Genomic DNA, 144,179 nt, shown 5'->3' on the forward strand with positions numbered 1-144,179 from the left:
TAACTCTGCTTTCACACAGTGTCTCAGAAAGCAGATGGTACCACTTAATTTCCCCACATCCTTCCACTCTGAGTTGACTGTGCTAGAGACACAGGTGGGAATTAACAAATAAGACTCAGTGTTGTTAAGCCTGAGCGAATTTTGGCTGAAGAGAAGAAAGTAACTAGAACACAATTCGATTTAGTAATCTTTGACTACTTCTAGCATATATGACAACAGCTAGCAACCTGTGGGGGTTTATATCCCCACCTGCTGCTCAGTCTATGTAGCACCTTTTCCTTTTCTTTTACTGGGTCTTAGCTGTGGTCCTTTCATAAATAAATGTAGACCCTTGACCAATTTATAGCCTACAGACATAACTGAGGGAAAGCAGGGGGGAAAGTCACACTGGATCGGTAAAGACGAACACCAGTCCGACAACAGGAAATCATTAATCAGCTAAAGAACGTAAGTTAACGTGTAGCTTGCCAAACACATTTGAGATTTCCATTTGTCTCTAAACAATAAAAGGCTTCACACAGCTCCCTATGCCATCACAGCTATGTAAGATTTCTACAAAGGTTTTCCTGTTGTTATAAACTCATCTGTGCAATTAAGTCAACAAGCATACAGCAGATGTATGAGAAGCCCACTGTACTTGGAACCCAAATGCACAGGGATAGAGCTGCCACTTAGATCCACCCAGGAACTGAGTATGAACTTAGAAATGGCATTTGAGCAGTGATCTAGGAACTGTGCTGACTACTTACCCATTTTCAGAGGGAGCCAAGGATGAAAATGTTGGTAGGTAAAGCCCCATGAGACTTATATTTCTCCCCTTGTCATGTTACTGGGGCTGTTGATGGCAGAAGTAACTCAAAGTGAAGTCTTGCTCCATATAAAAGAAAGTTTATCTGGTCAGAGTGACATCCTTAATTTGCTTCTTGCCCTTGGACCAATATATCAGTCCATTCACTAGGAATAGTCTGTGATCTTTCAGTGATTTTGTAGCCACAAACAGCAGAGAAAGGCACAGGAAAACTAGGACTCCTGTCTCTTTCTCAGTGATGTTCTGTTACAGTTTTCCAAGTAGGACTCAGATTTCTAGGTTTCTCCTAGATTACATGTCCCTGAAAAAAAATCTGAGAAGCAAGAACAAGCAGAAAATTGGCTGCAGTCTGAGAAGTAAAAGGGAGGAACTTTTATAGCCCTCTTCAGTTAAGGTGCAGACAGCAGTTAACCCTAAGTTTCTCTCCCCTTGCACATAAGGGGTCATGGGTAATCACTTATGACTAATTGCACACTTGTGTCAGGGAGATGCCTTTTCACATCTGGTTCAGATAATCCCACAGTCCTGAAATGTTCCACCAAATGTTGCAAAAAAATACAACCTGTGCAGTGTAACAGCTGGCGGATGACCCGAGCCTGCAGACTGACACCTAATAACACATTTGTACCCTGCAAGAAGATCTTATTACAGCATGGTCATTTTACATGATGAAGGATTATCATCTTCAGGATGAGAAATCCACCTTTAAAGTAAAGCCATAAACATTTGAGGAAATGCTGACTACAAACTGACCAATGTGCTATAAAGCCAAATGCCAAACTGGGGAGAGGGGTCAGGACAAGGAAAAAGATCCTCATTATGAAGTTTGAGTAGCAACCTCTCAGTCAGGGGTGTGAACTTCCTGACACATCCACAGCTTCAACCTGCCCCATGATTCTTTTTCATAAAGCACCCCCTACCCACCTCAAACACCTCCTTTCTAATCTCTCCACAATAAGATTAAGAACAGTTAGATATGACATTCCAGATACATGAAAATGGTGACTTTTTTTTTTTTAATCCCAAGGAGCTTGTGTTGCAGATTTTCAAATGGCTTCACCAAGCCATTATACTTCATTCATAAGCCCTGACCATGCTTTGCTAGTCCACTCTCTAAGTGTTTTTAATTATTCATTAATAGAGAACTAATTAGCTTTCTCTAAAGTTTATGAATTTAGTGTTTCAGAGGTTTCATCCATGTATGATTTCTGTAGGCATAATACAAGCAGTATACAACATGTTCTGTGCCCAGTCACAGACTGCTGAGTTTCAGTTCATAGCACAACCTTGCACACATGGCATTGAGGAAAAGTGTCTCTCAGCACCACAAGCACTCTTCCCGGACACTAAATCACTAATGTAGATGCACCCTTTGAGAAAAGGCAAAAAGATTTCCCTAATCTCCAAAGACACAGGCAATTAGCCTTCTCAGATTTAGAATACCTATCTTCCAAGATAAAACTGTGTTTCTACATATAGTATATTCAAATATATATAAGAATTTTGCAGTGTATCAGAAAGAAAAATGAAGAAACTCATGGAAGGTATGACAACTGTGAGGTTTTAGGTCCTGGGTCTCAAATGTTCAGTTTAACGGTGAGGGATTTGTATATTCAGAGAACTCAGTGAATTATAATCCCAGTGGATGTCTAGAGCTACAGAAGTAGCTCCAGAAATTTTAGTATATGTGGTTCTGTATTGCAGAGACATAATGAGCCACACAGTTCAAAGCTTCTTCTCTGTTGTTTTTGTGTTCTAAGAGTAAATTCAAGATGACTTACAAAATTAATTGTTGAAAATTCTGCAGCCAAGACTCCCATCCTAGGCCTCAGTGTTTTAAATACTTGGAAAAGAGAAATTAACAGCAGGTGTATAAAATTCTGTACTGGTCAAGAATCATGGATTTTTTGTAAGTGAGAGGAGATAGTGTGCAAAGACACTTGCACATTAATAATAAGGTAATAATAAAAATGAGCTTTAATAATGTTAAAATATAGGGAAAGACAAAAACTGCATCCAATTCCAGAGCAAATGTATAGCAGAGAGGAAATAGAAATTAAATAAATCATCAAAAGTGAGAAGATGTAATATTGTTGCCTTCAGCTCCCACTACTCTTCCTTTCACAAAACAGTCCTGCTGATTATACAGATTTTGCTTTTATTACAGATTAGGAAGGCACATACATAAAAATATACTAAATCCTGAAAGAACCTTGTCTGAATTTAAGTACCCAAATTGTCAAGCTGTTCTTCAGAGCACTGCATCCTCTATGCTATGAGGTCAGCCTTGACACATTAGCTTAAATAACCTCTTTGGCACTCTTGTAGAAGCACCCCACATTCAATTTATCTGCCTGACATAAATGAGAGTACCACAGGAGAACTCTGACTCCAATGCACCTGGCAGGTGTCCCCTCCAGAGGGGGACAAACTCAGCTCTGTACTGACACGTGCCATAGTCCCAGGATGTCTCATATGGCATGCACTGAGGCTGACTTCAGGCCACCCCGACTCATGGACTCACATTCACATTCAGTTTGGAAAAAAAGACATATTTGGGTTTGAGTAAAAAAGAAAATAATCAAAATCAATGCAGTCAGCAAGACTGAAGTGAGCACTGGAATAAGGTAAGATGTTCTACTCAAATTTGGTTTCAGTACTTATAGAAAAAAAAAAAGACCAAAAAACCCATAAAAAACCCACACACATGAAACAGAGGCAAGATTCAGTCTTTTCTATTAAAAAATGGAATAAAGACAGAAATTTTTGGTACTATTTTCTGTTTTCATGAGAGACCAATTATATTTAAATGCAAAATATTTCTGTTTGCTGTGCCAGATGTTTCATGGAAGTGGAAGGGCTCTCCTTCTAACCAGAGGAGAGGGATCAATATCTGGTGAATGATTCTTCCTTTACAAGACCAATAATAGGACTCTTGTAAAAAAAAAAAGAAAAAAGAGCTTTTTTTTTTTATTTAAAAGACTTAATGCTAGAAGAGCCAAAATCATTGCAAAAACATTGCACAACATGGACAAAAGTAGATCTCCAACACACAACTGGAAATCTACATTAATGAAACCAGCTGGGAGTTCCATACATCCTCCAGCACATGGGCTGTATGTTCCACAAATTGCGAACTGCAGATGTAGGATAAGTCCTAAAAAGTTTATGTTAGGTGAGAGTCCACTTTATGGGTAGCACTGGCAAGACTCCACAAACCAAGTCAGTTTTGTATAGTGAAATACACTCCTAGGAACAAAACCCAGCCCTAAAGCATAAACCATTTTGTCATAGTTACACACTATAGACTAAGCTGGAGAGCAGCACCTTGTACATTTAACTAAGTTAAAAATATAACAAAAAATAACTTTTTAGAAAACAGTAAGGAAAATTAGGAAAAAACCTATATAGCAGTTATATAATACAACACAAATTCCTGCAGTTGGGACCCTGTTTATAATCCCATCCCTTCAGCAGCTCTGCTAAGGCAGGACACGCTGGCAGCTCCAAAGAGCACACGTGTTTATTCACATCGTATTGTGCACTCTACCTCTTATCCATGCTAGAATATTTTATGTCTCTGGAAAATAGAACCTAAAAGGCCATGAAGGGGGCAGCTCTTCAGGCTTTGTATAGCAGAAGGCTGCATGCAAACACACTAGACACAACAGCTACTTCAAAGAGCACCTTTAGAGCTTTCATACTGAAATATGTCAGAGGTATAGGTACATCTTCTGCTTACAAAGTCTAAAAACAAAACATATCATGAGTTATACTAAGATTTAAAACACTATTTCTTTGACTGTTATAAAATATGATTTTCCTTTTCTTCTGATCCTGGAAAGGCAAGGCAAGGGGGGAAAAAAAAAGCATAAAATCACAGAAAGATTTGTGTGTGAAGGGATCTTCAAGATCAACCAGTTCCAACATGTGTTATATGCAGGGACACCTTCCATTAGATCAGGCTGATCAAACTCCATCCAGCCTGGCCTTGAACACTTCCAGGGATGCGGCAAACACAACTTCTCTGCTTAACTTGTTCAGTGCCTCACCATCACAGTAAATTTCATCCTAATACCCAATCTAAGCCTGCCCTCTGCCAGTTTAAAGCCATTACCTCTTGTCCTATCACTATGTGCCATTGTAAACAGCCCCTCTCCAGCTTTCTTACAAGCTCCCTTTAGGTATTAGAAGGGGCTCTAAGATCTTTCTTGGAGCCTTCTCTTCTCCGGGCTGATCAGCCTCAACTCTGTCAGCCTGCCGTAGGAGAGGTGCTCCAGCCCTCTGATCATCTCCATGGCCTCCTCTATACTTACTTCAGCAGGGGCTCCCTGCACTGGGGGCTCCAGACCTCAATGCAGCACTGCAGGTGGGGTCTCACCAGAGCAGAGGGGCAGAATCACTTCCCTTGCCCTGCTAGTTGCACATCTTTCAATGCAGCCTGGGATACAGCTGGCTTTCTGGGCTGTGAGCACAAATTGCTGGATCATGCTGAGCTTCTCATCAGCCAACACCCCTGAATCAGTCTTCCCAGGACTGATTTCAGTCCATTCTCCACCCAGACTGTAATTGTGCTTGGGATTGCCCTGACTCAGGTGCAGGAGGACCTCACACTTGGCCTTATTGAACTTCATGAGGTTCACTTCATGGGCCCAACTCTCAAACATGTCAAGATCCCTCTGGATGGCATCCCTACAGTCCAGTGTGTCAATTCCACCACACAGATTGGTGTCATTGGAAAACCTGCTAAGGGTGTACTCGATCCCACTGCCTATGCTGACAACAAAAAACTATGTAATAAAAACCTAATGATGGCTTAATACAAAATTATTACAACTGGGTGTCATTTTCTGGAACTATACAAGTAAATAATTCTATCATCCATTATGGCCTTTTCATGCTGTGCTAATAAAGCAAAGGCAGCATGAATTTGCCTCAAGAAATTCCTAGATTTCAGGAGTGGCAGAGAGCCAGCACAAGCAGAGCCATGGTGCCCTGTTGTATTGGCAAGCTGGGAGGATGCTGATGCAAGTTGCCATTTCCTCAAACTGCTCCAATTTGTGCCCTGGACTAGTCCTGGCTCCAGTTCTGGCCTAAGGGGTGTTTTTTTGTCATGTTTGTCTCCCTGGAAGTGCAGATCTTGAACTCTTAAACAGCATTACTGGCATTTTAGTTGGAACAGGGAACAACTTCTTGATCTCACCCATGTTTTCTCAATTTGGATTCAGAAAAGGAAATTTTAAGAACCTTTATGAAAACCAGAGACAGGCTGGAAAACTTTAAAAAATGTGCATTAGTCCCTGTGAGTGTTCTCTTGTCTCTTTTGTCTACAACCATGATATACAACTACATAAATAGTAAACTCCATATTGACAAACCTCTCAGCCACAGGCTTCCTTGCTGAGGTAATCATAAGTAAAATACAAATACAAATACAATACAAAATACAAATATAAATAGGTAATCATGAGGTAAAATACAGGTCCAGGTTCATGCTCATCCTTCAAGTTTTGTTTAGTGGTATTATTAAATAGGTTTAACATTGTTCCCCACCCTTTGCCCTAAATTTTGGGTACTCTTGGCAGGTAGATTGGGTCGCTGTGGGAATATTTGCAGTGGAAGAGAGAATTTTTTCCTATATATTCCTGTTGAGACCTTCAATAAATTAAATTGGTGGTTTTGAAGTTTTTCTGCCTACTTGCTACCATAAGTCTCTAAATAGAGCCTCTATAGTTTTTTCTGTATAACCCATCTTAGTGTTTATAAGGTGGTAGAAGTTGTGGAACTTACCTGCAGGCTTGCCAAGGTCAGTGTATGAGCATAGCTCTGCTTTATTAGACTTTGGAAACATTCCCATTTGGAGGTTCATTTTCAAATGTATAAATCTCAGTTGGTAAAATACCATGACCTTCTAGCAGCTTCTAAGCAAAAACCTACATTCACCTCATACATCAGCATAAATCTAACTCATATCACCTTTTATTCCTCCTCCTTCCACAGCTGGCCCAGGGCTCAGTGGGAAACTGCTGAGTTTCACATCTCAAGGGAGCACTTTCCTTTGCAGTGGTTGCCACTGTACCAGTGTGGCAAGAGACATTTTTATCTCTTTATGGGTTCCTGCCAGAAAATAAAAAGATCCTAAAATTACTCTGAACTCCCAAAAATAATTGCTATAGCAAATAATTCTGAGCTATAGAAAATGTGGACAAGAATTTCTCTGCTTCTTCCTTTTGTAACTGAAGGAAATGAGATCAATTTTTCTTATGTGATTTCTGCAGACCTGCTACACATACAATCAAAGAAACTTTGGGGGAAAAAATCTAAGACAAGTTTTATTCCAGCAGGTGCAGGGAGAAACAGTTTGCACCTTCATGCATGATCAAGGACTTCTGCTCTCTGTGATGGCTCCTCTCTCTAACCCAACAAAATCACACCACACTTCCCTTCTCCCCACACTTTAAAACTCCCTTGAACTCAGAATCATCCCCAAAGAAGCTCCAGAGCTACCCATAAATCTTCCTGGAGGATGCACAATACAAGCCTTGTCTACTGGTACCAGCCAGCTTGGCTTAGGTGATCCTTATCTGAGCCAATTCCACTAACTCCTTGGATGGTGGCGGTCTCCTAAGGAAGAAAGACTGCAGGCATCTGCATACTTACTCAGAAATTCACATTATGTAGAGGTCCATGCTGGTGGGTGTTCTTGTCAGGATCACACTCAGCCAATTCATACCAAGTGTGACTGAAAATGTGAAAATTCTACCATGCTGCCTCTTGGGCTTGGAATTTTTCCTTAGTCTTGAAGATGAGGTTAGATCTCACCTCCAATGATGGATTCTTTTGTACAATCAGTTAAAAACCAAATGCTTGCACCATTTTCACTTTCAGAAACAAACAAAAATAGAAAGAAAATACAAAAGAAAGGCTCAGAAAAATGGTAGGTAAGAAATACAACTAAAATGTTCCATTTACAACCTCTTTATTTCCACCTATAACCCAACATGCCCTCCAGTCTTGGTGAGTGAACCTGTTCATGATATACCATGGGCCACGTCCACTCAGAGTATTGTTCAGTGCAAAATATATGCTTTTATGATCAATATAACTGTGAAAAAGGGACAAACAACAAACACATCTTACTCTCAGTGTAGAAATCATTTTTATTCTATTTTTCCACAGCATTCTTGTGGCATATCTGCTTATAGTACAAATTTTAAAATGTTGAGAAATGAAAGGGAGAAAGGAGTAGAAGAAATTTCTTTAAAAGAGGTAAAGTAAGACAAAAGTAAAGAAATTGGAAGTGCAGAAGCCTACAAAACACAGGAAACCGAGGAAAGGAAAGCAAGAGGGAAAGGGGGCAAGCATTGTACAGGAACACTCACAGACAAAGACTGGTCAGTAAAAGCATATGCAAAGACACTCTAAACCTTTGCATGTGCAGGGAGAGTAACACTGAAAGTGCTGATGAGCTGAGAGCAGGTGAAGCCATCAGCAAGAGCTCCTGCTCCTCAGACTGTGAAGTTTGAAGCAGAGGCTCCTCCACCTCCTCACTGCAGCCTCGAGCCCCCACCACCTCCCCCAGCCCCACCCAGCACAGTCACTGCTGGGAACCAGAGTGCACAGTCACACACACACAAGCAGAGAGGGAAACTTGTTGTCAAGGCTGTTCAAAGCATTCTTTTCTGAAAAGCTTTTATTTTCAAAAAGTCCCAGAAATTAAAGTCCCCTGCGCTATTCTATTTCTTCTGCCTCCTATGAACCCCAGCATACACTCAGTGTTATGCTAAGAAGTGCACTCCTATCATTTTGAATGAAAAGATTAATTTAAATCCTCCCAGAATTCCTCAATATCAAAATACTCTCTGACTATTACCCTGTCAGAAACATTACGGTCAGCTTCTGAACAGCAGTATTACAGATATAAAATAAACAATGGCATACTCTATTAATCAGTTTACAAAATGCCATGCACATTCTAGATGTTCAAAAAAGATAGTTTCCTACCCAAAGAATCTACTTTATGGCATAATGACAGCACACTGGGTAGAAATGAAAGTAAATTGAGAAAGCAAACAGCAAGAGGGGCACCATTAAAACTCAAGCAAGACATTCTACATTGGCTAGGGATAAAGTGGGAGACACAATAATAGGCCTTCTAGCACTGAGTCTACACAGCTATTAAAAGAAAGTTTTTAATTTAAAGCCAGTTCAATTCACCATAGTTAAATCTCACTGAATTACGGATTCGTACAAGCCAGATATTTGTACGCATGCTGCCGCTTGTGTAATTTACACTCCAGCCCTAAGTGATTACTGGATCAGCCAGCTGACATATGGGAAATATTTGCACAGAGCTGTGACACAGGGAAGTTTGTGGTTAAAAAAAAAAAAAAAGCAGGGGGGACACACAAAAAAAAAAGGTGCTGTTAGTACAGAGCCTGTGCCACTCCAGCTGAGTGAAGCCAAAGTTTCACTTGGAAGTTTTCCCACCAGAACTTCCATCCTCTCAACAGCATTAGTTGGAAAAGTCTTTTGCATTCATAATGCTTTGCTTTCACAGGAAGACAGACCTATTGCAGCTGAGTAGCAACTGCATGTCTCTCTAAAAACCTACCTATTCAAAGTATTACCAACTGAAATATTACTAAATGAAAATAAGAGTTGTGAGGGGAACTCAGATGTTGAGACGTATGTTTGTGAGGTCGGTTTAAGAGGAGAAATCTCAGCTGCTCTCACTAGCAGTGCTGGCTACTTATTCAAGTTTCTTTTCCTTTTCTGCTAACAGTGCTACAGTGCCACGCTGCAGTGCCAGGGAGTGCCAAAGAAGAGCAGGGCTGCCTTCTTAGCCAGGCTCAGGCTCCAGCTCATCCCAGTCACTGATCAATTTTTGCCACAAGTCACCTCGAGCTGCATCTCTGAGTATGCACTGTGCAATTTCATTTCTCCCTTCTGCTGCTCTCTGGGCATCTTCAGATGAAGATGTTTGCTGTGCTCAGAGCCTGCCATGCTGCAGTTTGCTGCTAGACACTGTTGAACTGATGCCACGTTTCAGGCCAGAGGTGGCTGGCTTTCAGTGGTGGGAGAATTAGCACACTGTATAAACGAGTTAGCCTGTAAAGCCCTTTTAAATCCACCTGAATGATAATTGCTTATGTAGCAAAGGAGGGAGAGTTCACATTTAGTTTGTCTGTTCTGGTGTTATTACCACAGATGCTGGGTTATGTTGCAGAAAAGTACAATTTTGTACCATGGAATACCAAATCATTTACATGCTTTGGGCCTCATCCTGTCACATTTATTCAGCTTGCCTCAGGAAGACAGGCACAGAGAAAGGGGCTACCAGCCCTTCAGGCTACATCTTTGTCAAATAGGTTTTTGCCATTAGTGAATTACTTCTTAGATACAGCTTCAACTCATATAAATAGCTTTTAGTAGGGAGAAAACTGCTCAAAATTCTTCCAATGTTCTTCATGCTTTCAAAAAAAAAATTTGACACTTCATGCATGAGATGAACCAAACCAATTCATGGAAATGTACATCCCATAACTAGGGAAAGTATTTTGTTACCATTGGTGTTAGTCGCTTATGAGAACTGACAAGATCACAGCCCACAGTGGTGTGGCTAAATGCCTGCAGAAAGAAAAAGGCTTTTGTAAGTTTGCTGGAAAGAACCTACTTGCAGCCCTGACTTCTGACTGAAATGGAAGAAATATTCTACTTTCAAATGTGAATCAAAAAATATTCCTAGCATATTTCTCTTCATCAGCCAAATGATTTGTCTTATAAATAGGCTTTTTTGCTAATTCCTCAGAGGATGACAGCTGGGTGGTAGATTTATACAGCTAAGAAAAAATTTTGAGAGGAATCCAAGCATTTTGAGGCATCTGAACTTTTCCAAACTTCCAGACCTTTAGAGCTTCATTCCTCACTGCTAAACACACAGTAGATCCTCTAACCGTGTCATTACAGCTTACCATGAATAAAACCACCCAAACCCTATATGTTTAGGAATGTAAATCAATAATATCTCACAATTTTATCTGAGTAAGAGTCTAGAATGAATTACTTCTGAACTTAAATAGTTGTTTTCAAGGATATTCTTTCAGGACTCAGGAAAAATATGGGAAAGGGGGAAAAGAGACATCATAGTCTTTGACACTCTCATCCCCTTAATTTTAAAAAATTAAAACCCAGTAATTTTTACTTTTGACATTTTTCATTGGTTTCCTATAAGTAAGGGAGGTGTCAATGGATTACATGCTGGTGTGAGGCAAAATTCAGTACTAGAAATCATGAAATACTCAAACCCAAATTTTTCATGCTGGATTCAAAACTTAGGAAATTCTATAAGTTAGTAGTGGCAAGAGAGTATTCAAAATCAAACCAGGACATCTTCCTATAAACTGAACAATTGGAATAGAGATGCACGTATTTACACACAAGAAAGAGAAGTAAAAACTAAGGAAAGTAGCACTACTTCCCTGGCCTCACTGAAAGAAATATTATAGATGTGGAAGAACCACCTGCATTTAATCTGAATAAATGCAAGCAAATACATTTGGATCACAGGCAGAGTGAGAAAAGCCTTTTAAGTTGTAGTTCCAAGTTTCTTGAGAAGGGCTGATAGCTTGCAGGAACATCCATAAAGGACTTCCAAACCACCTCAGGAGGGCTGTGTCGAGCAGTGTGCTCACAAGTGTGGTCCCATCAGAGAGAGGGGTGCTCAGGTCATTTTTATTTTTGATACCAAGAGCAGCCAAGCTCTGGAAGCACAGACTTCACTGCAGGCTGTTCAAGCACAGCTGAGGATCAGGCTCTTCTCTGTGGTGCTTGGTGTCACACTTTGTTGGCTACCGCTATCCAAACAGACTGATAAAATGAACAGGTTTCACCAACAGTGCTACAGCTGCGTCTTCAGGTCCACTCAAATTCATCCACTGGTATGGATTACACTGCAGGTATGCACAATGAAAGTAGTTCAACACCCAAAAAATTAAAAAATAAAAAAAAATAAAAAAAAATTAAAAAAAAAAATAAAAAATAAAAAAATAAGGCAACCAGGGAAGAGCAAGAGAAGTCCCTTGGCTAAGTGACTAAGGATTGATAACAGAACCATTTTAGAAAAATTTTTTCCTGGCTCTGAAGTCAAACAGCAAGGACAGACATACATCAAAAAAGACATAACCCACATTCCATAATGCTTATATTTTGCATCCTTAAAAATATCCTGTAGCTTTTACCGCAAATATTAATTCCTGTCCCAAACACTCTGTAATCTTGCTCTGTGCTTTTAAACAGCAGCCCTGTACAGGATCCCTGTATTCCAAGGGTGAGAAAAATCAATGCACTACTGTTTAAGTGGTCTGTAGACTGCTTTGAGAACCAACCAGCAAAAGTGCCCTGCATTTATTTCATTATTTATTGTTATTGTGCAGAGGTGGCTATAAAGTCTGCTGGAATTCGGCCCCCATGTGTATTTGATTGCTGGGCTCTGTGCATGGACAGAGGGCACCTCTGTACAATTAGGAGCTTTCCAAGGGAACATGGCTGAAGTATTCACTCCAGGGATTGTGTTTTATTTACTTTGCTTCTTAAACAGAAATATCAACTGGTTTTCCATTGCAGGACCAGACCAGACAATCCTCATTCATGTTGGAAGGCAAAAGAAGTCTTTTTTTTTAAATATCTGCAATACAAAGAAGTAAAATACATGAAAGTTCCTCTTTGTCGATATCAGTAATATACACATTAAGAACTACAGAAACCATGTGCATTTCATAAGAACAACTAATATTTGGTTTCCTTAACAAATACATCTCTTTCAGATAAATCTGGCCAGGGATGCACGATGCTGAGAATATCTTGGATCAAATGGACTTATTCATAAATTAAATATTCCAACTACTATATGCTACACCCTGAGTTTTGAGTAACTTGTTGAAAATCCCACTTATATCTGTACTAGAGCTAGAAAATTAGCTTGTTTTCCCAAATTAATGACCCTAGATCTAGCTAAGCTGATCAGCTCTGTTTTACAGTGATAAACATTTGGAAAAGCATATTGGACTCCATGTCATTCCATCCATTTCATTTCAGAAATCAAATCTGTAAATCTTTATTTTTCTATTTTCAAAGTGCAGCTGACAAAGAACATTTCATACAACCATGTTTTTCATGGTCTAATACTCCAGATAGTTGTGACAACTCTAGTGACAAACAGCTGTCATCTGACTGTCATCACCATCCTCTAGTATCTAAATATTAGCACACTGTCTAGGAACTTGCCAAGAGATAGACCACAAGTCAGCAGTAAAATGACTTAAATGAAGGATTCTAAGATTGCCCATTTGCCCTGTAGGAACCCTTCTAAAATGCAGGACTTCTGGAAAGAACTCCTGGACTCTTGCCTTTAGGCTGGATAAACTTGTAAACTCTCTGACAGAATGGGAAAAGCATCATGAGATAAAAAGTGGTATGAAATTTCAAGGTATTTTAAATTATTATTATTAATAATAATATTATTATTATTTTAATCTGTTATTTTTTTCCTCAAGAAAGACATTTATGTTCATGGACAGAGATTTTAAAAATAGCTGAGTGACTCCCTGGCTAAGGGAAACAGAAAGATGCAATTGGGGGTTATTGGCTGCCCAGCAGACATTACATTCTGGTTTTCTCTGTGCATTCACACAAGTAGCTGCCGGAATGTACACAGTCATGGAATCAGACAATATGCTCAGCTGGATGGGACTCATCAGGGTTATCAAGCCCAACTCCTGGGCCTGCACAGGATGCCAACAAGAATCACACCATGGGCCCAAGAGTATTGTCCAAACACTTGTTGAATTCTGTCAGGCTTGGTGTTGTGACACCTCCCTGAGGAGCCTGTTCCAGTGCTAAACCACCCTTGGTGAAGAAAAGCTTTTTCCTGATATCCAACCCAAACCTCCCCCATCTCACCTTCATGCTGTTTCCTCTAATCCTGTCACTGGTCATAAGCATGAAGAGATCAGTGTCTTCCCCTCTGCTCCAGCCCAAGATGTGAAAGGTATAAAGTTAACTTCAAATTAATGACAGGCTTGTTCAGTTATTTTTGTGTCCAGTGGTTTAAGGAAGCCACTGCATATTCCATCAAATCCTACCCAGCTCTTCAGAAAAATCACTAATTTAAATATTCAGATACTTTGCCACTCACAAGAGCAGAGGCTGAATCCACTGATTTCTGTTTCATTAGTATCCATTTATTGCTGCATCATATACAACATTTGTAATGAAACAGTGGCTTTTCTTGAGTTTGTTTTTATTTTTAAATTTCAGAATAGCAACACCAGAGGACTTGGGGTTCAATCCCACGCAATACTATGGAAAAGAAATTAATCTACCTTCCATGGGCATTGGAAGAACACTACTGTAGAAAAACCAGAAGAGCAGACTATTTGAAACAGACTGAAAGGGACAAACCTACATGACTTCAAATTGCATTTAATGCTACATTTGCGTGTCAAGATTACTCTAGTAGATGTGGCCACTGCTGATATTTGAGACACAGTGCAGAATCCATGCAAAACCTCACTGGAAAAGGGGACCAAATAGCTGTTTTCTCTTTTCTGAGCTGCTTGGGCATATTCACTTGGCTTGAAATAATCAAGTAAATTCATCATATTCTTTGCCTCTGCTTTAACTCTTCACTCCCAAAGCTACACCCAAAGCAAATTATATAGAATCCTATAAGGTAAATATCCCTGGTTGTACAAAAACAAATGCACTACATGTTTATTTTTCTGAACTGCTAAGAACCACAAGAAAAGTCATCTTCTTCAAAAACACTTGTGAACAGAAAATGGTCATATGAAGGTATTGGCAAAAAGCTGATAGCAGAGTAGAATTTAAATCAGTCACAGCGGTCATAAGGAAACAGATTTGAATAAAGCATGACTTAGTCAATGCTTGCCAGACTTACATTCTCAAAGCAGCACTGTAATTAGTAGAATGTTAACTTACCTTGTTAGTTAATGCTAACAAGGAACATTCATTGGAAAAAAACACTGGAAAAAGTTGTTCTTTTGGTCACTCACAGTTAAACACTCTATTTGAACTCATAATTCCTCAATTATTACACAGACAAAGCAAGGATATGAACTCTCTGAACCAGTTTTTTCAGAGATTACTCAACAAATCTTGCTTTTTCCTCTCCTTATTCAATGAACATTAAGGGTTTTGAGGGAACTTTCACAACCCTTGTTTCCTCCTTTTACCTCTGGAGGGAGGCACCTCAAGTCAGATCCCATAGGAAGGGAATACCAGAACCTGGGTTGCAAAGATTTCACTTTGCTGTAGTAAAGCTGTGATGTTACATGAACTGCCTCAGAGCAGAGCTCACAGGGAAAGCATGTGTGGGGTCCCCCACTGCAAAGGGAAAAAAATAGAAAATCTCCAGTTGGAAGGCTCCTGTGGACTCCAGGATCTCACATCCCAGTGAACGTGTCCAAGTGACCAAACTCACAGCTAGAAACAGTAACTTAATCCCCTCTTCCAAACACATTTTGGCAACATATGGAAGCCACTAAGTGGGTTGCAACAGATAAGTGACCACACATAACAAAATGAGACTCTTCAAAATAGCTGTAACAGACTGAGAAAAACAACAAAAAACTGAAGCAATTAATAAAAAAAAAAAATAACAGAATGAAAAGAAGGCATATTAGACCAGGCCTGGAAGGTCTGAGTGAAATCCAGTTCACCTTATTTACAAAAAAATTTTTTGAAAAAGGACCTCTGATATCAGCAGACCCATCAGCTTTTACGTGAGCATGGAAAGGGTTTATAGGAAACAAGTACTCTCACTGTCCAGAGCTGGTGTCAGAAAGCCCAGTATCAGAGCAGAAAGCTTTCAGCTGGCAGGGAGACTTAAGGAAGGGAGTTCTTGAATGAGTAAATCCTTGAATGATTTAATTCCTATTATTATATTATTCATAATGATTTTAACTCTTATTAGTACCAATAAGAATTAGTAGAAGAAAGCACAGAATCAAATCCATACCTTTCTGAATCCAAATGATTTTCAATAGAAGCACACTGCAAAAACATTTATAGAAGTGAAAAGGTGACTCACTGTTTGCATATAAGTTTGTTTAGGAAATTATTGTCTTACTTGAAGAGTCACATTTTAAGTAGGTGGTCTCCCATTTTTTAATTAATATTTGCTTCCTTTTTTTAAAGGCAGCTACACGGCCTATAAATGTTAAGACTTGTTTCAAAGTCTTGCCATTCTGTGCTGTTTAAATAGCACAGCTCTAGAAGCCAACACATTTTGAACACATTACCCACCCACAGTACTGGTCATTAAAGGAGCAGCTGTGTCCCAAAGTCTCATGCAGACTGGAGGAGTTTGGAGATCCCCAAGTCAGTGTGGGACCCACTGACCCACATTGCTCCTCATCTGGTGCACTTACATGGGAGATGAGGCCACTGTTTCAAACACACCTCATCACCTCCCTTTGCTTCATTCTTTGTGCTTTTCACAGGGTGACCTTTTCAGTCACCTGCACATTTTAGTTTAGAGGTCTTTGTTTGTTTTCTGAATAGCTCATACTTGTGGCTCTCAAGCATGTGCCCTTTGACTCCCTCTTCCCAAAGGACAGTCATTTTGGTCATACCTACTTGCTTTTCCTAAACCACAAAACAACACTCTGAGGCTTATGATAAGGTGGTTACTTCTCCAGACACACAGCTCCCTACATCTGTTGCCATTGTGTCAGATCTCCTTGGAGGTGTTTTATTTATCAGTGCTCATTTTCTTTGAGCATGACCAAGATAGATTTCTTCCAGATCTGGTCAAATCAAAACGACTTTTTGCTTTTTCCTCTCCTTAAGAATGTTTTCCTGATTGTTTTAACTGTTTGAAATTGCATAATTAATAAATGTCTGCTTGTATGATTTTGAGGGTAAGCGTGTTGAGTGCCACCAGAGATACCTTTGTGTATCCCCTGGTCTACAATAGGAGAGCTATGGACACATGAGGCCTTCAAAACCTCTGTATGGTGCCTGCCAGCCCCACAGAACTGTCACACACACACACCAGGCAATCCTTATGGCATGACTGCATGTGGCTGGGCAGCAGAACCGACCTCTATCACTTACCTGGCTTTTGATATGCCAAGCAAACAAAATGGGCTCAGAAGCCTTCATCCCAAAGAGTGCACAGCACAGGAATTTATAGCTGCAAGACTATGGTGTAACATCATGTCTGTTTATACCCTGGAGATTACTGAAGGTGTAAAGTGGCCAGGAAACAGCAGTCAACACAAACATTCAGAGAGTAGAGACAGCAGGCTCTAAACCAGAAAGGAACACAGTTCTGGACAGTAAGTGTGAATCTAAGAAAACTTCCAGAGGGGCTAGATGGAGAGGTTTTTAATAATTTAGAGGAAAGAGACAAATCATCTGTGTTTAAATAAGAATTTTCCGCAACAACCTCCAAATATAGAAATCTCCCTGGAACCAGTGGATACTTCTAATTGAAAGATTAATTAACAAGGATGAGGGAGCTCCACAATTTTATGTTCTATGTGTTATGTGTAAACACACATATACAGAATGTCTTTTCTTCCATCCTTTCCCTTCAGGTTCTGAAAAAATCTCAAGAGACACAGATATATATAAAAAACAAATAGCTGTTACATTAATGGTACATTAATTCATTAACATTAATTAATGTTAGTTAGTTTTACATTGAATAACCTATAGTAGAACATGAAACTGAACCCAAAAGCCTGAGCACATGGTCAGTAGAATTCCTAAGCACTAAGCTAGAACAACCCATCTCCCTAATACTGTTTTGTGCATAAACACACACACATATATCTAAGACAGGATTGAACTATCAGGACTCTGTTCTTAGCTATGCCAAAGCTTTTCCACCTGACACTAAACATTAGTTCCAGATATCTTAAATCATCACAACTACATTGAAATCATAAATCCTTGTTAGCAATTACATGTACAGTCTTCAGACACCAAATTTATAGAAAGCATACAAAACTGAACTGAAAAAAAATATAGAATTCACGTTCTGTGTCCATGTTTGACATAGTAAGATGCATTTTTTTCATTAAATAACACTCATGGGAATTTTTAAATTATTATTTTTTATTAAAAGACTGTTGCCTATCACCCTTGGTTTTTCAAACAAGCTGACCATCTTTGGCTTGCACTGATTTCAACCGGAGCTGCACTCCCTTAGTTTGTATGAAAACTTCACACACACCCGTGTAAACACAGGAGTAACAGAGAAAATAAGGACAAAGCAAGACATCTAAAAGGACAGAACTGAAACAACTATATGTTACAGTAATCTAAATTGCATCTTCTATGCATTCAAATTGACATTGAGAGGGAAATCTTGTCATGTTTTTGGAAATAGCACTGTTGGTAGCTGTAGAAAAGCTGTCAGAGGTACCTGGCCTTCTGCTGCTGGGTCACTCTTGCAAAAGGTTTTTGAGCCAGTTCAGCCTCCCACTAATAACAAACAGATGTACTTAATGCTACTGAATGTAAATATTATTCTAACGCACTTTTGCCTAGTTTTCCATGAGGCCTTATTTTGAACTGCACATGCTTGTGAATCCCCCTGCCCAAGGGTTCTGCAGGTGGCCTATCTCACAGTGCCATTAGAAACTTAATTACCTACAAGGGAAGTTTAAACAAGTTGTTCCAAAAGCAGTGGAACTAATAAAGCCTGGTTTCCTAGAGATTTGTGGCTTGCATCATTCCCTGCTCTGTAATGCTACAGTCCAAGCCCCTTTTCCATACTCTTTTGATAAATTCCCTTCTCTGTGATCCACACTGCTCTCCTCCACCCCTCCTGTATCCATCAGCTTCAGGTCAAGCAGGAGGCACTGTGCTTGTTTCTGAGCACTGCACATGCCAGGGGCTTGATCAGGATATGTCTGCTGAAAATTTTCTGTCCATCCATGTACAAATATCTTCCCTAACTCTAGTTTTCTTATACCAAAGAGAAACTTAACAGTTTTGAGAAAACATTGGCACTTAAATTCAGTAAAAATGGCCAACTTGTTCAAAAATTTCATTAGAATAAAAATATCCAATCATACTCAGTGAAAGATTTTATTAAATATATTCCTTTAGAAATTTAGTCTAAACTGTTTTTTCCTCTCATATCATCTGTGTATATTTTCACATTGGTTAAAAGGACATTTTGTCTCTTAATCTTCTAAATAGTATCAAATTTTTAAGACCATTCCAATCACTGTCTTCTTCATCTCAGAGACAAATAGACCTAAAGAAAGAAAACACACCTTCCAAAATTTATCAAGTAATATGTAGTACTAAAATGAAAATTTTAATTTTTTTACTTCTTCAGGGAATGAGATTACAGTCTGAACCACTCTCAGATACCTGAACCCTTCAAGGACCAAAGTGTTTTATTTCCTTTTGATAAGCTTGTCCCACAGCTCTCATAGCATCTTTTCTTCACTAAGCAATGGTCTAAAAGTGTAATTTTCTTGGACTTTCTACTCAGTCCTCCTTATGACTGTTGTGAATACCATGGGTCTGTAATCTATACAGTGCAGGTTTCCTAGCCCCTCACTAACAGAGAGATTAGACTTTTACAAGAGAGACTTTTCTTAATAGCAAAAATAATAAATGTACCTCCTAAAATAACATCTGTGAATCTGGCCCAACTCACCCAAAGATATTTTTCTATCACCCAGTAACTATAACATGCATGCATATTACTATCCCTGAGCTCTCTGGGCCCGTTTTGATTAATCTTTCCCCAGGACACAGAGCCTTCCAAGCCATGAACCACTTTGCTTGATTTTGTCTGCACTTTTCCATGTCAGCAGTTTTCCTGCCCCACCACATGATGACAAGAGCAGCATGCAGTGTTTGTTGACTGCCAAGTGTTACACTCACTGTCACACAAGCAGAAAAGGCAGAGGAAACAGATCTGCTTTGTTTAAGGGTGTGCAGTGACATTGTAGGCATCTCCAGCTTCATCGATTAAAATACCAAACCTCTCTTCCCAAAACAATCCCCAAGATTCCCCACAGACTGCGTGAACATCTGAGGCAAAATTGCTTTACCACAAGCTGGTGGGACACAGCCCACAGGAGCTCAAGAGGTCACCACATGCCTGCAACACCCCAGGGTGACACCCATTTCTGTAGGCTGGTTGCATCTGAAGAGCCTGACAGGAAGACCAGGAATTCCCTGTGGCACACCTGACCTCCCCAGCACGCCCACATCGCCCTCTCTAATGAGCACAGAGCTTCCCAGCTCCTTTCCAATGCCCACCAGTTTCATATCAGCCTTGCCCTTTGAATCTCTCCTTACCCCTATTTTCATGTGTTGCTGACTCTGCAGCAAAGCTACACCCTTCTTTTGGTGGAGAATATGTTAAATACTTTTTCATGACAATAGTCATTAAAGATCTATCATGAGTCAAGCCTTTGGTCAGGACTTTGTTTATTCTGCATGAGAGCTTCAATGGAACTTGCTCCAACTGTGTGCATTCATCTTACAGATGATGAGAGACACAGGGAGAATTTTGTTTTGACCTTCCCAAAATAAACACTTTCAAGAAAAGAGATACAAAATAAATAGCAAAAAGACTGCAAAATACTGAGGAAACTTGGAATGTCTTGGAAGATTACATAGTGTCATCCCATGTAAAGAGATTAATTTCCTTTCAAAATCCTCTTCAAACTGTAAATTATCAAATAAACATCTATTTCAGTCATTATTAAGAAATCTAAAAACAGAAGGATGAAATTACTAGAGAGAACTATTAAAGGAAGAGGAAGTTAAGGTTTGAATTCATTTTAAAATTGGTCCTAGGTGCAATCTGCAGTAGGATATTGTACAGAAACACACGGGCAGCAGCAAAAGAACACAACCCTCTTCTCAGGGTCTGGGAGAAGATGATTCCTGGGCAAGCCCCAGCCAGAGACACATTTACCCTACACATCACAGCGTCCTACTCCTCCCCGGGCTCAGGCACTGCATCTGGTTCTGCCCCTGGCTTGTGATCCAGCAGGGAAAGGGAGTGAAGGGGTTTTCCCTTGCAGTTTTCCCCACTTCTTCACGGAAAAACGAGCAGCTGAGGCGAGGAGGAGGTGGGAAGAGAAATGAACGCCCAGTTGTTCTCTGCAAGGGCGGCTATGAAGAAATAAACAACTCACATTACTCACAGGAGGGGGTGAGAGGAAAGTGGAGCCAGTCTGCAGGAGCTGGATTTTCCTGGCTCCAGCAAACCCCTCCTGGAGTTTTTTATTGAGCCACCTCACACCCTTCACTCCCTTATCTGGAACAAAGTGTCCACTTGAAAGAAGAATTTTGCTTTCCCTCGCAGACCTCTCCCACACAGGTAAAGGGACAGAGGAACCACAAAGTCCAGGGCACAGGCAGAGACTCCTCACAGGAGGAAAATAGCCACAGGAGCCACAAGGAGCGGGTAATTCCAGTGCCATCCAGGAAAGAGATGGGAAAAGTCCACACTGTTTGCAGAGAGGTGTCCCAGCTTTCCTTTTGACCTTCAACAGAGTTAGTGGTGGGGCGAACACACAGCCGGGAAGCTGCACAGGGACTAAGGAAAGTGAAAAGACCACTTCTATTTACAGCACCAGGTTTGAGATTTGAACAGCAGCGTGGCAAACTGGAACACACACTGCATCTGCTGTAGTTTCTGCAGACACAAATTGCTTGAACATGCTTAATCCAAAACATTTTACCAATTTTGAGAGGAAACGAAGAGAGGCAAAATACGCATCTTTGCAGAGGCTTACATTTTAAATATACAATTTCATGCAAACAGAATATTCAGAACTTTACATATTTGCTTTGAAACACATAGCTTAGATGATGCCCATGCTAGAACTCTTGTCTTAAAAAAAATAAAGTCAAATTAAATTAAAACCTCCAACTTATTTTACATTCTCCTGCAGTCAGTACAGATGAAAATTACCTTTGCAACACTTCCATTTTTCTTCAGAGAGTTTGTATACTACCACCTATTCCTTTATGCTTGTAGTAACTAACATAATGGGATTGCAACCAAGATCACAATTTGAATCAACCCCCCAAAATTATGGAATATACTGTGAGTAGTGGAAACTTACAGGAAACATTGCTCGAATATGCAACCACCAGATGACTGCACAACACAGTTAAAAAATCTGAATATAACCATTGTGATGATTGATGGTATTTGAATAGTCCTAGAAGACAGATTTTTCTTCCACTGAAGATACATTGTAGGGGAAGGATTTGTGGAATTCACTTTTCATTCAACCCGTTTTTCTTAGAGCAGTACAGAGAAACACACAAACTCCAGGTCAGCCCTGAAAAGACTGCAGCCCAATGGAAAGCAGTAGGAGGGCAAACTGAACAGAGGACATACTAGGAGGAATGTTGGGAGCATTTTTCAAGGGCAGGACACTGTGTGACCCACCTGCTTTCAGGTCACCTGGGCCTGGTGAGTACCTGGAACACCCATAACCTCATTAGAGACTGCCAAACTGTGAATCCCACATCCTGCTCTGAGGCAGGAACCAAATCACAGCCTGGTAGGCAAATGGACAAACTCATCTCTCAGTCACTCTCTTCAAACCCATTGTTTGGCACCTTTTGTTCAATGTCTGGGGTGGCTTCTGACCTCTACCTTGAATTTGAAAATTTTTCCTCCATAGAGTAGAGCCCAGAAGTCAGGCACAGACAATGCACAGGAACACTGAATCACCTCTATACATTTGCTTATCAGTAGACAGGTGACTTTGGTGTCCAGCTCCATTTTTTCAGACATAAATTAGGCATCAAGAACCTCAAGATTCTCTGGTCTGCAGTAAAGTTAGGTATAAGCACCACTGAGACTTTGAAAAACATGTTACATTCCTTATCTCTGAGCTGACTTTTGTAAATTGTTTCCTTCGAGCCATTTTGGAGACAGGCCCATGTCAGAGGATCAAGTTGAATGAATTTGCATCAGCTGTGTGTGTGTGTTTCTCTGCAGAGCAGCATAAAGCAAACCCTCACTCTGTGAGAGATCCAGAGATTTCAGATCTTTCCTGCATGATCCATTATCTTTGCCAATTACAATTAATTATTATTTAATTAACTCAATATCAATCTCAGATATCCCAGTACTGACCAAGGCTCTTTGTCTAACATTAGGATCCCATGCATAAGCTTCCCATTTGTTGGCCAAAATTTACAAGAGCGGGCTTTGACCCAACTCAGTCTAACATAATCCACAGCCTAGAAACTGTGCAGAGTTTATCCCAGCCTTTCATCAAAATATTGCTGTGCTTCAGCTATCCAGGGTCCATGCTACTATCATCAACATTGTACTTTCCAGAAGGAAAATTTGCTGGGAGTCATTTTGCAGTCTAGGGCCAGGCATGGGGCAACATGCAGTAGTAAAAAAAAAAAAAAAAAAATTGAAATGTAGCTCGACTGGAGCTGGCTAGTGACTGAAAACCTGAACATTCACAGAAAATATCCTGGCCCTGTTAAAGGCAATGAGCAAATTCTCACTGATTTCAGCACGATCTGGATTTCTGCCAAATGCACTCAGAAAAATGTAAAAAAAATCAGCCTCAAGACTGAGTCAAGTATTCACATTCCTGCTTCTGTGAAGAACCAAAACTGTCTCAACCACCAGAGCATGAAAACTACCCCCATATCTAATGTAATTGCTTTTATCTTCAAAAGCATGGCAACTAGTCCAGAAAATGGATCAAGAGGCTTGTTAAATGTTAAACAAGTTATGCTCTTCTGTCTCTCTCCTATGTTTCCTCCTGTTTATTTTAAAAGGGAGCTTTATAATCCAAGAACCTAATTCCCATCCTGCAATGTTTCCAGCAAATGAGTTATGGACATTACTAGGCCGATAAAATACTTACAGGATTTCAGAATTTGTTTTACCTTTTCTAAAATCATCAATTCTTAAAATAAAGTAAGAGGAATATCCGGTGGAAATGTGTTTTATCAAAAGGAAAAAGACTGCACCCATATTTAATCCCATTCAATACAGACAGTTTCAAAGGAGTACTGTAAGTAAAACTCTTAGACAACACTGTATAAACATGTTATTTAAGCTACATTCTGGATCTGATTAATTATAACAGGAGATCAAATGTTAACAAGTTAAGAATCTTCACTCCCATCCACACATATAGAGTACTTTAAAAAGTACAATAATTTCAGAGTAATAAATAATAACTCACCTAAATTATATGGACATTATCTTTTGATAGCTTTAAGGTGAATGCACAATACAGAGTTTTTATTGCAGGCTCATTTGGTAGAAGTTGCCCATATATGGCTGCTGAGAGAACCAAAGAGGAAAATTATGTCCTTTGTAAGAACATTTAATTCACATTCCTGTTCTGTTTTCTGTACAACAGTTATGCTTATGACAGGTGTGCATTCCTGCAGTACTTACAATGTGTTTTTATATGAAAAATACATTCATATTCATCCTTAGCTGAGAACATGTCTTGCGTTGCTCTGAGTGTTACAGTAATCTTGTTTCTTAAGAGAATAAGCCAGGCCAACTTTCTCAGTATTTAAAGTCCAAATTCAATTTGTATCCTTACCATTTTGCTTCCAGCTATTTTCTCAAATACTGGAAAACTTCCACTAAGCTCTGCTTCTTACAAAAATATATTGAATGTTTATTGCCTGATAACAATTACAGCAATTTTCAGTGTGATTAGAACTGCCACATCCTGTAGTCACCAATTTAAGTGAAAGGGAAAAACCATCTCCAGTCCAAACCATAACACAAATAGTCCATGCTCACTCCAGATGAGAAAGAGCAGAAACACAAGCATGTGATCCCACGCTACCAATACAGGCTTTTATATGCCACATATCACCTTATAAAATTCAGTAATGGAAGTGAATCCTTTATTTGAGGTTTCAGCTATTTTCCTTTTTCTTTCCCTTTTTCAGAAGCAGACATACTGGCCCAGAGTTTCATTTTGAGTTAATAGTCAAAGTAGTCAACCTTAAGATGAAAGACTTACAAAGAAAGCAAGCCCAGTATTTTGGAAAAATTACAGCTGTAAACTACGGCTGAAATCTACTTCCATGAGTTTTCATGGTGCACAATCAGACTTTTGGGAGAAACACCTTTTGCTTAACATATATGAGTCTGGCATCAAGCAGCAGCCTACCCCTGTTGCAGGAGTTCAGCAGTACCCAGGCCCTGAATCTGGATAACTTCAGGCCATGAAACACAGAAGGAGCAGGGGAACAGACTCACAGCATTGCTTTTACTCTTGCTTCAGTGTCACATTTGAATCAGAATCAGGCAGGATTTGTACCAAGTCACCACAGCATTCTGTTAACTCCAAGGACATGTCATCTTTATATGCCACTGTATCCACCCTCCATTTAAAAATGGACACCAGAAACCAAATTTGGTCTTATATAACAAAAAACAAAGGATGTTCCAGAATTCAAAATGTCCACTTCCCTATAATACCTATCACATCTTTATCCCATTCACCACAGGTAACTCAAAGAAAAAGTTTAACTTCTCCATTTGCTTTTCTTCAGAAAGCAGCAATTGAGCGGTTCATACTGTTTGCTGCTTGACTTGCTAAATATAATAATTTTTTTACATCAGAACTCAACTAAAGTTTCAAAACAAGCTTACTTTCTACTGGATAAATGGGGGAAAACAACAACAAAAAAAGAAGACCCAATGTTTTGTCTTGAAAGTGGTTAAACAAGAAAAAGAAAAATATATTTATTTCAAATTACACTACTCAAAATAACCTTATTCTTTAGACAAGCTCATTTGTTTTCCATTATATACTGTTGTTTTCCAACAATAAATGGATAAGCAGAATATAACTAAGCAGATGTAATTTTTATTTCCAGAACTGACAAGGGAAGAACTTAGATATTTGATTGGTGTCTGAGCTCAAACCAGCAGTGACTCAACCAACTTCTGTCTCCTGAAATGAGCCTCAAGACATCAGCCCTGTGCTATTGTCCCACCCTCTCCTCTACCCTCCCCAAACCCATCCCATTGCACAATGATATCACCAGGAAATCACCTCACCTGAAACATGACCTTTCATTTCAGCACCTCCATTATCTTCTTTGCTTCCTGAAGTTTCCATTTCTCACTAATTCCCTTTTGGTCCATCTGCATGCACCACATTTTCTTTAAACATTAATGTTTAAACATTAATCATGTTTCCTCATAAACATGCAATTAAGATTAATCTTCAGAAAGAAAGGCAGATAATATGATAAAACAGGAATCTGGGGTCTTTTGCTTTCTTTGTCCTACTGTTGGTGAAGGCAATTTGCTGTAGGTTTGAAAAGGCACAGTATTATTCATTGGCCTTGACCAGCTAGGCACATATAAATATTTCTGTACAGTACCATTTCTGTCTAGATTATGCTTAATATGTAAATTGTATCGTTAGGATGGTTTGGGTAGAAAACAGATATTAAATGCTACAATGATGATGGCAGCATTAACTGCATGGAAAACTATCAGTTAATTTTTGTACATTAATTTTAATATTTTTCTATACTGTGTCAGAATGACTTACCACTACAAAACAAGTGGATACTCCTGTGGATAAGCACTTTCTGGATTTCAGCTGCATGAACTTCACAAGAAAAATGCAGAAAACCTTCCAAAATGTTAGGTGATGTTTCTAAAATCATCTTTGTTGTTAAGGAGCTTAAACATATATCTTTTGAACTTGCACTTAAGTAATTATGAAAAATATAAGGCAAATATGAAGAAATGTAAAGTGTTGGAGTCTAATACCTGAACTAAGTTCAAGCCCTGTGGAATATGTTCATTCTTTTAAACTTAGCTCAGGATTAACAAGTAACACTAGTCAGAGCCAGGGTGAAATATGGGAACTGTCTTACTGAGAGATGAATGCATAGTACAAGCTTACAGAAACAGGTCTGGATTTTTTGCTTTTACAATGGGTCAACCAGACAAAAGCTGTAGCTCCAGGTTAAAGACACATATATATGAAACAGGTGCCACCTTCCTCCCTTTCCCCTGGTCCCAGAGGAACACACACTTCTAACACAGTGGAGTTTCATCTACTGCTGGTTTTCACTGCTATGACACTGTAGTGACTTGAAGTTTGGAGCTCTAATTCTTTAACCTGATGCAGAAACCTCTGGGAGAGAACCAGCCCTCCAGTTTTTTTACTCATTTACTCCATACACGGTTCATAGCTGATACAGTCCCCTGTTTTATTCACCCTTCTCAATACTGCTCAGAAAAAAAAGAGAGCACATTTCCTATCCAGCTAAGCCCTGAAAGAACTATGATCTCTTTGGCCTTCTTGAAACTACGACAAGGCAAGGAGTCCTTTGACTCTGAGGGTTTGTGAGTCCTGTCACAACAACAACAATCAGCTCAGAAGGTGTAAGCAGTGGTGCTCTGTGCACTCTGCACTTTATCCAGGGCATGCCTGGCCCTGAGACACTGGAATGCATGGCTGGCCCATGGTCCAGGACAGCCTCAGAGTGCTGGGCTCCCAGGCTGGAAGTTCTTGTTCTGTCAGGCTGCTGCACAGCCTCATCCCAGGACGGAGGAAAGCAGGATCCCAGCCACAGTCAGCAAAAACAGGCTCACCCTCTTCATTTCAGCTACAGCACATTGTCACAGATCCCCCTCACTGTGTGCAGAGACCAACACCACCTGCTGCAGTAAAAGGTAGAGCCCTGTCTGTAACTGGAAATGATGCCTGGTGTGTCACAACTTGGCAATACTGAGTACAAGAATGCTGGGACTAGGTGAGACAATGAGTCTCCACCTTGGAGCTGCTGCCAGTGTCCGTGAAGTGGTTGGGTGATGTTCTTAGACAAATAGTTTAAGTTCAAGTTAAGTTTAAGATTGCTCTGTGTGAAGACTGGATTTGGATTCACTGGTCCTAAGGGGTCCCTTCCAACTCAGGATATTACTAATCCAAGGAGCTGGGACTCGGTTGACTTCATGGTTATGGAAGAGATCTTATTCAGTGCTTTAGTCCAGTAAATGAGCTTCATATGATCCTTTCATGACAGAGATGATTGACACAAACCCTGCAAGGTCTGTAATTTTTAAAGGCTGCTTTTAAAGGGAACAAACTGCTGAGAAGTAGAATTATCTGGGACAATTGTGTCCCGATGTAAATATTTTTCTATTATATGTGGACTGTCATTAACTTCTATATGAATGAAAGTTTTACAAACAGAGGTTCCATCTCCTTCAAGAAAATAAAAATAAACAACTATGGGTGAGCCAGGGTAAAACTCACATTGTAAGCAACAGAGTTCAATGTGCTAAAAACCATTAATCATGCTGAGGTCAACCAGTGCTTTACATATTTCCTCCCCAAGCTCTGTCTTGTGGGCGTCTGTATCCTAACAGGTTTTGTATTGCTGAGTTGTAAAGAGTTCCTGATTAATTGTTTTTGGCACTCAGTCCAAAGTCTTGAAAGCCCAAGTCCTTGAAAATAAAAAGCAGATCCCTTTTTTAACATCACTGTTGGACACAGCACTGGAATACACTCTACACTGCATGCATAACAGGAGAGGAGTCTATGGCCTGTGCATTGGTTTGTCTGTGATATCAGGGAGGCACGAGGCTATCAGCAGTGCTATAAAGCAAAGCCACTAGAGAAATGAGTGCACTTTTGAAAGAAAGGCTATTGATATTAAATTTATCCCTCCTTTACCCCAGTAACTCTGGGACTTGTTACTGCCTGTCTAACTCTCACCATCAGACAGTGATCCAGCACATTCTTCTTGCTGCCCTGTTACTCTCCCTGCCTTTCCTTAACCTCTCATTCTCATTAGTTTCCTCACACTTCTGACAGAAATGTGCCTTACTGTCCTTCACTGTTTGAAGAAGAAATGCACAAAACCCATTCTGGCTTCCATCCTTCTATCCTGCCTTTTCAACAGTTGCCATGAGCAGTCATTCTGAATTCTTCCCCACTGACCTCATTCTCACTCAGTCCAGTGTGACCTCTCCCTTGAAATTTCATCCTTCCAGATACAGTGAAGCACACCTCCTACCTGAATCCAGATGTTCTTATTTCACCTTTACAGTCCCTCAACTTTCATCTCTTTGTCATGATTCTCATTACATCCATTCTTCTTTTGCTATCTGTGTTTTGATTTGGCATTCAACACATCTTCTTCCTTTTCTTTCTGACTTTCAACAAAGAATCCAAACACTCAATCTTCTGGTTATGCCCTGTCTCTTTTAGTTTCCATACCTTCCACAACACCTTCATATTGCAACCCACACAAATTTGTTGGAAAGATTAATTTTATCAGCTGTGTATTAAAGAGTCAAATTCACTACATTCAAAATAATTAGTACGGAATTCTGTCATTCTGTAAACAGTGTTCCTAGACTGCAGAGAAAGTGGAGCCTCTCTTTTTATTTCTTTTCTCTTTCTATCATATAGAATTATTGTCTGAGAACTGCTATGCTATTTTTAAGAAATAAGTATCAAAGTAATATATAATTCACTGTCATATGGCACTGTTAAGGTATGCCATATAGTTATACCTCATCTACAAATAATCTGTCATAATTTATTTTGTCCTTCAGAAGACCACACAGAACTTCCTAAGTTATTAATAATCAATTATATATATAATATATAATATATAATATATAATATAATATATAATATAATTAAATATACATATATAAAATATATATCTATTATAATATATATATTATATAATCATAATATTTCTATTCTCAGAAAAATAAAACTTCAATTTATAACCACTTTCAGTGTAAAAATTATAGTATTAATGTGCCTCATGCCTGGGGGTTTCAATATGTTTAACTACCCAATCTAATTTTTCATAAAGCTTGCAACTTGGATTGAAAGAGTATTTCTCTTTTTGTTTTTACAAAGGTCAATAGGAATGTATTCCTGGATTTCAGCAGAAGCTTGATCAGACACCTGTTTTCTGTGATACACAGCTTCATTCATCACAGTTATCTACTATTTATTCTGCACCACTTGACTAGGGTTGTGATTAAAACACAACTAAACTAAACAAGTCAAAAAAAGTTAAGAGACATTAAAAATCATGGCAGCTTAATAATTAAATAATAAATGCAAATAACTGTTTATAACATAAGAAAAATATAGTCTGCATGAGAATTAGCAAACTGTAATGAAGAAAAATTTAATGAAATTCTGCAGTCTTCATTCCAGCAGGAATTTGTCTAAATACAGCATACAACCATTTTAAAAGCACAGTTATGGATTGTCCAATGGGATTACAATTTCAGCTGTGAGTGAAAAAGCACATTAATATAGGGCTGGGAGGACCAACTCTTTCATTCATGCGATTACATTCACTTACTTATTCCACTTTGTGTTGGATTATTTCTCCCATGTCATGTCTTGTCCTTTTTTTACCATTAAACGCTCAGAAATGGAATTTTTTACTCCATGTTTATAAATAAACTAGCTTAAAAGGACCTCAATCCTGGTTATGATATTCAGAAGCAATTAAACTTCTAATTATAGTGCCTTCATCGTTACTCATCGCCAGCCACAAGAACAGTCCCATTTAACTCTAGTTAAGTAGGTCTGTGAACAATATTGCTGTCAGCCCCTTGTTTCTGTGATAGAAACTGTAGAATAAATTAATGCTTTAAGCATTATGATTATCTCTCTCATGTAGAAGACAGCATGTTTTTATATAGCCTCTTCTGTCAATAAACTGAATGTGCCATTTAATTCTTGATGGAAATCAGTGATCAATGTTCCACCTCCAAATTGCTAAGAAGCACTGTGCTGGCCTCTAACCTCAGCTGCCCCAGTATCTGCTGGGGGTAAGTGGAGACAGCAAAAAATTCCTGGGTCCTTCGAGCTTGCCTGCGGTCTGATTTAAAGCAAGCCACGCCACGTCTGACTAGCTGTGACCCCAGAGGGCTGCCTGCCAGCTGGGATCTGCCAGAACATCGTGTGCTTTGGACATTCCCCTGTTCCCACAGAAACGTTTCTGTCGGGGGCTGCAGGGAATGTGCTAAGCAATGAGAATACCCAGCTGAGGAGACGCAGCAATTTTCCAGACATCTACAGTGTAGAATAAAGGAGCTCAGACTGACACACTCCAAAGCTGTTTGCAAAAGCAAACTCTCTTATTCCGGGATTCAAAGATCACACCACGCTACACCAGTTGTGGCTCTGAAGGAGAGAAGGGGCAATGTTGCCTGTGGAGGCATTTCTATTTTCATTTACAGGATAGCTAAGATAAACAATGCAAAACTGCAATTGTACTCAGACAGAGAGCACTAAAATAAATCCAGATAACAAGGATTTGTGGTTCCAGGGCACCACTCTGTCTTGAAGCAACCCTATCTATCTTGTCTACAGTTTTATGTGTGCGTCTAAAACTGTCCATCCATGGAAAAATCATTCCTATAAAATCAATGTATATAAATATATTAGATATATTAATTAAATATTTTTGCAGCCAGATACCTTTGCAAGATAAAATACCTACTTGGGATGGGCCTAAACCAATACCCATCAGCATGTTAAATTACGTGTTTCTTGAAAACTTTTTTTAATGAGGCTTAAAAGTGAGGTTCTAACTGCCAAGAGCACTTAAAAATCCCAGCCCATTTCCAGTGAGGACCGAATCAACTACCTTGACTCATTGTCTCCTGTTCCTTCACTTCCTGTCCCAATTGACTACCCCTGAGTGCTCAACAGCATTGGGTGGTTATTGAATTCCTCTCCCATCGATCATGGTGCTCCAGTGCTGGGTTTCTGAGGCTGTGAATAGTTTTGCAAATCCCTGATGAAATGCAAAAAGCACTTTGGGGGAAAGTTGATAAATGAAAACTCCATAGAACTTTTTTTGTTTAGCACAAGAGCTTAATGGAGCATGATCGTGGTGGGTGGTGTGCACCTTCGATGGGGGGCGAGGGGCAAGCCAGAAAACAATCTTGCCGAGAAGGAGGAGGAGGCAGAGGCAGTAAACATGCAGCCATGGGTTTTGTAAGAGATGATTTTTGAAACAAGCGCATTCTACTATGCAACACATATTTTTAATTGCTTTGAAATTGCATCTGCTTTTTATAAGATTATTATGTAAGAAAAGCCTATTTGCCTGAGTATGTGGTTACACATTTTCTACTGACTTTACAAATTGTTCAAGCTTCAGTATTTGTTGGCTTCATTATAGACCAGTGTTATTACTGGCAGCTACTACAAGGCATTAAAAAAACTTTTTTTATTGTTACTATAGTGTGGCATTAAGGATCAGAAATTGTTCTGAAATAAGCGAAAGCTGAAAGGGCAGGAGTCAATTTACACTATATTACATTTTAAAATCTTACTAAAATAAATTATATTTTCCCAAAAGGTCAAGGTACACACAGGTCTCCCAGATGTGTGACGGTTCAGAGATATCCTCCATAAGAGCCTTCTGTGTCAAACCAAATCCTGCTTGGTGATTCTGCTCAGTTGAAGAGGCTCCCTTTGACTGGCCTTTGTGCTTCAGCTCACTTCCTATCCAAGGCCCTTTCTGGACTCGTCTAGAGTTGATCTTCCCCACATACTTTCATATTTCCTATTGGTTTTGATCTCATTCTAACTGAGATCAGATTTTCCACCACAATCACCCATAAACATAAGCCACAGTGTGATGAGCCGTGCACATGGAAGCTGAAGGGCTGGTCTAGGTCAGATCAGCAATAACCAGCCCTATTGACAAATTGCCCACTGCTGGGTGAGATGTTTCAGTGTCACATTTCTGCCAGTGTGGCACACTGACAGGCAGAGGAACCAACAGATTTCAACCAATTGCTCATATAAGTGGCTGATAATCTAATTTAAAGGCTCAACTAATTGCCCATCTGAGTGGCACCTAGCACCAGGCAATCCTGTGTCAGAGGTGCAGGCTCCTTTGTAGGATCAAAGAGTGAACACATACAGCATTTTGAGGAACCCAGAAAATCACAAAAACTCCATTCCCAAGTGATTAAATCTGTTCATTGCTTATGTTTTTACTTTGTTTCATCAGAAAACTGAAACACAAAAAATTGGTTTATAAAATCTCCAATTATACACTCAGCTGAGTGGTTTCCTTCAAAATACTAAACTAGAATTGTAGAAGCACATGGAGTTTTAGGGCAGAAAACTTCTGCCTACATTCATCCTGGTAAACTGACACCACAGAATGCTCCTATATGAATTAACAAGCAGGAAAATTTCAGGCTGAAAAGAATAAACACACATGTGAATGTTACACAAGCTGTTGATTTTGAAAACTCTACAAAAACATCAATTATTTTTCTGTCTTTGAAATTAAAGTTCTCAAAGAACATGAGAGTTGTTTATAATCCAAAAGCCCTGAGTACGTACAGGGGTTCTCTAACTTTTCAGTGACACACCAAGTGCAGGGGCTGAACTATTTCACTTCACAGAGCTGTGTTGAATGCTAATGTCAGCAGAAGCCACCGCGCACCCCTGAGGGCAAAACTCATCAGGTCTGCTCTTAGGTCAAAACATTCAGAAAAATCAGGTTTAAGGTCAAATATGGTGGGATAAAAGGGCAGAAAACAAAGCCAAGAAGCCAGGAAAATGAAGCTTTCATCTCAATTTATGGCAGCACTATATGCCAACTGCTAGAAAGTATGCAGCCAGTTTGATAAGTTTTACTGGGGGAAAGGGAAGGTCAGTCAGAGGAGTGCATGGCTTTCTGCAGCATTACTAGCCTGAGTAAAAGTCCAGTATCTACTGGTTTCACTGGATTTGACACAGCATCTGTAAAACAATCGGTTACAGCATTGCCACACTCCTGATAAATTGCCACAACATCAGCTCCATTGTTGGGTAGGGACACATGAACCTCGCTGAGCCCACTCTTCATAAACACGACACAAGAGAAAAGATGCTCACTCACCCATCGGTGTCACGCTGCAGTTGTACAAATGACAGGTTATTTTGACACCTACTGGCCAACTCCACGTACAGCATTGTTAAATTCCCAAATTCCCAGGCTGTGACAGTGCCAAGAGAAGGCAGACCCAGTACAGTGAAAACTATCTTTCTTTCCTTTTAGGCTTTTTTTTCTAGTGGAAGTAAATTATGAGTGGAAACTGTAAAGGTAGGACTGACTCCTATATATCCTAGGCTAGTCTGACTCACAGATTTACTTTAAAATAGTTTGAGAAGATAAGGACAGGGAGAGGATAGGAAGGAAGAAGAACACAGGGACTGGGAAGCAGGATGCTGCTTGGAGAATGTAACATTTACTTGTAAGCACTGGTGTGGTTAATGGCTCTAAAATAGCTCTTAGGCATTGAGGCATGAAATCCATTGCCAGGTCCAGGTGTTGAAAAAGGACTTGACTGATAAGAAAAGGCTGGTCAGGCTTGAGAGCACTACCAATGATATAAACAGCTGTCACTGGGGGAAAAAAGGATTAATCACCACTGGAAGCTAATCAGAACACCATTGCCCCCAAATACCGTTAGAGGATTATAGTATCAGGACCCATACAGAGAGAGGGTGCTGTGATATTACAAGTCAGTTAAAATACATCATGAAAGTAAAACCTGTGGATTCAGGATGAAAAGATTAATGAACCTTACAAGATTTTGACACTGTGAGTCAAAAAGCATGACTACTGTCAATCTGTCCTGACAGGCTGACGCAGGTAGAGAAGCAGTAGACATGGACACAAAGTAATGATTCTGCTCAGTTAGTTGGATCTACAAAATGAAGCAATTATTAAGGACCATAAATTATAATACTCTTTGAGAGAGGAATTGAGTGCATTCATTTAAGCACCAATCCCTGAGTTCTCCAATCTTCTTTGCAAGAACTTCCCCACTCCACATTTCCCTGGCTGTGCATCTGAACAGAAGAGGGATCCCAGAGTGCAAAGCAAAACAAAGTTCAGAGAAATGCTCAGCTGAAACCAGAACAAATTTTCCATCTTTCTGCTGTTCCCAGACAGTCCTTTGGATTTAGCTACACTGTAGAAAGCTCAAGCAACAAGTCAAATATTTTTTGCAAGTAAGGAATACAAGCAACATATTGCAAGAAAGCAAGACAAACATACTTTCCAATTACTTTTTTTAACCAATGAAATTTAACAATTAGCACTAGAGTCACCCTTTAACACGTTATGCACTAAGGAGAGGTAAGAAATGGGCAAAAAAGATAGATTCTAAAGAGCTGAGAGCTGGTACTACCCCACCTTAGTCAGCCAGACCTTGACACGCAGCAGCAGTTCAGTTGGAACACCGAAGAAGTAAATTTATCATAAGAGATGGAAAAGCTTTTCCAAGCTTAAAAGTTTGTGAAAAATCCTCCTAGTGAATATTGGTAGTAAGAGAGATCAAAGCCTTAAAATTTTTTCTTTCTTTCCTCTCTTATTATGCTAAGGGCAATTTAGCTTAGCTGTGCCATTAAATGGAAACTTGTCCTCCATGGATAAGGAAACTGGTTTAGACCCAGAATGGTGATTGCCCATATAATACAGAGAGTGCAGACATTTACACACAAATTTCTGCCATTTTTAGTCCTATTTCTTTATCACTCTCAACCTTCATATTTATTTTTTTTAGAGAGAAGCACTCCATTACCTTTCTTTGCTTTATGTTTTCACTGATTTTTTCCCTGCCCTTTTACCATACTCTTGAAACATGAACCTAGTAGTGTTCAAGAGTGAGCTGAACCTTGAAAGTGAAGATATCTGAACAGATTTCAAATTAGACAAAATGAATTCTTCATTCAGTTGCTTAGGAAAAGACATCAACCTGTTTAGAGAGATGTGGGAACTGACTTTTGTTTTCAAACAGCACAGAATGTTTTTACAAGAATTCTGCACAGTATTTGGGATACTGAGTCATTGCAGAAGGATTTTGTACCCTTCCACACAAAGGGTTCCAGTGTTGATTGTGCTCATACAGAGTCCATATTTTACATGTGACTCAGAGAATATAGCCATTTTTTAGGCAATCAGTTTATCAGTTAATATCACCTCTGCATGGTTGCTACAAAAAAAGAAAAGCAAGGCTGAAATTAAATACCATGAGAACCTTTTTTTGAAGTTTGTCCTTATCTGGCAAAATGTGTCTCTCCAGGCTGTTTATCTCACTGAGATAGAGAAACATTTTTTTGCTCTCCTCTGAAAATTATAGTCCCAGTAATGTAAAACATTGTGGTGGGAGTGATATGAGCATAAATATGGATACAAGAGGAATTACAGTGTGAGGATTTAGCCCGTGCCTGTAAGCAAGGGCAATCATTGGCATCTGCAGAGTAAGAGGTGCTGACTGCAGTTCCTCAAGTGTTATTAAACACATTTTTCTTTGTATTTGACTTCAGGGAAAAGAGTGCTGGACATGGACATCACTGTTTTAGTTGTAGCCTGACCCTGAGCAGAAGAATGACCTCTGTGACAGAATCATTGCAATTCCAGTATCAGACAAGAAGGTACAGAAACTGCAGATGAGCAGGGAAAGCGTAAAGAAAACTGAACAAGTCATCTAGAAGGGCAGCAATCTCAGCTGCCAGGTGCTAATACTCCTTTTGCAGGCTTCTTGGGAAAACAGAATTTTAAGAACTGATACTTAAAATTCATCTGCATGTAAAGCCAGTGTCAGTCTCACTCATCCAATAAAACAAGAAAAATTCTTGAGTTTATGCCCTCCAGCTACTTCAGCTAAAAAGCTAGAGGGAGCATCCATTGCATCTCATTTTAGCAGTGCAGAATCAAGGTTCTTGAAACTTTATACCATCAAATGATGAAGGTAAAAGTCCCTGGTTTCCACTGAGCCTGAGGTCAGATATTCCACAGCTGCACTCCAAACACAAAAAGAACTTTAATCTTAAGCTTCCCATGATACTTCAGATGCCTTAAGCAAAATTCTCCCCTTTCACATGCACACTGGGTTTCATCTCTACTGGTTTTTGCTCTCCTCCTGTGGGCAGTTAGTGGGATTGCCACTTGAGCAGAGCAGGCAGAACAGCACAGACAAGATCTCTGGATTCCTCAGGGAAAGAAGTTTTATTTTAACAAAGCTGCCCAGGAAGATCAAAGGGATACTACTATTACTACTACTACTATTGTTGTTGTTGTTGTTGTGATGATGATGATGATGGTGATGACACATTCAGCTCCCTGAAGCATCAAGAATGCAAGTACCCATCCCTGTTACTTACATGGAAGAACAAGAAGATTGTGAAAAAGTTTTGTGATTTCATCGCCCCACCTCACCAAGACTTCATCTCCTCATTGCATCATTAACAAACAAACACACCACACTTTTGCTGGACAGGGAAAGACACTGCCCTGCATGTTAACACATACCTGAGTGTAATGACACCCAAAATCGCTTAACAAAGCCTTTACTTCCAGTGATGAAGGCTACCTGCAGGTGGTGAAGAGAATAAATGCAGAGATGACAAGGCTACAGTAACACTAGTATTAATGCTATGTGCTAGGGCTGTGCAGCTGTAGTTTGTGTAAGCAGAAGGAAGCCATGTGCCAAGAGAGGGGAGAGACAAGGGAGTCAGTAGCTGGCCAAACTAAAGCAATTTTGCATCTGTATGGGCTGCAGATATATATATGGGTAAAACAAAGGAAACCCCAGAGCCCACTTTTCCTTCCACTAACTGTCTGGCTTCTGAACTCTGATCATCTGCTCCCCCTACAGCTATAGTTCTCCTGGCTTGTTTGAGGATTTACTTGCAAATTATACATGTGCAAAACCAGACTGAAATCCCATTTTACCACTGGTTTGATCACTAACTACTGTCTGAACTATAATTCTAAAATATAGTGACTGTAATGTAGTTATGCTTCTTGTTTGTTCTTTGCAGTATAATAAGATACAGAAGCCAGGAACCCACCATGTCAAGCACTGTGCAAACATATCCCTGTACAATTCTTCCTCCATGAGTTTACAATTTAAATACACAAGAGCTGAACTATGTTAACACTACTGCTACTTCCCTTTTTTTAACTAGGCTCTGAAAGGCCTAAACACCAAGTTGTTATAAATATTTTCTAAACATTATTTACCCAAAAGGCAGGATAGCAACTCTGAAAGTATAAGTATGATGCAGAGTCACTTAAAACACACACAACTTTCCCATGCCTCTCCCTTGCAATCCATTTAACACAAATACCCACTACTGTTTTCTCTTAACACCTGTATGTCAAGTATTTCCACCAAAAACAGAGCTTCCTTTTACCTTCAAGGCACCACTTGACAATCACCTCATTCCTTTGCCCAGAGAGCAAAGATATCTTCTTTGATATCCAGAAGATATCTTCTAACTGCCCCATTTCTGACTGTGGCGTTTTTCCACTACCATAAGTTTAGCTGAACTTCCAACTAGACATGGCAGAATCCACTTTAAAATATTTCTGTTGCAAACTAATTTTTCCTTGTTACATTTAACAGAGAGCAGTTTCTGTACTGTGCTAAATTACCTTTTTTTTGTCTTAGATGATGCCCAAAGGCAGCAGGTCCTGTAGGGCTTACGACTGAAATGGCTCCAATGGACAGCTTGACACATGTTGTAAGACGGAAACAAAGATGAAGTTTATCATAAATATATACCACCTTCACTTCTGAATCAATTCCAACTTCTTCTTCCCAAATATGTAACTTGAAAATTAATCCTTCCAGTGTGTTTCCCAGTACATATTCTCTTTCTACCTTTAGGCACTAAACTGAATGAGCAAGGGACTGGTTCTGTTTTGTATCTCACACAGAACTGAGAAGTTCTGTAACTTGTGATGAATATGTGAAAGTGAATGAGCGAATCTACCACCTGAAGTTTCCATTGCAGACCCCTGACTAAATTCATACCCAGACATTAAATATTGATTTCCAGAACAGACTGGAATCGTTTCTGCTTCGTGACCCACTAACAGACCTCTTGTAATTCAACTTTTTTCTTTCAGGAATCATATTTAAACTTAAAGCTTAACTAGTTGATTGAAGTTGCATAAATTTATCCTCTTGATGGAGATTCTCGCTTATTGTAAAAACGTATCTTCTCCTGCCCTATTAGAGAAGCTATTGTGGTCACAAATTACTTGGAATGAAATTTTCATTATAATGAAAGAATATCACAGAATCATCTTTCTGTCACATGTGCATCACTCAGGAAAATTTTCCACATTTTAAACAGTTTACCCCTATTGCCATCAGTGGCTTCATGTCCATATATTGAATTTTAAAAACTGTTTCTGGTGATTAAAAAGATCCAGAAATTTATTTAATGGACATTTATTTGCTAAGAGGCTACCATTTTAAAGCTATTCATCATGTGTTAAGTAGTTTATTACATGTAACTAGCCCATTCAAAATTCAAGGAGCTTTGATTTCACTAATATTAATATTTGTCCTAAGTTACTATTAATGATGGATACCAGTTTGAAACAATCTCTTTTCCTTTATATATATGACCTGCAACCACCCAAGCTGCAAGCCTGCTGCAGATGCACCAAAGTATCCATCTTCTAGTTACAGTCATGTCTAGGTTTTCCTCTTTGCTCTATAACTTATCAAAACAGCTGTAGGAGCTTGGCAAGAAACGAGCAATCTGATTTTATTGTGTATTCTAAATAGCTGACTACTCAGCCAAAATAAACTTTGGCCTTGTAGTAGCTTAAAGGCAGTATTGGCACATGTAAAACAAAACGTACAACAATACATACCACGATGAGTGCCAGATGTTCATGGCCGAAAACACACAGCTGTTTGGCTTAGATCACCTGAACTCATTTTAGTGCCAAAGACACCAGTCACCTTTGTTGAGCTGTCAGATTAACAGAGGGACTGCAAAGACTGGAAGCAAGGGTGGGTCGTCTCAGTTACACTGAAGAATGTCAATTTATGCCTCATCAGCCAGCTGTCATGTAAAATTCCTTATGATAGACAGAACTAAAAATAACCCATTTGTCTTAAATGCACTGTTATGTACTTTTAAATAATCTAGTTACTCTTCTATCAGAAGTTGAATGTTTCTCAGGTTAACTGCAAAACCCAATTGACCACAATTCTGTTCTTCTATCCAGAAATATCATTGAGCAGTTCAGAGAGAGCTTATTCAGGAAGACTAAATATCACTATGCCATGAATTACAAGCAAATGGACTTCCAACCCCTGAATTCTATATAATAATAAAATAATATCTAGGAATTGTTGTTATTATTATCCTGCATACTCAAGCACAAGATAAATATTGGGTGACACATATCACTGATATGGAGTTCAATAAAGATTAATAGATTACAACAAACAATTAAACTATTAAAGATGGAGTTGCCCTATTGCTGAAAGAAACTTTGGCAAAACAAGTCCCCAGAAGAGTTTTTTAAAGAAGAACTTTTAAGTTCCCTTAAAAGGATATAGCTACAGGATTTTAAGTCATTTTGATGAAAACCAGTTGTAAGACAAAACAATATTACATTCCCAGTGCTGAATTACAGTAAAAGTAATAAATATTTTCCTCAGTTTTCTGAGCATTCAAACAACAGGATCATGTATTCTATAAGGATTCAGGAGTTACAATGCTTGGATCAGTGATCTAAAATTCTGCTAGTTTGCATAGACACAAACATAAGCAAACTATTTGTAAATGACAATAACCAAGTTAATAATCTATTTTTAAACCTATTTTTGTTGATATTTATCCTATTAATGTATCCTGTGAAGACACCTAACAATCAGTTGTGTTTACACATGTTGTTTCAGTTCTTTCTCTGAAATTTAGTTGGGGCCAGTTCCATAAGTATGTTTATCGGTGTGTTTTATTTCCTTATCTTCTTGCTATTTGACAAAGTCATCTTTTACCCTTTTTAATTGCATTAATACATAAAACTCCTTTTAGCATGATATTCTTACCCATAGAAAGTAAATATAAAGATGTACTTCTGATTACATAAAGAAGCAAAGCTTGAACAAAAGCAATCTTAACTGGCAGCCATCGTTCTACTTGAGACACGAGAGCACATCTGGGATGTTTTCTCTTACTGAAGACAAAAGTGAAATTCACATGGCGGTAGCTCAAAAAAGATTTGGCTCCCAGAGTCCACACATTAAGTTCTTCTCAATGTCCACATGTACATCCATACTGATTTTCCCCCAGGAAAACACTGTAAATGGTAAAATTATACACCTAAGGTTTTAAAGGTTGTATCTCTTACTTAAGAGGACTTACTCTGGCCTCACTTAGAACCAATATGCTCTAATAGTTATCTGATATGTAAATTAGATTAGGGTAGAAAGTTCAGGATGTATTCAACATTTTCTGAGAAATTTAAATCAGCCTTTATGCAAAGAATCTGAGGCCCATCTGCTTCCCATAGGGCATGGGAGTCCATGAGATTCTTATAGTTTCATATTCTGCTATTAGTTAAGGACTTTATTGCTTCCTAAATAAATACAGCAATTTAATCCATAAACTTACCACTGTATAACATATTTGGTATGACAGGCCTGACATTACCCATCTGAACATGTGATTACCAAAAGCAGGTGAACAATTCTTCCTTCAAAACACTGTATTTCTACATGTGCTGAAAGAAACATTGAGAGGAAAAAAATAAAACTATCCTAAGGAAACATAACAAATATCTTAAATATTTTCATTGCTGTAAAATCTCATGGGTGGTTTCATGGAAACACCCCCTTTTTATTAAGTCTAATAAATTCAATGCTTCCTAAAGTTGTAGCTTCAACTGAAGAATTTAATTGCTATAATAGCACAAAACATTTATTCACACATCTGGTTGGAATTCCTTTTCTCTGACAAATTTAATCATTATAATTATCTATTTGACAGACACATAGACAAGGAAAAACCTCAACAAGATACATGCTTCAATTAATCTTTCCAAAAATTTGTATAATCTAACAGACGGATCAAACTTTATGCAGGTATTTGACCAAAGGCTATAAATCAACAGTGATATGTTTTCTTTCAGGCAAAGAAATTAATATTGTTTCACAAAGTTAGACAAAGGAATTGTTAATCTTACAATATTTCCCTTCCTCATAAAACTACCTGCTACATATAGAATATTAATGATACAGCATTCTTAACCATAGCAAAGAAATGATAGGTTTAATATAAGTTATTCTTGTTAAATCATTTTCTTTTATTACTGTAAAGAACTTCATAGCTTTGCACTACATCAAATTAATTCACAGTAATACTGATGGACAAACAGTAAAACTCCCCAAAAGGCAGATCCCACAGTTACCATCTAATCCCACAGCACTCTGTCAAAGCAGAGACACTGCTCTGGTTTCATATTTTTCATTGCATTTTCAAAAATGCAAAAAAATTGTGATATGAAAATAAAATTTGACCAGGTAAGGTGGCAATATTCCAGGAAAAGCTCCAAAAGATGATTTGTGCTGTACAGGAGAGAGGCCTATGTCACTGACCCTCCGTGTCACAGATGTCCCCACAGTAGTGCCTGTCCCTGCTGCCCCCGTGTCCCCACTGACACCACTGGGCTTGGCACACCTGCAGTCAGCTCCCTGAGAGCTGCTCTGGCTGTATCGGCTGAAAGCCTCCCAGTTTAGATCAGTCTGGACCTCCCAAGCTGCCCTCAGAAGGAAAAGTAAACTCACAGCTTCCCCCCCAGGAGCCAAAACACAGAGCAGCTGAAGAGCCGTGGTCTGCAGCACGTCACCGTGTCACCTCCCTCTCGCTCTCTGTGCCCTCTACACCCACCTGGCCACACTGGCAGCGGCACTTGGAGCCTGAGCACCCACCCGAGCTCCTGCCATCCCCCCTGAGGAGCGACACACCAGACACATGCCAGATCTCATCAGGGAAGGGGCTCTTCTTGCAGTTGAGTGCCTGCAGGCCCTATAAAGATGACCAGAACTGCTGCTGCCTTGTACACAGTTGCTGATCAGCTGGGCACTGGCATCTTCCTACAGACCAGCTCAAGCAGCTTCAAACAAAGGGAAGAATTAAACTTTAAACTCTCTCCTGCTATGAGAGTGAGCACCATAGCACAGGGGAATGCCAAATCCTTTCATTATTCAGGCAATCTTCAAAATGAAGCTTTGTTCAGCAGCAAAGCATGCTACCATGCTGCTGTCACAGTATGCCACAAGACTGGCAATACTTCTTACTCTTTTAAGCACAAGTGAGAAGCCATAGGAAGAAAGTTTGTCCGGCATAAAAATAGTCTCTTGGTTATGACCTTCCACATTCTGCTCTGTGAGAAGTAATAGGAGCTTTGACAGAAATTAAGGAGCTGGCAACATGCAGAGCAATCCAGACAGTGTAGTGTGGAATTGGGTGGGAGCAAGAATTTAATTTAAATCTTCCACTTGTTAAATACGTCTTTCCATCTGTCTCTGAGTCAGAAACATCCCCCTCAAGGCTGACACAAAGCTCAAGAGGAAACAAAACTGCTCCAAAACATTTTTGAACTTCACCTATCAAGCCAAAATTTAAAACCATCTGAGGTTCACTCCCTCTAAAAGAGGTTGGGGGTATTCCTTTCTGAACCATGAGTGGACTTCAAAGGTATACCCTTTTCACTTCAATGTGAAAAGCAGACCTAGTCCTCTAAAGCTACAAAGCCCTAATGCCCTTGATGTCTTAAAGATTATTTAAAATCAAATCAAAATTAATACCAGATGGGGAGGGGCAAGAAGGCCAGAAGAAGTGAAAAAAATTAAATTTCTGTTTTATCTGCAGTTATTTTTGGCATTTCATAGAGGTACTTTTAATTTCTTTACCCTTCAGTCTGCTATGACTAACTAATTCCAAGCTTAACTGGTAGTGACTATTGGCAATTTTTCTCCCTTGTCAGATAACCACAGCAGTTAATTTTTCCAGATTTTTGTATTTAATTGTGCTAGGCAAATACATAAAAATTTATTTGCAAATACTATTCCCTTTTTGGTAATGTCTTTTGCTTTTTCATTGTACTGGTATTTGTAACCTGCTTCTTTACTTAGGCCCTGGATCCTGCCAGAGCTTGTGGACAGAACTTGGTGCTCACATGGAGTCAGACAGTGGGATTGTGCATGAATCAAAAACTATCTCAAGCAAACCATGAATACATGTGGTCAAACTTTGTATTCAGAGAAAAAAAAAAAACAACCAAAAAACAACTGTTACTTCACAGTGTAGAAATAGCTATTACAAATTCAACTTGGAAACAGAGAACAAGATAGCACATTTTTCAGTCTTATGCTTTCCATAAGGAAACAAAAAGAACAATGTGCAAAACCAACAAATGATCCTATGGCTTTAAAACTTGCAGTAACCAGCATAAGAAAAAAACCCACAGACTAAAATTAATTTGCATGGATTACTGAAGGAACTTTAAGAACATGAACTCATTCCCAACACAACCTGTTTGTGGTAACTTGGAATAATCTTGAGGGATATATTTTAAGAAGATGGAAAGGTCCCTTTTTACAATGTTGCTAGTTCAATCTAACTGAAAACCCAACAAAAATGTAAGATAATTTGCTTTAAAGTCTACTAAACTTCTCTTGGCAGCCTTGGCTTCACCATAGCTTATTTATTTATGCATGTATATTATATCCAACATATATATTCTATTATACTATAAATATAATATAATATAATATAATATAATATAATATAATATAATATAATATAATATAATATAATATAATATAATATAATATAATATAATATAATATAATATAATATAATATAATATAATATAATATAATATAATATAATAGTATTCAATAAAGCCATATGGAAAAACATTAAGGCTCCAAAACCAGAAACAGAAGAATCAGGAAAAAAGGCAAAGTTACCTGTTCCACCATGTGCTGTCTGCACATGCCCATACATTTTGACACCATCTCCCATTACACAACGCTTACTCTTTCCCCTAGAGACACTCTCACCCAGATATTGGATATTTTCTCCCTCCTTCACCCAGAAAGGTGAGGCACACTTATTTACTGCCTGAAAGCCTTGCTGTGAGGGCAGGATTCATTTCCTCACTGGTGGATGTGGTGTTGCACATGCCCATAGTAACCGACTGCTTTAACCACGTGTGGATTTTCACAACACCCCTGTCTCCATCCTCCATCACTCTGCTTGCTCCCAGTCCCTTTGGCAGCCAGTTGCCTTCCACAGTTTCATGCCTCAGTTACCCAATTCCTCACACAATCTTGGTCTCAGCCACACCTAGAGAATGAGGTTTCCATCCAAGTCATAACTCCAGCAAAAACTAAATTTAGAAAAGGTGGGTTTTAACCCTGACTTCCTTGAATTCTTTCTGATGAGCTCCTCTCCAACTCCTGCAGACCCACTCAGGAGGAGAAACAACCCCAACAGACAAAATTTAACAACATTTTTAAAAACTGTGCAGAGAATTTGAAGGGATAATTTAATGTGGTGAATCATTATAGAAGAAGTTGCAGCAGCTCTGCCAATAATTTTTGTACAAGACAGCAATTTCTAGGAAAAATGAATTTGAACTGAGAAAAAAAAAAGAGCACATAGGGTTAAAAACACCCTCTGGAGTAGAGGGAAGCACTCACAAAGACCACTTTCAAGGTTAGGTATAATTCATTCTGCACCACTTTAAGGGCCAGTTCTCAGCAAAACATGCCAAGGAAAGGAAAGTAATTTTATAGAAAGCAGACAACATGAACAGCTGTAGCGAGAAGTGTTGTTTATGTGTATTTTCTAGTTCAAAAAGCAAAATATATTACACATTCTGAATTGACTCTTGCTATCTTTTTAGATATGAGGCTTTTTTAAAAAAATAACAATAATATGAAATTACACCTCATTACTGGATTTGTTGAGGGCAGGAATTATGTTTAAACACAATGTTAAAACTTGGAAAAAATATTCTTGGAAACTCCTCCTACAAAGACACATTTTGGCAGTTAAATTGACACACTGGTGCATGTTGAGGAACAGCCTCTCTTGATGAGTTGGTCACTCACAAACACAAATCCAGATTCTCATTACTATGGCTGTGTTCCTCTGCATCCCTGCCTGCAGGCTCTCCTGGAACTGACAAACAAAGCTGCATTACAGGATGAGATCTGGATAATTCAGGCAAACCTGAATTATGGGTGCATACCTGGGTTCAAATAGATCTCTTCTGCACTATTCCAAGGTTGAACTCGATGGTCTTGGAGGTCTTTTCCAACTTTAATGATTCTATGAGTCTATGATTTCTGAGCACCAGCTCCTAAGAGGAGACCGTAGAGCCACATGGGGAATGCTATGTGAAATTAAAACTTCACTGTCCTAAAACCTAACGGTCTGTCCTCTGTCAGCCTCTGAACAGATGCCTCTCCAATCCTCAGAGTATGACTCTGGCACCATCTCTGCATCTCAGAGTTCACAGTCTGAGTGCAGATGCTCGAGGCCAAGACTGGTGGTCTTTGATCCAAGTGCTTGAGGCTGAAGGTTTGTCTGCACTCCATCGGTCACTGCTGTCCCCTGAGCTCCCCTGCCGAGGACAGCACTGCAGATGAGCTCCTTCTGTGCGCTCCCACGGCCAACACCAAAACGTTTTCATTTATGTAGACTGAAAAATGCCATGGCAGCACAGACATACTGGCCTTTCACTGTGCAGTTTCAGTTCTGGTAGCAAATCTCTGTTACAGGTATAAACAAAATGAACCTTTTATCAAACAATTCATACAAGAATTGCACCTGCAATGTCAGCTTCCACACAAGTCACAGCAAACAGGAGCATTCAGACTCTGCAGGAAGCCTCCTCATCTCCAGACATCATAGAGCAAGGCAGATAAATCTTTTCTACTTGCAGCTTTAAGAGCAAATACAATACATCAAGTAAAAAAATAAAAACTTAGCAGCATGCTGGAAAAAAAAATTGGACTGGGGTTTATTTCAGTTTTTATCAAATCCCAGTAAATTTCTGGAACATTTATTCAGCTGTTCTGGATAAAAAGTAATATCTTAAATATTTTGAAGTATCATGAGATGAAAGACTCTCTCATAAATTACAAATAGAAAGGTCAATGACTCTGTGAGTGTAAATGGTAGCCAATTAGAAATCAAAGGCAGCAGTCCAACGATTATGAAATCTATCTCCTGACTCTATTAAGTAGGAGATTAAGTACTGTGTAGGTCCATGGATAAACTCAGTCCTTTAAGCATCTATTATTTATTAAAATTCAACAAATGTTTTGAAGGCCACATGACCTTAGTATAAAAACAATCTTGAATCAAGAAGCCTCTGCTTTTTGTCCATAATTAATTTATAATTAAATACTTATAATTACTCGTAATTTTAACGCTTTCTAAAAGAGGTGAGGAACATCAGGTGAGGAACATCACTCCTTGGGGTGATGCCAGCCATCTCCTTGGGTTGTGATGTATTGATCTGAAGGAATGGAAAACATGTAATCTCACTACACAACAGGTACAGATTTCCTGAGCTGTTGCTCCATGTCTGTAACAGAACCAGGGAGAAGTCCAGACCTGGCCCTGATCTGAGAGCTCTGTCCATGGCTCTCTTACAAGTGATAAGTGCCTCTCATAAGTGCCTGATGAACAGCATTTAACCAGAATTTCTTTCTGATTGGGATCCGCTTAGGTGTCACCATTTAGTACTGAAGTAGGGATTTTTTAGTCAGTAACACAGAAATTCCTGTCCAGTCAAGGCATCCTCTGATCACAGCAGTGATGGTTCAGGCAATGTCACCAACCAGGACAGGCATGTGCCTAGCTCTTGCTTCCTACTCAGACGGTGTTGCAATGCCACCATGTAACTTCCTCATGCTGAACATATATTGTGGGCATTACTATTCACACTGCTCGTGAATGGGCCATTTTGAAGAGTAGGAATTTATGGACAGACTCCCTTTGCATTCCCTGGGAATCCACCTTGAGAGCTGGAAACAGAAGGGCTACTCAGCCTTTACCATCCAAATAAGTCATTTTATGAGCAAATTCAATGTCAACAAGCATCACAGAAGAGTGGACTGCCTTTGTCAAAATCCAGCCTACAGAGCTTTTCATTTCCACCTCTAAAGGGTGCATCTGAACCTCTCTTCACTCTTATCTTTCTGCATCCATGTTTGGCTCCTGAGTCCTACTTACAATGTGAACTCTTTGTAACAAGGCCATCACTTGTTTCTGCATTTGAACAGCATCAATTTTGGCTAATTCCAGAACAACTCTGGTGTTTTAGCACTTTTTGATAAAGATAACAAATAGATATTTTTCTGTTTCCCCTAGCAAAGAAACAAAACCCTCCAAATCACAAAGAGGAATGTCTAGATTTGACCAAATGTATATCGTTTATGTGGCATAAACGCATGCATGACAAGCTCACACAGCAAATACAAATTAACAGGCTATTCCTAAGGATTCTAGCTTCTGTACAATCAGGCAACTTCAGCTTTGGTGCCTTTGGGCATAATGACATTAATCAGTGACAGCCATATGCTAAGCACATGAATCTCCCCACATGGCGGTTCCTGATCCAGGAACAAAACTGAAAGCTATACAAGAAAGCTTCTAACCAGTATGGAGTCATATGTCATAAAATAACATTCCCTTCCTCAAGTCATTCATTCACCTTCAGATGGAAGAAGATAATAGACAGGTACACTGTAAACTGCAACTGTTCTTTTTGTGAAAAAAGTGCCAGAAAACCCAGGGAGGAAGGTCAAGTGTTTCTTTGCAATGGATTTCAGATAGGCTGAAAGGGGACTGTGCATTTCCTCTCTCTTTCTTCTCTGCTGTTTCAAGAAACCACTAATGAAAAAGGGTACATCATTTTGTGCCTAAGGTAATCATCTTTCTTCATTGAAATTTATATTAAAAAAGAAAACAAAAATGATTTTATAAAGAAGTTAAAGATATTAATTTCCATAACATGAGGTAACCCTAGCCCTGCAAGCAGATGCTCAAGTACTCATCTCATTTTAGGAATCTAAAATATCTCTTATATGGAACAAAGTCAGACCTGTCTTTTAGTGCCAGATATTCTTTGATGAGGCAGCTAAAAAATCTTAAAAATCAATATCAATATCTGTTGTGTTTATGCCATTAACAACAACATGAAAGAGAAAGCAAATGATGGTTTGAATATTTCGGAGTCCAGGAAAGGGTGTGTTTGCAGACTGGCTTTCTGCAGGTGCAACTGATGTCAGGATGAGGTCAGACAGTGGTGAGCAGGATGAGAAAAAGGTCACTTGTCTTTACAACTTTTGGATGGCTTGAGGACTTCAGGTCATAAAAAGATATATTTTCCCAGGTCTGTGATTCTATGAGTTGTCTTCACCTAAACACTGACCAACTCCAGCTCACTGTCACCTCAGCCATGCTTGAAGAATGTATGCCAGGCCACATTGAGCCTGTCTTCTAATGCTCCTCTTCCACATTTTTTAAGCTGGATCATTTTCCCATTCTAGATTATAACATAAATAATTGTGTTCCCTTAATGACAGGGAAGTGGAGGGAAGATTTCAAATACTGTATTCGGATACTGCTGTGAACATCCAAGTGCTTTGGTGAAATGACAATGAGAGTTGGTATGCACTCCTATTCTCCAACCATCTCCCCATTACCCTACTTCCCACTAAATAAAAGAAGGTGAGTTCTGGTCAGGCATGCCATTTTTGCTCCACAGCAAGCAACAACATTCTTGCAAGGCTCCTTGGACCTGCTTTATTTACTGTATTGATGTAGTCAACATAGCTTAGAGACAGATATATCTAATATCTGTCACTAAATATTGCAGGTATTTCCAAGTTTTAACCTCATAGTCTAATGTGTGCTTCTAGCATCACTGAAACACTTGGTTTAAAACAGTAAACAGAGAGAGGTGGAGAGAAACCAAACTCTGAAACTTTGCTATCACCAACTACCAAGACACTGACTGTGTGTAAAAGTGTATGGAGGCTCACATATATTTATATACACACAGAGGTACATGTGTGTGTGAGCAATACAATGTCCTGCTAAAGTACAAAGGGACAAAAGAAACTGCTCAGCATGATTGCTGCTGAGGGTGGCTGTAAATGAGAAGGGCACAATAGAAACCACTGCTCAATGAGTGGAATGGTAAAAGAAAAAAAATATTTTAAAAAAGTGGTTTCCATAACTTTTTGGCTTTTACAAAAATAATTAGGGAAAGGAAAAGACCAGAAAAAAAGAGTAACTTTTTTCATTAATTTAAAAGAATCACAAGACTGACTCAAGTGATTAAGGCACACATAGGCAAAGCATTCATCTATCCCCTAGCTTTGCCAGAATGCCTCAGTGATCACTTGCATTAGCCTTCAGCTGACAGTTGAGTGTCTTCTGAGCAGAAATATACATCATCTTTTAATGTTTATGGCTTGTATGATGTAAAGAGTCAACTAAACTTGCTGGGATAACTTTTATAAACTTGGGCCTATTTGTTACCTGAAATACACCTTGTCCAGGTCCATCCCAAATATTTGGCTGTATGAGGGATACCATCAGACTGTACACTTGCACAATTGAAGCATTGACAGGAATCCTAGAAAATACTGCTTGATGCCTCCCATGTCTAAACAAGGAACCAGTCAAAGCTACCACTCCACCACAGTACACAAGCACAGGACATTCCCACAAATGGCCACGGCAGCCCCGCTGGATGGAGTACTGTGGTCAGCCTGCAAAGAGTTCCAAGTCATAGACAGCTTAAGTGGTTTGTACAAACACACACAGGGAGCATTTGCAGCTCCTCCAACTCAGAGCCAAAGATTCTGTCATTTTTCCATTGAAAATGCTGGTGTGCAGTGTCCAGTTCCAAAGAAATTCAGTGAACAGGTGCCAACTAGACCAAATTCACCAATTTTCCTTGCCTAGCACTTCTACCACACTGGGGGGTTAACAGAAGAGCAACAATCTCAAAGACCAGAATTATCATGAACTGCTTATAGCACCCCCTCTGAATGGATACTACAGCACCATACTGAATGCTCCTCAGAGAGTCAGCTAATGAAGTGCCTGCACAAGGATCAGGATTCAGACTTTGTCAAAGCTGCATCAAAAACTGCGTCCAACCTGAATCAGTTTAGCGAGTCTGCACTGCAACAAGCTTCTCAACCAAAGAGGAAAAGACTGCCCACAGCAGGAGGATGCAGAAACATTCAACCTGTTGTGACAACTAGAACAACTACAGTAACCTTATAACCACCTGAAAAGAATAATAATATTAATTTTAAAAAGTCAGCTGGTGTCTTATCCAAAAGACAGTGGAAGACATTCAACTGCTGCTGACAAGTACAAATCAAACTAATTGTATCTCAGGAACTTACACTTCCCCAATTGCAGTATCTGGCTGAAGCTTCTCCAAGCCTGCTCAGCTGCACTTCCATGTCACCACTACCTGTCACCTCAGTCTCTGCTGCCGGGGACCTGTGTGGTACCAGGGATTGTGAGGGGATTGGAAAGCCACCTCATCACTTCAGCAGCTGACCACATGGAAGCAGAGTTAAATTCTCAGCTTTTAAAGGTTGGTCATTTAGTCAGGAAGATCAGCAGAACTACAGTGAAAATCAAAAAGATAGAGAGTACCCTCTTTAAGACTCCTGATTACATTCAAGCTTAATTGGCACAAACACATGTTGCACTTTTGAGAATGTATAACCTGTTGAGTACAGGCTTATTTGCATCCCTGAATTTCTGGCTGATAAAACCAGTTAAGAGGTTAAAGTGAAAAACTTCCATTTCCTTTCTTACATCAGTGTGTGACTCCTGGGGGATATGATTAGTTTTCTTGTAGTTTACGCTAGGTTGTGAGCTCACTCCCTGTTATAAATGGGTTGTCTGTATAACTGTTACCAATTGCATGCAAATTGCTCCTAAATGGCACACACGGCCCATTTGTGCCAAATGTTGGTTTACACTTTGCTCTCTTTCCAGGACAGTGGAGAGATAAAAAAGCAATTGGATTGATGAGTGGGATGTCAACATTTCTCTCCAGTTTCCATTATGCAGTTAAACATTGCTTCACCATTCTTTGACAAATACTGGAATATTTCCAGAAATCACACTTCATTATTTTCAAGATGGTGATCAAATACCTCCCCAAATCTGAGTAAGAAGTACCAGCTCTTGTTTATCCTCCATGTCAGATCTGCAATTCAGACACTACAAATGGGAACTCGATATGTTTTCCTGCACTATCAGTTGGAATTCAGTTTGCAATGAGACTTGTCAAGCACCTCCAGATTCTTTTGTTTCTGATTCATTATGGATCTGAGAAGCATTTGTTCCAAAAACAGCAACTTCCCCGATGTCAAGTAAATGTTCTGGTCACAAAACTGAACCACATTTCAACTTCTATTTTTTCAATTTCCATATCATTCATGCTAGAGAAAATATCAGAAAAACAACATCATGTGAGAAACATTTTTTTTTCTTTTTTTTTTTTTTAAACTTGGGAGTGGCTTTAGTTTATACCCTTTACAATGGGTAGAAAATTTAAGAAACAACACTGAAATTCCTGAAAGAACTTTAGCCTCAAAGGCATTTATTTCAATGGAGCCAGAATTTCTGTGTCAGCAGAGTATGACAGAATATATTTAGCTTCAAGTGTGTACTTAAACAGCATAGACTTCAAGGGAACTTAAAGACATGCTTAATTTTGAGCATATGCTTAAGTGTTTTTGGTGAATAGTATAGAACCACAGCATTCACCTCTTTTTACAAGGAGAGAATGCTTTCCAAAGCAACATTTACTTTTCAGGGCACAGTGTGTGTCTTTTAAATCCTCCTTTGATGTTTCTTGGTCTACTTTGTTTTTAAAAGCTCACCAGAAATCAAAAAGGATTAGTAGGTCATGATCCTCCAAGCTACCTGGTATGGATCAGCCCAGGAAAGGACAGAAACGGAGTTTAGCAAGCAAAGGAAAAATGTTTGCCTGAAGCAGTTTGAAGGACTTTTTCTGAGGCACAAATTAATTAACTGCTTTGATATTTTGTTTTCTATTTATAATCATTATAGTTTTAAAGAATATTTTAAATAAAAAAAAGTAGAAAGAAGAATATAGGATATTTAACAGATCATAACAACCAAATATGATTTTTAATGTGTGTTAAATATCTTAAACTATGCCAGTGATATTTCATACAATAAATTTTTTCCACTCATCCTTAAAAGAAAAACTTTCCTGAACCAAAGTATACTTACCACATTTTGTTTTTAAAATGAGGACTTAAATTAATATTTTTTTAAAAACATTGCTTGCTAGTATGACATTATAGAGTAGAAGCAGAGGAAGTCTTGAAAGTGATATTAAAAAAAGAACTGGATTCCTACTTCCTCCAGAATTCACTGCTCTAAATGTGGTATCTGAGCAAACACAAGCTCTTGACCTCAAATCTATATTATTCTCTGAGGTTCGTCCACTAGGATAAGGACTGCTGTGTAGCAGTTAAATACAAAACAAACCTGAAATTTGTACCTTCTGAGGTTTGGTTCTGACCAGCCTTTGAAACAAGATTGCTTTCAGTCAATCGGTTATTTCTGCACTTGACATCACCCCCACATAAAACAAGGCAAATGGCCAATTAGCTAACTAGAAGTTTTCCAGTTCAAAATGGTGCCAAAATGAATGAAGATGAAGTAGAGTAGAAAAAAAAGAGTTTAAATTGGCTGAACAGTCAGCTCTCTATGGGAAGCTGAAAATAGAAATCAGTTCATGCAACTCAGGAGCTTCACTATCTTCTATTTGGGGAAGATCAAACTTCGGCATTTGCAAGTTAAACAGGGATCCCCAAGGCTTCTAGAGAGTACTTTATAAAAAGAGGTTTTATACAGGACCTGTGTATTTTGCAAATAAAACTGCAGCACATTAAATTCTAATCACATTCTATTCATAGCATCTGAAATCAGAGTATAAATTTGCTTCCTACAGATAATTATCTGGACTGGAGTTTTAATCTTATATGTATGCCATTACTCCTATGCAAACATGGATAACTTCTGGCTTTTTCTTTTCAGCAACATTCAGCTATTTTGACATTTTAAGTGGTTGTGAGCTGGTTTTAAATAAAGACAGCCTAAAGAAATCAGATTATATGTTAAGCAGTAGTATTTGAACTGAGAAAGAAAAGAATACACCATTGTAGAATAACATCTTTGCTTGGGAAATAATGTGCAAATTCCAGAAAGAAAAATAGTTAATCATGCCAGCTTTGTAAATATAATTTCTATAAAAGTCAATGTTGCTTTAAATACATCAGGCACCTCATACAAACTGTTAAGCTACATCAGAAATGCATGTAAGTATTCTAAATAGGAAAAATTCCCCTGCAGAAAATTTCCCATTATTATAAACTTGTTAGCTATGTTACAGAACAGCACTTTAATCTTCTGTCAAAACATTAGCAGCACAGTATAGCCCAAGTAAGATATACCAATATTTACTTACTAAGAAGTACACTCTACTATAACTTTGTAAAAATGTCAAGAACATCATGAAGATTATAAATTTTTGTGAAAAAGAAACCATATTCCTGATAACATAAATGCAAAAAAGAATAATACAACTGCAATTTCTCTAAATTTCTGTTCTCAGATAAAAGCAGAATAACCAACTTCAAATATTACTATAATATTTTTGTTTACAAAATTATAATAACATTTTTGATATCAGGCTATCAGGTGCACCTGCTGAAAAGCAAATTAACTTTGCATTTAAAAGAATCTGCCTGATGGAAAAGCCCTTTTCTGCCAGTGAAAAATCAAGCAGTGATTTGAAGAAAAGGGGGTTTTCAGATGCCTAATGATGCAAATAGATAGCACTGAAAATTATCAAATTCCTCAAATGAGCATATTTCACATAATTTCACAGTGACCTTGTACTTGTCTAAAAAATGTGTTTTAAAAAGAAAAAAAGTTTGCTTAAAAAGCAGCTTCACATGTTTTTATGACTTTTATGAACTGTCAAAAGAACAATGTATTCAGAGAGATCATGAACTCATCACAGATTCTGGCACTCACAGTATCTGGTTGCAAGGAAAAATAACTTCACACTGCTGTTTGTGAAACAGACTCAATTTGACTCCACCAAACTTTAGAACCACAAAAGACAAGAAGTTGCATGAGTCTAATGCTTCAGATGCGTGTTTTAAAAGCACTGATACTCTACCATGCAGCCAGACACAATGAACCTACTGGCATCCACCACATCATGGAGACTGACCTTAGCAAGCTGAACTTAGCAACAACCTTTAACTGCAGAGCTGTTACTGAAATGATTAGTTACAACAACTCTGAGCAGGCAGATCACCAGTATGCATCTGTGTAAGATCAGGGCCTGAACATGTTTCTTCCCTTCATCTGGCCTCAGCTTCACAAAAAACACGTTTCACTTGTCCCAGCCCACTCCCCATGTCAGTGGACATTAAGCACATGTTGCCTCACTTTTGAAGAGCATTGCATTTTTTTACTTTGTAATTGTTCAGTGAATTTCCTTCCACCAGGTCTCGCCTGGGAAAAAACTTTTAAAGTACATTTATATGGCACAATTCAACTCTACTACACATGAACCATGGGAATCAGTAGTAGGGGGACATTACTTACAGAAGGCAACCAGACCCAGAGTCCTTACACAGTCCTTCTCTGGATTAGTGTCTATCCCTCCAGTCACCAGAGTCCTTGCCTTCCCTGCAGAACACTGTCTATTCCCTCGCTCCATACCCTTTAATCCTCCAGAATCATCTCTGACCTTTCTGCTCCACCTGGAGGAACTTGAGCCGTAGCACCAGCAACAGCAGTGCTGCATCTTCAACCGCAGCTGCTGCAGCACTTCAAAGGCAGCTACCACAGCCAAGGATTTAGACTGCAGCTGGAATTCCATGGCTCAAGGTGGGGTCCCCAAGGCTGAGCAAAAAGAGCAAAGCTCATTTGTAAGGATTAAAAGGTGGACAGGTAATGGATCTCAATGGGGCAGGAAGGGGAGGGAAAAGCAGAGAGAGTGGAAGTCAGTATACAATACAAAAAGCTGAGGAGGTTAAGAGGGGCAGCAAAAGGAGGGGCTGAGGCCACACAAGAGAGGAGATTCCTGGTTAGCGTAAATAATATTCATGTATGTTAGGGAGGAAGAATGAGGGCAGTCTGGAAACATAAACAAAAATATCTTCAGAGGAGGTAGGCCTTTAACATAGCAGTTGGTGAAAAGATCAAGACAGATAAAATACAAAAGGATGTACAAGTCAAAGACAGCTAGAAAACTAGGTACTGAGAATAAAAAAACGTGAGATGAGACCAACACAAAATCCACCTGTAAAACAGCTTGGGCTGGGATACATATAACATCTTTCATACTGCAAGATACCAAAATGCAAAAGCAAAAATTTTTTATTATTCAAGGTATAAATGGACTCTGCATATGAAGTCATGAAAAAGCACTTTCTTTTCAAAAGTAAAACAACAATAGTTTTTTAAAAAAAAATAAATAAATAAACAACCCAAGTAGTTGTTAAGACCATGCTACCTTTTACTTGGGAAGTAGGACCATGAAGATGATACGCATGAACTAGAGAAAGACCACAGCCACCTGCTGAGCCACATTGTGCTCAGGTTCTCAGAGGGGGCAGTTCTTGTCAGTATTTGAGCATACAAGCAGAGTTGAGGGCACAAACACACCAAGAAATGTAAGGTTTTAAAAAACTTTCCACCTGCCTTGGAGGCCATAAACTTGTGAACTGAACAACTGCTTAAGAAAAGCTCTTTGAAGAGAAGTTCTCATCTGGTTGTAGTGAAAGAGAGTTGTCCTTACAGGTGCAGTTAACTATACAGTAAAGTGATGCAGTGGGACATCAACCCCATGGGAAGGAGCAATACAGACTAGAATAAATAATTTACTGCAAAACACACCTACCTTAGTGTAGCATAATTTCTCAGTATCTCAGCTTCTTAGAATTTCCCACATCTGAATGCTAAACAACGCGCACTAAGTCGTATCACAGACTTATATAATTATGTGTTAAGCTAATAAATAGGATGTTTTGCCACCTGAAATCTTTTTTTAACATAGTTAAAATAGTTTAGCTACTTTGTTAAACTACTAATAATTTAATTGTTCCAACTAATAAGAACTTTCTTGAACAGCTTAATAGTTGCATTCACTTGAAGAACCTCATACTTTTCACTTGTGATATACAAGCTTCCTTCATAGCTTCATTACTTACTGAAACTCCAAATGTTTCCTTGTAGTTATTAGAAAGCACATTCTAGAGTTTAAACAGAAAAAGTTTTCTAGTTTGGGAATTGATTTTTTTTCTCTCCTTAGCTTTCTGTTCAGATGTGCCAGCAGAGAACTGTGCACTGCTAGAAAAGCAATAGGGGAGAAGTGTGAAGATCACCAAGCGCACAGCTTTTTATTTGTCATTTACTCTAAATTCAAAAGAAAAGAGTACCAGGCCAAAAGTTATTCTGTTAGTTATTTAAAGTGACTGATGTTAATTGATCTATCAACAGTTTCTAATGCATGTTGAATATATCACTCATCATCTACAGACCAAACTGTTGACTGAGATTCATCCATATTCATAAAGACATATAAGCCTATTACTGTAAGAAGTAATGCTGATGTGGTAATAAAAATACACAAAAACACTAGCATTTTTCAGAGCATCCATGGAGACAATTTGAGACTTCAGAAAAGCAATTATTTTTATAATAACAGCTTTATTTCAAGCACTGTTTCTCCCTGGATATAATTTATACATTTTGTGCTAAGTGTATATATATTAATGGAACACTTTCAAATTTATCCCTAGATAAAATATGTAATATGTGTTTAAAATTATTCAAACAACAGCTTTTCCAAGTAACATTTTGCTGAGTGTCAGTTCAAATAACTGGAGAAAAAAAAAATTAAAAATGCTTTGGCAAAATACCACTCCATGGTGATGCCTTTAAAAGCATTTCGAATGCAGGGCTTCCTCATCCATTTTTATTCTGGTATCAGTCAAATAGAGAGGAGGAAATATAAACACAGTTATACAGTTTCATTTAAATATAACTTAAAAGAATATAGATGGCAATTTTTCAAGCGTGTGGTCTCATGTTTGAATTTCAGCCATTCAAAGAACTGCCTGCTGCTTCTTAATGGAAAATGGTGCAACATGTTTCTGAAACCTCAAATTGCATTGTTGCGCTGGTCCCTGTTAAAACAAAGTTCCTGGTAATCCCAGTGTCTGTGTCAAGGCAGGAGGATTGCAAAGGTTTCAAACCAGAGAAGAAGAGCATGGTCACTGAACTGCACACATTGAGCTTCTGGGAGGATTAACGCTTCTTGTCACAGGCTCCTGACTGTAGTTGACAATATCTGCCTTCACCACCCTCTGTCATAAAAGAAAACACAGTAATAATCAGGAAAAAAAATCCTTCATGCTGGCAAAGCAGTCAACAGATTTTTATGAAATACAAAGGGAAAAATAACAAACAAACCAGTTTTCTTTTCACTACCTTACGGGAAGCCTCATCAGGTGCTAATTCTCGTTATAATTCTAAGTTTATTCATGCTAAGCAGAAGCAAGTACCTTGGTAGGTTATCACAACACTACAAAAGGAATACAATTTTTTTGCTACAGCAGTGAATACAGTTTTACCTTCATGAGAATTGTTCTGAATGACAGCAATAAAACAGAATTTATTTGCAGAAGTTGTGCCATTCATTCTTTAATAATAACTGCCTAAACTGTAACTGGAAATTGTACTTAAGTTTGTATTTTTGTCTTTACTCCAAGCATTTAATCAGAAAATATGGACAGAATTCGAAGCAAATTTTAAATACAGCCATATTTTAAAAAAGCTTAGATGGGTATACTGGCTAAAGGTTACATTAACATAAAAAGAAGCTCTGCATACTCTATTTATTCTCTAATATAGATCTAATAGATATTACACATTATATTTACAAAGCATTTGTTAAGACTGATGCTCTCTCCTACATGATGAAGACAGAAATGTACAATTTTGCATCCATTTCCATCTGAGACAGCTATGCAATATTTTGACTGTACAGTTCTGAATACAGTAACATGAAGCATTTCAAAGTTTCTACAAACTATCTGATTATTAGAAACACTATGTAATTAATTGTACACAGAGTTCCAAAATAATATGTTGAGTATTACAAGAACTTACACATACAAAACACAACCTTCCAAAAGAACTTACTTTAACAGTTGTTACTTCATGTAAAAGAAATGCAGCTTATAAAAAAGAAACAAACCAAGTTTTCCATCAATACCTGAACTACTGCATTGAGCAGACTTTGCTCTGGCAGTTGGAAGTGTGATGTTGGTTATCTTCTTCGGGATATTTCACTAGTTCTGCCCTGACAACATTCTGTTAACCATGTATCAACATGATGGATAGAGGGCAAGGAGAAGAATGTGAAAAGAAAGAGAAGGAAAACAATGGAGAGATTAATCAGTAGTTGAAAAGAATGAATGGATAACATAAGATTATGCAGAAGCAAAATGAAAGTGCGTTTTCAAGGCCTTAAGCAGATAGAAGAGCAACATCTCTGGCTGAAAGCAGCACTCTCAGCACCAGGGCTGCTTCTCAAGCCTTTTCCAGGACATGCCCTTTCAAAGCACCAAAGTGAAAGGCTCATACATGCAATCAGCAAAAGTGTATCAAAGCTAGAGAAGGGACAGAATAAAAAGGCACGGAATACAGTGAAAGAAAAGATGACAGTGGCCTATTTGTCCTTTAAATCAAAGATACTTAAACATTAAATACTTTATTATCAGCTTGCAACAAGTGCATTAGCTGTACACATGCATCTTTTCCATTACATAACTATCACATTACACCTAAATGTATAAACCAAAAGCAGTGACCAAATTAACAACTTCATATCAAAATGCCTTAAGCTTTGATTTTTGTTTGCTTCATTTAAAAATAAAAGGTTCCCATTTCACCCCTTAAAGACAAACAAACAAAACTGTTTACTTATTATTAATATAGGTAAGGGATACAGGGTTCTCATTATTCATACAGGGTCAATACCAGGTTCATGCAAAGGGAAGTAAAATTCATGGAACAATTTCAGCAAAGAAGCAGCAGAGGAGGCAAGTTTGCTATGAAAGATACCCAGTTTATTATTTTTTCCTAAATACTTCAACTTTCCTAAAATATATTTTCAAGGTTAAAATGAATGAATAAATAATTAAATTCTATTATTTTAAAGGAAACAATATATAAACTGGATTAGGGATATATAAACAGTATACGTTAAAGATTACCTCTGTAAATAAGACCTGTATGTCAAACAAGCAACAGTAATTGAATAGGCTGGTAAAGGACCTGGATTTATTAGCTGCTGAAGTACTCTTCTTGAGCTTAATTGATCACATTCATATTATCTTATCTAGTGGACAACATGCATGATTTACAGGACTCCTAGCCTGATGTTATCAAGAGAAAGGTTGCCAAATCCCATGTAGGGCAGTAGTAGGAGTTTTAGCATTAAACAGCGTTATCTGACCTCAGGGGACCTAGTTTCTTCATACCAATCTTTTGACTAGAGCTGAGGGGCAAGAAAAAAAGAAAAAAAAAAACCCTGCAATCAGTAGGCAATTAATTGTTCCTCAAACACTGGTCCAAATCCCATCCTGTAAACACAGGCAGGTTAGTGACCTATGCTTAGGTACACTGTAGCAAAAAACTGACAATCATAAATGACTTGGATTTTCTAATGGAATTTCATCCAAATAAGAGTTAAAAAATATCATTGCAAAATTTCTTATATTAACTTCACGGTAATTAAAAACTTGGGCTTCTTAGCATCAGATTCTACATCAAACATATCATTGCCATGGTTCAAATCACTGTCAATAATGAGAATAACCTTTCTTGGTCCAGGTGCTCTGTATTCCAGATCTGACTTATCTGCCAAACATTTTATTGTACAAAGCTGGCACACACACACTGGTCTGCTGAACTGGCATTTACTTAGAGAGAAAACTACACATCACTTACAAAAATGCTAGCTCTTGCCAATGCCAAGGAACAAAGCTGTACCCCATGCAGTTTTTACACTACGGTTGAAAGTAAAAAATACAGAAAGAAAAACATTTGATTAATAAAGGAGCTATTTCCTCAAATTTCATCAGGCCCTTGCAATTTAAAAGGGAGGGTATTTTGAGGACTGAAAATAAGTCAGAATCTGCAATTTTCTTATTTTGGAACTGTTCCATTTCAAAAAACATGCTCTACTTTCCAGTCACGCATGAAGAGCAATCTAGTGCTTTGTTTCACCACAGTTTTGTCCAAATAAAGGTTTGATTAACAGTCATCTCAGCATGTTAACAGACAAGGTTTAGTAGCTCTAGCTGAGATAGTTTAAAAACTTACCACCCCCAAATGTCTGTCCTATTCCTCTGCTGGAGACCATTGCTGCCAAAGGAGAGCTGGTGGAATGTAACGTGTACTTGCACCTCATCCACTTCAGCACAAAGTCTGGCAGCTTCTCTTTAAAACAACTTTCAGCAGCAGTTTAAGCTAAACTGCTCAACTTCACTCTGATGTAGCCAAAGCACATGATCACCTTCCATTTTCTGATTCTGATGTGGGAGCAATACATTCCAACAAAAGGGCAGTAGCAAATAGCTTGGGCTGCATTAATATCTTAAACTGCTGCAGCTGCTTTCTGAAACAATGCAAAGTAAATATAATTCAATCTCTAAGGCTTGTTCTTGCAGTTAATTGACAGAAGTTGTGCTGCTGAGACCAAGAACTTCACATACTTTTCACAAGAGCTGCAGTTCTGCCAAAAATCAAAGCTCAAAAGTCATGAGCCAAACTACACAAATTCATACAAGTTAAAATAATTCGTTTGGGATTCCCATTACTTATTTCTATCCACCTATGAGTCACATCTAAGATCTTCCTAGACTGACAATCATAACTGACTCTAAAGACAAGAAATAAGATTTTCAGGCACAAAATTGAGTGCTAAAAATAATTTTAAAGCATAGTCTCAATATTAGACAATAAAAAATACACATATAGAATTTGACTGATGTAACTGTACACAAATTCAGTATTTAATCTTATATTTTGTTACCACCTAGATTGAATGAACATATCTGATGTTCCCTGACAAACAGATTCTAGCAAGAACCATATCAGTTTTCAAAATGAGGAAATTGCATTATGACAAATATGGAAAACTCAAATATATAATCCAGTGTGTAAATAGTTCACATTTGTAAAAACTACAATGGCTTTTACGCCTTATTTAAAGATTAACTCCAAAGCAATACTTGTATACTTTACAGATGAGTCACATTTATTATTGCATGGTATTTATTGGATTCTTTATAGCTTTTATCTAGTGTCCATCTCTCCACTGATGTAATTTCATAGCCCAGTAGCTAGAGTATTCAATGCCTAAAAATTTTAAGGAACATGCGTCATATAATTGTCCCACAAATTAAGGAAGACACGTGCCCATTTTAGAGATGGAAGAGGGAAAAACTCCCACCACCACCACACTAAAGAGACCTGCACCTCTCATATAAAAGTCTGTGGTAAAACAGCAAACTAATAATGACATTGTCCTAACATCACCTCCTTCCAGCTGAGAGACCAACTCCATGCTTTTGGGAAACAGCATCTATACATCACTTCAATTAGGCTTTTCTACTGCACACAAATGAATTTCTCTCAAGAGAATTTATCTTCCTGAGAATATGAAGGTTAAAGTTTTCACGCTCCAAATCGTGTAGAGATTTTCCCTTTTCTGTTCTTATGAAGTGATGGGGGTATTTGGTTCCACACAACAATGACCCTTAAGATACAGCTAACAGACTTTGCAGTACAATTCTCATTGGTTTCTGACTTATACTGGGGAAACTTACAGCCCATTCAACATAACACTCTTAAAAGAAGCAAAGGTTTTACTGATAACAAAGACCTATTGCTCTTTGGAATAGATTGAAATTATGATCCATTAACAGAACTTTGCAAACTAAGTAGTTCACACTCTTTAGCTACATGCACAGTGTTGCAGCATGTAGTGACCTCTGCTGCACCTGAAAATCAGCAGTGAAGTCTCCTTTCTGTCCAAATTAATTTGCTGGCTTTGTTTCTTTTTTTGTTGTTCTTTTGTTGGTGGTGGTAGTTTTTCAGATATTTTTACTACTTTTTTTTTTTGTTAATTAGAGCCTGGATTCATATCAACAGTAATACATGGCCCAGTATTTATGCAAATTAGCTATTTATAGGCTATTGCTAAAGCAACTTGTGTAATATCAACTTTGTCTAACCCATATATTGCCTCTTCCATTGATCTACTCAACAAAATTAAAAGCTAATTACAATACTATAGCAGAAGGAAGCCTATTTAAATCTGACAGCAGTTTGACATAGAAAGTCATGTACTCTTGAACTAGGGCTATATGGAGCTTCTTCCTTTAAAAACAACCTTAAAACAGACCCTTTCTTTAGAACAATAGTTTTCCATATAACCCTATTATCAGCCTCCTTTAAATTGAAGGTATTTGCACACCTTTCTACAGTCTTACACCTGAGTTACAGAACACCACTCACAGCACAGAGAGGTCCAGGACTGATATTTCAGTGCTAGCTAAACAACCAAAGAAAAATTGAAAAAGTCTATGAGCTCAATTATTTATAGGTAAATAACAGACCTCAAAATAGTAGATCAATGGTACCTTAGTAGCAAAAGATCATTTAAAAGACACACTTAGTGTTCCTCTGCCTATAAATTACAGCTTTTTAAAACTACTCTGCTTGTTAAGTATACTCTGTAAGTACATTTTACAATTTTACTGTTTGCAATACAGTTTTCTAGTTAACCACTTCAACACAGATTGCAAACACTGCTGTGGCAAATCACTTTCAGAAATTACATATTTATTGTATATTTCAAGAAGGAGACCAAGACATAAGAAATGCTTTGCAATTGATTTTAAAAAATGTATGGACTTATTTTGTGGTACTTGTTTAACACTGGTATTGAAAAGCAGTTCCAGGATATTATACTACTAGAATAGCAACATTTGGGTTCATTAGGTAAATTTAAATCATTGCAATCTCAAATGTCATTACACAGGATTGCCTCAATAGTATAATCTTTCTTTTTGATGTTTCTGAAACTGGGTTGTAGAAAAATTTTTCAGTTTAAACCCATGCATATAATATCAAGAATAACTCCCATGCTACTTGTATATGCATACATATTTAATTTCTAAACTAATCTTAAGTGCTATTTTTAAATTAACATCCTTATAACTGAAGTTTTTCTTTACTTTTGAACATGTTTTTCTTTTTGCAGAGAGTTGATCATGATGGATAAATAAGGAATTATCATATTTCAAAAAAGCTGCTGTGAAATCAAATAATTATCTTCAGAACAATAGGTGAAGATTGATTTAAAGAACGGTTATAAATCCACAATAGATCACATTTAATACTAAATAAAATACTAAAAACATCTGTGTATTTGTGGAAAATCACCTGTGATTGTTCCAATTCTGCTTTGTTTAATTTGATGCCGAGTATGTCAGCAGCAATTCTCTGAAAACACAGGAAGACCTATGGAAAAAAAATAAATTGCATTTAAATGATTAAAAACAGACATCCTTGAGGTTCTTTCAAATATATCAAACCATTCCTGAACAGTAAACAATTATATACAAAATTATGACCTGTGCAAAACAGATCTGAAAATAACCTCATCTGGTACTTTCAATTTTGTTTAAAAATTTGAGAAAATAACTCAACAATGGTACAAGAAATGAACAGTATGCCAGATTGTTAAGCAACACTTCTACTCTGCCTCCAGAGACCTAAGTTTAAACAAGCTTTTACACAAACCACCTCTCAAATACTACTCTCAGTGCTATATAATATGAATAAGGGTATTCACTAATGTTTAGCACAGAAATGCATTACCAGAGTATTGTGAAATAAGAGATGTAGGTTTCTGAATCTGAGAATAACAGAACTGTGCATCAATATCAGCAAAATCTCTACTATGTATGTCCAAAAACTAGCAGTATGAAAGAGCTCTGAACAATCTTACAAAACATATACTGAATGGAAGTATCTAGGAACAAGTATGATGTTGTACAGCCTGCAGCAGCAGCCTGGCAAAGACTTTACACATGATTAAACACATAATACTGGGTAGCAATGCTGTCTTAAAAAATTCCTTTAATTCATCTCAAGACAGTCCATCTATCTTACTGTTTAGGCAAAACTGCATTTTAAATGTGATTGAAGAATATAACATATTCAAGAGGAGCAGCTTAAGCATGCACTGCTGTTGAACACTGTATTGCCAAGCTGCACTGGTTTGCATCATGCAGCTGCCACACACAGAAAAAAATAAATCTATGTACATTCTCCCAGTCATTTTCAGTGAAAATTAAGAAAAGTACTATCTACACAATCTCTTCTAACACCCAAGATGGGAACCATAAATAAATTAGTGATACAACCAACAAAGTGTGGTAGCTTCCAAAACAATTGCTCTTTCTCTCAATTCCTTGGTGCAGTACTGGTCTGTTCTACCAATACCTACACAAGAAGAAAGAGCATACTGAACAGAGATTCTGAGCCTCAGAGACCTAGTTTAACCCACACCAAGCTCTCAGGTGCTCTCAGCTACATCACCTGCCCTGAGGATACAAAAATAAAAACATCAAGCAAAAAAACACCAAGCACAAGAGCAATGCTTCAGCTATGTGATTTGATAGACAGTAGCACACCTAGTGATAATGAATCTTCCATTACATTTTCTTGCCCCTGAGACAATTTTCAGAATTTTCTATGTACACAAAATCATCTTTTGCAAACAAGTCTGTTGAAAAGATCTGATGTAAACAAAACAAATCATTTAACAGAGTATGGCTCCTCTAGTCTATATTCACAGCAGCAATGGATGGCCTCTTCTCAAATCACTGTCTAGGATAAACACACCAGCTTCTGAATGATCAGTGAGCAGCAACAGTGAAGGGACTAATTCAAATTCATATTGAAACTAAAAATGAACTATTGAAACTACTTCTTTTGTCAGTAGATATTTAATATTTTAGATATGTAATAGATATTTCATGTTTTCTAGGCATGTTCAGAATTCATTTTGTTTTTAAACAATAAGCTATGAAAAGTACAATCAGTATTTATAGTAGAATGCTGATATAATTAATGACTTAATTAAAAAGCTGCAATAAAGTTTCTGTCATAATTAGCAATGATAAACGTATCAATTATAAAATGAACTGATTTTTGTGGTCTCCTTGAGAAAATAATACATTTTATTAGATGCACATTTTACTAACTGTAGTATTATGATTTATTTCTTCTGTTTCTAGCCTAAAAAGCCCATATTTTCACACTTTAAAAAAATATGCCAATGATTTAACACAAACTATAAAAATAATCAGGAATCGCTGCATTTGTAACAGCAATATTGTTAGATTTTACAGAAAAAACCATTATCTTACAAAATTGGGCAGCTCACTGCACAAGATTCATCAAAGACCTTAACAAGTTATTCCATTTGTGGACTATACTTCCGTGTACTTGAACACTCAATAACATGTTCACTACGCTACTATTACACTACATATTATATTATTACAATAGAAGTTACTATTCAACAACATTAAAATAAAGTAAACTTTCTTGTCAACACTAATATTAAGTAGACAGATACAAGACCATTTTATGGGAATGACAAACCCATTAGGCATGAGACAGAAATCAAGCAAAACAATACAATATGATTTAATTTGACTGATAGTGTCAACTGAAAAAGAACCTTTCCTTTCATATGCTTCCAACTAAAACAAATAACCCAGTTAGCTCAGAGTCAAAAGATTGTTCAAAAATGTACTCTGCAAAGCATCTGGTACAAATGCCAGAATGTTCACATTTCAATGGACCTGCAAAGGGAATGTCTCTCACAGCTCAGGACTCATTAAATCTTTTATTGCAACAGGGTCTTGTCACATTATTTACCAATTGCTGGAAATTTCTATATTGATGGTCTCTAGATGAAACTTCACCTGGAATGAAGAAATACATTAAACTACAGGCTGACAACAAACAGAGATGTAGCTGGTCTCAGTTCTCACACTGATGTATAAGCCAGACCAAACCTGCACCTCAAAGTGAAAATCAGATGACACTGAAATTTACTAGGAATAATGCACATTCATACAAAGATCTACTTTTCATGCAACCAAGGGAAGCAAAAAAGGGTCAGCAGCACCCTGAGTTCTCAAGAGTTTGTTATATAAAGTATAATAAAACTGATGTGACTTGGAAAAAAAACAACAGACATCTACAAGTTTGTGGTTTTTTTCTTACTTACAGAATCTCCTGTCTTGGCTGACACGAAATGGCTACTGCAATTGTTTTCCTGACAAAATCGCTGGTGCTTGTCAGCTTTCACTGTGCGAATATGCTCCAAGTCAACTAAAAATAAGTTGTAGAAATCAAAAATTATTACACTGGAGCCCATTTATTCACCCACCTTAGAAATTACTCATTGGAAAGACATCAGATGTAATACTTTCCTTTACAGGTGTATGCAAATCCAAGTTTCTCTCTCTCTATAATCATTTGCTAAAATAAAAGCAATTAATTACATCAGAGTAATTTTATTTGCAAAACTAAAATAAATCCACAATTAAAATTTTATGGCTGAATGCAACAAATTCATATCTCAAAATACAAATTTATGTCTGGATACACTCAAATACTTTGTAATAACTCTACTGCTAGCTACATATTAAAACAAGACAGAACTAATATTCCATATTCTGTTTGCAAGCAAGATGCATATTGGGGATTCCAGGGCAACCTGAAGACTTTCACCAAATAAATTCACCAAGCACATCTGAATTGACATATTCTTCCAAAGTAAAAATGTAAATAAGTTATAAAGAATTTTATTGCAGAACATGGCAAAGCAAAAACATTCACTATAATAAAAAAATGATTGAGTAAAAGCAATGATGCTTAGTTGCTTACATATGAGACTTTCAATTACACAAAGGTGTGGTTCAAAAACTTTTTAAAAGTAAAATGCACATTTCAAGACACACACATATTTTCATTTTTATCACTTTACAACCATTGGAAGCAGAGTAAAGCTCTCAAATGGTATTTTATGCTGAAAAGCACTGGCTGCTTCCAAAATCTCACAGAATTCAAGTCTTGTGCAGGTTTTATTGTGTACATTCCAGTTTCTCCAATCTGATCCTAAGGTAATTGGAAACTATATTGAACAGTTTCTCTTTTTTTTATTGCATTACGGTTCCTATAAGGGTGTTGACTCAATGTAGTCAAATTATAAGGCAAATATATTCAGAAGGATTTAAGGACAAGCAGGCTCTTTGAGTTAATACAGGAAAAAAAAAACTTCAACTGATTTCCTGAGGAAGGGACCCAACTGACTAGTAAAAACTTGTAAATTTGCAAATCTAGTAAGCCTGTATAATAGTGTTATTTGATTATCAGCTGAAAAAATGCTCTCCTACTACATAAAAGGCTTTATTTTTAAATGATATTGGAGGTCTTTAATTTTTAGGCTCTGGAGATTTTCTCTTGGAGATTTTTAGCCTAACAGGGGATTCCTACACCCCATTTATTCTTGCTTACCTTGGTTAATGTGGAGTTTTTGACACGTATTACTGTTCCTTGCACATCACTAAGGCCTTGTTTGTAAGAACAGGCCTAAAATCATCCAGTTACCACAGGCATTAATTTGTGAAGGACGAAAATACTAAGCTATTAACACTAATGGTTCTAGTACAGTTTGTCCATAATTCTAAACATCCACTATGTAATAAAGTTTCATAAATAAAAGGGAAGAACAAATACATTTACTAAAATAAAGCCCAAAGTCAACAGCAATTTTGTTAAATACTCATGCATTTAATTTTTTTCTCTGAAAAATAACTACCAAGATAAAAGATAGACTTTTTTGAAATGTCTTTGAGAATAAAATACAGCATAATGCCTAAAACATTTCATTATTAGCTATTATTTTTATGCTTCACATATTAGTTTTAAGTGCAGCTCAGAAAAAACAACAGTGAGATTACTCTTTTGGGAAAAATAAAAACCTATTTTCTTTATTTTCATTTCATGAACTTTTAAAGGAACTTTAACCCCACCTCCAGATTTCACTCATTGTATTTCTCTGATTATATCTGAACTCCAAAAACCTATACACAATTACAATACAACTAAATAAATAGATAGATAAACAGCATTTACACTATATTGCTTTAAAATACCACAACATGCTTACATAAATACAAAAAAAAAGTTCACTAGTCACAATCTCTCTCAAACTCTTTCCCAGGAAGGAAAGAATAGAGAGTGTACAAAGAAAACAACAGACAAAAAGTCTGATGAATTTCCAGGAAGAAATTGCCACAGGCATATGGGAAATCATATCCTCAAATACCTCTTATTTTCTATGAAGAAGCATCAATAATACTTTATGGTCAGTGGTGTATATACTCTACTACAGAAGAGCATTTAAAGCACACAAGACCATAGAAACAAACAGAGTATAAGTGAAAAATCAAGGTATAATTCCATCTTCAAACTTTGTGTACTTCTCAGTCCTTCTCCCTAGACACAAGTATTTCACTTTCTGCCTCCTAAATTTCAGGCTGTCTGCTCTGAACTGTGCAGGCACTGTCATGCCATGGAACTGCCAGGTGACTGTCCATGTGTGGATTCAGTGCCCACAGAAAATGCCAGGTGATTCAAGTTACGTTAGCTCTTGGTGAAAAGGGCACATTTTTAGTGAAGAGTTTCAAGTGTTAATAAATATTTCACTACCCAAAACTGCAGTTTGAAATCAATGAAGGGCAATGATCCTAAGCCCAATTCCTTTGCATTGCCCATCGGCCAAGGCACTATTATAGAGTTACTGAAGATCAGCTAAAGACAGTGAACAGTTACCCTCCAGTCCTTTCTCTTTAACATCTGACATTGGTCAGCTCAACAGGCAGAATTCTTAGCACACCGGGAGATAAGTCTTGTCCAGCTTTTATTTAGACATCACAGCAAAAAGACTTTAAGGAGAGCTTTGGAGGAGAAAAATGGTTTTCTAAAAAATATGTTTGTAAGGAATGTAGGGACTTTATAGAAAGAAAACTAACAGCTGGCCAATGTGGGCTCATATGATGAGCCAATTAACAGCAGGAATGGGTATCTTGGGATGAAGAATGATACAAGAATGCACTTACGCCATGAAAAGTTTAACAGCAAAGATAAATAAGTTTTAGATAGAAAGCAAGTAAGATACATAAATATGGTTTGATTTTATAAACCAGGAAAATGTTCTTGCAGAATATTCTAAATGACTAGATAACATAGCAATGGCCAAGAAAAAGGAATTATTGAAATTTAGATACAAAATGAGAACATTTTAACTCTGGTAATGGCTATGCTAGGCCATATCTAACAAAGGTCTCAAAGAAAGAATCTGCAAGATTTGGCCACACATCAAACACAAACATTTAGAGAAAGGCCCAAAGTGAAGTTTACATGCCAGATGGTACAGCCATCCTCCTCATCTTTATGGAATGAGAAAGAGGGTAAGAGCAGGGCAAAATTAATACCTTCATTTTTACCAATGAGAACATAGACTGACGGCTAGAGATTCACAATGGGATGTATAAAGGAGACAAAAGGACACAAGACACAAGTTTGAAAAGTAAAAAGAGATTTAACAATTTGCAAACAGTGACTCTGTACAGCACACAAATGTTACAAGCCAGCATTTTTGGTTGAGGGCCTGAATACAAACTCTCCTATCTGCATTAAAGTATGTTTTCTGATCATGAAAAGCTAAGGCAAGCCTTAGCAAGATGTGTAAACTTTGGAGAATGCAGTGAGGGTATTTCTTTGTTCTATCATTTCAAAAATTCTAAACGTCTTAAAAATGAGATCAACAGGCAGAAAGGGCAGTTAAAAGTATAAATTACCAAAGCAACAGTTAAAATGTCAAAGGAGTATATTCCTAATTCCCTGGCTAGAGTGGAACCAATTAATATATTTGCATTAAATGGAATATTTAAATAAACTACATGAAAACTTGTATCAGGAGAAGCACAAGGACATCATGAGCCATGGGGGAAACAGAGGGAGGCTAGAGGTCATAGTATTATTCCCCTGACTAGCATGATGAGGACAGAAAAAGCGAGTTCATCAGCCTCCAAAGTATATTCAAGGTCCCTTTTAAAGAAAAGGCATCCACAATACAGACTGCTGCAGTTTTGCTCATACTGACATACACACTAAAAGCCTCAATTACAAAAGATACATGGCTGCCAGATATTCTCCAAAATTTATCTCTGTTGCCTTGCTTATTCTCTGAAGAGCCCATCTTGTTGATTATCTAAAATAAGACTAAACATTCGTCTTTAAGCTTTTCTAGTATGAAGAATCATTTCAATTACACTAGCAAGATAAACTGCAGTTCCATAACAGGCCGATACACATCTGTACGTACCCATAAAGATACCAGAACAACAAAAACAGGTTAGAAACTCTGGGAATTCAGACACAGCTCGCAGCAAGGCAAACAGATCCAAGTGAAAATCTCCCCTTAAAGATTGAGCAAGCATAGACCAACATCTGCTGTAGCAAAAGTAGGTAAGACTTACTAAAATGCTTGCTTCTCATGAATTCCAGGGAGTTCCATTTTGATTTATAGGTGAGATTAAACAGAGATCTAGTGAGGTGAAAAGAGAAAACAGAATCTAGGAGAAAAGTATTGAACTCCCACAGAAATCCCAAGGATACTCCCCTCTAAGGCATTCCTGAAGACTTCTTGGAAGAAAACCAACTCTACCCCAGCCAAAACCAGCACAGAAAAAAAAAAAAAAAAAAATAAGGAATTTAGGTAAGGGAAAAGATGTAAACACTCCTGTGGCCATCTCTGTGGAGAGCAAGGGACAATTCAAAGAGGATAAGGACAAAATAGTAATTTTAAGTTACAACCAGAGAGATTTGATTATGTTACATCTTCAGGTGATCTACAAAAAGATTTTCAATAACTATCATTCAAATTGCTGTTATACATCAATTATTTGCAGTGAAAATCTCATGGATAGTGCTAAGTCAAAATGGAAAAGGAAACCATACTTTAAAATACTGCAATGCAAGATATCTATCCTATGATTAAAAAATTCCAAGGAAACACTCAAGACAGCATAAATTGTACTTCAAAGTCAAAGTCTATATAAATTCACTTGAGAAATTAAGAGTAAGTCACTGAAATTTTAGCTTATTTGCTGTGGCAAGGGAACAGAAAAACCTTAAAAAGTACTAGATAAAACACAAATGAGTGTTTTATAATCTACTCACACCCAGCCATCCAACAGCAATTCTATCTTGATTGAATAGTTCTGCTGCCTTTGACTTTGAAACCACTAATGGTAAATAAATTAATGTCAAAATTGCTTCTCTTCCACTATTTAGATGTTTGTGTCATAGCGTAAGTTAAAAAATGGCCTGCAGTGAGCCACACAGCACCACCATGCACAGACTGTCATTTCCATTCCACTACACCATATCTGGTGTAGCAGCTTAAACACTACTTTAACTCAACGGCTTCTCTAAAATCCAGGAGCTAGGAGCAGTATAATTATCTCACCAGAGTTTGCTGCGAGGAGTGAAGTGTGATATCAAATCCCAGAACGGTACTGTCTTAAATAATAAAATACATGTAACAATTTACCCAATACGATACAAAGCCAGGAAGTACTTTAAAATACATATCATCAGTCAGAAAAACGATGAATGTTCCAGCTTTATAATCTTTCAAAACCACATAAGCAAATAACTGCACATACTCTAAAAAGACAACAGAGCATCATTTGTGCAGGATGTAAAGGCTTCTACACATTTTATTTATCTCTCTTTCCCCCAGGACTGCCAATCATGTCTTTCATAACATCACCAGAGAAGAGCTCCATGTAAAATTACAAGGGTTTTTGAAGTAGGAAAACATCCATTTTGCATGAATCTTCCTTTCAGGTATTATTCTGGAAGAAATACAAAAATCTACCTTGAACAGGTACTTCCAAGCAGCTGAGAAACTAGTGACAGTGCTTGCTGAGGACAGCATGGACAACTGAGTATAATGCATGTGAAGCAAGTCTGAGTGTTTAATAGTTTGCTGGCACTTCCCCTGGATCATGAGATTACACTTGTAAACTGCAGGCTGTTTTCAATGATTATACCAGTGATAACTACCCTATCCACTTTCTAAACCATATGCATGGAAAGAAACATGAGAGACAATTTAGAGTTTCAGAAAAGGGATGCCTCTCCACCCAAATCTGTCAATCTTTTGCTTTCTGACCTTGAACTGTAGAAACTGCAAGGGTTTCTGTTGCAAAGGGGAAGTTCTCTTTAAGATGAACATTTTTCTTTAATTAATAGTATTTTGCATTAAAACTGGTAGTAACACATAAATAAGTAACAATAAGTTACTATTCTGTCTTTTTAGTTATCTTATATATAATAGCTATTTCATATTTCAATATAAGTAAGAGTAGTTTTAAAGTTTCAAAGTTATGAGTAAACATCTTTATTAATCTATGGTACCACAAAAAATATATTCTTTTATAGTATGCTGTGAAAAATGAAATATAAATCTTTCTGCAAAGTATTTGCAGCTGTGCACACAAGGTATACAATTACATAATGTTTAAATAATGAGCTATCACGATTAGCCCACACAGACATGACAAGTAAAATGCTTTAATAATTTATTAATTTGATTTACATGTGCTTAAAATTATGTACACATTTTCTCTTCTGAAAATACTCCAGGGTCATAAAAAAGGGGTCTGTATACAACAATGTCTGTTTCGTCCTATTTTTTGGTATAATTTGTGACTGATTTCTTAAGAACAAAGCACCTGAAACCCTAGCAGACTGAGGACAACAATACTGTTATACAGCACTGTCCTCAAGCAGTGCGTGCTGCTCGACAAGTACAGTCAGTTTAATTCCAGAACATGACAGTTCTGCTTCCTCCACGTGTAATCAAACGTGAATGAAAAAGGGAAATAAAAGAGGGATTTCTCCAAGAGGTGCCAAATATCCACTATTCTAAAAAATAAACCAGCTATCAAGCTGAATACTGAAAACAACATTCTAGGCAACATGATTTATTTTCCAGTTTAGCAGACCTGTGTCTCATAGCATGCCAACAGAGAATAGCTAAGCATGGCCTATTGCTCTGGCCAGAAGGAACCTCCTTTCAAGCCTCTTCTGCCATAAGTAATATTACCTGGTTTTAATCTTAATTCTACCATCAATCCAAAGAAAAAAGTGAAATTAAAAAAAAAGGACAACAAAAAAAACCCCTCCCTAGTTTTTTATTGCACAGCTTACCAGCAAGCAACTGCTTTCCTACTAAAACATGGAGCTGTGTCATTGTGTGTTAGATTTTAAAGAGTATTTCATTAGCAACTTCAAGAAACTGCACTTTCATTTTCTATTTAAACACAAAGGTTCTTTCTGTGTAAATAAAAAAAAATTCTCATATCTAATAACTTACATCCACTATAACCAGATTTATAAGGAAATATCAATAATTTAATTTGCCAGTGAACTGTACCAGGTCTGCAGCACTAACAGACTTGGTGTATCAGCTAGCTTTTTGAAAATCTATTTTGATTTGGTACTTCTAAACTGCTACAGCATACAGTCTCAAATATTCCATCTCAGACTTCAGAGTGCAAACTGCAGCTTTTTGTAGTTAATTTTCTGTTAATACTTACAATCTTTTTCTCACATTAAAACTGCCAAGAAAAGAAAACTCTTTCATGGAAGGCCCGAAAACTATGCCCCTACTCTGATTTAAGGAAGCTCAAAACGAAATATAAATATAGTTCCAGTACAGATTTTCTCAGTAATTTTTTTAGGTTATCAAGAAAACATCTAGAGTGTTGATCTGGTTATACTCATGTCAGACAAACTACATGTCACATTAACTACCTCCAGGAAGTTATTCCAAACACAAAATAAACTGTTTATGCCACTTCTCAGATAGATAGCATGACAGATTGTTATTAATTGAAGACAGATGAAATACATTAATTTGATTGCAAGCATGTGTTTACTTTCTCACTGTCATGTACACTCTATTGCTGATGCTTTCCTATGAGGACAGAGTAACAAATCAAATGTTGTATTAGAAGACTTACTAAGGCAGAATAATAGCTGGTGCTGCACTTTAATACTTAAAAAACTATACTTAACATTTCCAGTTAAAACAGGAAATCACTGGTTTCAGAAAGCAAAAAAAATGATAGCTTAAAAACTCTCGTAATTTACACAAAATACTGTAACACTTCCTCCTCTAAAAAAATTAGAACTATCAGCAAATCTGCTTCTCAATTACAAGAAAAATACAGCTTTCTAAATGACAAATTTATGATCTGAGTGCCTTCCAAAAGACAAATTCCTACTGATACAAAACATGAAAATGTATGCATAATATGGGAAAGGAAAGGTGAACAATTCCTAGGTCTCTGGTTAAAAACAGAAAGATACAATGCCTGTGAATGAGGTTTGCTGGTTTTATGCACACCTCTCATATACGCCTACACTTATTTGTAAAAAGCTTATGTGGAAGTATCTTTCTTGTCCAAAAAAATGTCATGCAAAAACACAAAATCTGAGCTTCTTGGAATATTTCACACATTAAAATCAAATTGATGAGGCTGACAGTTTGTTCTAACACGGGAAATAGTAAAAAAGAATGTGTTTACCACGACAAGTTCTCTGATTGGCATTTATGAAAGTGGCTACAGTTATTACATTAACTTCTTTTTACTAAAAATATCCCATATTAAATGAGACTTTCAAATACTGTTAAATAAACAATTACAGCACTCCTGCTAAAGCTTTAAAGCACAGTGGTTCTTGAGCATCTTGGGCTAATGAGGTTAACACTTGCAAGATTTAAAATGGGCTTCAATAGAAAACAAGAAGAGCAGCCAGAAGTAAATGCCTTCATCTCATCACACAAAGTGCAGCTAACTAAAGAGGACACAGTGTGACAGGATTCTTGCCTAATAACAAGCATGTTTAACGTCTGGTAGATGGCAGGTCATTTTTAAGATGATGTTAACCTTTGCAAATACAAACAGCAGGCATCTTTTCATATAAAAGTAAAATTTCTAATGAAGGAAATAAAAAACAATACACCCAAGCTCCTTTTCAAAACTAGGATGATAGATGACTGCCTTACACAGCTTGAAGAGACAATTAAAGAGAATTTTTTTTTTTCCCCAGCTAGACATTTCCTATTTTCATTTTTAATACATTCTTGGCAGAAATTCTTGCAACCATTTCTCATTTGACTGAACAGTCTACAGCTACACTGACAGCTGGAATCTGATCTCTTCTGTTAGGTACCTGTACCATTTATCCCTACCCCTAATGCTGACATTTTTGGAAACAAGTATTCAGAAAAGATTATATTATTAAATAAAAATTTGACCCATCTTGAATATTATTTTAAAATTAAAGCATAACTCGAAGTACTCTACTTTTTTTTTTTTCTGAAAGTGTATTGTAAAGCCACAGAAGGCAAGATAGGAGGATGCAAGGTATTGCTGACTGTCTTCTCCCTACCCTGCAACTAAAGTAGCTCAGTACATTGAAGATCTACCAAGCTAGCAGACAGTGAACTCAGAACAAATTAAACAAGGCACAAGGAGTTTAGACATGGTGCAGATGATTTTATGACATATCTGTTTGCTGCAGTGAACAGACCTAAACAAACACATCCTTAGGGTAAATTTAACAAATCAAGTGGGGCTGTGAATGAAAGAACATGAAACACTTTTTGTGCATTCTGGTACGGAGAATGAACAGCCTGGCTTCAGCAAACTAATGCTACTCTCTCAAAAATATCATCTCACAAGACTTTAATGTTCTCTAACTTCACACCTTTGGTTAATTAGTTTTTACTTTCCACACAGAAACATATCCTAAGATTGCAAGCTCATCCTGGAGAGAAGACAATTTGTTCACTGTTGCTTTTTATCCAGTCTCTCAGATTCTTATACGGCCCTAGTGGCAATTTAAAAACCTTTTACAGTTAGTAATAGATCATTTGCTGACTAATTTGTTTCCCAGTAAATTAGGCAAATACCATTCTTGTTTTTACAAAGGGAAAATGAAACACATATGAAAAGATAAATTTAATCACAGGAAATTTCACTGCATCATCAATTTACTGCTTTGTGTACTAAATCATCATTCATCTTCTTTCACACTTGTATTCAGGCTTCCTAATCGTTGTGCCAATGAGAAATTTAAGTTATTAAGTTAAAGGTGTTAATCTAGACTCAATATGTGTCTAGACTAGACTCAGTATGTTAATCTAGACTCAAACTCTTTAGGAGTAGCTGTTTCCTAGAGACAAGGAGAAATGAGGAAAAGCCTAGGACAGGAGAACACACCCCACCTGAATTTTTCTTGCTATATTAGTTCAATTATAAAAATCACAGGGCAGGCACAGTGACCAGCACAGGACAGGAACACAGTTGAAAATGTTTATTGAATGATGCTGAGAAAGCAAAGAAAAATAAGCTGTGTTCACACAAACCATAATCCCCAATGTCCAATACCATGTAGTTTAATTCCAGTCCCAACAGGCACACTAAAACCCTGGCATTAGACAAGGATATGTTTCATGAAATTATAAATTAAATAATTTATATTTATATTATGCAATAGCTTTAGTGTGACCATCTCTGAGAAACAGAAGTTCTGTTAATGAAGAACCATAACTCAAATACAGTAGAGCATGAAAACATGCAATAATTCTTTTGTATCTCTGAAACTCTAATTGCAGCATTTCTTCTCACATTCTTAAGATTTTCTGTAAGCAATATGTATGGTATTTCACTTTTTGTATCCAGCATCCTTCACAAACACAGTAATTAAGCATACACATAGAAAAAAATCAAGTATAAAGTGAGACATCATTTTCTAATTCCCAATATTTTAGTAATACCAACAAGGAAAAAATTATACCTCTTAGAATGAAGATTTTTGCTTACCAGTGTCAGACTACCCTTTACAGAGCAACATACAAGAAACACAGAAATATTTGATTCATAATCTTTTAATAGTATTTTTAACACTGCAATGGCTGCAATATATTTTTTAAATGTTCATATGCACTCCTATGGACAAAGTAATTTCTATGTGCCTAATTTCAAAAACCACACTTCTCTTTAGATTAGACATTACTGGGTTTGATAGTAGTTTCCAAAGTTTCCTGTAATGAACTTCAATTACTGCCCCAGCACTTTAAAACAACACTTGCTGGCAGAAAAAAAAAAAAGAAAATCTTCTCTGATTCAACATGAAACTATTTTTATCAGGATTACTGCAAGTAAGAAAAAAAGTGCTCAGATTGATTTAGCTGAGCTACTAGGGACAAAGTGCTGGGTTCAATAGCTTTTTTCAAAAATAAATTTCCTCCTTCTATTATTAAAGGTAAGTTATAGGACAGAGGTTAAAAAAGGGTGAAAAACAAAACCACTCTTTTTCTACTAATCCAAATAAATATCTGTTGTTTTGGTTGAATTTAACAATTCCATAATGTCAAGAGAATGTAATAAAAGATATAGTAATGCCATTTCTGAAATTCTAAGTTGAATGAATATTATTTTAAGTGTTCTTTAGTGCATTATTGAAGACATGAAGTTGCAATGTACTAAACATTCAGAAGATGGTGCTAGTCCAATATATCCACAAGCCATGGGTGGATCAGCTTCTCTTCATCTCTCTCAAATATTTTCTATAATTTTCATGTATCTATTACGTCATCACTGAATTTATCAATACCAGGACAAGGTGTAGTCATCAGCAGTTAAGTACTAAGAGGACTACTAAATGATATCATTCTAAAAGTCATTAAGATTCACAGGATTGACAGGCATAAAATATAAAGCTGACTATAATTTCATAAACTCAGGGTTGTGGGATCTTTACGAAAACTCATACATTTCTTACATCCTGCCTTCAGTCACTCACATCTGTCTCCTTCTGCAGTCACAGTTTCAAGACCTACTGATGCCAGCACCAAAGTCTGGAAAGTCCCAAACTGCTGTCCCATGCTGGCTCTTCATCTCCACCTTCATGCCACAGTGTAACTATGCTCTCCTCACCTACTTAGGAGGCCATGCAACTCCTGTGAGCTTAGGAAGCTCAGTGAGCTGATCCATGTTAAAAATAGCCATTTCTTTTTGACTGCTCTGTTTAACCCAGATCAAGTCTCAGATCCGATTTCCCGTGGAGCAGCGGTGGTAACTTCAAGCTGCAAATGAGCTTCACCACAAGGCCAACCAATTGTGGAACTGCAGCCTCCTTGTGCTTGCAAGGGCTGAATTCCTTCTCAGCACTGAAAAGGGCTGGCAAGTTAAACAAAGACAGTCTCATTACTGCATATGAAAAACTAATTTTTTCATATTATTAAAGGCAGATATCTATTTATTAAGATATGAGATGCAGTCTGCAGCTACAGACAGAAATCAAAACTAATTCCATCTGCCCTCCTTCCACCAAACCCTTATAAAATCTTGGAAGTGATTTCCAGTTCTGCCTATAATTCAAATATTATACAGCCCCTTCCACACTAAGTACAGTTGGACAAGTACTTTCTTCCAAAAAATAGTAAATCTGAACATATTAAAACATCAAGCAAATGGTCTTATCCTTACCTAGCAGTTCCTAAAAAAGGGTTTTCAAATAATGCATAGGAACATATCTCAGAGTAATATATTTCATGAAGCCATAGAAATGAATTATTAATACCAAACTTACTTCTATAAAAAGAATTTACCTAATAAATAACAATTCCTCAGAGGACTCATGCCAGCATTCTTGATGGCTACTGCTGCATCTGTCTATACTGTTTCCACAGGTATGATTCTGCTGACCTCAGGCCAACAGCTATGTTTGGCTGTCCTCTCCGGTGTGATGCTTTTATCCAATACTCTGAATTACTTGCTCCTACCAGAGCCAACCCAGGTCAACTCCAAGGCCCTTCCATGCCTGATTCCTTTGTGATTCCAGCAGCTGTAATAAGGAGTTGGAGACACTTAGTGCTTCTCCTACATACCCCTCTGGGAACTCTCCCACAACAAAAATTATAAATGAACGTGAAATCATTCACTGGGATATAAAAGCAAGCCTTAAATGTTCAAAGATCAGGCCAAGTCAGTATTACTGTTATTACAGTAAACCTCCAGCATTAAGCAATTTCAAACATCAGTTCTTCTTCCAAAATTTTTCAATGCAGAGACAAGATTGGCACATATCTGAGAGAAATTACTCAGTTACTAGGCAATTTATTACTGCTTAACTGTTCCATGTGTATCAAATCCTGTTTAAGAGCAGCCCAGCTTTTCTTCCATTTGGAAGCTTTTGCAACTAATTATTACTAAACCAAACTGATTTCAACTGGCAGTTAAAAAATTAATAGTGCAACTGAACTTTATATTAAATGACTTTTTATAAGAAAAAAAATGAGGCTGCTTAGTAAATAAATATAACATATTTCAGTTAACTACAAAAGGAAAAATTAAACCCAAGCACATTCAGATCAATGACAGTAAATTTACTAGCTAATTCTTAAACTGAGCCACAGCACGTCAAAGACCACAAAGAACTGAAATCAAACTATATATTCTTAACAATGATGATTTCAGAGCAGACAGTAGAAATGGAACAGTACAAACCTCTTACGCATTTGCCAGCTCACATATTTCATCATCACAATCTAGTCATCCAGGCAAAAAAAAAAAAAAAACAACAAAAAACAAACAACTGAATTTTAATCAATACAACAGTTGGTTCATCATTGTCTTGAAGAACTATTCTTGCCTCTGAGCAGAATGAGCATATACCTCATTTCCCCAACATAAATTTCATCATGGTGTGAACATCTGATCTAGAACTTCATTAGCTTAACAGAAAGCTATTAAAATCAGATATTAAGGAAAAGCTACAGCCTTTTCCCAAACAAATTTAAAACATCAAATAGTGGACACACTAAGACAGATTATACTAATATTGCAACTTTATTAAACTGTATTAACCAGTTTCAGATGAGCAGAAGGAACCAAGTCATCAGGCTAGCTATAAGGGACTGAACAAAAATCATTAACTTTGTCCAAGACTTTAAAAGCTATATAATGCATAAAGGAACCAAAGGAATAAGAAAATTTCTTTATACAGAATTTGTTACAAATCAGGGCCCATATTCTTCTCAAAGCTAACCCAGTCATCTGTCTATGCAAAACAATCAGATTCCCTCTTTTTGTTTCCTTCTCACACACAAACAAAAACAAAAAAAACCAAAAAAAAACAAAAAAAAACCTAACCAAGCCAACCTCACACCAAAAAGACTTTCATCAGCAAAGTAGATGGTTCAGCAGAAAAGGCAGGCCTGAAATTAGTAAGAAAAATTATAATTTCTTTAGCAGTTTAAGCTACCATAACTGCAAATCAAAGGGATGTTCCTGGCTCTTCCTGGGCTATTGGCTGAGCGTTTCCAAAGCTTCTCATGTGACAGCATCACTGCAGAAGAAAAGGAATCCACATGTTCATTCAAATAAGAACTCCTCTTTGTTCTGTTCATTTGAGGCTGGATTAGTGAACAGAACTAAATCCATGCAGTGCTGCCATGACTGCAGATGACAAAAGCAAAAGTGCATGAAGTCAATCACAAAATCACCTCAGACCAGGCTGTGTTGTAGGAAATACATCACTGAGAACAGCTAAATTTGAACACATTTATCCACTCTCATAAGTTTTTGCCAGGATTCATCTTGATTTGAAAATATTAAGCAAGTAAGTTAGGCTTCAGCTGGAACTTCTTTTTGTAAACTTTTCAACATTTCTTTTCTAAAACTTCCCAAAACCAAGGGTGATTTTAAGAGTTTCTGCTCCATTCCATTTTTGTTTAACTTTGAGAAATCAGTTACATCTGACTTAAAGCAGAACTTAGCTGCTTAAAGTGTATTTTCCCAGACTATTTGGTCAGTCATGACCTCAGACAGTGAAACAAACCCAACCTATTTTTTATAGTTTGAAGTCCTCAAGCATCAGTAGTACTTCCTTTGCTTGCTAGGTTTGAAAAGGAACAGGAGAATTTGCGTCAAGAAGTTAACAAGTCCCTTGTAAATAACCCCAAGATATTATCTACTAAAATTTTAGCACAGCTCTGCTGATGACCTAACTTCTTTGCGACTCAGAATACTCTCCCTCTTCTAATATACATTAAGTGTTTCCAGAGGCACAATTTCCATGGGTGAAGTGTTCTAAATTAGGATAGTAAAGAAACATTTTTAGTTAATGGTTAAACATTTGTTTCGGCCATCACTGACCACTCCAACAAATTTATGTCAACATCACGATTCTATTTAAAACATATTAATAAAAATATATTAAACAACACATTAGATTCTTAGAACTTTTCAGTATCACAAATTCCTTTAACATAGTCTCAGCAAGAAACAGGGTTTTCAGAAAAATCTGTAAGATTCACACAGTTGAACTGGTTTACAGAGAACAGATGCTTCAAAGAAAGACCTTGAAGGCTTAAAACTAACCACCAGTAACTACTGAGTAATCAGTACTTCTCTCTGTCCCCCAGACTTCTTAATTATTGTATCCAAAGACAACTGTATTAAAAAATAAGACTGGATGGTATTGGAATAACCACCAGAATCCAGATCACACTGCGCTGTTCCAACCAACCAGCTACAAATAATACACAGAAATATAGCTACGCTGTCTATGGAACTGAGGTCAAAATTGCAAGGATGTGTAGAGGTGCTTTGTTCAACGTCCTAAAGGAGTTTTCAGACCTTGGAGTTGGGGAGAAGGAGATGCAACAGTTCAAGAGAGTGAATTTGGGCATTTTTTGAATACAGTAGTTGAAGGTCTGGCATAGACCACACCAGGAACTTCCTTTAAAGAGTATTCAGCAGCAAGTACTGGGGCAGGAAAATAAGAAACAGTACAACTACAGTGACCACTCCTTGATACACACCCCACCCTAAGCCTGAGTTCCTAAGCTTGACACTCCATCTCCAGGTTGCCACCAATACAGCTGAAATGTTTTATGGCTACTGGTGGTCCATCCCTTTGTCTCTGTGCTTCCTTTCTGAAGCCATGTGCACTTCTGGCTTCTACAATGAATAGGACTTCCACAATTTAGTCATTCACAATGTGAAAAATAATTTAATCTGTTTATTTTAAGTTTGCTGCTTAATAAAAAGGCATGAGATCTCATCAGGTTTGTACTGAAAAGATGCCAGGTAATCGTTCTCTACCCTCTTTTCATGCTTTTATACACCTGTTTTTCTTCTTCTGACTTCTAGGAAACTCAATCTATTTTGTCCCACCTCATATAAAAGCTTTTTCATTCCTCTGGTCATCATTGCTCTCTTGTGTAAACTGCGATCACCTAAATTTTCCTCAATTCTAAAGGATAATTCTAAGATGCATACCTAAAATTCTAATCCCAGTCTTATCAGAGCTTTGCAGTTTGGCACCAGAGAGACACATTGTGTTAGAAGGAAATTACTCGCTTGGCATTTTGCTTGTCCTACTTGTTTCTTCTTTTCATTTCAGAAATGACAGCAGGAAATTTGAAGGGAATTCAAACTAAATATAAAAATGAGACATCCAGCAAACTGGAAGTGATAAACAAGCTTTTCAGGTTCATCCTTTCCAATAATATGAAGTCAAAACATACTCAGACATATAAGGACAAAACAATGACCAAATAATTTTAAAAGAATTTACATTGCAACTCAACTCATCTTCACCAGCTAATCTTTACCCATGCAAAGCAAACAAGGACATATTGCAGAGACAGATGTGTTAAATGAATGTCACACCAAACCTTTGAACACGAGATGTTTGGCTGCACATCACAGGCCACACTGTTGGGAGCAAAAGTGATACTGAATGTATTTCCACAAGTGTGGAAACCTCAACACAGCAAAGCAACAAGTACCAAGATCAGTGATGCACCAGTCATGACAGAATATAATCTGCTAAGTTTAAAAGACAACAGACACACCAAAAAAACAAAAAACAAAAAATTGCAGCTTTGAAGAGACTTCAGTAGCAGCTCTGCTGCCACACAAAACATTCAATGACTGACACGCCCCCCAAGTGTCTGAAGACAATTCCATATCCAGATGCATGCTCTGAACGAGCACTGACACAGTAAGCTTGAGATAACTGAACTCAGTATGGCCCTACCACAGGGTAACCTGGTGGGACAAGTCACACTGGCTCCAAGTGCTCCCTGACATCTGAAGGCCTTGCAGTGACCATGTATCAACTTACAGAATAGACCAGCCAGGACAAGATCAAAATAAAATGTTCAAACAAATTCCAGAGATATGTATACATGGATATTAAGTCACAGAGCTTTTCCCACTCTAGCCCCACCACCCACAATATCAGCAAACACAAAATGTTCTTGAAAGAACTACTTTTTGATTTTTCTCTTTCAGAAGTTGGATTGAACAAGGAATAGTCCAAATCCTGACTCTTTCTTTTAAATACTCAACATCTGATAAACTCTCTGCCTGTTTCTGTCCAACTGATTTTAATCAGATTTAGTAACCTGGACTAAAAAAGAGAAATCCTATGATTACCTCAAAATACTCAAATCATGAGCAGAACTATAATGCCTGCAATATATGGCACAAGGGAAGCAGTATGCTTGGTCTTGGAATCTGGGGATTTCAATGAACAAGATCCCTCATTAGAATCAAATGGGGACAGATGTACTTACATGTGGGTGGGCATGGGTGGACATCAGCCCCTCCAACCTCTCTAATGAGCAATTTCCTCAGATTCAAAGAAAAATTTCATAAAAAGTTAAAGAGAAATGGCAACTTGCCTCCTATTACCACTGGCCTAACTGCTCGGGCTGCTGGTTCTATAAAAAAGGTTTTTTTCAAAGAAAATTATTGTTAAAACCATTTGGCTGAAAGTGAAGAACTATTGAAAAGTGCAGTCAAACTGGCAGCTTGCTCTTAAAATTCCCCCCACCACTTTTATAAGTATCGTTTTGCTTGTGGCTTTTAACAGCTGTTCACACACGTCTAAGCTAGATGTGAACTTTTATTTTCCCAAAACTAAATGGGAAGCTTTAAACAGCATCTGATTTTATTTTTTTTTTTAATTAAAAGCGGAGGTTAAAAGGACTGTGGAAATGAATGATGCAGCTGTGCTGATGCTAGGGAAAAGAATTCCAGAACAAGAAGTGAGGTAAACACACAAAATAGATTTCCCTACACCAAGTGCACAACACACACAAGTGACTTTATTAGCTAAAGAGGAGTTAATTCTATGTTTCTTCAGAAACATTTTCCAAAATTAAACTAAATTGTATTTTGCAAATACAATAGAATTGTGATGTCTACTACACTTTTCCCTCAGACCAATCCTAAAATTAATTCCAGAATGAAGCAGTTTCACATGTTATTTGCAAATTCATTTAGAAACTCAGATAACTCAGACACCCAAGTCAGAATTAGCTCATTAATATTGCCATATATTTACTGATTTGGTTACCAAAATAATTAAACTTCCCCTGCATTTAGACATCTTCTTGGAAGAACTAAACATTTTGAGTAACATTTGCAATAGTACTGAGAGACTGAAAGATGAAAGCAGGCATTCCTAGGGGCTCTTTTTAAAGTACCAAAGCCAAGTTTTTTAAAGTATCAGCAGTTACTGGGCAACTAGGCAATGCTTTAAGCCCGCTTGAAAATTCCACCATTCAGCAGTCTACTTTTTTAAGCACCAGCACACTCACAAAAATCCTGCCTTCTTGGCCTAATTACTTAATACATAGCACTAAATACTAAATTCTAACAAAAAAACACACAGAAAGAATAAAAATGCCACAGCTTATTTCCACTTGTACATGTTAAGTACAAAAGCACACTATGAAAATATAACAATTCTAGATATCAACACATATTTAAAGATCTATTCTACTAAAGCTCTTACAGAAAACAAAAGCAGCTCTAAGGCACAAAATTCATAGGATTAGGAAGGAAATGCCACATTAATTCGTGTGGATTATGTATCTAGTATACTGTAGCAGCTCCAAAAGAAATCTTCTTCAGTACACTAGTAGAGCTACTACTTAAACTAAAAGAATTTAGCAGTTCATCCAGCAAGTTTATTAAAAGAAGCTGTTAGAACTTCTATAAGATGTCTAATAGAGTAAAAAATATCTGAAGTAAGCCACACTTCTCAAAACATAACTATTAGAAAAGAAAAAGAAAATGAAAAAAAAAAAAAAAACTGGTATATTGGGCTGATGAAGCAACATTTCCTGGTCATCTGTGGATGAAAAGAAAACCAACAACTTTAAGAGCATTCCCTTTGCACCAAGGAAGAAGATGTAAAGAGTATGAAGAAGATGAAAAAATGGAAGAGAGACAAGTAATCCAGTCTGGACAGCAGAGCCTAATAAAGAGAGGCAGATGGGAAATTACAGTGATACAGTCATTTGTTTGCCTCCCTTGTCCACCCACATTCAAGAGGCTCACTATAAATATGAAAATCTGAGCTAATCAAAAGCAGGAATCCAGAACATTCTAGTCAGGTCCAATAAAAAATATTGCAACATGGATCCCTTCCTGGGTTTCCTCTGGGACAATATTCTCTGGGATTCTGTCTTTGATGATACGAAGCCTTGATTTCTGTTGGGTTAGCTCCCTGCTAAATCCAGGGCAAAATCAAGTTAAATAAATTAAACCCAGTTACAGGTGAAACATTTTATGCAGGTAATGCATATAAATTACATTTGTACACTTTAACAAATCAAAAGCAGAAAAAAAATTCACCACAGGTAAACACAATGATATAGCATTAATGTTTCTGACCCGTCTATTAAAAATAAAAAGTGCTTTAAGAACTGACATTAATATACTGTACACCACTTGCAGATAAAATGATTCAGAGTGCGCCAGTTCCATGTTTTGTATTAGAAAGAACAGAAAGGAAACTTCATTTCCAGAACAGCGAAATTATTTTTAGTCACTTTTTGTTTTATTTCCTAATTGTACTGTCCTCAGCACTACAAATTAATCATAAGAGCATCACTCAGTGGAAAGACAGAAGGAACTATCAATGACCAATATACATTTTGCTGAAACATACAGCTTCTTAATATTCCACAAGTGAGCTGGAGAAAAAGTTGGCCAAGCAACTTTAGAAATGGATACACACTATAAACATGACAGAGATCCACCCATGCTATAAAATGCTCCAAAATGGATGGCATAGAAACAGAAAATGTTTTGCTACTACAAGACATTTCTTTGTCCAAAGGATATCAGATATAATTTCTTTTCCCTAGTGTCAGTTAGTATGACCCTAAATGTATGAGAAGGTAGCTCTCAATAGGTACAGAGAAATTTTCCTGTCCTGAGAATTCTTAGCTGGAAGTGTTCCCCTCAGATTAAACAACTGCAAAAGCATGTGGTTTTGCAACCTAATAAATAAGGCATAACAAAGTGAAAGTAATCAAATTCAAATGAAAATAAAGCATTCAAATGAAAAATAACTACTTCCATCAATAAAGCAATATAATCTGTTCAGGACAAGGAAAGCAGTTTTACTGCACGTTTGCTCAGTATTCCTTCTACACATTCGTTTCCTAATCACAGACTGTCAAGAACCAGGCTTTGTTTACTAATGGCAGCAGAGCTTAGGATGTTAGCAGCCTACTGCTTTACAGAAAATCAGATAGCCTTTCAAAATTATCTATAGTTCAGTCTGAATTACTGGACATGAAGAAAGAGGTATAGAACAAAATATTATGACCTGTGCTGTGCAGACCAAGCCTGATTATGGAAAAAAGGCTTGTGGCTAAAATCACTGAAACAAATCTTGGTCACACTAATGTCAAAAGCCAGACAGTACCACTGACAATGGAACTAGACAGTCAGTTTTAAACTCATGAGTTTTCTGTTCCCTCTCAAAGCAAATCAGATCTTAAAGCTTATCCTCATATATCTGTCAATACGACAAAAAGAGTAGGGTACTATTCCATGTAAACATCACAATCAAAATAATCTGTGATCAATTATTTAAAAATTAAGAGACAAGGGGAGTTAACTGTTGTTTTGTTGACTCTGAAAGATCAAAACAGTGAATCTCTAAGTATGCTTCAATTTTAGAGAAACAATATACAAGATATTTTTCTGTCCAGTTTGCTCTCCAGTGCCCTGCTTCCATTATTAGTTTGTTGCCATGCTCTAAGCTTAAAAATATGAAGGAAACTGAAGTCTTGTTTCAGTGCTTTTGAAGGCAACGAGACTGCTTGGAACAAGTGAGAGTAAGTGTATATGGTGGGATTGTGACGTTGCTATAGTACTCTTGCATGAATAGTAATTACTCTGCAAGTGTGTAAAGCAGACAGGCCCAGTTGCATAAGGCTCAATGCAAGTTTTATGAACTGCAGAAAAGCATGATTAGTATGGGGGGAAAAACATGTTTCACACTTTTATTGTAAAGAACATGAGAATCTCACAGAAACTGCCAGAACAGATGTTCATAAATTGGGCCCTTAATCTGCACCACTTTCCAGGTTTTAAGCTATATCCACTGGTCTGTAGAACATATTCCTCTCTTTTTAATATAATTCTTCTGTTTAGTTTTTTTAATAAATAAGTTTATGACTTTAGTAGTGTTGCCAGCTGTTCAATTTTGATTTACTGTCAGAGTCTGCTTTAATATATAGTGGCTTTTGTGGCTTACCCATATAGATTACATTTTAAGCTTCAAGATATCACTATAAAGCAGCTGGAAAAAGTTTAGGCTGTGCTCAGAAACCAGCATTATTGCCCTAGTGATCAACCACTGAAACATGCAACTAGACCAGTAACCATTCTCTAACAAACTTTTGTATACACCATTCCCAAAATAAAACTGCAAAACTTACAGTGTAAAAGCAGGTCATCTTAACACATGTACTTTAAGAAGCCAGCCCAATAAAATGGCTAAATTATTAATTAGGCAGTATATTAGCTGGCAATAGAGATTTCCACAATGACTCCTCTTTATTCGTTACTTATATTGTTTCCTTTACTTCTACTGTGCAGCTTGAGACAACTTAAGAAATAAAAGGTTTTAGAACTCATTCATATAGTGCTTTCTAAATATTTTATTTAAAGCAGCACCGAATACTACTGGGAAAGTACTGTCAGTACTCTTCACATTGAACCATTTTCAACCTCACAGAATTGCAATACAACCAGACTAAAAAATATCTCCACCAAGAGAACCAAACAGTTTGATTCAGAAAGATCACTATGGTGCCTTGTGAGAGGGATTTTTTTGCTTGCATTACACTGTTATTTTCTCCCAAGTTTAGATTTGCCAGCTGGACAGCATCCATGGTGCATTACTTTTACCAAGTCCTATCACAGACCTATGAGGAAGACAGACCTACATCATGGAAGATATAATGGGAACAATAAAACAAAAATTAAACCAGCTTTTCAACCTATAGCATCAGGAGCAAAGCCTGTAGGAGAATGAAGAATGAACAGAAGCATAAAAATGCACATTCCATGAGACAACGCAGAAGCATCTCCAAAACGAAATGGGTCAAGCTTTTCCACAATGCTTTTGGAGGGAGATTAAGAAGTAGACTCCAAAATGCCACCATTTTCTATGTTATGCACAGAATATAAAAATATTTTTGAAACAGTTCAACTTAACAGTATGACCAACAACACCTATACACTGCTTTCTCCTGCATGCCTACACCGGATTACTTTCCAAAGTCTCCTGTAAATATTTAAAGTAAGGTTTTAGGAACTAAGGGTCTCTCTTTCTGTCCATAGTATCAAAGGTGTGCTATCTGTACAAACCTTGTTTTTTCCAGCCTTCATGGTAAATTATCTACCACAAAAAAAAATGCTTGGTTGCAAAATTCAACAATTTCAAGTTGTCCTCAATACACATCATGATTATATCCCTCGATTTTTCCAAAGCAAGCCTTTCCCGAGACATTTTACTGTGTTCCATTCAACTATTTCGGCTGTAGCTTTTTTTAGTTACTTTTTGTTTAGCATATGAAACAAAAAGCAATAGTCCTGATGGCAGCTCTTAAATGGTATGACCTAGGTATGATTGAGTTCTCCAGTCAAAGTCAGAAAGAGTTAATGTTATTCCTCTTTCTGCACACATATTTCAAAACTTTAATGAATTCTACCATCATATATTAGTATTATACCACTATGGTATATTCCTGTTATCACACATAATTAGGTAAATATATTGGACATTATTTGCAACTAAAGAAAACCCTCATATTATACAGATTAAAAAAGGTAATCCGGAAGAATATTGTAAACTAGGGCCTAGCATGAAAACATCAGAGTAAATTTGGAGTAGCTCACTAAATGTGCTCTAAATTTACACCCATGTAAACAACAAAAATTTTTATCTTAAGCACTACTTCTGGAAAAAAAATAGAGTTAAAAAACAAAAAAATATTAAAATATTGAAAAATTCATAGGGAACTCAGTATTTTGAAATAGAAACTACATGCAATGTAGATAAAGGCCTCCTCTTTTACAACCCTATTTTAAGTAAATAGACTACTAATTTACCATTCATCATCACTGTACTCCACCGTCCTTAACCAACACATTTCAGTATATCTTCATTGATTTTTAACTGAACTTAATGCTAAGTCTTAGATCTCTCCTTCGAAAACAAGCATATTTTGAAAGTATCCTCCAAACCACAAGGGCTGGGAACACAGAGTGTAAATAAAAATACTCTCTGCATTTAACTAAAAGGCTTATCTCAGTGCTCTGTTTGATAGTGGTTTAGTAATTACTCCCATGGTAACAAATTCACAGTCTCATATTACACACACATAAGTAATGACTTTTTTTCTTTTTTTCAAACACCATTTTTCCCCTCAAAAAAATGATGAAATACTCCAAAGTAGAATGTAGAAAGAACCTGCAGCAGAATTGGTACTTGATCAAGAGATACCTTCCCAGATACTGGAACAATGAGGAACTTATGATCGTAAGTGATTAATATGCTTAAAGCTCTATCAAAAAAGCCACACATTTAGCAAAGTACATGTTCCTGTACTGAAATGGGCATCATAAACCCAGTGTCTTACGAATAGAGCTGTAACTGTGGCCTAAACTCAAAATGGTACCACTCATTTCCACTTCTCTTGCAAAATCCTGATAAACATGATGTGTCATGACAATTACACAGCTTAAAAACAGACACACGATGCATTCCCTGTAATTTTTCTTCTTTGTTCTTAAATCTGCTTGCACAGTGAAGGATATCCATTATCATTCCCTATATTAGCATAGACTATCCTTCATTCCCTAAATTGAGCTGGAATAATGACTGCTTACTTCCAATAAAAGTCTTTTTTTTTTCTTTATTTCTTTTTTTTAATTTTTTGTTCACTGAAATCAAAAGAAAGAGCTGAAGTTTTCCCTGCTGATTAGGAATAAATTTCTCTTCCACATTTTCTGCCCATTCAGAGTATTAAATATATTCAACTACTACATGCATTTCACTTGTAATTGCAGAGCACACATAAACACAGAACAACTCTTACTATTTTTATAAGTCTGACTCTGAAACTCTGAAGCTTTACAAAAAGATTATTTACTGATTTATCTAGCTTTTAAATAGAAAATAATGCTACAATAGCATTTGTCTTTTTCTCTATTTTGTCCAAAATCCTAGTAGTAATGCCCTATTCACACTCAAAATTTGGTTATCCTCTCTCATCAACTTCCTTCAATAATAATATATGAGAATATATTTCCACAGTAGCTAATGGAGACATTCCTACAAATCAATGTGCTGCAGTGATACAGGAATAAAAGCTTACTTCACTGTAATGATGCTTCCAGACTTCCCTCAAGTCAGGTGGTTACTTGCAGTTAATGATCTGTGACATACCACACAAGTAGTCCTAAAAAGACTTATTATCCACTGCATGTGCAACAATATTTGCTTTATGGATGGCTAAATGAATGAAGACATTCAATGTAACTGTAAAAGTAAAATCAAAAGAAAACTTACAAGTAACATGTTTTCTTTGAGTAAAAGAGCTGTGAACATTTTCCATTAATACTTAACCTTTTGCTGGAGCAGTGCAACCACATATAATGCTTGAATCCATAAAGCCCAAGAGCTGCTCAGGGTTAACACTGATTAACTACCCCCAATCAAACGTTATAACTTTTAAAAATTTCAGAGAGTTTGCCTCCACTAATGAAATCAAAATTGCATTTGTCAGGTGGCAAACATAGGAGCAACTGGCAAAGAAAAGAAATTCTGCCCTGTTTTAAAAACAGGTGATTTTTTTCAATCCAATAAAACAGACATGAATTTGACTAGGTTTTAAAACTGTATATTATGCTCCACTGACTTCTATTAATATACTAATAGAAAAGAATAGCAAATTAACCTAAAATAAGCTCCAATCCAACAGCACAGTATCTCCCATGACTCTCAGACTGTGCAGACATTCACACATTTTCTGTTTATAATTTTTTTCATTTACTAGACTCAGCTTTTGTCCACCATATGTCCACCGTAGATTAACTATTCCCTTAGGTACAATTAAGGGCTTTCCATTTGTTGTAAGAAGACCTAAGTATGAAGGACGCAGCCAGAAAAAACATTTCTACCTAAACCAAAAACAGAAGCACATTCAGCCTGAACTATAGTTTATGCAGCATCTTTTTTATTGGGCGTATGTCTACATCACTAAATAAACCACAGACAAAATCCAAGGAAACAGAAGAGATCTCTCAGCATTTCATTTGTGTATTATTATAAAAATATGATACATATACTGTTCTAACCTTTGTATTTAAATGGTTTACTTCTATTTGCATTTTTCAATGACATCTCTACAGATTTTTGTCAATTTAAGCATAACTGCTAGGGAATGAGAATATATTATTTACTGGCATTTCTGCAGCACTGGTGTTTGAGTTCCAACTACACTAACAACTGTCTACTGGGTCCTTGAACTTGGTTGTGGTTCTTGGTTAGTCATAGCAGGCAAAACTCAAGTGCACAAAAAACCTCAAGTGAAGCCTCAAGATTTTACATGTAGGAAGAAGAAAACAGTTTTTTCATTGTTACTAACATTAAAAAATTGTAGCATAAGAACTGTTTATTAGTTGGAATAGTTCATGACTATTCTCACTTCCTTGTTTTTAGCACTGTATGACCCAAATGAGAAAACATTATTTTCTGCAAATAGTTTGCACAGATCTAAATTTCCCTGGTTCAAATGAATGCAAATTCATTGATTTTCATAGAACTACATCTGCCCTGTTGGCAGGGCTCTGTCTAGCTGTACAGATCTCAAACTCAGACAAGCAGTACAACAGTAACATATCTTCTATGTGCAAGTTGTGTATATTGCTCAGCTTCTACTCTGTAATGAACCCCATACTGCAGCAGAACACAAATGAAAAAGCAAGCTCACTACTAACCAATACTATCTGGACTTAATACAGGCATTTGATAAGGATTATTAATTATCTTTTGAGCAGCATGAGAGAAAGGATTCACCATCTAAAAATACAGTGTATACAAGCTTCAATAATGGCTACCACACTAAGAAAATCCAAAAGTCTAAAAATTTGCCTTTAACCACGTTACTTATCAGCTTCTGTGTCCACTGCCTTCTCATCCTAGAGATCATTTTATGAAGGATTCTGAAAGAAGGCTCAGTGTAAAACATGGGCTGATTTGCAACCCTTTGCAACAGACACATTTATCACAGCAAGTCACATGAAGACTGGAGCCAAAATGGAATATATACGCACAGATCCTTTCTTTCCTGCCAGGTGTTTTCCCTTCAGACAATACAGTATGGCAAGGTAAATACTACACAAGAGCAATAAAGCTTCCTTCTTTTGTTCTGTATAATGTTCTGTAAATTCAGATCTTTTCCAAAGAATAGCACTTGAGGTTCAAACTCTAATCACAGTTTAGCACACTTGTCCACATGGCAATTTAACAGACAATTAAATAGATCTCTTCAGCATAGATGGTACCCAGCATTATTAATGTCAAGCTAAGCATGATTTAGGATTAAAATCTTGCAAGACAGATACTTTCTCAGACAAGCAAGGTTATTTTCGCACTCAAAAATGTGTGTGCTTCTAGGTTGCTCCCACGGCTAAAGTAATACAGAGCACATTGAGACATGGGCTGGAATTATATTATTATGGTGGATAAAAGATCATTTTCACCTCTGGTTTTCCCTTCCATTAATTTAAGTTTCTTGTTAAAAGTAATTTTTAATAAAGTTACCTGGCCATTGAAGCAAATAAATCCACAAGACTGCAATTTTCTATTAATCATACAAGCTGGTTGCGACAAATATTCTACACATATTTTTTAAAGCAGAGTATCATTTTACATTTATTCAAATGAGTTTGTAAATTGACTGTAGCACAGGACAAGGTTTTCTTTTTAAGGGAGTCTCTGCATGTAAGTAATTTACCCTCCAATTCCAAGAGCATGTGTAAGGCTCAGGTGACCAGACCTGCTGTCAGGCATACAGGAACTTTAGTTTAATCAGGCATAAGACTCTAAAGAACAGGGGTCTTTGCATCAACTCCTCAACACTTGTCTTCATTACAGGTGAAGGACCTTAAAAGGGCAAGCCCACGGGAAACAAGAACAGAAAACAAGAGGAGGTTGGGAGAGACAAGAGAATGAATGCATAGCTCTGAATTTAAATAAAACAGATTATCAAAGTGAGCATTAATGAAGAAATTTTCTGAGTACAACGAGGCAGACTAAGTATATAATGCAGCAACAGAGTCAAAAAGCAGACTGAACAAGATCCATGACCAGCCAGATTCACCTTGGTACACAGTACACCAAATGTTAATTTGTATCTGGGCTGGAAAATGTTTCTTTCTGTGCACAGATAAGATAGGTAAAAATATTTTATGTTGTATGTAAGGGCAAGTTAAAGGGTACACTAAAATGTAACCTTTAAACTTCACAATGTAACAGCATACCACTTCCTGTTCAGAGATAGCACTCCAAGATCAATTAATCATGGCTAAGAGGAACAAACGGTCAACATTCTTAATTAGTGTTGATGCATTCTCCTTTGTGCCCTCATCTGTCATGAAGATTGTTTAAAAATCTGAGTTATTAGTCTTTATTGAGGAGTGGATCTGGTTAATATCTCTAAGAACAGAAATCATTCATCTAGCCACTATACACCAGTACCTGATAATTCCTACCCCCTTTATAAGCTACAGATAACCACCGCCCTAAGACCATCTTGGTAGCTATAAATCAAAATGAGTATAGCTCCCATGCAACTTGGGTTAATTTTTGTTTACAATATATCCACTGAAAATGCTGGTATGACACTTGAGGAGACTCCTTATAGATTAGTGCAAAAGAAAATATATAAGGGAGTCAAGGTAGAAAGGAAGAAAACATATCAATCATACGAAACATGGTAAACTCTCTCTAATTCACACTTAATGACTAGAAGATCCATTGTGATCACTGAACTTTATCAATACCTAACTTAAGTAGAGATTCTAAGTGCACAAAACACAATTCATTCACTTGATAACTACAGTTTCATTTATACCATACAAATCAAAGTATTTGACAGCCACATATATACAAAAGTTTTGAGATACTGCATCAAAACTCTAAAACAAAAGTTAAAATTAACAGTAAGGTTTACTCCCCAATTAGCAGTGCAAAGCAAATGTGAAGGACAGGCTATGGAAAAAAAGAAAAAGGGTACAGGAAGGAAAAAAGAATGAAAACTGAAACTAAGCACACAGAAGGAACCCAGCTTCAATAAAGTACTGGTTTTACAATGGAAATCTGCATCTCTGAAGCTCCTGCTCTCCCAATAATTTTTAATAAATTAGTGGGCAATGACAGTCTTTCATTTTAGCTACTACTGAATAACCAAAAAAAAAAAAAAGTAAAACCCACAGGAAATAAAAAAGAGAGGTGGGAAGGTCCAGAATTCCACAATTTAGGTGTCAAGTCATACTGCTCTGCTATTTTCAAATAAATCTCTGACGGATGAGATACCAGGAACTGATCGGAGCTTTTGAAGTACAAATTACGTTTCCAAAGTTTCATGAGTAAATTTTAACCTCTTACAATCACAACAGGACATTTTAATAGCTTGACACCACTCTGAAGTTAATTATCACGCTTTAAATAGACACAGCAGCTTATTGTGTTCATACTACTAATCTACTGCAATACACAATAAACCAGAACAGTGAAAACAAGCACTGGTTCATTTAAATCAGCACTGAACAATTTCCTCAAGTTTTGTGGAATACTAGAGAAATCCCTGCAAACTTAACATTTAACAGAATGACTACAAATTGATACAAGAAACCACTAATAAATTATCTATAAAACCACATGACTTAGCAGTAGTAAACAATTATGCACCATATACTGCTATGTATCAAATAATTTGCTTTCAATGACAAAATTACCCAGCGAAATTATCTTCATTTCATAGAATTCAAGGGCACAATTTTCTGTATCATATTGTGTAGAAAAATATTTCTGTTTTCTTCCAAGTTATAGCTTTATTCCTTGAGAGAATCCAGGTATATCTCCCCCCAAAATGGAAAAAATACGCATGTCTTTTAGACAGTATTAGTAAGAGAAAACAGACAAAGGACAGCCCAAGTAACTAAGCCAAAGTTCCAAAACAGAGGCTGAGCTTCCAAAGTCTTATCAAGGCATCTAAATACTGGCCCAAAGCTTTCCAGTTGCTATGAATGAAAATTACTGCATTCTTGGCAAATTTTAAAAGCTTATATCAGAAAGGAAGTTAAATGTTAGAATAACTTGGCTGTGGATATTGACATTTCTAGTCTTCCAGTGAGCTTACCTGGATATTTTCCTAAAAGACATGTACAGGTCAAAAAAAAACAAGTACAATCCTGAGACAGAAACCACTCACTGGGGTATTTCTCCTGAAGGATGCATGAGGTCAAGTAAGTTCATCAATTCATCAAATGGCTTTTCCTGGCTCTTAACCTGTTATTGCTCTTGCATTGTGTACGAGTGTTTTATCACTTACTAAGTAAAGAAGTTGAACAGAGTGATTCCTCCTTAATAATTTGCTAATACCAGTAGTTTTATCTCTTCATAATATGTGAGCGTCAACACCATTCTTCCATATGAACACCTTTTCTATTTATATAACAACATGAGCCTGACTAGAGTTTCCCCTCACAGACTATTAATGTTTTAGTATTGTGGTGAAAGGCCTTCTAGATATTCTTATCCTACTGTAGAATTCAGAAAAACAATATACTTTCAAAGTCTAATTTTTATCATGCTTAAATAAAAATGAAGCAAAAAAAATCCCTCTGTGAACAGTATCCCCTGCATGCTCAACATGTGCAACAGCAACAAACATCCTTAGCATCACATGAAATCAGTATTTTGCTGCTTTTCTTTATGCATAGCTTCTGAAGGAAAACAAGGCAGCAAGCACAGTTCCTTCAGCTGCTATTTTCATAAAATTAAAGCCCTTTCACTAGTCAGTGTCAGCCTTTATCTGAAAACTCATCTAGGAAACCAGATTCTATTTCCAGGTGCTCCCAAGGAAACATTTGGATATTAAAGATTTGCGGGCATGTATATGTGACAAGCAAACTGGAAATAGAAAGCCTCCAAATCAAAACCAATGTATCATTTTCCACATCTATTGTGCCAGTTCAGCAAAGGAACACTTTTCAATGCTAATGTTACAGTCTATCTTACTGCAAATACGTAAGATTTGCAGAACTCCAGCTAGGAAGTCAAATTTTTGGGCAAAATAGAAACAAGTGAAAAATATTTTTCATTTGAATTTCAAGAATCTGCATTATTGACTCTGGTCTGCTAGAGTACAAGACTGCAGTGTTACACTTTCAGAAGTGCTGTTTATATATTGTAGCTCTAAGACCTTCTCTGTTTTCTTCACAGGAAATTAGTCTTTCATAATTAATGTCATAAAATGTTACAGCATCACTGTAGCACTACTACAATTAATGATTCTGAAAGAAAGTGTTGTCTCGACATTGTTTTCAAATGATTTTAAACAATTCTAACTTGCTGGATAAGGTCCTTTTCTCAGATTTGTTCATGACATGGTCACTGTAACATAGAAACAAATTATTTGGAGAGTGAAAAAATAAAATCTTTTTCTGTTGTTCAAATAAAAGTGTTAATACTGTTTAGAAATTATATATCTGCTTCTACCACTTAGTTTCTAAAATTTTTATATGTTGCTTTTATCATCTTCAACAGAAAAAGGGATAAGAAAGCCAGGATCAAGACATCAGATATGCTAATAAGGATGTTTGTGTAAGATTTTTTAGCTGGAAATGGGGAAATTTGAAATCCATCTAATTAAGGAACTATCTAAGTGATGATTGTACAAAGTGATATATTTTGGTAGTCAGAAGAAAACCGTTCTGTCACACTTACATGATCACAAATAGGAGGTTAAAAAAAAATCCCAAAACAACACAAAGTAAGTCACCTGATGTGCACAACCACAGATAACATTAAAAAAAAATCTGATAAGCAACTCTTAAGTATTATCCCTAACACATAGTCTAATTTTTTAAACATATCTCAGTAGTTAATGCAGCAGTCTCTTAACATACAGAACCATGAAATATACCTTTTACTACATGCAGAAATGCTCCCCGGTTCTCCATTCCAGACACATGCCATGGCTATATCCTGGGGCCCTAGCAAATTCAAACACAGGCAAGTGATCTCTCTACTCCTGTCTGCTGCTTTCCAAGCAAAGAAGACACAGGGAGAGAGGCTGCAGGCTAGGCAAAGCATGATGCAGCAAATCCCATAAGATATCCTATCTGCTCAGAGCCAGAATCCTGAAGTACACCCAAATATGTCATCTGTACACAGCAAAAACACATAAGATAGTACTTAGTTGCATTTGCTAAATACCTTATGCCATTTCTTTAATAGCAAACCACTTCCAGAGCTTCAATTAATATGTAAATATTAGTAACTTACTTTTATTTCCAACCAAGGCCACAAGTGGCTGTGTTTCTGATTCTTCATTCACTTTTTTTACCACATTATACCAGTCTTCCAAATTTTCAAAACTCTGGCCATTGGTAATATCATAAACCAAGAGAATACCCTAAATAAAAAGACATGTTTAAAATGTTACAGATTGTAAAAGAATTTAACATGGTAATATTTGCATCAGTCTTAATTATTATTGTCATAAAACAGAGCACTAACAAATAATGGCATCATATCTTTTGAGGGTCAGTTAAAGGAATTATAAATTTCTATACTATACACATTATTACAGTATTTCTCCCGCATTTCATGTGCTCCAAATCCATGTTTGAGAAAAAATAAAGGCAACACAGTCAAGAGCACAATTAGTTATATAAGAAATAGTACAAACTGCATATGCTTTCTGATAAACCCAAAACAGCATTTCACACTAATAGGAAGATAAAAATCACACTGGAGAAGGACTTTTATTTTAACTAATATTAGTTGCAGTTTCAATGTTCCCTTTTCTAGAAAAAAAAAAAAAGGCAGCTCAATTTTATATCTCTGCACATTGTCATGTTTCTGACGTGTTTTGGGGATAAAGGCCAGATTCCATTCCTACAGTGCTGTAGAAGCTGAGTAAGAAGTATTGGCGAGCTTTAAACTTTCAAAAGAGAACCTGAAGACACGGTGAGAACTCAAAAAGGAGTCCCATATATTTCAGCCTAACCAGAGGTTGCTCAGTTTCCATCCTTAGAAGTTTACAAGCAGGAACTTTGTAAATCCTTGAGCAGCCTAGTTCTACCTCTCAGGTGACCCTCCTTAGAGTGTTTTACTACTGACCTCCTGACATCCTTCCACCCTGAGCTTTCTTACAAATCTGTGATCAATATGACATGCAGCAATAGGTTGAACTCACAGCAAGATTACAGCAAGGGTACATACTAGAAACAAGCAAACAAACAAAAAAAAAAACTATTGAGACTATAAGAATAGCAAAGCTCTTTATAGACCACCTATAACAGTCACCAACACTGAAAAATTTTTGAAGGTTGCTAAAATTACACATTGATAGCTTTGCAGAAGGGCAACAGAACCTATTGAGATCTCTCTAACTCCTACTTTCTTATGACAGCAATAAAAATCTATCTTGTTTCCTCCAATGTTACCAACTCTTTGGCAAACTTGAGTTTTTGTTCGTTATATTTATATAGTTGCTGTTAATTTCTGAGGAGCAGCTCCCATCAGTTCCTTCAAAGGAAATTAAGAATTATGACATCCAACTTTCCCCTTGCTATCTTTCTTTCTTCATCAGTCAAATCTAATATTAAACATCCACTTCCAATTTTGGTGCAATTTATTCCTTAATATCTTGCATCTCTAAGTTAATTTCAGTTAATTTCTCCTATTTTTATAGCTACCCAAATGCCTGGGCATGTATGTAACTGTCTCACAATCTAGGTTTTGCTCTAGGAAGGACATACTTGTGTTATTAAATGCTCAGTGGAAAAGAAACTCAATGTAAAGGATAGGTATGGAAAAGAGTAAAAAAAAAAAATGCCAGCCATAAAGCTGAAAGTTGTAAATGGGAAAAAGCACACAGCAATGCTTCTTTCACCAGCTGTCAAGTTCTCTCACCAGCTTGCAAAGGAGCAGATTATCTAAACCATCTTCAGCACTAATTAGAGTTCAGCACTAATTAGAGTTAGATGGAGAAAAAATATTTAAGTGTGAGCATTTAAGGCTAACCAACTCTTCCTAACCAATTCTTCAAAATTCTACTCTGCTTCATATCCTCTAGACAATTGTAGCCTACCTACCCCTTTGGATGAAAGTGGATTTACAATGAAAGAAATCATTTAACAAAGTTTGCAACTAGAGCTGACCTAATATCTTTTTGGTCCTTTTCTGTACAATTTGAAACACTGCTTTTAAAGAACATTCTTTTCTTAACCATTTTTTCAGTCTTGTCAATATTTGCCACACTTAAGAAACAAAGACGGCAGGTGTAAATCACAGAGATGCAAAAAAAGGCAGCATGGCATCCAGGACATAAAGAATACTTTCTGCTTAGATTTTCACTACAACAGCACTCTGCAATTTAGAGTGATATAGATAATTAATGAAGAATTATTCATAACTCCATGGCTAAAATTTATTTTACCTTTTTTTTTTTTATTTAACAGAAACCCAATAATTACTTTCAAGAAAAATACACCATATTTTACATAAATCTACAGTATATGGAGCTCAGACCAAGATGACAGAATAAACACTATTGTTTCCCTATTATGTGAGAGGAATTAAGGAGGAAAATTAACACTGGCGTCTTTACACAAATATTTCCCTGCCATGAAAAAAGTTTGAAACACATGGTAGACAACATGCCAAGAACAGCACATTGATTCTCTAGTCTTCAGCAACGTGGCAAATAGTCCCTGGCTGCATAATTGCACTCCAGTAAGAGAGACATTTTGCCTACATTAGTGCATATGTGAGTGCTTTTTGTTTTGAAATTATAGAGCATTTTCAAAAATAGGTCACTGGAAACTAAGAATATTGCAGAAATTATTTGCTGCTCCCTGGAGAAGGTAGAGTCTGCAGTACTCTTATTAACAAGCCAATTTATGATGTAGCATATGCCAGATCTTAAAGATAATTTAAACTAGATATGTGTGTAGAGGCAGCAATTACAGGTAAGACATGGGAGTGATTCTGAAAGATTTACCACGCAAACAGCACCACTGTTATTTCAAAATTGAACTGCTAGTATAGAAATGTTTTAACCAGGCAATATATTCATACCGATAAACAAAATTTAAGAGGTGTCAAGTTTATGTCAAGATTTGTCACAATAAAAGGAAGCTAGAGAAAACAGTAATTAAAAACTTATGTTTTCTTCTTCATTTATCCACAGCTACCCTCATCCTAGGACTGACTTTTACATCAAGGAACTAAACTGACTTTCAAATTTCCATCATTATTATTATTAAATAAGTCAGGCCAAAATTCTAGAGTACTTATTTTAGTCACAGAATATTAATTTATTAAGGAGAAACTTAATTGTTGCAGAAATGTGCAGATGAAAACACAGTTTTTTGCAAACTAAAGCAGTTTACAGTCCACATATACTTAACCACTGATGTCTTTGCTGATACTGAGGATGTGGGCACTCAGATACATGTGATTAAGTAGCCATAACTGAATGATTACTTTCTATCAGTACAGCTGTGGCAACTGACAACACAATTACTCTCAGCATCCCTCAATTCTGAGATGAATGTGGTAATTTTAAACAGCTTTCAGTCAGTGTCAATTATTAGTACCTTTAATTATAAAGATCAAAACTTTTTTCTCTACAGCTTGCAGAGTTCTGCCTCACCACTGAAATTCAGCTACCAAGATGGGATGCAGCAACTACATTGTTCTAAATGAGCAACATCAGAGAAAAAATGGGCAGGAGGAAAGCAACTATGCCAAGACAGCAAGTGAAATGCAACTTCTCCAACTGCAACCATGTAAGCAAATTATGCAAACTCTCACGCTCAAATCTGCCATTCTTATTCTAAAGCACGGCACAAGAAATAGGGGATCTAAATCAAAATATGGCATCTCAACAGTAACCTAACCAAAAGATCTATCCTAGAGAATTGTTTCAGCTCTCATTAGAGAGAAGGAAACCTCCAGTGGCAATTTTTTGACATGAAGTATAGATGGATGCTCCACTTACTCTTGATATCCTGGTCAAATTTCAACCACGATCAGGTGAACTGTAGACCATAATCTTTTTGGTTGCTTTAGATTCTCTAAAACTTCTATCTCCAGCTGGCCATAGGATTTTAGAAGTAGGCCTACCATACACATAGATTTCTGAGCACAAAAATAAGAATTCTGCCACTTTTGATTTCTGAATCTCACAATGATCAAATAGATGGAAATTAGGCTATGGACATCTGCAAATACTGGATAAATGCATAATCCCTACTGTAGGTATGCTACAAACAATTCCACACATATACCTGTCCTAGTTTAGGGCAAATTAGGGAGGACAGCATGATATTCACTTTCCTTGATTTGACTACTTCATTCTTACTAACACAGCTCAGTACTCAATTTGCTTTTACTGTTGCAAGGGTGCATTGCAAACTCTTATTCAACTGCTTTTTACCTCAGTAAGACAACCATCCAAGAGCTTTTTCCTCCAAAGCCATTTCACAGAATGACTGAGGTTGGAAGGGACCTCTAGAAGTCATTTGGTTCAATGCTCCTGTTCAAAGCACTGTCACCCTAACCCAACTGCCCAGTACCATGTCCAGATAGCTTTTGAGTGTCTCTGAGGATGGAAATTCTACAACCTTTCTGGTCAACTTGTGCCAGTTCTCAGTCACCCTCACAGTAGAAAACATATTTCCTGGTGTTCAGAAGGAATCCTGTATTTCAGTTTGTGCCCATTGCTCTGGTCCTTTCAATAGACACCACAGAAAAAAAGCCTGGTTCTCTCTTCCTTGAATCCTTTCTGCATGGATGTATACATATTGATTAGCCTTCTATTCTCCAGGCTGAACAGTCATAGCTCTCAGCCTTTCCTCATAGGAGAGATGCTCCAGACCATTAATCACCTTTGTAGCCCCCCACTGCACGTTCTCCAGTTGGTTTGCAGCTGCATAGGATCATTCTATACCAGGCACAGGACTTGGCATCTGTAATCAGCCAAACCTCGTAAGGTTTCTGTTGGCCCACTCCTTCAGTTGGTCACAGTCTCTCAGCAGCAGCCCTACCCTCCAGCACAATGACCATTCCTCCCCACTTTGGTGCTATTCATTAACTTACAAACATAATTTTGTTCCATTGTTAAAAGAATTAGCAAAAGACACAACCCCAGTATCAACCCTTAAGAAATAAAACTTATAATCAGGCATCAGTAAGACATTGATCTATACACCTTTAAATCCATCAGTAAATTTATGGTCTAGTCATTCCACATGTATCTCTACATATTGTAATAATAATATGGGAGATTATGTCAAAGGCCCTGTTGCAGTGAAGATATATTACATCCACTGCTCCCCTCTCCACAGAACTAACCATCTAACCACAGACAGCAAGCAAGCTGGCTGCACACATTTTACCCTCACCAACTCCATACTACCTCTTCCTAATTAATTTCTTGCTGTTTTGCTGTCTAGTCACAGGAATTTTTATCCATATTTAAAAGAATCTTCCTTTATAAATACTCCTACTTGTTCTACTTTGCCTTTCCTCTTATGAAAAGCTACAGATATTCAACATGAAATAAGCTGCATTTATTTCTGCTATGCTTAGAAATAAACTGAAAGCAGTGCCTTTCCAAACTACTCACGGCATTTCATGAATAAATGAAAATAGAGGCAGTTTTATGCATCTTTAACAGGCACTGTTACAAAGCCAATATAAAAGTGTGTTAGAACCCAACTTTGATGATAAGAAGCCTCTTAGGAATACACTCTGGGAATACATGCCAACACTGTGAGAGAAAAATCACTAGTCCATCAAAAAAAAGTAGGGTTAAAATGAGGACTGAAGGAATTAAAGACAAAGGGATTGGACATAGGAAGTATGTTCTGGATGACTCAAAAATAAAACAAAATTTTAGTCTTATTGATATCAACTATTTATGCACTTTTGGGCGCTGGTATTAATTTTTTGACCTGCTATTTTTGGTAAGAAACTCCTAAGATTTTTCACCGAATTTTCAATTTATTATTCTTCAATGCAGACAAAACTAATAGCCTTTTATTTCATTCATTAAATCTACTTTGGACATATGGCAACAATTTGTGATTCATCAAATTCCCTCTGTCATGGAAGCCACTTTCTCCTATTGCTTGGTAGATCTCTAACAGGTAAACAAATCTGTTTTTATTTTTTAAAAAAATGCTATAAAACAGATGCAACAGCCAAGTGACAAAATGTTACATTGACAAGTTTCTCTTTAATTAACTAATATATCCCAATCTCTTTCATTAGCCATTCCTGTGTTGTATAACATTATCTAATAGCACATTTTATGCCTATTGTTCTCATTACAAACTCCCAATTAAGGAACGGAGTACATTTTAGGATCACTCATGCAAAGAAGCTTGGCATTTATAATATATACTCCTAAATCATCTCATGACTCAAGATACAGTTATAATACTTAGATCTTAATCCTACCATCCACTTTAAATTGCTTAGTTAACCTGAAGATTAAATTTAATTTTCACTGGACAGGAGTTCTGCAAAAATATTTAGCTACCTGGTTGTCTCCTTTTGTTTGCCCTCTTATAACCCCAGTTGCATGTATGACTTTAATAGCGTAGGATTGCTCTTAATTTCCTCCTTCTACCTTTTCCCCCCAGGAGGCAGCTGTTCTGAAAGCAGCCACTCTATCTACCATGTGGAAATCCAAATAGCCTTTACTATTTACTGTGATTGCTTTTCCTAACTCAAGACACAAAGCCTGGAAACAACCATCTGTTCTTGGAAGTTACTCAGTTCTATAAATGCACACACTTGCTTTGCTTGTTATGTCAGCTCTAAAAAATTAGCTACACACCAAAATTAAAGTTGCCTATTAAAATCAATTAAGTTTAGATTGAACAGACATTCAACATTTTTGAGATTTATGAAACAATCAACTAAAAGCTATATATAATGTATGTATGTAGAATTTTAAGAACGTTTCAATTAATTTTATATCATTGCTATGGATACAATTATCAGCATTTATACTGTACCTGAGCTCCATAAATATATTTATCCAGCATTTTGCCTCCCATCGTTTGTCCCCCTACATCCCACACTTGAAGAGTAACATTCAAATTTCCTGGAAAAAAAATTACACAGATATTGTGTAACCTGGAAAATTTAGATACAAATACATTCAACAACTATAGCTTTTAACAAGTATACAAGAAATAGGAACTAAATTTTGAAGCAAAAATTATTTTATCATCTGGGAAAAAAGTCATTTGTGTCCAGCTAAGTCATTAAGATACAGTAAAATTATAACTAGTTATTAACATATCTAATATTAAGAGAAAATATTTAAAATAGCATAAATTATAACACACCTGACTAGAAATTATATAACATTTTCCACTGAAAAAACATGTAAAATTTCAGAAAGAATGTTCTACAGCATGGTACTTGGAACTGAGAGGTAACACAATTAATGCCAACTTATCCACATTATTTCATACTGTGTGTCCCTTCCTCACTCCCTCTCCAAACCTTCTTTACAGATAAAGAAGCAAGGAAAATCTTCATGATAACTTCATTTTGGTAGTGATGCTGATAGTAGTATACAGTTACAAAATTACTGAGCTGACAGGGTAAAAAAATGGAAATACTGACACACATCTTAGTTGAGGATGCACACTATGATTTACTTCCTCCACTCACCACCTTAAGGCATGAAGCCAGATTGGACACAATTTACATAATTTCATCTTGAAAGAATCTACACCAAGAATAGACCTTCCTTTCTATTCTGTTTTTAAACTATGTTGAAACTGTTAACAGGTTTTTAAAAACAAAACTAACCAAAAAATCAGTGTAAATACAGAACATTTAATATCCTACAAGTCATATTTATTCTGTAAGACAAGACTCAGCAACTCACAGATCAAAAATACACACAAAGGTATGGTACCATATACATAAAAACATATTAAAGTATAATTTCTCACATTTTGCATGATAAGAACTGTTTCCAGAACTGTACTGATTACCTGGTAGCACCAAACTCTAACAAAGTACTGAAAATTCTTTCCAATCCACATATAACTCACGTGACACTTACATGTTAATACAAATATTACATACTCACAAATAATCACAACTGCCTATTCATTTTACTCCTGGATCTAAAAAATGCAACAAATTTCACATCACAACAATTGCAAATTGAGTGAAAATGAATACATTATTTTGGCTTGCTAAGAAAAACATGTTCTTAATTCAACTATTTTATGTAGTTGACAATCTGATTTTACAGCACATGATCCATTCAGCTGTAAATTTATAACTGATATGCTCACATTGGTTACACAAAGCAATGTGCTCCATGGAAATGTCTCACAGGACCAGATGAAAATAACCAGCAAATTAATAGCTATATAGCTGAATATATGCTATTCATGTGGTATTAAATATACATCATATTTTTACAATGCACCTTGCTTTAATCTGGTTAAAAGCAGATTCCCAAACCTAGTACCTTGGTCCCAAAAATACAGAGATGAATATGAAACAGTACTATTAAGCTACACTAAGTTTTATGTAATACCAAGAGAACTTCTACATGGAGCTTAGAAAACACATCATAAACACCCCAGTTCAATAAAGGCAACTTTTTATAATCAACAAAAAGTTTACTTGTTTTGATAGTTCATATTCTATGCATTAATTAATTATTTTTAAGTCTTAGACCATAAATGATTGCAAACAATGCAGGAAAGTCTTCCAAAAAGCATCTGGCATGAGTAAACTAGTGCATCCACAGTCTGAAAAGACTATACATCCTCAGTGAGTAAACAAACTATGCAGGCTCAAAGGCTCACCATGTTGCAACATTCTATCCCTATGTGTTCTACTGGAAAGTCAAAAAAAAAAACCAACCTTTCTAAAGGTTCAAGTGCTCTAAAAAGCTTCAACTTGATTTTACCTCCTAAGGAAATAACTATGCACAGCATATTGGCCTTAGTATCTGGACAACTGCATGGAACAACCTGAGAAATTTTAGTGCAGTAAGTTACACTGAATGGTCTAACTATGATTGCCCAACAAAACAATCTCCAATCTCCTATTACAAATTATTTACTCTCTTTCATGAACAACAGAAAAAAGAAACAAGGAAAAAAAAAAATTGGTAAGTTCATTTAAGGTGAATGCCTCCATAATTAGGACCTCACTAACTATGAAATTCATGCTCATCACCTCCTGTGCAAAATGGCTCATTTTCCCTTTTTCTCAGTTAGGTTCTGTAATATTTTCTTTGTGCTTACATTGATTGTGGAGGAGAAAGAATGATGCTAGGATTATTCTGACAAAAGGAAAAACTGCAGGCAATTTACCTAGCAAGCATTTAATTAACAACTGGGATAGTAGCACACAAAGTTTCTGCAAAAAGTTTGAAATCTTTTATTTTTTCAATTTAACAGGAACATAAAAACTAGAGTCTTACAACATAACAAAAAGAAACCATACATATAATAAAAGACAGTTCTTAGAAACAGTCTTAACACACCAGTAAAAATAACTGAAGAACCCCATCAAAATAACGTGTAATACACTAATAAGGATAAAAACCCCAGAACTTTACAGTGCAGTAAATGCACACAAGTGCAAAGCTGAAATACATGAAATACAGTGCAGGTGTGTAGATCACTTCTGGTATGAACTGAAGCCACTGGGCTGCAGCAGCAGTGACCCTGCAGGAGGATACTTGGTGTACTGGTTAACCTTACCTAAAGTGCTGCACACTCAAGATGGAACCAAAAACACAAGTCTGACCACTTTTTACACCAACGACTTAAAAAAAATCTTTTTAACAGAAGAATTCTGTTTACTGAACTGCACCCACAACCTCCCAAAAAGTATCCAACTAATGGCTCTTAAGAGTCTCTATCAGCAGACTCTCTGACTAGCAGACACACTATTTAAGCACTAAAATCCATATCATGGTTGCATCCAGACTATACAAGATTCTGCATCAATAAATATAATGAAACTGATTTGTATTTTGAACAAACTGCATGAAGTGAATTTGTCATGTTGAACACTAGACACATGTTGAACCACGTTGAACACATTGTTCAAAATTTATCAAAGGATTTCTGATTTGTATGAAACTGTGTTGTTTTACCATGCAAAATATTTACTATTTTCGCTGCAAAACTGCATTAGTTACTAAAACAACTGGAGATAAATGCCACTTTTATCCTAAAAAATAAAAAAAATAAATAAAAAAACAGAAAACAGCACTTTATTTTATAAGTTGTAATGTATTTCAATTGTAAATTGAAATGTAAACTTCAGTGCAATTCTAGAAATCCATCATTTTAACTCCTGGAATCTTTACTGATTGACAACTTATATTGAAGAAAAAAATCAACTACTGAACCATATTTGTTTAGCGATCCTCATACTGAATAAGAGAAGCCAAGTCCTTTTCCCTACTGATACACACAATTTCTGTGCAATGGTATGAATTAAACTTTCAAGTAAACATAGCAGATCTGCAAATATCCACATATACCTACATACACATATAGGCATAGGCAAAACCAGAATGACAACCTACAGAAAAATGTTTCTTCCTGAATATGAATATAAATGCTACTGTTTTGAGGAAAACAGATGTACAGACTTTTGGGTGCTTTTACCTGCATTCTGATTCTATTACAAAATAAACTATGAATGAATGAAATTCACACACAAAATAAACTATGAACAAAAATGAATGAAGTAATAGTTGATAATTTTCCAAATTTTCTACTCAACAAGAATATTTATAATCCCACTAATGTACTAATAGCATCTGTATGCTTAACAGCTGGAAAAAAAACTTGCAAAATACAAGTTCTCAGCGTGCACACTGCATGATTTGTGTACACATTCCACTTGAAAGTACTGCTGTTAAGTAACACACTGGTATTTTTAGAGGCAGGAGCAGGACAATAAAAAATTATTCTGTTGATTTTATGGAGAAATACTGGAATACTGGAGAACTGGAATTTGGTACTTTATCACTCTACTAAAAAAAGTACATACTAAATACTAAAAAAATACAGCAAAATGGCCAAACCAAAATAGTGAACACAGGAATAGTCTGAAAAGATTATTCTGTTTCACTTAAGAAAATATATAAACATAATCAAGAAATTATTTTCAATATTTTTTTAAAAAAAGTTCAATAACTGCATATATTTTCTTTAACTTCAGGTTACAGAAAAAATACTTAGTTTCAGAATTTGCTTTCCACCCCACCCTTCAAAAGAAGACATAACTACAGAACTTGCATCAACTTTAGCAGATCTCACGACACCTTTTAATAATTACACAAACTTTTTTTGACTTCTGATTTCTGAACCCAGAAGTAAATATTTTTAATTAAATACTTGCATACTTAGAATATGAACACACACAAATCAGAAAAAAGATGTACTGTAAACCACAATTGTTCAGAGAAACTTAACCAGCAATTATTTATTTTTAATTATTTTTTTGCATTTTCCATGCAGTGTGCTTCAACTGGCATCTAAATAGTTTCTTTGCCATCATGAAGTGAAACATCTTGAATGCTCAAACTGTATTTTTATGACTGCCAAGGGACCCTAAATTTTAGTGGTCTATTAAATGCCAGCAATTTCATGCTGCCTTGCATAAAACAGCATTCACATATTAGAGCACTGTGAGCCCACAGCCGCACTATGCTTCTCTCACAACTCAAATATGAGTTGTGTATTTCATTAAAAAATATATATATTTCTTTCAAAATACATTCACTTTTTCAATTAATATGTTTAAAGTTCCGTTTCATTGTTGTGTGTTATACTATCCAAATAGAAAGTGAATGCACTCCAGCAGGAATAACAAAATTCATCAATATAGATAGCATTCCTTTTATTTGAATTCACTGTTTTACTTAGAGATGTAAGTTGCAAATGCATAACTCTTTGACACCTGGCAAGAACGTATAAACAAAATATTCTCCAAACAACCTAATTTACTTTGCCATAAAAATCACTGCACTAAGCTTATTTAGTACACATTACTCTGAAGAATCTGTTCCTGCAAGTCTTGCTGCCACCCTGCCTTCCAGTGTTGGCTTTTATTCTCTTACCTGGCAATAATATCCTTTTCAAGAAGAAGTCCAATCCTATGGTTTGTTTGTATTGTTTTCCAAATGTTTCTTGAGCAAAACGTGTAGCTAAGGATGTCTAAAACAGAACAATATCAAATAAGTTGTCATTTTTAACAGCAACAAACTTTATGTTAACCCAGAAGTATGAAATACAGTTCAACACTTTTTAAATCAATGAATGCTAACAGTGTTCATGGATTTGGATTGACAAGCACTCCAGTCAGTTTCAACATAATAACAGGAGGTGGCAAAATCTACTAATTTATGCAAAAAGAAGCAAGGTGCATATTTGCTTTGATTTCAGAAATACTCTAACAGTCCTGTTACAAAATATTACATAGATTTGAAAGAGGTAACATTAGCATGCTCAAACTGACACAAATCTAGGTGACACTATCTGTACCTGAAGATCTTAGTATTTTTAAAAAGCATTAATTTCCAAAACAAGGGTCCTCCCCAGGTAAAGAACACCGTGATCCCAGACCAACTTTTTGGGAGGGAATAGAAATCTGCACCGTGCAGAATCCCACAGGGGGCTCCCATGTGTGACAACATTTCTGCCACTGTACATCAGTTTCAGGATAAGGGATTACAGGAACTCTAATATGGGAAGAATACTTTCTTGCATACAGAAAAAAAAGTTAAACTTATACTAAGAATGCACATTTACAGAATCATTCCTTTCAACAGAACTTTGAAAATTTATTTCTTCAGTTGGTATTCTGTGGATTTATGAAATCAAACCAAATACACCGTTGACCTAATACTAAGCTTTTACTATATATGGCTGAAAGAATACACAACTAACCTAGGCAAACTACTGAAGCAAGGCATTTACATTCTGTCAGTAGAAATTTAGCAGCAATTTAAGGTCTCCTTTTGAGAGGAAAAAAAAAAACAAACGGTGGGCATAGAAAGGGAAAGAAATAAAGAAAGAAGGCCCACAAAAAAAGTAATGGAGAAAATAGTGGTACAATCATAAATAATACAAAAGTTTGTATTGTGAAGAAAATAATACTATATATTCAAAACTATAAAATACAATCAACATCAAATTAGAATACACTTAAAAATCTCTTGTTGACATGATATTTGTAAAAAAAATACAAATTAACTACAGAAAAAAAATAATCCAAATATTTATTTACCTATACGGAGAAGGAAAAAACTAAGAGGCTCACAAAACCCTTACAATGTCTGAGAAAACTCAAAACAGGCCAGAAGGGTTTTTTCTTGCCAGTTTTCTGTTCATCAAGACCTGAAGATATGAGTCACACCAATCATTATCAGAAATTGCCTTTAAGAGCACATTTAGTCAAAAATGCAGTAGCAAAATAATGCCAATATTTCTGAAATATGAGAATAAGCAAGGACCAGGAATAGAAGGTTATAACAAAGATCTAAATTAGGCTAATGTCAAATGTACACAGAAAAAAAAAAAACTTTTTTTTTTTTTTTGCATTAAAACACAATTACTAGAGCTCTAGCACTAATGCTCTAGTATGAACAGGCAAACATTTATTCAACTATTAGATTCCTATTAAGTAAATAAAGCAAGATTTACTGTTTTTGTGTTTCTATATCATATTTATATTCCTATCACTGCCATACATATAAGGAATGATATCTGGTATGAGAATACATGTTTAGGAAACAATCCAATAAGCCAGTGTTAACCTATGGCAACATTTTCATTTACTTCACTGAACTCAAGACCCAAGAGGATTAAAAATACGAAACAAATGGGGAAGAAAGCAAGTAACCTAGAAAGAGCATGAGTATGCTTATATATTCATATCCCTGTAGAAAGGGGGAAGACCACAGAGGATGAATCATCAGAAGATTCTTCTGCCTACAACTATGTGACAATAATACTAACAACACACACAAAATAAAGTTCAATATTCAGACTGAAAGAGTCAGTAGAACTGATTAATTTAATCCCAACAGTTAGCATGTCAAGATTACAATGACATTATCTTTAATCTGTCATGACCTTAAAGATGCAGATGACAATAAGACGACTGCAGGAATACGCCATTCAGTCTTCACGAAATTTTTGGGAGAGTAATGGTGCTTAGAGTACAAATTCAAGTATCATCTGACTATATCACAGTATTCTATATTCTCCAACACACTAATTTAGATCCTCATTAAATAAGTAATCATTCCCTTCTTGTTTTAAATGCTCAGTAAATACTATTTTATCATTCTGTGATACTCAATATTCCCTGAGGACTCCTAGGGGTGTTAGTAAAAATAAACGACACACGTACAATTAACAGCCAACCTATAAGAGCAGCAAGTAATCAACAGCATGGCAAAGTCCTCTTAAACAGTTTTTCTCCACTGTGCTCTTGAATGCAAAGGAATTTACAGCACAAAATCATTGACTGACTCCTTCTTAAATTTTTTCCAAATAAACGTTAGAGCTCAAGGAAGGTGTTGGATTACCATTCTAGGATCCTCTACTTGTTCACAAAACAAGCATTTATCTACAAAATAGATAAGCAACAGTTAGAGCAACAGTTCAAACTCCTTTACAACAATAAACAAAGAAGTTATGCCAATGCATATTCAAGTACCTCTACAATGGGAATACTCCCTTCAAATCCCAGAACTGTTCACTGCCATGGTTGGCAGAAAAAATTTTGCTCAAGAGTCTTACCTGAGGATATGCTGAATACAATCTATATAAGAGTTATTGGAAGTTAAATAATGGTTCAGTAGAATTGTAGCTCTAAAAATAAGTAAGTAATCAGTGACCATTTTTTAGAAAGGTTGCATTCCATACAGTTCCACCCCTTAATGCTGGGGTCAGGGAACAGCACACAAAGGCCTTGTGTCTTCACCCCTCTACTAAGACAACCAGGCCACCAGCTTGAAGGGCAGAATTTCCAGCAAAAAATCCATCAGTTTGGAATCCATCAGTCACACACTTGTCTTAAATACTTCAAAGTGCATGTTGACATCCTATTCTAAATATCATACTGTAGTGAAGATTGATGTTAAAAAGCCACCGTTAAAAACACAAAAATGCGTTTGGGCTCTAATGTACAGCAACCAAGATAGCAGGAAAGAAAAAAAAAAGTTAAGTATTATAAGTTCAAAATACAACAGGATATTTGGGAAGTTTTTTTTGAAAGAAGCAAAGATGGAATTTAACCTTTCGTGAAAGGCATGACAGTTTCTTGCTTCTATTTTTCAATGTCAACAGTTCAGTATAAACTGCTGACATGCTGTTCCTAAAGATCTACATAATGAGTAAAGAGGCACAAAAGCAAACAATATCTATGAAATAAACTAAAAGGACAACAAATTGAAAGTCAAATGGAACAAGCAATGATAGGCAGCTCTGATAGCAACTAATTACCAGGGCAACCAGAAACTCATAGGGGAAACCCTACCACTGACAAATCTTTGAGTAAAATCCCACAGAATTAAGTTTTGAGAAAGCAGTGCCAAAGTGTATCATCATAGTTGTAAGAAAGAAAACTAATCCCAAAATTCAATTAGACACAGTTCTGAAGCCATGAATTTCCATTCACACACAAACTTCAGCCACTACAAAAACCACACGTATTTATCTCTTCCCTCACTCCTTTCTAGAATATCAATGCCATTATCCAAGCACAGCTAGACTCATCCCTAAGTCATATCCTATATTATATATATATATAATCATATAAGTCATATCATATATTGGAAAGAATTTTAGGAGAAACAAAATTAAAGCAAACACTAGGCTAAATAATGAAATTCTATACCATAAAAACACACAACTGTACACACTACAACTCTGCTCACTGAAAAAGAAAAATTTATCATAACTTCTTGACATCTGACATAGATCTATTTGATGCAGCTGGGACAATCTACACCACACACTTCATTCAATTTTCCATTTGCAAGACTCAACAGTGACAACAATATTTTTTGTCACCATCAATGAAGTTTTTGAGCCCAAGTATAACAAGACAATTCAGAATTGGAACAATGCTTAAAAGTCTGGTATCCTAAAAAATGCTAAAGTAAGTAGGAGACTGTTCTTTATGCCAACCTATGTTTTAGCTCCTGCAAACTTCCATACCAGCTTGAGCATTCATTCTCTCCTTTTCATCATCCATTGTTACAGAAGGAAAATGTAGAATGTTTCTGCTACAGTACTTTAGCCCCAGCTACAACAGAGCAAATAAATAGAACCTTGGCACACCTATTTTCCAGGACCTCCCTTCCCAATAACAGTTCTGAGATTTGCTTCCAAAGGCCCAAAACCTTATTCAACTGTAACAAATCAACATTCTATCTCAAATCAGCATCTTTCTGTATTTCAGTATTAAGCCAATCTATGCACAAAAGGAATAGAAATATCTGGATCATAACATCATTTTTTTCAATCCATACTAGTACTACTGGTTTATTTTAATGGAAAGTTTTAATGGAAAGTCATTTTGGCTCAGAAAGGGTGGGTTAATTTAAAATCTAGACACATAAGGCTAGTATGTGTATTTATCTTCTTCCTATAACAAAATCAAAGCGCCAACTGCTATTAATACTTGCTGTGTTTTTTCCATCTCACATTGTCCCCACTTCTGATTGCTTTTTAGATTGTTTCCCTAGCTTGTCTAGTTCATTAAAATCATTCTCTATTATCTTCTGATTAACCAGTCTCACTTCCCTCAATTTTGCTTTTCAGTTTACCATTACCTTACCATCTCTATTTTATCCTAAGAGTTTTACAGATTCTACTCTTTCTCACCTCTCTTATGCCTTCTTCCACTTTTACTCTTCTCAAGTTTGCTCCAGCAGTGCTTATTGCTACCCTTAAAATTCCAAGTATCCAATTATCCATCCAACCACCTCAAAACAAATTAACAGAAGAACAGCATCCCTCCCTTGCCTCATGGACAGAGCAATTGCTAGCTAGTCTAAGTACAAGCATTGCCTTTAGCTTGAACACTGATTTGTTTTTAAGCTGCCATCAATCCTTGCACAGAACCCATCACATTGCTTCTAAACAATGGGTGAGTAAAACAGCAAGTTTCCACCTGATTCACAACTTTTTTTTTTTTTTTTAAAGAGGGGGCAAAAGAAGACAAACATGAACACCTCACACTAAACACAAGATAGAGCATTTCAAATACATCCCATCATTTTCTACATGCCTCCTGTCTCATGATCCTGGAGTGACAGAGGAAGAGAAAAACCAAAACCTTGCACAGTAAAAGAGAGTTAAGTGTGCATGTGTGTAAAGACCAGCTGTGAACCAGATGTGAGACCCAGGCAATTCAGAGTTGAACATAGACATACACAGGTTTCAACATGTAAGCGTAACGAGCAGTCAACAAAAGAGAGGAACATCAACAATTTAGTCTTCTGAGGTGCTTGAAATAGCACTAGGTACATTTTATCCTTCCATGCCATGACCCAATTGCTTCTTTATTTTTACAAGACCTTACAATAAATCTGTTATGTCATATGTTTGCTGCCAAGGCCATTGGGATGGCAGGAAGGAGCCTCACTTACAGCATCATCTAGGGGGCCAGGAGGAAAAGCAGCCCACCAGAGTATTGCTGCTGCCCAATAACCTGGCGTGGAAGAGTGAGATTCCTAGAGTCAGCAGGAGATGCAGTGAGTGGCAGCTCCTATGAGAGAGGTAGGAACCAACAGGAATACACATCAAAACTCAAGAATGCTCAAAAATCCATGTTTGGTGAGAGGTCTCGCCACAAGCTGCTCAACAGCAGTAGAGAAAGGATTCTTCAGTTTGAATGGAAAACTCCTGGGAAAAGCTACCCATGAAGCAGCACTTCAGCTGTCAATACTGTGCATTTATTATGCTCTCATCACACAGCTGGTTGGAATTGCCCATCTACTGACTCAGATGAACACAATACCACTTCAGACTAGGTCTAGAATCACTGGAGACAAAAAAAAATGTTTTGTTTCTTTATAGAGCTCAGAATAAGTAAGTGAGCAAAACCACGTGTACTTTCACTAAGAGCATATTCCTATTAATGTAAGGCAGTTCATTTAAACCAGCTTTAAGAACATTTCCACTTTTTATATGAACTGTGAAGCAAGCAGAATTTCTTTTCCCCATAGTTTCAAAAGTTAACAACAGAGGAAAAAACCTGATACTTCAAGCATACAGTAAAGTTACTATTTTCAGGTGTATCTCACAAAATTTCTCAGGCTACATATGACAATAGATATGTTCAAGTATATAGGTAAGATCAGTGACTATTTTTAACTGTTAAAAAAGCAGCATCTCTTTTACCTTCTTTGGTTTCTCCTTGTCTCTCTTTTACAAAGAAAAACTTGTTGGATTATTGTTTGATTTTTTTTATTATTGTTGATATATAAACTTTTTAAACAAGGTTTCCATTATGGTGATTAGATATAGGGGGGAAAAAAAATCTAAAAACATATAAGCTACAAACGAAAACTAAATAGACCCAGCAGTGCCTTTCCAAACTCTGGAACAGTAACGCCACTAGATGCAAACTGTTCTATCCAGCTCAGGAGGCTGATAGCTCTGTAGCCGAAACATAGGGTGCCTGCTAAGGCTTAGACCCAGCTAAGCGACCTTCCCTGCTCGTCCCTTTCGAGGGGAGCCGCGAACCCAAGTGCTCGACCCCGACCCCAGCCCTCCAGGGCCGGGGCATTGCAGCCACTGAGAACGACTTTGGGCTTTTCCAGCGACTCCAGCCGAGGAAATCCTGCCTCCAGCGCGCGATCAGCAGGAGTGGGAAACTCCGTCAGCGCCACAGGAATTGCGTTATCCGCCGCTCCTTTTCTTACGGCTCAAGAAAATTGGATTACAGTCGTGTACGTCTGTTTGCTGGCGGTACCTCCACGGGTGCGGAAGCCCCATCAGAGAGGCTGGCTGCCGGGCATTGCGCGGATACCGGAGGGAAGAGTCTCCCGTGCAGGGCCTGGAGCCGAGGGGGAGCAGCCAGCCAGGTATCGCGACAGACAGACTGCTCCCTCCTCAGCAGCAGGGCCAGGGGCAGCTGAGGAGGGAAGGCCGGGAAGGGGCTCGGGGCACCGCGGCGAGGGAGAGGAGCTGCCGGCGGGGCCGGCACTGACCTTGCCAGTGGTGCCGTCCCCCAGCACCACCAGCTTGAGCTGGCGGTCCCGACTCTCCTCCTCCTCTGAGTCCGACATGATCTCTACGGCCCCGGCGACAAAGAAGAGGCTGAGAGCAGCCGGGAGGAGCCGAGTGCAGGAGCAAGGACGGGACAAGAGGAAGAGCGATCGCCGCGCTCACGAAACCGGCAGCAACGGGAGAGCCAGCACCGCCATCTTCCTTCGGCGCGCCCTCCGTCGCTAGGGTCCGCACGGGACGAAACCAACGACAGCGCTGAGGAAAGGGGGGGGAAGCGTTAAATTGTGGGCGGGAGCTACAGCAACAAGTCCAGCTGCTGCTTCAGGATACACCCACCTCTGCCCCCACAGGGTAGGGAGATGGTTCAGCCCGGCTGTCGGCCGCGCGCCGCCGTGGCTCGGGCCCCGCAGTGACGCCCCGAGCGGTAACCGAGCAACGGGGGGCGGGGCGGGGGCGGGGCTACGGCCTGGCCGTCCCCGCTGAGGGACGAGGCCGCCCCGTGTGGGGCTGACCAGGGAGGTGGCAGAGGTTCGCCGTGGCAACTACATATGGCAACTAAATAAATAGTTATGGCAACCAAATCATAAAGTCACTGAATGGTTTGGGTCGGAAAAAACCTTAAACATCTCGTTTCAACACCCCTGCTATGGGAAGGGCCACCTTCTATACCAGGTTGCTCAAAGCCCAGTCCAGTCTGGCCTTGAATACTGCCAGGGATGGGGCAGCCACAGCTTCTCTGGGTAACCTGTGCCAATGCCTCACCATCCTCACAGTGAAGAATTTCTTCTGAATGTCTAATCTAACCCTGCATTCTTTCAGTTTAAAGCCATCCTGCCTTGTTCTGTCCCTACATGCACTTCCATGAAGTCCCTTTCTGGCTCTCCTACCCTCTTTAAGAGGGTACTTAAAGGCCTGTACAGTAACGTCACTCTGGAGCCTTCTTTTCTGCAGCCTGAACAATCCCAGTTCTAGGGACTCCACCGCTTTCTTACACAGTCCCAGAACTTTTCTGTCCATATAGGCAGTCACTAAGAAAACTTGTCAAGGAAGCCCTAGCTGAATTTTAGACCATTACTTTATCGCATACCATGACTAGGGAGAGCAGGCTATAACCTCTTTTGCATCAGCCTCCTCTGAGTTTGAAAACTGCCAGTGTCCCTTCAGCCTATCATCTTTCCCACAGACAAAACAACTTCTCTTCAGTCAGTCTTTCCCTCAGTTGTCTTTTCTAAAGTTATGATTATTCTTGTTGCTTTCCTTTGGCCCCTCTCCACTTTCTTGCAGTACTGTGCCAAAAACTGGATACAGTACTTCTGTTGAGGCCCTGGGAATACTGAGTGGAGTGGAAGTATTACTTCATGTGTCTTGTATACGAGACTTCTGTTTATATATCCCAGTATGATGTTTGTTTTCTTGACAGTATGACACTGCTGACTCATACCAATCCTGATTTACTAAAAAAGCCTCTAGATGCTCTCCTATTATTGGCATTTCATACATGTTGAAGCTTTATTTCTGTTTAACTATAGCGCTTTCTGCTTTTCCCCACTGATTTTAATCCTATGTTTCAGACTACTTGCAACATTTGTCAATATAATTTTATTTATTAGTATTGTCATCCAAAATGCATGTCAACAACCCCAGCTTGCTTATATCTGGAAGTCTAAGAACCATACTCTCTATTCAAAAGTCATTAATAATGATATCCAATAGTACCAAATCTCTTCAAGCCTCTATTATTTTTCTAGTATGAGTGACAATTATTTAGGCATCTTTATATGACAATTTGAACAGAGACATCTGTAACTCTTTAAAGTATAGATGTATTTTAATGGATTCAATAACAAGCTAAGATTTTTTAGAACAGCTTTGTATAATGCCTGAATAGCAATCATACCTGGTTTAGTCTCTTTCAGGTTTTCTTTATGAAATGTATGTCTGAAATTTCCTGTATTACAAGTACACTGTTTTACTCAATCCTCAGCAGGATCAAGAACGTTCCTTATTGATCATGTATTCATGTGTTTGCACAATTGAGGCTAAATGCTTTTCCAGTAACATTCTGGGGGTAGATACACCATAAAGTACATTAAATTCTAATGGAAACAAGACACACACCTTTGTCACTCCATACTTTGAATCAAATTAAATATGTTCATTATTTTCCACTTCAGATCATCTTTTAGCCTAATTGTACTGCAAATTCTCTTAACTTGTCACTTCAGCCAAGATCAGCATCAGGGCTCAGCTGAACAGCATTTCTTGGAAGGAAGAGCAATAGGGACACATGGAATTTTTCTCTATGGTCTCTGACATACTGAATAGTTATACAATGGCATTAGACATTTAAGAGCTCCACATCTTGCTCCAGAGCAGACATGTGATTGATAAACCACTGTTGATGGAATTGCTCATATATCTGAAATTCTGCCTCAGCCACATTAAGAAAAAGATCTATAGAAGATGAATTTAAAGCTTTCTGATGCTTTTGAGGAGAAGCAGCTTCTATTTAACCCACAAGATGAGAAGCTGCATGTGTGAAAGCAGGATGATGAGAGCAAGGTGCTCCAGGTGTCCAGACTGTATGTATTTTCATTTGCAATACCACGAAGAAATGCATGTGTTACAATAAACATCCCAAAATTTAATTTAATTCTTCTTTTTCATCTTCAATGTGGTATTCATGGGCTTAAATTTGTCTTGAGCCTAGTGTATGTGATCTGTTAATGTAAGCAGTTATATATTAAAGCATAATTTTGGAGATACAATGAAGACCTAGCATGGATAAACATGCATACTTGATGTTGACTAAGAAAAATTAATGGAAACTACCGCAGGAGATGCCGTAGTAACGCAATTGGACAACTCAGCTCCCAAAAGCCTCCTTGCTTAAGTCTATGAATGACAGGGATCTACTAAAAAAAATTTTACTGTATAAAAGATCAGTGTACAAGAAAAAAGCTGCCTGGTGGACTTAATGCTTTAACAATAATAGTACCAAAGAGTGTTGTTTACCATTATTTAACTTTAGTAGCATAACAGGGCAAACAATCTTACTGCAAATCTTTACACATCTTGCTCACAGTGTTCAGCAAGCACATTAACAGTGTGGTGTGGTAATTTTAAACACAGTGGTATAAATTTTTGCTACCAACCTGTCCCCTCTGGGAGGCTTTCAAATGGAACTATTTTTGTCATTGCCATCTTTACTAAATATGGACAGCATTTTATAGATTAAAGGAAACTAATTTGATACTTCACAGTTAAAGGAAATAAATTAAGTGTGTTGAAAAGCACTGGAATTAACAAACAGAATACTGCAGTAAAAAAGAATCATTGATGGCAGCATAGAAATAATTTGAAACTCTCATGCATTTTTAAAATACTAAGAAAAAATCCTTGAGTAGTTACTTTGAATTAAGTTTTCACTGAAAAGTGCCTGGGTCACCCAGGGACACAGAAAATAAATATATATCATCAAATAAAAATATATTGTTAATTAAATGTATATTTTTTGACATTCTGTCTGTATTTTGATATTTGCTCTTTTGGATTTTTATCATACTTTCTATATACTTCATGTTATTTCTTTATGATAAAAATTCACTGCTAATTCACTGGTAATTGAGAATATTGTGGATAATAACTGAGATGACAACAATTTTTAAATTCTGTATTTTATTAAGGCTACAAACAAGTAAATAATTGCATCCTCATTCTCTGTCAAGTTTTGGCCTATTACTTTACCTGACCATTTTCCACTGAGTTAAATCGATTTTTTTATATGCGAAACAAATGGTATCGTTTTCTATATCTGTACTTCAAAAATAGCAAGAGCAGAGCTACATGATTTCATTTCAGTTCCCTTCATTTCAATAGTTCTTGATCAGTGGAGCTGTGAGTGTTTGAAAACACCTCTCAGGAGTCCATGGAAGGTTACTGAGAAAAGTAAACCTAGAAGACGTAGATTTAGCCCACATAAACATTCACTTTCACTTGAGGGCTTTGAAGAGTCTATAAGATCAATTGTTGCTGCTGCTCAATTCCATTACTAGATCTTCCACCTCTATCAGCCAGGCAGTGAGTTTAATAAATGTTTTCACTTGGTTTGGTTCTTCAGGATATCACTGAAGTTATTTCAGTTCAGTTTTAGTTGCAAAGGCTCGACTATTTAAAGGCTTGGTAACTCTCCCAAGTAGAATCACTGCAACTGCTGAATGAGTTTTTGGGAGACAGAGGTAATAAAGTGTGACAGGAGGTGCCAGAGATGTTTAGGAAAGGAGACAAGCAGCAGTAGAAGAGTCAGAGCTTCAATGTAGGTGAGGAAGGAGGGCTGGAAGGGGAAATCTCTGGGAATTTCTGAGGGCCAGAGACAAGTGTGGGAGTTTTTATTTTTCACTCTTCACAGTCCACAACTTTTATGCAACATCCTCGTCCATCTTGAGATACAGAGCCAGGCACCCAGCTCACCTCATCTGGGTCTAAAGGAACTTTCCTTCCTGGCCCCTGTGAATTTTTGTGCTGCTCTTGGATGCCATTTGTTCCCTTCTTCACATTTTCCCCTACAAACCCCAGTTAAATTTGTTAGTGCAAGACACTGATTTTCATTTCTGCTCATGATTTGAGCTGGCAGTCAGAAATACTATCTTTTTTTTTTCTCCTGTCATTTTGTTACAGTTTAATTAGAAAACCATTTTTTGGTAATCAGTTTCAATTTTAAGAAGAAATAGCACAGTTCCAGTTTTGGTTCCTTTACCCCCTTGTTCTTAAGTTACCCTGACTAAGCAATTGTGGCATACACAGTCAACCATGTTTGCAAATGCAAACTGTACAAACACGAACTAGACCTCTGAATGTGGGAGAGGTTTTTTTAGAATATAGTATAAGGTTGCATTCCCTTATGTAGATACTTAGGCAAGTATCTACAAAAGCACCAAAAATCACAGCCTACATAGGAAAGAGATATATGCTTCTCCCAAGCTCTGAGAAAAGGTGTGAATCAAGCTGAATGAGATGGAATCCACACTGAGAGAAAAGGAGTATCATATGTGAGAGCCTTCAACCTTTTTGCCATCCTCTCTAGGAATGCAGGGTCATTAGCTACCAAGTCATCTGTGCTGTCCTTACAGTGCTTGATGGAAACAACATATTTCTCAGAGTGACTGACACAACCTGTGTCCTCTGTTACCAATACAAGACATTCTTTTAACTTTTGTTCTGCTTTTTCTGCCCATGCTTACACAAAATTATTCATGCTCTTTTGAGTTTCATTCATACCAATATTTCTCTTTCAAGTCTCTGTAGCTGGGATCTGTAGATGCTCCTCTTGTTCAAGGTGGAAATTGACATTACATTTGTTTGAATGAGGAAAGTGTCCTTGAAGAGAAAAGCAAAATTGTTGCCACAAAAGTGGTGTGCATTCAAAAAGAAAATATATTTACTTCCATTGTAATGCTGAGTTTGCCACTCATCTCTGGGGCAGAATAGAGAGCAGATGTTGGTTTTAATTGCAGTACAGATTTTCAAATAATACCCAAGTTGTTTCTACATCATCAGTATCATCTCTAATGTCTTTACCAGACAGTGTTTTCTTCTGCACTGCTTGATGACTGTGCCCTGAGTGAAAGTCCGTGATTAATGTGCCTGACTAGACAGACAACTGAGTGGAAATGGTAAATAATGACTTGTTTTTATACACGTAAGAAACGGTTCCTACTCAGGCTGGAAATCCTTGCTTTTGGAAGGGCATTCTTCCATCTTGCTTCCTGCTAACCTAAGGTCACTTAAGGAGTGACTGTTTTTAATGCTGTTGATTACAGTGATGTAAAGGTCTCTGGCCCAGACACTGCAGTGAACAAGACTTTCCACGCAGGAATGTGGCTAGGCTGAAGGCTGCAACTTTTATGAACTACATTGCCTAATAAAACAGGGAAGAACCACTAGCCAGCTGTTCCTCACAAACTACCCAGTAAAACAGGGCCAGTGAGGTTCACCAAGCACAAGACTGTGGAGGCCAAGCTAAATGTTCAAGAGAAAGCTGACCGCATCCTCCCTCTGGCAAAAGTGACCATGGTATGTGGTCCCACTGAAACTATCTCCTCCCACATTGTCTGTGCTGGGGAGGGGAGAGAAATGTCAGCAGTAACTTTTTAATTTGTGTAAGGCGCTACCTTTTCCCCTGTACTGTGGAAAGGGAAATAGCTCACTGACACCTGGCTAGTATTTAAGTCATGAGCAGTAATTATAGCTAACATGAAAAACCCACACTAGAAACCTGTTCTCCAGTTGTGTGAATGGACAAACAAGTTCTCTTGTCTTTCCACTAGCTGAATTTACTAATAAAGCCACACCACTTTTTCAGTGTGGTGCATACTTTTTCTTACTAAAGCACACTATGTAACTCAGAGTATAAAGTCCAGCAACAGCCAGGCTACAAGAACAACAACAGCTACAGATGGAGAAGGGGTCAAAAAGAGCGACAGAGTAAGAACTCATTTATAAAGGAAGTACATCTAACTTCTACTGAGACGGTCATGCAAATTTGGAATTTCCCACATGAACACAGAAGACCAATGGGAACTCCTGTTTCTTGTTCCCAAACCTCAATGCTTTTTGGAATAATGGAGAAAGCTGGTTTTTTTTCGCAGTTTTGACCTGTCACCAGTTAAAAAAAAAAAAAAGCCTTTTTTTTTCCTTTTATAACAACATGGAAAATCTAGAATTATTTTCTAACCTGTACTGCAGCTTTGGAAGGACCCACCTGAATCACTGATGTCCTGTTGTTGAATTCCTGAAGGAAACCATTGAGTTCCATCACAAAAGCAGGAAAGCCATTTACCCTCACCCCTCTTCTTGTAAGTTTTTCTAGGGCCTGGTGGCTTTATTCCATGTTATGGGTTTACTCTTCCAATTCTTTCACCAATCCTGCTGATGGTGGAGTGTGCAAGCAGCTGCATGGGGCTTGGTTGCCAGCTGGAGTAAACCACAACACCCCACCTGACAGAGAAGCTTCCACTCAATCACTTGCTCACTCTCCCTCAGCAGCAGCAGGGAGAGAATCAGAAGGACAAAAGCAAGAGACAAAGCTTGATATAATGACAGTTTAATAAGTGAAACAAATACACACAGCAGTAAACTGATTTTTTTTAAGGGAATTAATTTTTTACTTATCATCAGCAGGCAGATATTTGGATGCTTCCCAGAAGGCAGAGCCTCAGCATGCCTATTTGGGAAGACAAGTGCAATAATCTCAAATGTCCACTTTTCTTCTCATTTTCCTCCATTTTTTTACTGAGCACAACAATTACATTTGCTTTTTTCACACAGAAATCACATTTCCAGTAGATGTAGTAGCCATCTCATTCTTCTCTTAATCTGCTAGCTGTTAAATCTGATCTTCTCCTGAAGATTTAGCTACTAGTTTCCAAGTGTATGACTTTGCACTCTATATGGCTGAATGTTACCCCACATCAAGGGTTTCAGGCCACAGTTATCCAGTTCTTTTGGCCCAGTGTCTTGACCCTCTACTGTAGCTTCCCAAAATCCTCTTACCAGTTAATCAGCCTGATCCTGCTTTTTGTGGACTGTCTTTAAGAAATGCATTACACAATGTTGCACCTGAAACTTTTTGCTTAGGTAGCCCATCTCCTGCAATCTGATACTGTTTTCAGTAACATCCATCATAATTTTCCCTTTATCTAATTCTCCCATCTTCACCTTATCTACTGATTTCCACTTTTCTGCCTTAATGTGTAGCTACTCCCTGTGAAAATCCTCACAGATATCTTCCTGAGGTGGATTGACCTTGAGTACCAGGTGCCCACCAAAGCCATTCCATCACTCCCTTCCTCAGCTGCACAGGGGAGAGAAAATATTATGTAAGTTTCATGGGTTGAGATAAGGGCAGGAAGAGATCTCTCGCCAACTACCATCATGGGCAAAACCAGTTTGACTTGGGAAAATTAGTTTTATTTATTAGCAATCAAATCAGAGTAGAAAAAAGAGAAATAAACCCAGAACTTAAAACATCTTTCTGTCACCCCTACCTTTTTCCCAGGCTCATCTTCACTCCCAAATTCTCTAGTTGCTTCCCCTGAGGGGTGCAAGAGAATAAGGCATGGGGGCTGTGGTCAGTTCATCACACATTGTCTCTACCTCTCCTTCCTCTACAGGGGACGACTCCTCACAATTTTTTCTTTCTTCTCTGTGGGTTTCCCAAGGGTCACAGCCTCCTTCAGGGATCTGCCTGTTCCAGCATGGGGTCCTCTAGGGGCTGCTGGTGGATCTCTGCTCCACCATGGAGCTCAGCAGAGCACCTGCCTGTCCACAGTCTGCACTACAGGCTGCAGGGGGATAAATCTCTGCTCCAGTACCTGAAGCACCTCCTTCACCTTTGTCTTCCCTGACCTTGGTGTCTGCACATTCATTCTTCTCACATATTCTGACTTCTCTCTTCAGATGCACTTGTGCAGATTTTTTCCCCCCGTCCTTAACTCCTAGAGGTGCTGCCACTGTTGCTGTTGGCTTGACCTTGGCCAGTGGCAGGTCCATCTTGGAGGCCGCTGGTATTGGCTCTGTTGGACATGAGGGAAGCCTCTGGCAGCTTCTCAGAGAAGCCACCTCTGCTACAAAAAGCCAGACATGGAAACCCAATACACTCTCATGTCTAAATTGCCCATGTCTGAAAACCTTTCAACCAATCAACTATCACGTTAATTTGACACATGAAGTAAACCTGTGTTGCAATGTATCCTATTTTTCACTTGCCTAGAGGTCCTTATTAGCATTCTTTTTCACTCTGAACTATATGCCAAAAGAAATCCCTTGGAAATATATCAGTTAAAGCCTTTGTATAATCTGTCTGTGAAGAGTATATGAACAATTCATAAGAAAACAAACTCAATTTTCTGAATAAATTAATAATTTGCAAATGATTTTTAATATAATTTGACATTAATATGATAGCAAGTACATCCTGTTTGGGACTTTTATGATCAGTTTTCACAGCAATTGATTTTCATGCAAGGAACTGCACACACATGAATTGAATGAATCTTAACATTGGAAACCCTCTGCAGTCCCTTTTCTGACAAGTCTAGGCAACCTGCTCAAAGCCATATATGTTGTCACCCTCAAAGGCAAGAAAAGAGCTCAGGGTTTCCTACTTTGACCTCTCCAAATATACATTTATCTCCAGCATTAAACTGCAGATGTCATAGTCATGATGGTGCAGCTCTGTGTTCACTGCAGCACATACCAACCATGCTTTCAGAGTTCTCAAAGCTATTTAGTTCCCCAGACTTCCAGTCTTTATTATACTGGTTGCTGTAGAGCCTCTACTCCTCTGCTTGTTCACTGTGCAACCTCATCTATAAGTACTTGGCAGCTGAAAGGTACTGATGATCCAGTATAGTTGTCTGTCATTTTGTATAAAATTGACTCATTGTTCGTTGATTGTCCCCCATGACTGTGGCAGATTTCTTTTTCTTTTTCCCTGATTGCAATTTGCAGTTTTAAGGAGCAGATATGATCTACTGGCTATTCCTATGAACATCACCTGGTGAACTGAGATTCTCATGTCTGACCACAGATTTTAGCTGCTGTGAAAATTCAAGCAATGCACTCATGTATAGCTCAGTCTGGAGTTATTGGATGCACACTTTCCTGTGAAACTTTCAAGCAAGAGGTAGGTTTGCCCTGACTGTACACATCCAAGACTGATTTTCTTGAGCAGACAATTATTCCAGTCCAAAATTAATTTGAAATATCTGTGAAGTGGCATTTAGTGTACTTCAACTCAGCTATGTCCTGTTGATAGAGTCTATATAAGATATAGTACTCCAGAGGATGAAGCCTAGTGTTTCCTCCACAAACCATCCAGCCAGCCATCAGCTGTGCCATTTCATTGCCACATCAGCAGATGAAGGCAAAGCACTAACTAATCCAGTGTGCTTTGCCAGAAAATGATCCCCTTCTGAATAGCTTAATGTAATATATAAGTCAGCTTTGAAATGTCTTCTGTGCCCAAAAGGCATGAGTGTCACTACCCACTGTGGCAGCAGGCTCCGACTGTGTTCGGGATCCAACAGCTGCAGCAGTTCAGGATGTCACCATCCACACCCTCTCTGTGGTCTTCCACCACCATTGGCAGCAATGAATGTGCACCCACACCTCACCCACACCACAGCCTCACCTGAGTGATCTTCCTCAGCAACCCAAGCCATGAAGTGAGCAACCAGGCTGGGCGCAAGTCCCTCCAGCTGCTTCAGCTGCTGTGACATCCAGCAAACCGGAGAGCTGACATCCTGGCTGGGAGCTGGGTACCAATTCGTTAGCTGGCCTGTCATAGCTCTAATAAACATGCTTTCTTAGACATTATTTATGTTATTTAGCACAGTAAAGTTCACAGCTCAGTGTCAATGTGTCTCAGCTGGAATGACAAATAAATAGTATTTCTGATAGGTTTTCTGTCTGTCTTTCTTATTGCACATGACAAACTAAAATCAGAACCGTCTCCCAATTTTCCATAAGGGACTATGACCAGAAGAATTACATCTGCAGGATAACTGGTTTTCAAACCCCTACTTTGTATCAATTTTCTCCTGATGTGGTATCAAAAGTTGTGACTCACTCAAAGTGTTTTTCCTCAACACTAGTTCATATGCTTCCAAACTAATTTCTTCCCAGGAAACTTTACATCTTGAAGGGAATTCTATTACCACTGCCAAAACTGTAGGTGTTTCTGATGGAGATGAAGTGCTTTATAGCATGATTGTCTCAGGTCTACGTTGGGCCAAACCATAGAGATGTATTAGCAACATGATAAATATAGAAAATACTAAGGAAGAGAGAGTTAGGAGAAGCACACAAGAAAAAGCTGAAAGAAAACTGTGACAGGATTTGGATATCTAATACTGTACTCAATTAGACCAAGAAGAAACATTGCAATTAAGATTTTGAGAACATGTAATTATTACCAGTGAAAGATTAGGTATTATTTTCTGTTTCCTGAGAATTCTACCACATATACTTCTAGTATCATATAACGGATCCGTTTCTGTGGTTTTTACCTTACTTTACGTAGGTAAAATTCTTTCCAGTTAATAACACACTGAAATTCATATTCAGTTTGACAATATATTCAGTAAATTGAGAGGTTACTCAGCTTATTGCATAGACTTAATGAAATACTATAAAAATATCTAGACTTCTATGAGAATTGAGATTCAGGTTTATAATTAGGTGTGGTGTCTCTTTAATCCTTCTCATGATTCAACACAATTTGAAACATTTGGAGAGATTTTCCATTCTTACTTGTAACTAGAATAAATGATTTTTAAAGGAAATATGATATTTGAGTTGCTAGCGTTCCTTTTAAGAGGACAAATGTACATCCACAGGCACAGACAGTATGTATCAGTGACTGCTGGAGCAGATCAAATGAAGTGGCTGGATTTTAGATCCCTGCTGGCAAACACAAACCTGTTGGATGCTGTGCAATTCTGTCACTTCACTTTGGTTCTTCGATGGCAGTTGTAATCTTCCAAATAAAAATTGGTCTCATAAATTTCTGAGCTGTTTGGCCAAGTTCCTGCAATCCTTTGCCTGTGCAAAACTGCCTTCTACTCGAGCTTTGTTATCCAGCAAAATATTACGAAAGTTCTCCACTGATCTCACTCTGTCATGCAAGAACTTTTCCAAGATATTGCCTGCTAGATTTCAGCTTTAACTGGTAGGCGTTTGTATGTTTTCATTTTCCTGAATCAGTCAATGTCTGTCTCAAGAGTAAAACAAGGATCCTTGAGCCAGACTCTTGCACTGCACATGCAAAGAAATTTTTTTGAGATCAAAGGAGAAAATCTGGATGGTCTGAAGGGTGATATCACTGCTAATCCTGTTTTATTTTCTGCCTGGTGAGAATGAAGAGCAGAAAACTTTATACAATATACACTGTAAACATAACAGAGGGCATGAGCCTGTCAGCCTATCATTGACACGAGACATGCAGACCTAGATCCTGACAAGGATATCTTGTGAGCAAAGGCAATAATGAGGTTTTGAAAACCACACATTTAAGAGTAATGGATGCTTCAGAGCTGTGCCCCTACAAGTTGTGATTTAAAAGGCTGGAGGCTTTAATTTGAACCACTAAAATTCAAAATGACAGAAACTTGCAAAATTTTATTGCTCTGCATTTAATAAAATTTACATTTACAAGCTGTCAGTTTGAAATGCTGAATAACTCATAGTTTAGAATACTGAAAACCAGTTTGAATAACTCTTGCAGTCCATTGCTTCCTACTCACAATCTTTCTCAGATACCCAGAATAATCCATCCATCATGCACTTTTCCTCTCTCTTTTAATTCATCTTTGGCCCCAAAAATACCCTGGCTTTGAAGGAAGGTCAGGAAAAGAAATACATCTTCCTGCCACTAAGAAAACAAAACAAAACAAAACAACTGACAAACCTAAGCATAATGAAAATCTCCCTTTCTTCTTGCTTTATGTGCTAATATTAGAACATTAAGGCAAATGTACCATCTACAGCTTAGTTTCTCTGACTGTCTGGATTTTTTTTATTAATTTACAAACTTAATTATGTAGACTCTTAAATTCACAGCATTAGTGGGTGAGAAGGTAGATGGTAATGAAAAAACAGAGTAGGAAACTTCTGTTTTATATGTATCTTGGGTAACATTTCTAGAAGAACAAGGATGAAAGATTGTAATTTAAAGAAACTCTCCAGACAGGAATAAATGTACATGACTTTAAGGCACCCCTAAAAATTATGGGATGCATAATATCCTCATGATTCTGTGGTCTGTTCTAAAACAAAAATATTAAGCCAAATGTTTGGCTCTATATAATAAAAACAGATTATCTAATGGTTTCCAGTGAGAAATATGAGAAAGAGCATTCATAAAGACTGTAATAGTTATGAATTATAAAGACTTCCTCATTTTCAGTATGAACTGAGACCCCAATAGAAACTGTTAGATATTTATTCACATGCCCTCAAAGGGACTGTGCATGGACATTCTTAATTAACATTATTTGCAACACCTTACTCAAGTTGTTCATTATTAATTTGACATGTTTTGAAGTCCTGACCAGAAAGTTTTCTTCACTTACTCTAACAACACCATTCTTATGTGATTTTAATACTTTTGAAGGGTTTCAGTGATTTGCAATCTATACGTATTTTAATGAAGAAAGAAAACAATGGCTAAGTAATCAAAGTCATAACATTAAAAAAAAAGAAGTCTAGAAACATAAAATAAACTTTGGCTTGCCCTAAGGCCTTCTCTGCAAGAAAAAACAAGCAAAAAATAAAGGTACAATTTGACAGCACTTTTGTATTTTCAGAGATGCCCATTTTGTTGCCATTTTGCTCTTCTCTTTTCAGCTGCCCAAAATTTTTTGACATTTCTTACTGGGTATAAAACCTGTATATCAGCTTCACCTCCATCTGTCCTCAGTAGCCTGATGTCAGTGCCTATCAGTTCAAGTGATTAAGACAAGGTAAAATGTCTTTGTCTTGACTCATTTGAATGATTTTCCTTAGTTTTCTCTTGCATGCAGTTTTAGCTATTGAAGCGAAAACTGCATGGTGAGTCTGCAGAGATTTGTCGTAGGTTACAGCATTGGTAGAAAATATGCAGTAAAGTATTGGTATGACCTTCATGTTTGCATCTGCACAGGATAAATAAATTCTGTTTCTTTCTTCCTAGAGAATGGTAAACATAACTAGGAGAGAAGCGACACTGGTGAGACCTGAGAGTACCTGAGATCTGTACCATGACAGAGAAACCTGCTCATCTTCATGAAGATCTCACAGGCTCAAATATGTTTAAACTTTGCTCTTTAACAAGAAGCTAAAATGTTGAAATTTTACCTTTTAAATACAATGGGCACTTGGCACCTGCCTTTGAGAGCATGTGTTTAACTGTCTCAGCTACACCTTTTATGTTCGCAGCTACACGTTTTCATTGAAATTGGTTTCGCAAATAACAGCTGGGACTGTAGAACACAAGATGGCAGTGTCAGACACCACGAACCAGCAGGGGACTGTGGGACGGTCCAGCGGGATCTCCTGAGACGGGAGACAAGCAAGAAGCGCTGAGGTCTTCCTCCTTTAACACCACTGTGGAACAATTGCTAGGAAGCGGCCAGACCTTTTTATTCCAACAATACCTAGAAAATACTCTGCAGAAGGAATAAAGATACAGTACACTCTGCTGAGTAGGTTTTGATCTACACAATTCACTGGGATCTCCAGGTCTAAGGTGGTGTGTTAAGACCTTTGTATCTTACAAAGATATCAAGGAAAAGGGACCTTCTGTCTCTGAAACATTGCATCTCTTTCCTTATCCTGGCAGAGAAGGAACATATAGGTTCTTTTTTTCCTCTTTTCTTTTTCCCCTCCAAATTTATATACCAGTCTCTAGATCGATACATATAGTAAGAGGATAATCTTTGTCAAAAAACATATAGGAAAATTTATTTGCCAGTTCTTGAATGTCATGGTGTTTTTCCTGGTTTTAGGAAACTCACCATAATCAATGAGGGCGTGCATGTGAAGGTCAGAGTGGAGAAGGTGCGAGCGTGATCTAAACCATGGCAAAAGCCTCAGACTGAACCTGTCCGAAATGGAGCTGAGTCCAGACGCCTGGCAGAAACTTTGGGGAAAAATAATTTTAAAGACCGTTTAATCAAACATGAATGTCCAAAGCGAGGAAAGGTCATTAGGAATTACTGTTCTGAATTTGAGGGATTCTTACTGGGCTGTCCTTCATTACTTCCTTAGCACTACCGAGCACCTGAGCCCCAGTCCCGCTTCCAGTGAGGGACGTGGGTCTCTATTCCTTTGCATGATGCTGTTCGGACCCCCAATCCTGGAACTACGAGGTTCCCCCGGAGGTGTGCTTGGCCCCGCCTGAGGAGGGCCCTTTCAGCCCCACTCCCGGCAGTCAGGCTGTACCTGCTGACGCTCTGTTGCTCTGTTTTTTTAGTAAGTACTGGGCCAGTGATTTTTTTTTTTTTTTTTTTTTTCCATCATCTTTACCTCAAATTCGAGGGCTGAGAAAGTATTTTGTTTAATTCTTAGGGAGAGTGCAATAACACCTCAGACATGCCTTGGAAGTTGAACTAGAAATAAACCTCCTCATCAAAACACTTCCTCGGGAGCTGAGAAACCTCAGACAGGCAATCCCTCTAGTCTTTATTTTAAAGTATATGGACGGCTAAATCCTTGCACTTGCTCTGTTAAAAAGGCTTTGAGAACCCGTTTCCTCCACCTGTCCAAAGCGGGGGTCTGTGTGTTTGCCCTGTCCAAAGCGGGGGTCTGTGTGTTTGCCCTGTCCAAAGCGGGGGTCGGTGTGTTTGCCCTGTCCAAAGCGGGGGTCGGTGTGTTTGCCCTGTCCAAAGCGGGGGTCGGTGTGTTTGCCCTGTCCAAAGCGGGGGTCGGTGTGTTTGCCCTTTGCGTGGCCGCTTTGCTGCCGTGGAAGGTGCAGCGGTGCCGGGGCGGTGCCGGGAGGCTGCCAGGCCCGATTCAGCACTTTCCCGATGATGACAGTTCCCTCTCGCCACACCGAGCCGGAGTCCGGCCGCCGTGACCCGGCGGTGCCCGCAGTCGCGGTGTCAGTGCCCAGCGGAGGAACGAGTTCAGGAGTGGATTTTGTAGAAGCACTCGCGGGGAACAGCCTGGGAACTCATCTCACCAGGGGTACTGCGAAGGCCCGGGTACCGCCCCGATGTGTCCATCCCGGTAATCACCAGCCGCTGTCTGTCCCGCTGGAAGCACGGTGCCTCCTGGCCCTGTCCGGGCTTCTCTGTCGCTCTGACTGTCTATTGGGCACACTGCAGTGTCAGGGAGCACTGCAGTCAATGTGGGCAGAGCAGAACAGCCTCAGGATCCGACTTTGCTCCCTCTCTGCCCCTCCTTGCAACTGTGCCCGGGATATCCACAGGCAGCTATTCCTGACGAAGGAAATGTTTTCTGTGACTCGTCAAACGTTAGTGCAGCAGAAATACCCAGAGTTTAAGATGGAGACGATGCCTGCTGCTCTGTAGAAACGTGGGGTTTCTGCCTTGCACCACTTGGGCAGGAATGTTGTGCCATCGACATTGCGGTGGCGCTTCTCTCGTGCGGGAATTGAAGTCAAACATCAGCGGCTTCATTCGTTTAATCACAATAAGAAAAACCAAAACAAAAACCAAACACAACTAAACAAACAAAAAACAAATAAAACCAAAAAACCCCAAAGAAATCAGCCAGGGTGAATTGTCACACTTCATTTTCGCCAAACGACACCCGGTGCAGGGTGTCTGTCCGCGGGGCGTGTGGGTGCCCCACGGCCGAGCCGCGGGTGACTGGCGCTGGGGCTGGGACGGAGGCGCGGAGCTGCCGGTTCTGCTCCCTTTGGCTGCTCAGGGTCCCACAGAGACACCTTACATCGTGCGCATCTGGTTCTCGGGGAACCGCGCAGGGAAATACCCCGGGAAACAGAAGCAATGGAAAGGCACTGCGAGCCCTGAAAGGCAGCTGAAGCTCCTCCTCACGCTTTGCTGTCTCTCCCACAGAGGACAGTTCAAGGCCGTGGGTCGTGGAAGATCGAAGCGCAAATACACTCGGGTTTCCCTGGCCGCGATGGTGATCAGAGCAGCGGGAAGGGAGCGGCCTTGGCTCCTGGATTAAGCCTCTTTCCATCTGGGATTCCTCTGAGGTGTGTAAGCGCCTCGGGGCGAGCACAGCCCGGCTGCCCGAGGGGGAGCGAAGGGCTCGCTCGGGTCCCCGGCGGGCCGCCTCACGCACAGCCGCTGCCGGGGAGCTGCCGGCCGGGGGCTGGCGGTGGCGAGCAGCCGGGCTCGGGGAGGGGCCGGGGTGCCGGGGGGGGGGTGGCATCCCAGGTGCCCCGCTCAGGGGAGAGGGGCTCGCTGCTAATGTCATCAGGGCCTCGCCGCCGAGCCCGGCGCGGTTCAGCCACATATGGTGGGTGGATTTAGGTGTCAAAAGCCGGCGAATTAGAAATGGTAATTGTCGGTCATTATGGGTGAAACGCGATCTATCACAACAACTGGAACATGTCTGGGCGCTAGCAAAAATAATTTGAATGATTAGCGATCATTATGGATGTCAAGCCGTGTCCATTAAGTTGTATGAAGAAATTATCCTTGACGTGCGAAATCAGACTACAAATACACAGGCCTGGCATTGAGAAGAGCCTCCCTGCCGGGCCGCGGGAGGCCGGGAGCAGCCCCGGGGGCACCGCAGGGCCCGGGAGAGGCGCTGGGACTGCCGGGGCCGGGAGCTCCCGCCCCGCTGTCCGCTACGGCCGGGGCCGAGAGCTCTGCCGAGAGCTTGCATGGCCCTGCTCACGGCGAGGAGACAGGGATCAGTCGCAGAAGGTTTTGCAGGGAGTGGGAAGCAAGAAGCAGAGAGCCGGGAGGGATGCAGCAGCCATGGGAGGTTGTCCCGAGCAGACAGCAGGCACCTCCCGGAGGTGCAGGACTGAAAAGACGGGGAGACTTTCTGGAACATGTCTTCTGCCAGGCACACACTGCATCCCCCGCAGCTGCTCCTGTCCTTGCTATGAGGGGATGTCCTGGGAGCCGCTCCCCCGGTGCCGAGCCCCTCGGCGCTCTCCAGCAGCCGCCGCACCCCGCTCACCTCCGCCGCTCCTGCCTGGCCGAGGGCTTTGCCACCCCACTGAAAACAACATTCTTCCCGGGGCGAGAGCGGTTTACAAGTAGTTTCCACGTTGCAAATCCTGCATATATTATTTTCCAAGATGAAAAATGTCGGGGTTTTCCTTTTAAAGTTCGCCCCGTAGAGAGGACTTGCGATAGATTTATTTTTTTTTCTTGCACCTTCGTTTCTGTTCCTTTTTAGTGAAATAGTTTGTTCGCAAAAACCAAGTAGTTATTTCAGTATCTTTTGGAGGTATTTTGGGTAAAACTATGTTATTGTGTTCCCACAAGCCATGACCTGACATGGACGCCTAAACACAACTTTCCAGTGGCGGTGAATCTGAGCAGCAATAAAGCAAAAGCTCTCCTCAAAGACCGAGAAAACCCGTCTCTTCTTCCAGACATTATTTTTTTTTTAATCCGGGAAGTTAGTAAAATTTCAGACAAATTAAAGGAACCTTCACAGTTGCTTGACAAAATCACAGTCTGCACTCCTGCAGAGTGGGGTTTATAACCAGCGAATGAGCACATGTGTTCTTTTCTTGTTCTGATCGCTGGGAAAATCTAGCATGTCCATAGAAATTTCCCCTTTGCCACCGTTTTTCATTCTTAACTGAATAAAGAGAACTGCAAATCGTCTTTTAATATTATTTTTATTGTTATTTTATTATTATTAATAAGCCAAGTAAAGACTATTTGTCTTATGTGGTCATTTGGAAGCACTGTGCTAGCGTGCAGAGCAGAGTGGCAATGCCTCCACCTCGGTAAATCCGCGCACGACAAGAAGGAAAATGTCCCCGTGCCCTTTGGTGTGCCTTGAGGGCTGCCCCCGGTGTGGCAGTCGAGTGCCTAAAGGCAAGTCCCAAACGCGACCTGTCCCTCTCTTTCCGCTCCTGAGCAGAGGAGCCCGGCACAAACCCCACCACCAGCCCTAGTTCTGCCGACAGCCGGCAGAGCCGCCTTCCCTCCCCTTCCAGCCTACCCAGCTTTATTCGTACAGTTTGCAAATCTGTATTATTCCCGCACAAGCCAAAAATAATATTAGTCCTCTCCACGCGCATTTCATCCCTAATTATCACTCGAGTCCTTTGCGATACCAAGTGTTTCTCTGGCCAGTTTAAGCGCGGCGCAGATTCGTGGGCAGAGTGATGTACCCCGACCCGGGAGACGAGCAGCGGGGATTCCGCGTGGGACGGCTTTAACGGAGAGGGGATCACCGCTGCCGAGCGGGGTCCTCAGGCCGCCGGAGCCGACAGGCAGAGCCGGGCTCTGAAGCAGCGGACAGAGGATTTTTCAGAGCCGACACTGCCTGCAGGATTTGCTTTCCCCACGGAGCAATTTAGGAAGCAACGCCGTAACCCGCGCCCCCGCCCCGAGCGGCGGCTCCTGTCCCGTGGGTGCTCGCCCCAGCGCCGGCCCCGGCCTGGCGGCCACCCCCCCTGTGCCCCTGTGCCCCCCGCCGCCTCCCCTGCTCACAGATACCCTCCAGACCCGGAAAGCTCAACATCAGACCCGTCTTTTCCTTTCCAACAGTTTTATGGTTTTCTACCATTCTTGCTCGGTGTAGAAGCACTGTTTTACTTGTCAATCGGCCGTGCATGAAAAGGCTGTGTGTGGCCTTCCTAGCTCTCATGTTTCTTTTATTTTTTTCCTTCTTTTTTTTTCTTTTTCTTTCAATAAAGAAAAAAATGTTTAAAATACCTACAAGCATTTTAACCTGTTTTTTTTATTAATATTGCTATTGTTATTGTTATTGTTATTGTTATTGTTATTGTTATTGTTATTGTTATTGTTATTGTTATTGTTATTGTTATTGTTGTTAGCTGTGTCCCTACTCTGGTGGGAAGGACATGGTTCACCAGTCCTGCTGGCTACTTGCATCCCTCTGTAGATGTCAGGTAGTCCCCGCGGGTCGCCTTCTGCGCCCCTTTCTGTCTCTGCCAGCGCCGAGCCACTGCTGCGGGAGAGGCTTCCCTGGCTAGTTTCTGTTTCAGCAGGGGATGTGTTGCTGGCTGCCATCCGTGTCCTTCGGGATCCCAAGCCGTGGACTCTTTATTACCGAGTCAGATTTTAGACAAGAACCCACAGGCGCACCTGAGAACCACAAAACGTCTTAAACTGCAGCTCTGCAGCCACCACTCCCCGCTCTAATTTTTTTCAAGGATCACCCTGAGTATCGCCAGCATCACTTGGGATGCCAAACACGTCTAGCCACTCTGGAATGGATCAACAGGCCTGGTGGAACACCGGAGAAAGAGCCAGAGATGGTTCTTCTGCCACCCCAAGGGCCTCGGACCGAGGAGCCAAACCCCTCATCCTTTGCCAGGGTTTTCCTCTGTGGGCCGTAGGACCTGTCTAGGAGGGAGCCAGGGAGGTGTCTGCGGCTGTGGGTGGAGGAGGACAGCCCTTGTCCCTGGCCTGCCCCAGTCACCGCGACACCCTCCTCCCGAGCCGGCCCGGGCGTGAACTCGCCCTCTCTCTCCACTCCATCCCTCCCTTAAAAAAAAAAAATAAAACAAAAAAAAAAAAAAAACAACAAACAAACAAACAAACAAAAAAACCCCAGAGAACTAAACCCAAGAAAAACCCCCAAAAACCCACAGAAGCCAAACCAAAGAAAACTCAAAAAACCAAACCCATCACACAAAAACAAACAAACAAACAAACAAAAACAACCCAAAAAACAAAACCCCCACACCACGGATACCAAGCATGTTCTAGGAAAGCGGCAAGCCCCACCTGCGGGTTAGAGTCCCTCCTGTCCCGCGGTCCCTCGGCAGAGCCGGCCGGGCTCAGCGCTGCGGGATGCCGCAGGAGGCGGCGGGGCTCCCGGGCAGAGCCCACCGGAGGAGGGAGCGCTGTCTGTCCCGGAGCCATGCGGTGTCCCGGCACTGACCGCCGTGACACCCGCTTGGGAAACGCCTCATTTGCTCCCTGGTTCATTTTGCTCCCAGTTAATCACGTTTTTCCCCCGCAGCAGCGGACAACGCGAAGGAGCGGTCCACATTCTTGCGGCTTTCGGAAAGGTTTGGAGAGGTAATATCCCCGATTATGTGTCCGGGACAAAAAGACCTGCCCTTTATTTTTCCCATCACCTCGGGAAGAGCCAGGCTGCTCTATGGAGACCCTACTGGCAGTGCCCTGGATCTCCGGGGGCCGCGGGCTCTGGCTTTCTGGTCGCCCGGAGGAGGACCCCATGTTTGCCTTCGGAGCCGCCCCGGAGCTGCCCCGCTGGTTTGGGGCTGCACACCCGGGAGAGCCGCTGGAAAGGCGGCCGGGATCCCCCGCGGGCCCGGGGCCGCTCTCGGGGCGCGTCCTGTCCCACTGACAGGAGAAACGGAGCGGAAAAAAGCCTGCCAAGGCCTGCCGGGGAGAGGCCCTTAACCTCGGGCCACCTTTGGCCTCTGCTCCCGGGAGCCCCTGGGAGGCCGGGCAGGTGCTGCACTGCCGGGGGGGCTGGCTGTGCCCCGCTATCTTCTGCTGCTGCTCCCCCTCCTCCCGGGAAAGTGTCGCTGTCTTCTACCTGAGTGTGTTTGTGTGAGTGTGTATGTGAGGAGTGGGGGAAAATCAACGTGGTTTCCTGTTTTATTACCCTGCGAGCGAGCGGGAGGTAGCTAAATATAGGCAGCCTCCCGGCTGCAGAGTTGGACTCTGCGCCTGTGCGATTGTTTAATACACAAACACAAGCGCCAATGGAGACATATGCAAAGATATACACAATTTACATTACATTTCAACAATCGAATTTCTTGGAGCTGCGGTATTTCCCCCCTCTCCCCCTTGTCTTTGCAAGAATTTTCTTTTAAGACTACAGCTTGCCCATGGTCAGATGGAAAATGATTCCCACGGTCCCTGTACAATTCGGGGTTTGTGAGAGAGGCCGAAATTGGGACACGTCGTTAGGGAGATTATTTTTACGTAGCAGCCGTGTATGTGCTGATGAGCTGAATGTGTGTTTGAGGATGTGTGAAGAGAGCATGTTAAAGCCCAGGTTTTGCTGATGACTTAAACACCAAAAATACAGAGTAATTCCTTTGGCCTCGGTACAGTTACACGCATGTTACTGGGGATTTTGCCATAAAGAAAAGAAAGGATGCAGAGAGTTTATATTTCAAAAATCAAAATTATAAGGAAAAACAGGAATAGAAACGCCTCAAATTCCAGAAAAAATCCATTAAATTATCGATTAAATTTTCCCAATATCAAATACTGACGTTTCTCAAATACCAGATTTTGTCAACATGAAAAGAAGATGCATAATACGTCAATGCATAAATGTTCGATATTAAACACCAGTACTAAAATTGCGGACAACTTTACTCGGCTCAGCTTTTCCAGCAACTTCTATCTCGAGTAAAATGCACATTAGTTTTACCTGGCTCATAAGAAAATAGTTTGACATTTTATTCTGTCTTTTACCCAGTGTTACAACCCAAGGAATCTTTAATAACCATCACTTCCCTTTTATATCAGGAGGTTCCCTGGAGCACTACATCGGTTAGCAAGCACTAATCAAAATAATTCAACACGATGACCTAAAGGGAAAGAAAATTAGTCTTAGCAATAGTCCGCTCCCTCGGACAGAGGGCCCGATAGGAATCACAGCCTGAAAGCCGCCCTCGCCGGGGACAAAACCTCCGCTGGTGTGGGGGTACCATCGAACGTGACATGGTCAGCGGCTCGGTGTCTTGTACGGGGCTGCAGGCAGAGAAACGTCCCCAGGGGCCAGGAGAAGGCAAACTGCAGGGCAGCAGTTGCATCTCTACCTCCCTAAGTGCACGGGGGTCCAGATTCTGCCGTCCAAAAGTTTCGGTTTTCCATGAAGTAAAGTGTTGGGAATATCGGAAGAAAATAGTTACCAAAAGAAAAAATAAAAAAAAAATAATAAAAAAAAAAAAAAAATAAGAAAGGGACAGGAGCTTCGGGATCGGGCCAAATAAATGTCAGTCTTCCCGTATATGCCAAGGGACTGCTACATCTGGAGCACGCTTTTCGGCTGCAGGACTGCCGACGCGCCCGGCAGAGCAAAACCAAAGCCAAAGCATTTCCCCGGTGTCACGACGGCTGTCGGCTTTGGGAACAGAGAGCTCGTCCCCAGCCCGTGCTGGGACTGGGGCAGCCCACGGGCAGCCACTGCCGCCGAGTGCTGCTGGAGGTGCCAGCCGGGAGACATCTAACCCGCGGGGTGCCCGAGCCTGGGGAAAGAGAAATAACAGCAAGGGAGGGCCGGGCTGACAGGGAAACAGCCCGGCTGCACCTTGGGGCGGCTTGCAGGCATAGCGGCCGGGAAGCGATGGGGCAGCAGGGGCTTCCTGCAAAGCACTCCATGCCCGGGAGCCGCAGCGAAAGCCCGTGCGAACCAGCGGGAAAGGAAAGAGGCCGGCGGTGATGAGGAATCAGCGGCGCCCAGGCAACGCGGCCGCCTGTGAGCGCGGTCCGGGCAGGGCTCCATCGGGGCAGGGAAACAGCTGCAGCCATCACCGGGTCCGGAGCCTCCGAGAGCCACTGCCCGGCCTCGGCCCCCCGGGTGAAGCTCCCATCCCACGGCAGCCCGCCCTCCCCTTCGGCCGACACGCCCGAGGACCGCGGCTGACGGGGGGAAGAGCCGCCAGCATCGCGCCGAGGGCCCGGGCTCGCAGCAGAGCCTTGGAGAAGATTCAGTGCAAGGAGGGAGGCGGCCCCAAGTGGCTATCGCGGCTGTGTCGCGATACAGACGGCCTGGGCAGTTTCATCGAGGTCGCCGACCCCCTCTTGCAACCCAATCCTGAGCCTGTGCCCCCGGTCTCTCTGCCACGTTCCAGCAGAGAGAAAACAATCCACCGACCCACGCACTTTCCCCAGGCAGGATCCGCCAAGGTTTTAAACAAGCACGGCCCGGATAGAGGGGGCGCAGCCTGCACGGTGGGGCCGCCATGGACCGGGAAAAGCACTTCGAGGTCCCAGTGGCTCCTCCGACCAGCACCCGTAAATTCAGCCAGTGATCCCGGCTCTCCGGCACACGGCCATCACTCCAGCCGGGACAAGCGCTACCAAAGGAGGGACTGAGGCGCCCGGCCAGAGCTCCTGGGTCCCCTCCGCCTCCCACAGAGGGAACGGACATCAGCGCTGACCGGTGCAGCCGGGTCAGGCGGCCCACGATCCTCACCGTGCAAGTGGGAAACGGAGGGATGTGGTCTGAGCTGTGAGGTCTGCTGCGGGGAAAAAATATCACTGAACATCACCGAGAAATCCATGTCTGCTCTCAGGAACGACACAAGCGACAGAGGTAAGTGTTAAACTAAAGTTTATAAATTAAAAAAACAACAACAAAACAAGTACAGCGGGTAGCTTACAAACATTCACAATTCATTTGAAGTAAATAATCTAGTTGAGTGCACAGTGCCATTAAAAGAGAAATGGAGGGGGGAAAAAAAAGAAGGGGAAAAAAAAAAGCAATGAGCTACCTTGGGAGAAAGAGACCATAATTACATTGCTGAGCAGATCAGAAATCCCCACCCCTGGAGGAGAGCTCTGCAGAAGAACTGTAAAAGGCACTGATGGTATTAAAGTTTCCTGTTACATCGATTTTTTAAAAAGCCTGACTAGAAATATTCACATTGAATATAAAAATAACAACAACTTTAATACATCTGGAAAGTGCGAAAAATCCATAACTCCTCCCTCCCCGAACACGGAAAGATCTCAGGAAAAAAGGAAAACAAGAAGTCAGGAGTTTCAATATAAGTCTCACCCTTTCGTGACATATTTATCCTTTGCCAGGGATCATGGAGCACAGGAATAACATGGGCTATAAGAGCAGGGGGACCTGAAAGAGGCTTCCATACATTCAGCACCATACAAGGCACACTAAGTTTGCAACAAGTTGGAAGACCAAGGACTCAGACGACAAAAATAATCTTCCTTACAATCCACTGAGGGAGTCCTTGATCTCTGCTTTTGAGCTGCATTTGGTTTTGCGGGTTGTACTTTTTTTTCCTCTCCTTTGTTTTCTCTCTCATTTTCTCCACACAAGATCGAGTCTCTACCAATCCGAAGCAAAATAAAACAAACAAACAAAAAGTCTACACCAGATACACTGACAACATGGATACCATGAACAAGTTGTGCCGAATCACGAGAGTCCTCGGCTGGTGGAATGGGGACGGGGTGAGGGTCAGGGTGGGGGTGGCCCAGAAGTCCTGTGTTGAAAGAGGAGAGGGTGAGGAACCGTCCAAAAATATTAATAATAAAAATAACAATAAAATAATAATAAATACTGTCCGAGGCACTGAGAGCTGCAGCTGAGGCTCTGGACTTGAGAAGCTGAACGGATGGATTGATGGATGGGGGGGTGGCAGAGGGAAGACGGGTTTCCTGGCTGCCAGTGTGTACGGTGGGGGTGTCGGGGCCAGGGGGGTGTGTATGTGTGCCTCTCACTGGGTGCCGGCGGCTGCGGCGCAGGTGGACAGAGCCCACCCGGGAAGGCAGTAGTAGGGGTAGTAGTAGGATGGCTGCAGGGAGAGCAGCGAGGGCGGCCGCAGCACCTCGCCAGGGTGGTACTGTCTCTGGTCGTCGCGCACCAGCACCTTGACGGCCACCTTCTTGGCGGCGGGGGCGGCTGCCAGGAGGTCGGCGGCCATCTGCCGCCGCTTGGTCTTGTAGCGCCGGTTCTGAAACCAGATCTTCACCTGCGTCTCGGTGAGCTTCAGCGAGGCGGCCAGGTCGGCCCGCTCGGGCCCCGACAAGTAGCGCTGGTGGTTGAAGCGCCGCTCCAGCTCGAAGACCTGTGCGTGGGAAAAGGCTGCGCGGGAGCGCTTCTTCCGCGGTTTCGGAGCCGCCGCCGCCTCCTCCTCCCCCGGCAGCAGATTCCCGCACTTGCCCGCTCCGTCCTCTTCCTCCGGGGGGCTGCGATCTGCGGGCAGGGCGAGAGCATGGCGGTCAGGGCAGGCAGGCACCGGGACAGCGGCGCACGGGCGGCCAGGCGCGCTCCGTGGGGCCTGTCCGCAGCGACGGGGCGAGCGGAGAGCCCGCCAAGCCGCTGCCCGTCCGGTCGCCGGGACAGCCGCCGCCGGCAGCCGGGGCTTCTCGCTCGCCTTTAAGCGTCGGGCGCCCTGGCGGGCTGCGGGATCAGCCTGGCCAAAGGCCCTCCCCGATCCGCCCTCCCTCGCCCCGCGGGACGCGTTTCGGGCTTTTTCCCCCACCCGGCACAACCGAGCCTGTCGCACAACCGCGGGGAGCCGGCGGAAAGCCACGATCATCTCCCGTTCCCAGCCCTCCGGAGCCCTCCCGCCCTCCTCGCGCGGCTGCGGAGGAGCCGCCATCGGGGCCGCCCCTACCTGAGACGGCGGCCGACATCTCGCTGTCGCTGAGGCCGGCGGTGTCCCGCTCCGCCGCCTCCGGGGGCTGCGCCTCCTCCTCCGCCGGCCGCCCCCCGCCCGTGGCTTCTGCGGGGCGGGCGCTGCCA

At 38.7% G+C, this 144,179-nt stretch overlaps 2 protein-coding genes across 5 annotated transcripts in view; both read right to left on the reverse strand.

Annotated features, from left to right (window-relative positions):
• Positions 1-57,514: 57,514 nt before the first annotated feature.
• RAB28 (RAB28, member RAS oncogene family) lies at positions 57,515-118,476 on the reverse strand. Of its 4 annotated transcripts, XR_015286700.1 has the most exons (10): positions 118,383-118,476; positions 118,028-118,301; positions 110,915-111,011; positions 105,804-105,892; positions 99,049-99,178; positions 67,211-67,314; positions 64,345-64,422; positions 61,216-61,510; positions 59,102-59,199; positions 57,515-58,190 (listed from the first exon to the last, which is right to left on the reverse strand). XR_015286700.1 is itself a non-coding variant. In XM_023925495.2 (9 exons), exons 2-8 carry the CDS (start codon positions 118,103-118,105, stop codon positions 59,107-59,109), a joined length of 669 nt encoding a protein of 222 aa, XP_023781263.1. In that variant the 5' UTR covers positions 118,106-118,301; positions 118,383-118,476; the 3' UTR covers positions 57,515-58,190; positions 59,102-59,106. The 4 variants fall into 4 exon arrangements, 2 of the variants coding, with proteins under 2 accessions (XP_023781263.1, XP_086744525.1); XR_002863955.2 differs by lacking the exon at positions 59,102-59,199; XM_023925495.2 differs by lacking the exon at positions 61,216-61,510.
• Positions 118,477-142,002: 23,526 nt separating this feature from the next.
• Positions 142,003-144,179, reverse strand: part of NKX3-2 (NK3 homeobox 2) — a 2,534-nt gene continuing 357 nt past the window's right edge. The window contains exons 1-2 of the mRNA XM_086889170.1: positions 144,052-144,179; positions 142,003-143,627 (exon numbers count right to left, since the gene is read on the reverse strand). The exon at positions 144,052-144,179 is cut by the window's right edge and continues 357 nt beyond it. Of these exons, the coding sequence (XP_086745296.1) occupies positions 143,149-143,627; positions 144,052-144,179 (607 nt within the window). The 3' untranslated portion in view covers positions 142,003-143,148. The remainder of the gene's footprint in view (positions 143,628-144,051) is intronic.

The sequence above is a fragment of the Cyanistes caeruleus genome, chromosome 5, assembly GCF_971803275.1.
Source record: "Cyanistes caeruleus chromosome 5, bCyaCae1.hap1.1, whole genome shotgun sequence".
Lineage (NCBI taxonomy): Eukaryota > Metazoa > Chordata > Aves > Passeriformes > Paridae > Cyanistes > Cyanistes caeruleus.

Coding starts and splice junctions, on each gene's coding strand:
- RAB28 (XM_086888399.1), bottom strand. CDS start 118,105: ATGTCGGACTCAGAGGAGGAGGAGAGTCGGGACCGCCAGCTCAAGCTG. Junction 99,179..105,803: donor AATATATTTATGGAGCTCAG/GTACAGTATAAA, acceptor CTTTTTATTTAG/GGTATTCTCTTGGTTTATGA. Junction 58,191..64,344: donor CAGAATTGGAACAATCACAG/GTGATTTTCCAC, acceptor CTTTTATGACAG/AGGGTGGTGAAGGCAGATAT.